The sequence below is a fragment of the Eretmochelys imbricata genome, chromosome 16, assembly GCF_965152235.1.
Source record: "Eretmochelys imbricata isolate rEreImb1 chromosome 16, rEreImb1.hap1, whole genome shotgun sequence".
NCBI lineage: Eukaryota > Metazoa > Chordata > Testudines > Cheloniidae > Eretmochelys > Eretmochelys imbricata.
This window is the reverse complement of record NC_135587.1, coordinates 16077537-16186713: the sequence shown is the minus strand read 5'-3', so window position 1 is coordinate 16186713 and position 109177 is coordinate 16077537. Positions and strand designations below refer to the sequence as shown.

Below are 109177 nucleotides of genomic sequence, written 5' to 3'. Positions count from 1 at the left end.
CCCAGGAGCCAGGTGATGTCAAAGGAGTTTGAGCACAAGGTACATAAAGAAACAGATGCAGCTGGATGAGCCCCCAGACTGATTAATGTATGAATGGGAAGAATTTACAGGAACTCATTATTTTAGGGTCTTTCTATGGACTTAATATGGCAGCCCACACTCAAATGTATTACAAAGCACATGGTCAAGTCCCCAGCCTGGAGAGATCAATGGCCTGCCATATATAAGCAGTGGCATATTTCTCATTTGGAGAGGCTCACTTCCTCGGACATCTGGCGCCATCTATGGCCTGATCCTCAGCAGTCCCTGTTTAGCTGATTGTCCTGGAAACCCTTGTGTTGGGCTTGCCATAGGCGCCGACTCTGTGGGTGCTCCACCCTGGAGCACCCCCAGGGGAAAAACGGCAGCCCCCCTCCCAGCCCCTTCCCTTCCCCCCCAGTGCTTCCCGCCCGCCCGCCGGCCCCGCCCTCCTCGTACTCCCTGCCTGCTGCAATCAGCTGTTTTGCGGCATGGAGGAGGCTGGGGAGGAGATGGGGGAGGAGCGAGAACATGGCATGCTCGGGGGAGGGAGCGGAACGGGGTGGGAAGAGGCACGGGGCGGTGGAGCAGGGGCAGGGGTGTGGCATTGACGGAAGGTGTGGAGTGTAGGGGTCGAGCCCCCCACAGGCACAAAGAAAAGTCGGCACCTGTGGGGTTTGTGCTTGCCCTTTGGGAGGTTTCTGGGACTGCCTTTACCTGTCCTTTCACGTCCCAAAGGGGTTTCCTCAAAGCGGGTGTTGCAAACCAGGTCCTCTCTCCACGTTCCATCCTTCACCTCACTGTGTAAAGAGCTGGAACGTCCCTCCCTGGCGGTGTCCAGTCCAGTTCCCAGCATTCTTCCAGGCTCCTTCAGCAACATAGCGTCTTCCACCTCACGAGGCCGCACCGCTCCTCTGAATCACCCCTGGGAACCAGACAACCCTGGCAGGAGCTCCCTCTTCCTGACTGCCAGCCCCAATGATGGGGCTGGGTGAAGCAGGCTGCTTGGAAGGCAAGCAAATGCTCGTTGCAGCCAAGATTTCAAACAAATGTTGGGCAACAAAACCTTTTAAAAGGCTGGATTCTGCCACCCCTCCTCAGGCCAAGTACAGCCTTACTCCAGGGGGGCGTCCCAGGGATTTCCCAGCATGGTAGGAAGTTGATGGAGATGCTGGCCTTTCATGGAGCTCATTAAGAGACAAGCTCAAATTAGATCCTGCAGACCATGCTTCTGAGCCAAACTGAATTCAGGGGGATATTCGTGGAGTAAGGTACGTCTCCCCGGGGCCAGATTTTGATGCCTTTACTTGTTATGGAGAACACCTGACTGCACGGATAGTCCTACCAGCGGTGGTGTGTGGCATAAGGGGCTGCTTGAGTGTCTATAGGAATCATACTTAGGGGTCCAAAGCGGAGGTAGAAGAATCCTGCCCCAAACCAATAAACTTGAGGGACAAACTGAGATTCCCAGGGCATGGATCAACCTAACTATACAGCTAGTGGCAACGGTTACAGAACAAGAAGCCTGGAAAATACAAGGGCTCCTCTTTTTGGATGAAATCCTGGCCCCATTGGAGCCAAAGGGAATTTTGCCATTGACTTCAGTGGGGCCAGTTCACCCTTCCTCTTTAGTCTGCTGTTTGTATGTGTACAGCACGTATGTTCCTAGGTAGAGAATCTCTCACGTACCTGGCTTTGCAGTGCACCACAGACCACGTGCACTTTGTTCCTGTCATTAAACTTTTATTTCAACTGTCACAAAGTTCTGGGGTTTTGTGGGGTGTTTGTTGTTGTTGTTGTTCTGTTTTTTTGTTTTGCTCTTGAATTCATCTCAAGACTTAAAAGACAAGGCAATAAGGGGCATGCAATCCAAACCGGAGGGAGTGACACCAGCGCAGACACCAGGGCCAGGGCTTTACAAATGGAGATCTTTGCAGAACCTGCTGTTTCTTAGCCCAGGGCTCAGCTGATTGCCGGTGAGGACACAGAGCGAGGGGTGGACAAACGTTCTTAGGAACAGAAAGAGAGCGAGAGAAGGACCTATGTGCGAAAACTAATTCCCTGCCCCATTGCTAAAACCGACTTTGAAAAACAGGGACTCAAAAGGACTTGGGACGTTTGATTTCCTTAGCAGCAGGGAGGGAGGGAGAGAATGGACAATTCCTGCAGATCAGAGTGGGGGCAGACATCTGTGCAGTAAAGAAGCAGACGCGAATCAATCCTTCTTCACCCTCCTGGTCACTCTGCTTTTACCTGCTAATTGCGCCTCACCCAGATTTATCTTTTCCTAACTACTGGGAGTGGATGTGTCATTTTACACAAAGTAAAACTATTTCCCCCTGCTGATTTCCCCCCCTGCTGTTCCTCAGATGTTATTGTCAACTGCTGGAAATGGCCCACCTTGATTATCACTACAAAAGGTTTTAGAGTAACAGCCGTGTTAGTCTGTATTCGCAAAGTGAGTTGTAGCTCACAAAAGCTTATGCTCAAATAAACTGGTTAGTCTCTAAGGTGCCACAAGTCCTCCTTTTCTTTTTACAAAAGGTTTTGTTTTTGTTTTCTCTCCTGCTGGTAATAGCTCACCTTACCTGATCACTCTCGTTACAATGTGTATGGTAACACCCATTGTTTCATGTTCTCTGTGTATATAAAATCTCCCCACTGTATTTTCCACTGCATGCATCCGATGAAGTGAGCTGTAGCTCACGAAAGCTTATGCTCAAATAAATTGGTTAGTCTCTAAGGTGCCACAAGTACTCCTTTTCTTTTTGCGAATACAGACTAACACGGCTGCTACTCTGAACCCTAACTAAACCAAGTGGTTCTCCCCTGTTTGCCTTCTGTGGATCTCTTTAAGAGACAATTATCCTCCCACAACTCAGGCCTCACCCCAGGCTACCACTGTCTGTTCTGCTTTGCAATCCACACATCGATTTACTCCTTATCCAGTGGCTGGCTAGCTGGTCCAGCCAGTCCCGGATGCTATCACAATGACCCATGTGTATCTATGGTGGCACCGATAGAATTTGGGGACTCTGAATCTATGTGTAGATGTTTCAGAGTAACAGCCGTGTTAGTCTGTATTCGCAAAAAGAAAAGGAGTACTTGTGGCACCTTAGAGACTAACCAGTTTATTTGAGCATGAGCTTTCGTGAGCTACAGCTCACTTCATCAGATATATACCGTGGAAACTGCAGCAGACTTTAAGACTTTGTAGATGGCAGCTTTGAATGTCTCGTGGACTATTGGGAGTTGAAGGCTGCATCCCACACCATTGGAAAAGCAGTTTTGCCAGGGTCTAGGATCTAAGCTATCCCCGTGAGATCACACCGTATCACTCTCCACCCAGGTGACATGCAGGGAAAAACACAGCTTGTGTCAGTGCAGATTTGCTTACAGACATTCAAGGGTGAACTCAACATGCTGAATGCAATGGGCAACCAGCCAACTCTCCTTGCCCTGCTCTCACGTTGAAACATTTCACCTGACTACGCCTGTTCCATGGAATGGGAGCTTTACTAGTTTTCTGCACTGGACCGAATTCTCCTCTGGTGTAAATGGGTGCAATTCCACTAACGCCTATGCAGTTTCACCCATTTAAATCAGCAGACTATTGGGCCCATTTCTTTGTCCTCTGCTTCTTCGACTGATTAACAAGCTGCAGGATGCCGTGCCCTCGAGATCAGCACATGTGGAGGTCGATTCTACCTGTCAAAAAGGCAGGGCCAGACCCTCAGTAGCTGCACCGTCCAATGAAGATCAATGCAAGTACTGAGCCCTGCTCAGAGTGTGGCCCATGGGAGGATTGTGGAATAGTGGCCCAGCGCTAAAACACATCTCAAAGGCAATTGAAAATGAAATTCCTCACAAGGGAATAGCTGTAGATAGCTGCTTTTGCCTGTGCTACAGATCATTATAATTAAATGACTAGTCAAGAGGAAAAAACCTTCACATCTCCCTCTCTTTCTGTCTTATACAATGGAAACTTATTATTATAAGTCAGGGGACCCGCCAGTCTGACTTCCCCCCAAATATTGCAAATCTTTTTTTCTTCTTGAGGAAACAGCTAAGCCCAGACAAGATCCAGAGCTACAGCAAAAGGTGATATAAAATGGCAACAGTTATCACACAAACAGAAAAATAAAACAAAAGAAAAGGAAAGTACAGATCCCGCATTTTAATCTATGCAACACTGACAGTGACAGATAACATCTAGTGCCAGAAAGCAAGTTATCACAGGCTGGCCATGCACCTTTAACTCTGTTACTGGTTGGTTTCAGTTTCTTCAAATGTCACAGCTGCAACCCTTTTCTCTCTTTAGTCCAGGAACATCTCGGGAAATGTGCAGAAAATATCACAAAAACAAACACATCAGTTGCCGTTGTTGTTTTTTAATAATGACCCAGATTTTTTTTAAAAAGCTAATGACTTGGTGAAATAAACTGAATATTCCAAAACCAGGAGGAAGAGATTTCCACGTTACTCATGGTTCCTTTGTGTTTCATTTTCCAGAGTCTGTGCAAAATTGGTTCACTAATAATAAATAATAGTCATATAATACTTAGCACTCAGACAGCATTTTTATATGTAGATTTCAAAGCACTTTACAAGACTGGGTAGGTGTCAACCCCATTTTACAGATGGGAAAACTGAGGCACAGAGAGGTTAAGGCCAACGTTTTCTCAGGTGAGATGCCTTCTGTCTTATTTTCAGGGGTGCTGAGAAGCTGCAGTTCCCGTGGCTTTCTGCTGGAGGGGTGGATGCTCAGCACTTCTGAAAACAAGGCTGAAGGCATCTCAAAGTTAGGGTCCCAAAATCATTGGCCACATTTGAAAAGTTTGGCTAAGTGATTTGCCCAAAGCCACTCAGTGAGTCAAGCGTTGAGGCACGACTAACACCCAGGTCTCACCAGTTCCAGTCCCGTACCCTCCCCATTGGAACATGCTGCCCCTCGGGGAGAAAATACGCCATTGCTGAGTTCTCAAACAACCCTGCAGGTAACGTCTGGCTCCAGCAACAGGCTTGCCTGTCCACAAGGGAAAACTTACATGGTCACAAAAAAAAAGATGAAACAGGCTCTTTATTAATCAACCAAAGCTTTTTATTCACTCAAAACCTGTTCTGCTTTTTAATTTGCAAATATTAAAAGAATAGAGGGGTATGACAGTGACTCTGAGCTAGGGGACTGCACTGTCCTGAAGGCGGCAGTTGGCGAGGGTCAGCAAAAATTGCCAAGCAGAAATCATCTTTCACTGCCAGTGAGGCAGGGCTGTGGCGAAGACCTCAGGTACAGCTCTAGGGGAGGTGGGCTGGACTGGAACCAGCCATAGCTTGGGTGTCACTGTGAGGTACGTTTCTCTTCCGCGCTCCCTACCAGTTGAAGCCCTCGTGAGCTCAAACCCAACACTTCTTTCCCGCCCCATCTGGATCCGCTCACCCTGACAAACACAGCTTTCTTTCCTATCCTTTCTAAGGGGGTAGGGAGGCCAAAGGCTCCATTCCGCTTACTCCCTTAGCTGTGTGTGTCAATGGGGCCCACCACCATCTTTTGGGCCTTTTAGTAGCTCACAGGAAGTAAGCTAGAGAGAGAGAGCTGGCAATGGAGAGAGCTTGGGGCTTCTCCGAGTAAGACACTGAATCCAGTAGCATCCGCACCCATGTTGCGGATGCGATTGTTGAATAAAAGCGGTTTGCTGAAACATGAAATTCCTTGCTTACTCGAGAGTGCTAATCATCAGGGCTCTCTGCAGCTCCCAGACCAGGGGTTTTTTGTTGCTGAGCTACAGACAGCTGCTGCTACTGAAAATCTGGCAAAGACAATCTATTTGTTAAACAATAGGTCTGTGTGAGCTGGACCAATTATAGAGTGTCCCTTGAAGTACGGTGGCTCCTTCATAGAATGAACTGGAAGGTGAAAACCCTCTGCCAAACTTAAAAGCCTTTCCGAGAAAAGTGCCAGAACAAATACATTCACACTTGCCTGGATATTGTTATAAACTTTGTGCGGTTAGTTAGTTATCAGCAGGGGAAGTTACAGAAGTGTCACATTCACCTTAAACACCAGTCGGTATCAGAAAGTGACCTGCCTGGGGGGAAGAAATGGTGAGTCGGGCGGCACCGCAGAGAGCTACCAAAAATGAGAGCATTCTGGCCACAAAGCAGCAGGGGAATTGAGTTTCCCTTGGAACGACCAGGGCGGTATGTTCCATTCTTCTTCACCCATCCATCCCTGTAACATATCAGATTGAAGGGAAAAGCAGGAGCCAGCCAACTCCCAGCTTCAAAGGGAGAGAGGCATTGCTCTTGGGTGTAAAAACAACTTGTGTGCCCTTACAGAGAACACGGTAAATGTTCAATTCCTTGTCTCGCTTCCTTTATTTCAGGCAAGGCTTTCCAAAAGAGCCCGCAGCACCCAGGAAAAGCTCAGGACCCCCCGACACCTTCAAATCCTTTATCTCATCCCAGTGGCTCAACAGAGATTCATATGATGGTCCTGCTCCCCTTGAAGTCAATGGCAAAAGTCACACTGGGCCAGATCCTCAGCTGGTATAAACTGGCATAGCTCCATCAAAAGCAATGGAGCCACTGACTCTATACCAGCTGAAGATCTGGTCCATTGATTTTAGTGGGATCAGGATCAGGCCCTATGAGGTCAGAATTTGTCCTGCAATAAAATGCAGCAGTTGTTTGGTGAGTTTTCCTAAGGTTGATCAAGTCTCCTCAAGAAGTGCCACGGTCAATGGGTCCCGCCTTACAAAACAATACTTCAGTAGCCCGTAGTCAAACCCCAAGACAAAACCTCTCAGCATACAGAGCTGCAGTGTCTTGATGTTATTTCTGTACAATATCTATCTTCTCATACAGGATCATTTCCTAGTGGAACCATGTTGGTTTCAGAACATTCCACCGATGGGGCTTTCTGGATCAGGAGTCATTGAAGAGGCTGGATATTATTTTAAGCAATGACAGAAATGGTTCAAGCCCCAATCCAGGGACTCATCTTTATTTAGGAATGAAAATTAAGCACCTGCTTAAGTGAATTCCTGAATAAAGGTGGACCTAAGCATGTGCTTCTCTGGCTTGAGGCCTCTACTTGGAGGAATCAGTTACAGTAGAGCCGATCCAGAATATCCAGCCTACCTGGCGAATAGAACAAGAGGGGAAACTGACGTTCCTACCACATTTTCAAGTCAAGCTAAGCACTCCATGGGATTTGCAACCCATCAGTGGATGGTCTCTGGCCTCACTGCATGATTGGTGCCTTTGAGAGGAACCAAAACATGCAGTTTTGTGGTCCTCCCCCCAAATCTCTCTCTCTCTTGACCTGCTAACGCATGAGTCATCCCCGAGCCCTAAAGCTAGATTTGGAGCCAGGTCTGTTGCGCGGCATACTGACCAAGGTCTTTACAAAGCCTTCAGTTCTGTCTGGAAGTACGCAAGCTGGACGTGCACACAAATCAAGCCCCGGAAGCCCAGCTTAACAAGCAACGAAACAGACCATGCTACTTCCAACAGTTTGTGCTTTTCTGATACCAGTGAGAGAAACGTGTGGAAAGGGATGGCCTTTAAGAATGGTATAGACGGGATGTCTGGGTGCTCTGTATGATTGTTACAAATGGAAGGTAGCCATAGGACAAGACAAGAACTCCTTACTAGTGCTGGGTCAGGGCATGGGGAATAAATAGCCACCTTACATAGATGGCCACTCTGCACTAGGGCTGGGATTTAGGGGTTAGGTGCTATTGGGATTTGAGTGCCTACCTCCCTCATTTGAAAATTCCAGCCTTGGAGCCAAAATTGACATTTACAGTTCACCTGGAGTTAATTCTCTGCCCCTGCCACCTCTGCTGTTTGGTCCTTGATTTGCTGGTTGGACCTTGGGCTGGCTGAGGCTACTGCAGACAGCTCCGATGTGCTGATCACAGCCCATGCCTTCAGGCTTGGTGTTCTGTGGGCCAGGAGGCCTCCCACCCAATGCTGCCCACGCAACAGGGACTAGTCCTCAAGCTGCTGTCCATCAGAGTTGCTCCATGGAAGTCAAGGGAATGATTTATACCAGCTGCATTTGTGACCCAGTAGCTGAAAATATTGCTCTGGAAAGGGTGGGTGACCTCGCTGGGAAGGATGAAGGACATCATTATAACCACACAATGAGAAATAACTTCCAGCCCCACCAAAGAAAAGGTACTGTGGTATTAAATGCAAAATGCAGGGCAGATGCAGTTGCTTACACTGATGACCGTGGGGGTATAGCACTCCCCTCTTGTTTCACGCCAAAAACAAACAAACAAAAACAAATCAGGCCATGCTCTAGAAAGTTACAATACCAGCTGACTCATCTTTCTTCTGGAACAGGAATGGGAGAACTTCCAACGTAACTGCATGGTGGTAAAAAGAGGATGCAGACTGTGGAGAAAAGCCTGCCTGGTTTCCAAAGCTTGTGATAGGCCAAAAACTCTTGTGCTTCCACGACCAGGGTACCACCATAACCTGCAATAGCGAGCTGAGATTGAGGGGCAGCTGCCATCCTAAAACATCTGTGCTCGGTGACACATGGAGGACTGAACATGGAATGCAAAGCACTGGAAGAAAGCCAGTGTTATGTACACGCTAGTGCAAATGTGTCACGGCTGGACGGAATCAGACCTTACTCTCCTCTGTGTCCCCCTATCGCCCCTAGTGCAGCCTACGCAGAAGAGAAGCCCTAATGCTGGTGACAGCTAATGGACATTTCTTCTTTAGTTCCAGTGACTGAAGTGAGCTGTTTTTGGAGCTGGAGTTCACGTTTCAAATCTATGTAGCCCTAGTGTGTGGACAATCTCGAAGTCTGCCCGACTACGGAGACAGGAGACACCCCTCCTATGGATATCTGCCCCTGTGCAAAGAGGCACCCACATTCACCACCCTGCAGGCATTCGAGTGCCAAATCTGGGTCACCTGGGCTGTATATCATCTCTGGCAAAGCACAGCTGGCTCTGGTTACACTGTAGGAATATGGTGGTAGAGGAAAGAAGGAAGGGGAAGCAGTGCTTGGCACAGTGACTGGGATTTATACACAGAAAAAGCGATTTCCGCTCTGAAAGATGGAGTCAGTGCCCTTTTCACAGGTTTCCCGTGAGAGGTTTCAAGTACTGCCTGGGAGAACCCAAGAGCAGATTCTTCTTCCTGCCTCCCGATCCATTACTCTGCAGCTGTTCTTGATACACAGTCGGAAGAAGAACAATGCTTGGTGTTTGAATCCCAAGATGATCAGAGCCTTAGAAATACTGTGGCTAGCGAGCAAAACAGGGGAACGCATCAACCTCTGGGTGCATGACCAAAAACGCGGGTGGAAAGGGGAAGGCCTCCAAAGTTTATGGGGAATTTGACCATTGCTCTGTGTACAGGCACCACACAAACCTTCCTGGGGAAAGCTTCAGGAGGTTTTCCGTTCCAGCCCAGCCATACAAAGGAACCATGGCTCGTGCCTGCCCTAGTCTTGGGTGCATTTGCTACTGTGCTTCTATTGTGCTATTCCATTTCGCCCCAAGGTGGAGATAGACCAAGCAGAAATGAGGCAGGGGGCAAGGCCGGATTTGTTTCGTTGATTGTTTTCCTGTTCATCAAAGCTCAGGTCCATCTTTGTGACCCAAACTGGGCACCGTAGGAATGGATGTGACCCACTGAACAAGGTGTTTCTAGCTCCCTCTCAATGCATGGCCCAAAGAGCAAAACTCAAGAGCACTTTAAAACTGCCGAACGAGAGCAAACGCGGCAAAACACTAAGAGGCTATAGCCAGTCTTCCTCCCCCTTCTCCAGGACACTAAGCAGCACTGTGTAGCTCTGGACAGCGTCAAGGCTTTGGGTTTTGCCTTAAACAGCTGTGAACTGTAGTTTGCTTAGACAACCCTCCTAAGCTCCACTGACCGGCTGGTTCTTTTCAAAAACTTTACACTGTACAATCAACCAACCATCTCTGTTCTCAGCCCACAGGCACTCCAGGCTCCCAACCTCCTGGAGGCTTAGCAAGGAGTTAATTCGGTTCCATTTTATTAACTCCCCATCCGCCCCGCAAGATAGGTACACGACAGTCCTGGGATTTTCCAAAAAGCAGGGTCATTTTAAAGCTCAAACAATATTGGCCCCATTAATACTTTTCATGCAGAGAAATATCTGGATACGGTATATTTCATCATTCTGCTTTACACAAAGGCAAGATGGCAAAATGACTGTGTAAGGGCAACAGAAATACAATTTGTTGAGAGGAGGACAGCATTCAGTCCCCGCCTTGGGATTTGTCTGGGGTACTAGCTGAGTTTCTGAAGAGAAGGAGGGAGGGCAGGGTGCAGGGACCAGAGACATGGGAATAAGGAGAAGGGGGTTAGATTATCCCCCGTAAAACATCAACCTGACAAAGCACAGTATAGTGGGGGGGTGGGGGATATTTTTGGCTTAATTGCTATCGCAGGCTATCTCCCCCTGCCATAGTGTGTAAACCTTGCAACTTTTATCACCTAGGTGTTTCAACACACGAAAGACTAAACATAGCAGCAACGGTCACAACAAATAAATAAAGATATCGATAACATAGATAGGCATAGTAACAAAAGCCTCACTTTTTCCATCCAAAAAAAAAAAAAAGCACAATACTGTATCACAAAAAATATACATATCTCCCTAGCGACGCGGGCTGGGCGGCTGCTGGAAACGCAGGGGAGGTGGAACTTTCATTTCCAGTTGCCTTGTATCGTCCATCCCCTTATCCTCCCCCCCCGATAAAGCAAAAGCCGATTGCAATCAAGCACTCGGACGGCATGCGGCAGCCGCCCGCTCCAAGACCTCAGCAGTACCTTTTGGTTCCTTCTTCATGCTGCGCTTTTCTATGAAAATAATGTAAAATATTTGTTGGTGTTTTTAGTCCGTTCAAAAAAAAAATGTACTAAGTAAAAGCGAGAGGCAGGAGGGGTCTCCACACAGCGATGCATGATCCCTTCCACCCCAGAAGCTGAAAAAATCGCTGCTTTTTCTATTTTTTCCTTTCTTTTTTCTTCTTTTTTTCCCCCTTTTGTTGTTGTTGTTGAGAAAGCAGAAGTTGGCAAATGGACACGGTTAATTCAGAGTGCAGAGTGGGGGGGGATGACCTCACACTTCAAGCACCTCCCTTGTTCGTGTAACATAGAGGAAGGCTGGAGAGGGACAGGCAAGCTTCTTTACTGAGGTGGTCTGATGGCACAGAAAGAATCTTCCTCCAGGCAACTGAAAGAGAAGTTGGGGGGTGGGGGGGGGAAGGGGGAGAAGAGGAGAAAGCAAGTCAGCCTGTGTTTAAGTCAGCGAAACTAGAGACAATAAGAAATGTATTGGTAAGTCGGTGCTGCCAACTTGTGTCATTTTATTGCAAGTCCTGCTATCTTTTTTTTTTCTTCTTAAGGACCCAGCTCCTGGAGTCAGGTGATTCTTGCGAGACTCTATGCTTTCCCTGAAAATAGAATGGATGTTTCTCATCATCCTGGCTGTGGAGAAAAGTTTGGAAATATGACACTCCCCCACACACATCCGAGGTGCCAACTCCAGAACCTAAGGTTTATTCTTTTTTTAAATCTCTTGGTTTATTAGCCAGTCTCATGATTTGTTAGGACCGCGCCAGTTTCTCAAAGCTTGCTGTTGGCAGTGTTGAGCTGGCTGGGTAAACAGGGAAAAATTCGCTGCCTCCTTCTGAAATTCCTTCCCCCCCCTCCCCATTTCTCGAGGCTTAAATTTTCAAAAATGGGAAACAGCATCCAAGTTATGAAATCTGAAGAGCTCCAAGGAGAAGGAGGAATGTCGGGGTGAAAATGTTGATGGTTCCCACCTTCCCTTTTCTGTCATAATTCAAAATTTTGGAGACATTTCTTAAGGACAGGTTTTTGGGGCAAGGACTGCATCTGAGCAGCACCTGTGTGCTCCCACAATACACAGATACAATTCAATAATCATCCCTATGATTAACGCTGCAGAATACTGATGTGCAGGGGCTATTCAGTATCATACCCTGCCAGCTGTGTTACTGATGCTTAGTACACAAGCACCTTCCCCAATCCCCAGACTTTGCAAACTGCCTCTGGGGCTCTTCCATCGCGGCTACCATGTGAGTCACCCCACGGACCCCGCTGGTTTAAAATCCTTTACAGCGAGGCAGGTTTTACTGTATCGTCATCTACAACAGTCCTTGTAGATGCCTGAAAATCAGAAAGCGTGTTTGCGATTGTCCCCCAAGATTGTAGGAAGGAATCGATTCCCCCGTCAGGTGGTAGGAATTATAAAGCTCCCAAGAGGGGAGTTTGGAGCCAACTAGATCCAAGTCTAACAACCGCTCATCCCCCAGTAACTCACTAAAGAGTTTGTCTTCTCCTCCCTCCCAGCCTCTGGCTTCTCCAGCTTAGTTTATTCTTTGCACCACTGCACACACAGCCCTGAAGAGCAGCTTTCCCCAGGCCAGGTGGCTGCTGCTGAGCTCAGGGCCTCATCGGGCCCCCTACAGGAGCTTGTCCTGCATTCCCGACTAGCTCCCTTCTGACAAAATGGCATTTCCTTTGTGCATTCACCACTAGAGTTTGCTACATATCGCCTTAAAAACAGCCAAGCGCATGCAGAAGGAGGCAGAGTTAGGGCTCAGGGGAGAACATAATGCACAGGGAATGCAGCATCTGCAGCGAATCAGTCTAATTAATCTAATTAGTGCCAGTCACCCCATTCCAATAACGTGCAGAGATGGGCTGAATTCAGCATCATTTCTTGGAGACCCCTTCCCAAATCTGGGTGTAGGACTAGCCCTCTCCCCACCCACCCCAGATGTGGCAAAATAAGAACCAGCCTGGTAAAGTGGTACAAAAATAAAATGAACCCATCACGGGTTTTTATCGGCCCTCACACTGCATCTGTGTGTGGCTTGACTTATGGAATTGTGAGGGTCAGAGACGGAGGAGACCTTGGACCTCATATCTGCCCCATCCTCCTGGCACTGCAGGACGGCTCCTTCCAGGGCATTCCCCAGGCTTTGCTCTAGCCTCGTTTCACAGTCCCACGTGATGTCTTGGGTTTTTCTAGGGCTATTAGCGTGGTCTCTTTGTGCTAGGATGCTCAAACCTGAGACGTGCTGGAGGAAGTTCCTCTGAGCCCCAGGCTGGAATCCCAGCACCATCCTGACAGGGACAACGGGGTGATCTCCTTGGCTTTGGTCCAGCTCATTCCACGCTCTGGATGCTGCCACACTTTCCCTGACAGAGACGACTCATCCCTGGGGCACCTCACATTGCTTGAGGAATAGCCCAGACTGCACTGTCCACTTCTTCCTCCGCTTTCCCTACCTCCTGGCTCCTGTGCCCTCCTCTTCTCCCTCCTCCCTGTTCTTCACCCCCTGCATTCTAATGTGGCTGCTTCCTCCTGCTGCTCCATGTTACCTGGGCCCAAACATAGCGAAGTACTTCTCCACAGCATGCACAGTCAACCTGTGGAACTCATTGCCAGGGGATGTTGTGAAGCACAAAAGTATAACTAGGTTCACAAAAGAATTAGTAAGTTCATGGAGATAAATCCATCAATGGCTCTTAGCCAAGATGGGTAGGGACGCAACCCCATGCTCAGGGTGCCCCCAAACCTCCAGTTACCAGAGGCTAGGACTGGATGACAGGAGATGGATCACTTGAAATTGCCCTGTTCTATCCATTCCCGCTGAAGCATCTGGCACCAGTCACTGTCAGAATACAGGACACTGGCTAGTTGGACCATTGGTCTGACCCAGTATGGCCATTCTTATGTTCTAGCATTGACAGCACAGAAGACACTGTCTGCCCACTCTCAGTTCCTGTGCCTGGCACCACAACAGACCCCAGCACCATGAGGAGCAATTGTCCCAGATGCTGGGACTGGATGACAGTCCAATCACTTAATGATCGCCCTATTCTGTTCATTCCCTTGGAAGCACCTGGCATTGGCCACTGTCGGAAGACAGGATACTGCTCTAGAGACCATTGGTCTGACCCAATATGGCCGCTCTTATGTAGGGAAAGTCCTGCTCAGTCCCTGCAGCCCCTGATCAATTCCTGGCAAAGTTATAAGCAACTGAAAATGGGCAGTGTCAGGCAACCTTAAGGGATGGCACCTGCGCAGTCTAGTCACCACGTAAGAGCTGTGAGAGGCTGGAGCATGCTCAGTAAAGATGGAATCTTTGGAGACTTTCGCTGCCAAACTCTAACAAGTCTCTACGGTGCATGATGAAACGGAGATTTTTTTCAAAGGTTTATAATGTGACCATATTTGGGCAGATTTTAACAGGGGTGGCCAAGGCACTTTCCTGATATAAAGGCCACCCACCTGCCAAATTTCAAGCTCTTTCTCCAAAGCATGGGGGTGCTAGGCCTTTTCAATTAAACAGTTAGAAGACTATTTTTAATATGGGCAATATAACCTAATTTTTTCCTAGCATCATTCTAGGAAACGGCTGAACTGTTTCAGCTGAAACCCCTTCCCACCCCCACCCCCCAACCCCCCCGAAAGTTCAGCCTGAGGCAAACACGCAGCACAGAAAATTTCAGCTCAAACAGTTCACGTTTGGCAAAGTTAGAAGCAATTGAAAATAGGCAGTCAGGCAACCTTCGGTCTAGGCAGCACCGCCAGTTCTGCTTACAAAAAACAGAGATCCCCAGTACTACCACCTTGCTCGGCTTACCTCAGCTTGGGATCCCGGGGCCTATACGAGTCCATCATAGAGGGACAGTGCCTGTACGATGGAGGGATCGGCTTTGGAGCCTTCCTGGAACTCCTGCAGCGTTAGCTTCCCATCGGCATTCTGAAAGGCAACGGCCGTAAGAGCTGGCGATGGCCAATATGTCGCAACTAATTGTTTTATTGAAATGCCCTGGACCCAGAGGAACAATCTGTGCTCGGGTATTAAAGAGAGACAGCTTTGAGCCAAACATCCCTTGCCCCAAACTCCACGGAAATTCAGATTTGGACCCGGCCCCCCTTGACTCTGTCCCATCCCTGATATCTATCCCAATTCTCTACTGCCTCACGTGCACGTTGAGGAGTGGATTCGAAGGGCACCGTGTTCCTCTGGAGCCGCCCCACTGGCCTTTGCAGCCCTAACTGGGCCAAGTGGGCAAGAGTAGGCCTGGAGAGTTGGCCACACTGGCTGGGGTGGGGTTATGGCTAAGGGGATAGATACGCTGGTCCACTCAGCAGCCTCCTCTGGCCCTGCAGTAGAAACAAAGGCTGCCCTTCCCCCAGGGTAGGCGGTGATGGAAACGCACCTGGGCAAATCCCACTTCACCCCTGGGCGTGACACCTCTCTAGTCCAGCAGGGCTGAGTCCAGCCCAAAGTGCCAGCCTGCCAGAGACGCTGATTCAGCCAAGCGCTCAAGCCCAGGCTTTGCTCGAAGTCTTCACTGGGGTTTAAGCACTCTGCTGATTCAGCCCTGCATTGGAACGAGATCACCCATCACATCCACACCTGGTCAGGCCAGCCTGGGGTCAAGAATCCACGCTCACAGGCAAGGGGGAAGCTGGAAGCAGGAAGGAACTGTAAGGCAAAGCTCCCCTCCATTGGGCCCAGTCTAGATCAGGGACTAACGGTTCACTGTCAAATGTGGTGCCATGTCATACCCAATGATGAGAGGCCCTGAGTAGCTGGGGCTCCCACCAGCCCATGCAGAAGCTTTGAGCAAGCTGCATAGGTGAGATTTTGTGTCCACAGTGAGAGGAGACGACTACAGGTCGGTGGGTTTCATGGTACATAGCACCTGTGGGGGGAGCGGGACCTAGTCTGGGAGATGGAAGAGTGGGGCTTGTAACAGCCGCCGCCCCCTGGAGGTGAGGAGAAAACACACAAGAGTCACCATCGAGTCTCACCTTGTCCATCATAGCGAAAATCCGATCCACTCTCTTCTCAGGTGTGTTTTCCTCTTCTGGAAGCTCTACCGTGTTTCCCTGTAGGGACAGGAGAGAGTGTAACTTACACACATTTACTGTTTGTGGCTGGGCTGCATCCTCAGTGCTAGGTGTCTGGGTCTCACTCTCTCTCTGTGCATTAGGGGAAGAATGCCCCGGTCTAGAGCTGAGCCTCTTCAGGACAGTTCTGGGCGGCTCCGTCCACTCTGCGGAAAGCCTGCTCTCTCCACCGCAGGCACCTTTCAGCCGACCTCACGTGCATCCCAGTCACAAGAGACTCCTAGCGAAGGGCCACATCCGATCCCTGCCCCCACTTGGAGCAAATGATTCCAGCACTGGGACCTGGGGCTGCAGCAGTCTGGGAAGGCAGGGTGGGAACACAAGCCTCCCGCAGCCAGCTGGCAGCCAAGTGATGCTGATGGGGGTCACATGCTCACGGCAGGAGCCTCAGGTCGGAAGCCACCTCTGCTCTCTAGGGGGACGAGTTAGCCAGCAGGCTGCCCTGCTCTTCCCCACCTCAACCCCCTCCAACATATCCACAAAAGCAGGGGGGGTGACCTGCCACAGGGGCTGCCCACATCCTGCCCCACTCTGCCCATCGGAGCCATGCTAATTTGACTCCCGGACAGGCCTGCTGCACTCAGGGGAATGGATCTGAATGCAAGGGGGACCGCAGCGCGCTCTACCCCAGCGTCCTCTCCCCCTCCCCCCGACACTCACCACCATCTGATAAATAGCATCTACGATGTCCAGCATCTCGTTCCTCGTGATGTACCCGTCGTTGTCCAAGTCGTACAGTTTAAACGCCCCTGAAACCAAGAGTGATGCTGAATAGCTGAGGAAGCGCTGGGAGCCAGAGGGTAGGCAGCACCCAGTGTGAACGTAGCTTGGGCTGGCAGTGAGAGTCTGTCAGCCCTTAGTGGCCTGTCTGTGCCAGGAACAAGCCATCTCCTGGGGGCCACTTCCCAGGGCACAGACATCACTGGCACTCCCTGGCCAGTCTCAGCTAAGAGGCCCAGATGAGCCCCCACGCCCCAGGCGAGGTCCCTCAAGTTGGGGGCAGAGGGGTAGCAAGGGGGAGCCCTGCCTTGCTAATGCCTGCACTGGACCTGTGGATAAAGAGAGGCTCTGTTCTGCCGGGTTGTCAGTCCGCCAGGTTTCCTAAGTACCTTACCGCACGCAGAGTAAGTTAACGCCCAGCTCTCTCCTCTGGGAGCCTCCCTTCCTGCACCCCAGCGAGCGTCCCCCCATTTCAGTTCGGGCTGTGTGATGCGAACGCCTGCACTGAGACCCTAAGACAGAGCCCTGGCACAACAAGGCTCTGCCCTGCAACTGGGCACGAGCTTCCCCACGGGAGCCCACAGGTCTGTGCCAGGGGAACTCACCCTCGCACACGGAAATGAGCTGTGGGAGCGTTGCTTTGACGTTCTGCCTCGGACGCCGCAGAGCGGTGCCAGGGCTTGAGAGCCCCAGCTTCAGCCCCAGCTCCAGCGTTCAAGCAACGCCCACGCCGCTATTCTTAGCAGGCGAGTGGGAGTCCCGCTAGCTCCAGTCTGTGGGCCCTGGCTGGGAGCCTCGCTCCCGGGTGCAGGTTAGACATACCCAGTGAGACCCCTCTCTAGTGCTCTTCCCTGCTTGGGCAGATGCTCACTGCATGGCTGCCTCTTGCTATTCTGCACCCGTTCTGGGCTCAAGAGCAGAAGTGGGGGGACAGAGAGAGACGCCGTTCCTTGCTTCAAACTGAGCTGAGTACTTACACCGCAGTTTCTCATCCAGGGTCCCTCGGGACGTGACCGACAGCGCCTGGATGAACTCCGAAAACTCGATCCTCCCATCCTGAGAAGGGAAAGAGAGCTCTAGAGTGACACAGACGTCAAAAGCACAGGGGCCGAGGTTTGTATTGTTACACGTGTGTGCCGCGCCTATGAATCATGCATGCAAACACATGTGGAGTCCCAAACAGGCCTGTTCCATACAGACGCTGCGCTGCTGGTTCACTGTGGTGGCGTAAGCAGGGTTAATTGCATTCCTGCTCATGGGGCTCCATCACTAGATCTTGTTCAGGTGACCCCCTGACCATAGCTATGGTCCAGTAGAGTAACAGTTCCAGTTACTCTTGGTGCTTTGGGACTAATCAGCTGGTAAGAGAGGGGGCAGGATGCTGGGCACCAGAATCCACTGGCAGGCACCTGATTCTGTGGAAGGGGAGCAGCTCCCTGGTTTCCCGACTGGTGGAGCAATTCCATTTCTCTGAGCAGAGTTTCACTGGTCCCTTCTCTGCTGTGAATTCCAATCCCAGGGCCAAATCCAGAAGAGACATGGTGCAAGTTACGTTGCCATCAGTGGGCATGTAACAGAGTCTCAACGGCTATTGCCTTGTGCCATTCCGATCTGATAGCATTTTACCCTTGCTTTGCGCATCTGTGAAGGAAGACACGGTGCACAAGGCAGTGGGGAACAGGCCCAGGCAGTCTACATTTGGTGTAACTTAGGGAATGTTTCCACTGTGCACCAAGGCCAGGCTCTGACTCAGGTTTGAGCCCAAGCCCCACTTCTGTCCACACACAAATCAGTCTGACTCGGCAAGTGCCCAGGACCCTGCTGGGGGGGCAGGGGAAGGTCAGAGCCTGTGTCCTGCTGTGACTCATGTCCAAGCCCTGTCCTTTTGCAGTGTGTACGGAGCTCAAGCCGCAGACCCAAGTGAGAAGCCTGGCATAGTGCCATATGGACCCGGGGCTGACAATCATAAACCCAGGCTTACAATGCAGTGGGACACGCAAGTGTGGGCAGGGAAACACTGAGTCCACAAGCCCAGGTCCCGCCGACCCAGGCTCAGTGTGCAATGGAGACATCCCCTTTGTGACCAGAGGAGAGGGATGTCGGGCGGGGCGGGGGGGAGGGGAACATGTACAGAGTGAGCGTCCTCTCCCCCACCCAACAACTTTAACAAGTCCTGGCAGAACGAACTGCAGCTGAGGGATGGGGTGGTGAGGTGCCTTGGAACTAGGACAGGGTCTCTATCTCTCTCCCGTGAAATTGTCTGCAGAAGAAAAACAAACGGGGGAATTACTGGATGGGAGCAAGAACCCTTCTGCAAGCAAAATGGCGGGAGGGCTCCTGGCAAAGGCTGCTGCTGACTGGCCACAGCAGAGCAGGGCTCCAGGGTTGTCTCCTCAGCAACTCTGTCTGCGCAAAGAGAACCGCTGGTGGCCAGGCGACCACGGAGTCTGACACAATCCAGGAGCTCGCCCTCGGAACAGGGAAGAGGGTCGTAGCCACCAGGACAGAGGCGAGAGAGAAAGGAGGAGGGAATTACAAACATTTCTCTCCGCTGCAGCTTGTCTGTAAAAAGCCTGATCTGGCCAGCAATGTCAGACCTGCAGCTCTGGGTAATTCTGGCGGCTTTAGTGGGTAAGGGACGGCCTGCCTGATGGGCCTCTGTTAGCAGCACCAAATGTCTCCTTTTCCCTCTTCCGCACTTCGTGGACTATCCGCCTCGCCCTTCAGAATCACAAAGTAGAACGAGCGTGGGGATTTGCTGCTAAAGCTTCTCCGCTTGAAATTTCCCTCCCCGGGAAGCGACCGCTTGGATTTTCACACTCAAGAACTGACCAGTGAGCGGCTGTCACTGTATAAGACATTTCATGGCACCCTAAACCACACAACTCCCGGTGCGTGAGAGGGGTGCGCACGGAGGGCCAGGGGGGCTCAGCTTCTGTCATTCACCCACTTACTTTGTTTTCATCAAAGACGTTAAAAACGAAGGTGGCAAATTTCGTTGGGTCGCCGAAGGGAAAGAACTGCTTATAGATCTTCTGAAAGCCAGCTGCGTCCAGCTGGCCGCTGGGGCAGTCCTTGATGAAGCCCTTGTACCTGTGAAAGAAAGAAAGAAAGAAAGAAGAGTTAGTAACTGGTAGATTGGGCACGTCACACCCACCTTCCCCTCCACTGACCCAGCTAAGGCCATTTCTGCTATGCTAGTGCTTATCTCTACAGCCCCATTCCTTTCCCCCAGGGCTGAGCTTTCTCTGCCATTACAAACAGCACATCCAGAGAGTGAGAAATTCCTGAAGGCCAGTGTCCTCCCCCCTCTTTTAAAAGGGTGTGTGTGTTTCCTGAGCAGCTCCGTAGCCTGCGCGGTTCAGTGACAAGACAACTGGTGTTTTGTAGGAGGCGCCCATCTGGTAGCAGCAGTTGGTGCAGAGACGCGGTGCTGCGTTCGGATCTCAGCCACGCGTCCCTTGGAGGCTGGCGCCAGGCTGAATCTTGACTCTCCACAGCGCTGACCAACTCAGCAAGCAGCCAGAAGAACCAAAGAGAAGCAGGGAGTAGCTGGCGATCTCCTGAGGTTTCCAAGTCTCTCCCGTGAGGATTTCCAGCTGGCGGGCTCGTCCTGGCAGAAACCTCACTTGCCATTCCCTCCTCTGCACATGCAGTCATCGGGGGGCACTTGGCACACAGCACAATACAGTAGGTTCAAAGGGGAGCTGTTCCTAACTGGCCAATCCCCTTCCTCGATGCTACAATCCTACCACACTGGCAATGTATTTCACACTTTACTAGTCTCCTGCTCCATCTCTGCATGCTACAGAGTGTCACAAGCCCACCTCCAGTCCAGACATGTGTGTCTAAAGAAGGGAGTCTAGTCTAGTGGTCAGGGCATGGGAGTCAGGAGGCCTGGATTCTATTCCTGCACCTACTAGCAATTCATGTGCCTGCTCTGTGCCTCAGTTTCCCCACCTGTAATCTGTGGATCAATGAGCTCTACAGCTAGAAAGTGCTATACAAAAGCTAGGTATTAATTTTTATCACAAGCAGTTCTAGCCCAGCGACCAAATCTTCTGCTTGATGAAGGAGTATTTTTATTAGTGTTTAGTGCTGGGGTTGCAGCCCACCAATCTAGTGATCTGAACGTAGGGCTGGGGACCGGCAATGCCGGAGTACTAATCCTTGCTTTGATACTGACAGGTTACAGCCATGTTTTCCTGGAGCACAGCAGGGTTTGCGAAGCTAAGTTAACATCTGTAAAGTGCTTTGCAAGATGAAAAGTGCTGAAAGCATTAGTCCAGGGACCTCGCAGAGCAGAATATCAAGCTTATCACTAATAACTTGGGGGGGGAGGGATAGCTCAGTGGTTTGAGCATTGGCCTGCTAAACCCAGGGTTGTGAGTTCAATCCTTGAGGGGGCCATTTAGGGATCTGGGGCAAAAATTGGGGATTGGTCCTGCTTTGAGCAGGGGGTTGGACTAGATGACCTCCTGAGGTCCCTTCCAACCTTGATATTCTATGATTCTAATACGCGCATTACGGTAACACTGTAAGTAATTAAAGCTACATGTACACAGCCCTGGCATTGGGGTACATTATGTAATTATCTATCTGCTCAGATTAGGCCCTGAAATGCTAGTGCCCGGTATCCGCTGCTGCTCTATATACTCATTTAATGGCAGTTACCAGGAAAGTCTCAAGGCAACAGTCTAAGAGCTGGTCTGCACAAGAAAGGAGGTTTCCAAGTAGCAGCCATGTTAGTCTGTATCCGCAAAAAAGAACAGGAGTAAGGTGCCACAAGTACAAGAAAGGAGGTTGCCCCAGCTGTGTTGTTCAGGGGTATGAAAAAGTCACGCTCCTGAGAGATGTAGTTTAACCAACCTAAGCCGCAGTGGGGTCGCCCCTAGGGTAACAGAACAATTCTTCTCGCGCTGAAATAAGTATCTACACTGCAGTGCTACGTCGGTGCAGTACAGTCGTGATGCTGCAATGCTTCTAATGCAGCTACGGCCTAACACAACAGCACCACAGTTACCTCAAGTCTCTGTACCCGCACCAGAATATCAAGAGGCCAAAGACTTCCTCCGGTCTCCACACAGAACTCCACTGACATTAACAGGAGCGCTGCGAGTGGAGTGAAAAGGCCAGGTATCTTCAGAAAGGCTGCTCCAGGCCATTTTGGTTGGGGAGTCCTTAGTGTATACATAAAATAACCATAGTGATTAACGTTTGACAAATAGTGCTTTCCATCCATGCCTCTCAAGGCACTCTACAGAGGAGGTCAGGATCATTATCCCCTTTTGAAGACGGGAAACTGAGGCACATTTTCAAGCTAGGGAAGCCAAGGCAAATTTTCAAGATGGGGAAACTGAGGCACGTCTGTGCAATGGGGAAACTGAGGCACACAGCATCACAGCAGTCCTTGGCAGCATTTTAGACCAGACCCTGGGTCGGCTGATTCACAGCACTATGCCCCAGCTACTGGACCACTCTGCTCTCCCGACAAGGACGAAAGACTTCATCCTCCTAAGAAGACATCATATTGACTAACTCTTCCATGTTATAACAGGAGGTGAAACATTCTGATTCCCTGCAATACCAAAGGGTGCTTGTGGGCTGAGGTCGATGACTGAAAGGGCTCCCCAAAACATGCCCTCCCCTACGGTCCTTGCAACAACTTCAGCAGAGCGACGCAGCTCAGTTCTCTTTCTCCTGAGCTCCAGCAAGCGCAGGGCCTCGAGTCAGGAGATCTGGTGTCTATTCTGGGCTCTGCCATTGCCTTGCTGTGACACCTCGGGCAAGTCCCGTCAATGCTCTGTGCCTCAGGTTTCCCATCTGTAAAAGGGGGAGAATATCTCCTATGCAGCAATGGCGTGAGGCTTTAACGAATGCCTGGCAAGTGAGTTAAACCCTGCAGCTGGGAAGTGCTATGGCAGAGCTGAGCAGCAGTACTGTTAATGCAGCTGGTTTGACAGAACATCTTCCCTCCCCTCCTACAGATCCAACCACAACTGGACAAATATAGGTGACAAATATCAGTCCAGTGACTGATGGTATTTGCAGTCCCTTTCATTTGCTTTCCGCAAAGAGCCATGCAAGGAAAAATGTGTTTGCAAGAATGCCCACGGAAAGGGAAAGCCTCCTGGATAGCTGGGCAAATGTGCAAATGCTGGTGCAACAGCGGCAGAGGGGCTGGCATGGCCTTGGGTTTGAGTGCCAACCAGTGTGGGAGCAGAACTGACGTTTGAGGGACAGCAAATACCTGAATGGTTCAGGGGCAATCTGCAGGCTGGAATCCGGTCATGGGAAAGGCTGAGATCAAAGTGTGCTTGTGGGTAATTTGTGATGGGGAAACGTGTCCAAGTCCACCCCATCAATCGTCTCCTGGGAATACTTTGCTCAGCTCCAATCCCAGTGAACCAGGGTGGTTGTGTATCCCCCCTGAGCGCCCCCCCCCGAAGGCATTACTGAGCAGAAGGCAGAGTGCAGAAGGCCCTCCTGCGTTTCTATGTACGCAGCTGAGCTCCTACGGAAAAAAATCTGTGCTTCTCTACCACTGAAACATGTTAGTTTCCCAGCTACGCCCCTTCGGCGCAACAAGGCACAATGAAGAATACCGCCACCTTACCAAGGTGATCTGGGATGCCCAGCGGGCTGGCTCCAGAATGAGCAAGGCATTATTCTCAACGGCGGTGTTAATGGAACTGAAACTCCTGCCTGTGGCCGGTGGCACTCGCTGATGGGTGCTGGCAGGATGCTTAGCGAGCTGCACACAGACTAAAGCTCTGGGCTGGATTGTGCTGTTAGCAGACAGACCGTAGGAAGGGGCGGTGCATAGGCGAGGAACACCAGGAGGCGCTGTGCCTCTGAGAGGCCATAGTCTTCCCAGGGCTCCCTGCTCTAAAAATAATTTGCACCATCTTTTTATGGAGTCGGGTGTGTTCCACTACTGGGTGGTGCAGGGGGAGAAGGGGGAGCCATAAGTCTTCCTGCTGCCTGCTCCCTCTCCATCCTGGGTTGTTCCTGGGTGGTGGCGGGGAGGAGAGCCTTGCCCCCATGCTCCCAGGGTTGGGCTGTGCTTTGACATGGGCTCTGCAAGGGGGTGGAGAGGGCAATAATTACTGCTTTGCACATCTGCCTTACACTCAGGCATGATCCAGACCCTGTTCTTAGACTGTGAGCTCCTCGGGGCAGAGGCTGTCTCTCGCTGTACGTATGTACAGCACCTACCACAATGGGGCCCTGATCTCGGCTGAGGCCTCTCGGTGCGACCAAAATTCAAACTAATAACAACAATTAGGTTAAGGATAGGTTACGGTGCACAGTTACAATCTCTGCCCATCGGGAATTGAACGTAGCTAAGGTTATAAGAGAGACATTAAAGGGCCCACCCTGGATACCCTTGTGAACAAGAGAAAACAGTAACCATCAAACCAGCAGATCAGGAATAGGAAACACCCCAGACACGCCACGGCTCTATTAACTTGTGCATTTCCCAGTCCTCTGGGCAGCCTTGATGCGGCTTTAACAGTGCCCCTAGAACGCGCCCTGGCCATTCTGCCAGGACCCCGCGGGTTGAGAACAGCAGCCCCTGTCCTGGGTCAAGCCAAGAAGGGGGAAGGCAGGGAATGGCTTGCATTAGGCTATCTTCCAGCGGGAGCACTCCCGTAGACAGAGCTCAGGTCGTTTTACCACCTAGGACAATGGTAACACCTAGCATCCCCGCAGGTGTCATCTAGGCACCCAGGTCACAGACAGATCTCTGGTGCAACTCCATCAAAGTCAATGGGGTTATCGCTGAATGTACATCAGTGTGACTGGGAGCAGAAACTGTCCCTGGGTCCATGTATTACATATGCTTGGATACTGGGTGTGACCGCCAGGCAAAGTGTCCAGAGCCCAACTCTTAGCTGTGTTCCCCGGTGTACATATAGCCCCCTTCATGTGGATGGGTTCCCCGGGACCCCCATGCACTTGTCCATCACATGAGGCTGCCCCTGGGAAGCAGAACTTTCCCAGGATCGTTTGCTCTGCATTTCCTAACAGCGACAGCCATTAAACCATTCCAGCCTCATTACTGTTCTCAGTCACATCCCATTAGAATTTCCTTTCAAAACCGTGAAAATCCCTCAGAACAGTTCAGTGAGCTTTTCCTTTCATTACATTTACAGCAACGAATCATTCAATTTCACCCCCCATGGCTCTCGCTGAGGGAGAAGTGAAAAGAATGGAAGAGGAATAAACACACTGGCCAACATCCGCATCTCAGCAAATAGACTAAGTTACAGAACTGAGGGGGTGTGGAGATGAGAGGGGCTTTTGAGTTCTCTCCTGGACACTACAGACTCATGAAATGATGCCGGACAAACCTGTGTAAAACGGGGCTCACAATACCTCTGTGGAGGGGAGTGGGTAGCTGGGAATCTGTCTGCACCATTTGTGAATTCAGGTTGATACTATGAAATTGTATCATGAAATTACTGCACCATGGAAAGCCTACAAGTCTGTGGATCCACCATGGCTGACAGGACACACAGCAGCTGCACTCCAGACTGAGGCCAAAGAGAAAGTACTTCGCTGTAAACGAGGGTAATTTATTCACAATATTATGCCAGAGAGCAGCTGCATCCTTGGGAACACCAGTTTTATCTGACCCCTTGGGAGGGACGGGGGGGAAGTAGGAGCAGTGGAAATTTACCAGGAGCAGAACAAAAGAGGCCAGGTGACCAGGCAGAGGTTTAAACAGAGAGTCACACAGCAATGAGGGGCTGGGGGCAGACTGCAGGAGAGAGGAAAGTCTCAGAAGCAGTGGGCAGAAGACTCCATGCAGGAGAAGCACCCCAACATGTAGAGGCCTATAAGAAGCAGGGGGGCCCTGCCAGCTGTCTGGAGCCCAGAGTGTCACCGAGGGCAGGGTGCACTACGTGGGGGGCATTGTGGTTAAGAGGTTTGTAGCTTTCTAAATGATCTGAGCTCTCTTGTGCATTGTGCGTTACATAAAAGAGCAATGATGTGTTGGGCTCTGGGCTCTGAGTGTGTAGCATGCTCCATGGCTGTGCACCTCCTGAGCAGGTTACACAGCAAACCCTTCTGGGACCAGGTGTGTAAGTCTGGGGGAACTGGAAGGTCAGCTCTGCACCCCAAGGGGATTGGCAGCGGGTTCTAGTTCTCAGGATGGGGCACTAGCCAAAGGGGCTGCACCCCAAGAATGTGCCTAGGGATTCCAAGAGTGGGGCAGTGCCTGGACTTATTTCAAGACCCAGAAGCTTAAACCATTGGGGGACTCCAGGGACCCAGAGCCATAGATGTCCCTCACAGCAGTCTGGGGGTGGACAGTAAAGGGGAGCCTGACCAAATCTGTAACAGGGGGTTTGTGAGACTTTGGGTGAAATCCACCCTGGCTTCATTGAACTCAAGGAGCGGTGCCAGGAGAACGTTTTGTGATGTGCTAGCTAGTAGTCTCACCGTGTCTTACACCATGTGTAGGTAAAGTACCATGAGAACAGAGTGAGCAAAGATGCTGGAGAGAAATGGATAAGATGGATCCCTTAATTAACACCCCCACCCCCCGATCATTAGAACTGGATACAGCCATGCAGCACCCTCCTGAAGCAGTCAATAGCTCAGAACTACTGCCCTGGTCCACAACTCGAACGGGGTTAACATTGTAAGCTGCCTGTCACCATGCGGCCTTGAATGATTGCCCCATGAGGCCCCCGTCCAGATGGAGACAAACCAAGGCAGCTATAAATCTTAAGCTGCAAAAGGGGCAGTGGGGACAAAGGACAGAAATGTTTATTCATTCTTGCTTTTTGCCGGCAGTTCTTTCTGATTTAGGTAGTGCGGCAGCCAGCATTAGAATAATATTTACAGGAAAGGAAGCGCAGATGAACACTGCAGCCATCACTGAAGCATGCTGGGTTTCCTTTTCATTGCCTGAGTGGCTCTGTAAACTCCTGTCCATTTCAGAGATTACCCTAGATAACCTCCTTCCCATTCCTGCTAGCTCCCCCGTACAGGTGGTGGAAGGGTGGGGAAAAGGAATCTTACAAGACATCATCAGGGTCTCTTTAACATTTTCACTGGTTGCAGCAGGGTGACAAAAATGGGGTTCCTGGCCCTGATGATCATGAGTTAAAAGCAGTGTGTTTTCCTCTTGTATGTGTCATCCCAGCCCTGATCATCCACAGATCAGCACAAAGACAGCTTGCAGGATGGGGTCTAAGGGATGGGCAAACCTGTTCTGAATATCACTGGTTTGAAAGTTCAACTCGAATATTACTGGGGTTTGCATTCTGCTTAGGACAGAATGGGGCAGAGCATGGAGTGAGTTCAATCTAATTAAAAAATGAAAAAGTAAAGTATATTGCAAGGAGACTGGCTAATGGAGAGGCTGAGGGAGCTGGGATTGTTTAGTCTGCAGAAGAGAAGAATGAGGGAGGATTTGATAGCTGCTTTCAACTACCTGAAAGGGGGTTCCAAAGAGGATGGCTCTAGACTGTTCTCAATGGTAGCAGATGACAGAACGAGGAGTAATGGTCTCAAGTTGCAGTGGGGGAGGTTTAGGTTGGATATTAGGAAAAACTTTTTCACTATGAGGGTGGTGAAACACTGGAATGCGTTACCTAGGGAGGTGGTAGAATCTCCTTCCTTAGGTTTTTAAGGTCAGGCTTGACAAAGCCCTGGCTGGGATGATTTAACTGGGAATTGGTCCTGCTTCGAGCAGGGGGTTGGACTAGATGACCTCCTGGGGTCCCTTCCAACCCTGATATTCTATGATTCTATGTGCATGTGCATACTGCCCTCTACTGGATGGAATCAGAACTGCTTAGTTGTGTGTCATAGTAGGCCTTAAAAAGAAAAGGAGGACTTGTGGCACCTTAGAGACTAACCAATTTATTTGAGCATGAGCTTTCGTGAGCTACAGCTCACTTCATTGGATTATACTGCTAGCACCTAATAGAGATTCTCTTTTAGTTCAAGTGACAGAAGGATGTGGTTTTGGAGCAGAAGAGTCTGAACTCCGTCCCTTCTGTTGCGGTGAGGTTATAAGCATCCACGGTGCACAGCATAATATCCTAGATGAGTATGGATTTGTTACAATATGCATCACCTGTAGAGCACCACCTTGAACCCGTCTAGCTCTCTGGAGGTTTTTCTGACTTTAATACACAGGCACATACTTCCCTACAGCTAAAAGGTCACTGTTGCTCTCTGTAAAAACAGCACTGCTTTAACGAGAGGCTGTAACACCTCAGACTGCATGAGGCTTCCGAAGGGCCAGATAGCACAGTCCTGTTGGGATCCAAGAAGGGACCTCCCACTAGCCTAAGGGGAAGATCCACAGGTCCGGGATGCCAAATAATTGTGTGGGACAACTAAGGAGATAACAGGAACAGGAGTGAGGTCACAGGGCTAAACGAAGGGAACCTGATGGGGACACCGAGCAGAGAACCCTGGACAACGCCCACTGCTCCTTGAAGGCGTCAAGGGAGCTAGCGAACGCCGCCCAGGGGAACTCTGCCTGGATGCGTGAATGGACTGAGGAGCGGAAACAGGCCCCACAGTCGCAGGAGACCCGTCGGCCAGCCTCCTCTCCCTGGTTTTGTAGGTGGCCATTTTGGCCAGGGCTAGGAGGAGGTTGACAAAGAGGTCCCGAGACTCTGTGGGGCCACCGATAGGGAGATAACACAATGACAGGTAGGGACAAATACCTGCTCACTGCTCCCCAGAGCAACGCAAAGAAAACAAAAGTCCAGCCCACCTGCTAACTGTTGAGCCTTGAGGCCAAATGGCAGGTGCCAGGAAGCGTCTAACTACAAATGCAGAATCACACGAGTCAGGGATGGAAAGGACCCTGCGGCAGGAGAATAACCAGCTGTCTCTCGGCCAGTGTGGGATTATCCCCTGCAGAATGTTTCGAGTGGATCTTGTCCAGTCTAGTTTGAAATGCCAAGCATTGCAGCTTCCACCGCTTCCCTGGGGAAATTATTGTGCAACCGAGTGTAAGGCAGAGAGCACACGAGGAGGAAGATGGGAGGTTCCGAAAGGCCCAGGTGATGTATAGAAGTCTCATTTTTTAGGCTCTTTCATGCAGATCCTCTAGGTGCAGTTTTACCCACAGCACACAGGCCTCAGAGCCATGGCCAGCAGTTAGGAAAGAAAGATAAACCCAGTTCTGCACCAGGCAAGACCGAAGAGAGGGGAGTTCTGCTGCTGGGGTCTGTAGGTTATCACCATCCTGGTTTTGTCCTGCAGGACACACTCAGCAGGAGTGCTACGAGACTGCAGGCAAGGGTAACATGTCCCAGTGCAATTGGAAGCTGCTCAAAATGTCATGTCACCACAGACACGGCCAGGAAAAAACAAGACATTGCTGAAAAATATGGGATCGGGGGGAATCCTAAAAGGGATTGCAAGGTGGGACTCTTTGGGAGGAAGTCTGATCTTGTGTTTAGTGCACTGAACTGGGTTCCAAGGGATGGGGGTTCAATTCCTAGCACTGCCACTTCCAATGTGATCTTGGGCGAGTCACTTGATCTCTCGATGACTCAGTTTTCCCATCACAAAAATGGGATAACAGCACTTCCTTCCTCCCGTTGTTTGTCTGTCTAGGCTGTTTACATTGTAAGCTCTTTGGGGCAGGGATATCGCTCAGTATGCGCATAAACAGCCTAGCACAATGGGGCTCAGGTGGTGATACCATAATACAAATAATCATGTGTACAACAATAATGATCAAAACCCTTGATGCTCATGCTGGAAAATTCCTCCACTGCAATGACAAAATCATACTGCCTGAAAATGCCACCAATGGGGAAACTGAGGCACACACAAGTGACATGACCCTCTCAAGGTCACAGAAAATCAGAATAAAGGCAGGGATTATAATTTGGGAGCTCCCTTCCCCATCTCAGCCACTACTCACTTGAATCCAGGTATTGATTACATGCAGTCAAGCTGTTCATTGGTCATTTCGAGTATTACCGTGATTTCAATCTGCATTACCATAAATACAGAAACATCAAAACAATGAGGCGAAGATCTTTTTCTGTCCAAACTCCCATGTGTCTTCTGCACTGCGCTCATCTCTGCTCAGCAAAGTTCTGCCCCTTTTCTGAAACCATCGACCCCCAGGCACCAGTGCTAGAGTTTTGCCTTCTTTGTTTTAAGAAGGATTGCCATGGGGCACAAGGGCCAAAATGGGAGGAGACTGGGTTAACTCTGAAGGTGCAGTCCTTCCTGCACTCAGCCAGACCATCTGAGCGTGGCCCGTTAGCCTCCCTGTTAAATCACCACAACCTGCATCTGCTGGAGCAGACAGTAACTGAGCCCCCCACAACAGCCTCATACCACAACTGATTAGATGTATTTGCAGATTGCTCCATGCCCTGGCCTGGTGCATGCACCAACTGCAGAGACCGGGGGCTCTCAGCCTGGGGATTTGCATAGGCCCTTCTCATACCATCCACCCACATGCAAACAGCCTGCAGGCCTTTTGCGCATCCAAACCCTCAGGATCTCTTCCTTCCCAGCCCTTTTTCTTCCCACACAATAGCCGTGCTAGTTTCTTGACCTCCTGAATGGTTAGCAAGATCCCTTCGCCACATTCGTCTGCACATCAGAACCCTCCAATCTTCCCCCATGCTGCTGAATGGCCTCCACTCCCACAGAACTCTGTTCACTCAGCACCCCAGAGCCTTAGCAGCAGGAGCATTTGAACTGGACATGATCTATGGTACCTACCTAGCCCCAATCACCACAGTATCTGAGTACCTCCCCATCTGGACCGTATTTACCTCACAACAGCCCCGGGTGGTAGGGCAATGCTATTATCCCCAGGTTACAGATGGGAAACTGAGGCACAGGGAGGCTGAGCGACTCACCCAAGGTCACACCAGCAGTCTGTAATGGAGCAGGGACTTGAACCCAGTCTATGCTAGAGACCTAACCACTGACCCATCCTTCCCCATCCATGCTCGGAAGAACAAGGATTTAACTCATGTCCTTCCTGTGATAATATGAATGGAAAATATCAAGTTATTTCTCTTCTATTTGGTCATTTTAAGGCTTACATGTGAGGCTACTTAGTTATTTGGGTAGGGCGGAAATAAAGTGAGAAAAATTATATGAATGAATATTAATGTATTATTAGCATCTCTAGTCTGCAGTTAGAGTATTTCATCACTAAGTTCTGGATTTCGGAATGCGACCAGCACAATCATCATCATAATTACCAACACCACATGGAACATACACTCCGGTGCCACTTCCTATTAACAGGCCACACTGGATGTAATAAATGTGTAACTGGATTATAATCTAACTGGGGATGCCCTATGCAGGAGCTGCCTTAGAGGCCTTCCCCACTGTCCGTGCTAGAAAGAAGTCCCTGGAAGTAACCCCTGCACACACACACACAATTATGTAAGTGAAATGAGTTCTCCCAGAGCTCAGCTCCCAAATATACACAACACTGCCCAGAATCTAGTGTATTTCCCTGCTGGGAAAGGGATTGTTTTGTATTCATATGAAAACATAACCCAACCCTCTCCCCGAGGAGGAAAGGACTCAGCCCTGGGCTACACTTAAAATGTAGGTTGACCTAGCTACGTTACTTGAGGAGGGGTGAAAAATTCACACCCCTGAGCACAGTACTTAAACTGACCTAATCCCGGTGTAGATGTGGCTAGGTCAAGGGAAGAGTTGGCCCCCTGACCTAGCTACCACCGCTTGGGAAGGTTGGTTACCTCCACCTACCCTTCTGTGGTTGTAGGTAGCTGTAGCCTCTATAATGCAGACGTGCCCTCAGTGCAATGGGCTCTGAGAAGGAAGCATGTTCTCAGTGCTCAGGGCACGAGACTAATGGCCAGTCACGCCTGTGTTCCAGTTCTGGTTTGTGGTGTGGTCTTGGGGAAGGTCACCACTTATCTTTGCCTCAGTTTACCCACCTCCAAAAGTTCCTCTTGGGTGCGCCAGAGGATATTGTGAGGGTCTAGTTAATGTTTGTTGAGTACATCAAAGATAAGGGTCAATTACTAATTTTTTACAAGAGCAAAGTCATTGGGGATGAATGTGAGGGCACAAATCATGTGTCGACACTGCACACTAAGCCCGGGCTCTGACTCAGGTTGGAGTCCACACCCCCTCTTCCATCCACACACAAATCAGTCTGACTCAGGCCAGCAACCACTCAGTACCCAGGTCCTAGGACCTTGTACGGGGGATGGGTCAGAGCCCGAGTCCTGCTGTGACTCGGGTCCAAGCCCTGTCATTTCGCAGTGTGGATGCAGTTCAAGCCGCAAACCCGAGACAGAAGCTCTGTGTACTGGTATGGATGTGACAGCACAGCTGAGACACCCAGGTTCAGCAATTGTAAACCCTGGTTTAAAATGCAGTGTGGACGCTCGAGCATGGGCTTGGAAACACTGAGTCACAAGTCCCAGTCCCACAGACCTGGGTTTATAATGCAGTGTAGAGACACCCAAAGGGGCTCCCCACCAGGGATATGAAGCAAAGCACTAGGCATCACCTTCGTTTTTTGCAGGCTGCACACAAGCTGTTCCTCATAATTTCATTGTGGTTTGTGTACTACAGCAAACGCTCAAAGCGAGGCAGTTCTAGACAGGGCTCTCTTCTTCCCCGGAGGAATGTAACCATTCAGCGTTTTCCACATTTCCAAGAACAACATGAGACAACGTGCTTAGCAAAGTCGGCATGTCTGGCAATCCAGAGCATCGCCCGGCTGGCAAAGGCAGGGAACACATTAGAATCCACAGGGACGTTCCCAGAGTCCCGGGTGCAGGGAGTCTTCTGCAATCTGGTTTGCAATTTACAAGGAAATAGAGGCAAGAGACACTATCACTAACCTCCTAGCATCAGCTGGAATGGATGGGACCCTTCTGTTCGCATAGAGCTAACTGGGGCTTCTGCCAGTTGGACTGCCCTTTGCTAAGGCACGCTAGTGCCAACCAATCATCGCTCCATTAGCATTTCTGGCATAGTAGCACCTAGAGATCCCATTGAGGCAGGTACCGCACATACACAGAGTAGGAGACAGTCCCTGTCTCAAAGCGCTTGCAATCCAAATAGCTGGACACAGGCTAGGAGGGGAAACGTTGGCACAGAAATGTGAAGTGACCTGCCCCGTTGCCTGGTGTCTCACAGCAGGTCAGGAGCAGGCAGGAGTTTCTTCAGCTCCATGTCCTTGCTCTAAGGCAGGGGTGGGCAAACTTTTTGGCCCGAGGGCCACATCGGGGCGCAAAACTGTATGGAGGGTAGGGAAGGCTCTGCCTCCCCAAACAGCCTGGCCCCCGCCCCCATCCACCCCCTCCCACTTCCCGCCCCCTGACTGCCCCCCTCAGAACCCACCACCCATCCAACCCCCCCCCCCCCGCTCCTTGTCCCCTGACCGCCCCCTCCCAGGACCCCCACCCATAACCACCCCCAGGGATCCCCCCATCTAACCCCCCCGTTCCCTGTCCCCTGCCCCCCCACCCCGCAGAACCTCTGGCCCATCCAACTGCTCCCTGTCCCCTGACTGCCCCCCGGGACTCCCTGCCCCTTACCCAACCCCCCATCCCCTTACCATGCTGCTCAGAGCAGCATGTCTGGCAGCCGCCCGGCCAGAGCTAGACACACTGCCGCTCTGCAGGAGCACGCAGCCCCGCCGCCCAGAGCATTGCCCGCGCAGCGGCGTGGCTGCGGGGGAGGGGGGACAGCAGGGGAGGGGTGGAGGCTAGCCTCCCCGGCCAGGAGCTCAGGGGCCAGGCAGGACAGTCCCGTAGGCCGGATGTGGCTCACGGGCCATAGTTTGCCCACCTCTGCTCTAAGGAGAACAGTGAAGGCGCACGAAATACCCAGGGAACTACTGCTCTATGAGCTGGCTGGACTAAGGCTTGGAACTATGGCCAGCAAGGAGCAAGGTGCTGCAGCCAAAGAAGAGATGCAGAGATGCTGATCCGTAAAATGATACCATTGCTACAGTGCCGTGTTTCTCTGCGGATCCCAGCAGTTGATTCTGTGATCGCTTGGAACCTGTGCCTTCATGCATTCGCTCCAAGGTTTGCTCAACACAGAGCTAGTTCCCTAGATAGGGGGGCAGGCAACTTTGTTTACTTCCTGCCCTCAGGTGGGAGAGGCAGCGTGGCCCTGTGGGCAGGGCCTGGGACTCAGGAGACCTGGGTTCCAGTCCTGGCTTTGCCACTGACCTGATGGGTGGCCTTGGACAAGTCACTTCCCCTCCCCGTGCCTCAGTTTCCCCCTCTGTGATTGTAAGCTCTTTGGGGCAGGAAGTGTTTCCCACTCTGTGTCTGCACAGCATCGGGCACAATAGGGCACCAATCTCAGCTGGGACCTCTAGATGCTACTGTCATACAAATGAATAAGAAGAAAGTGCGGGACCAGGGACCAACATTTTAAGGCTTAGCCTGTGGCAAAGGAAAGGGTTAATCCATCATAGACGCATTCATTTCTCTTATCACCAAGGAGAGAGCAACCAAAGCTCCTAGCAAAGCCCTGCTGCTCGGATGAGCCGACAGCCGGAGATATGGCAACATGAAAAAGAAGCAGAGCCGAAAAGAACCCAGCTGATTACATTGGCGAGCTGCGGGGTTTGAACCGCTTAATAAGATCAAAGTTGTCTGCTGGTTGTGGAGTTACATGGAATGGGTTTGAATAGACTCCCTTTGCAGGCAAAACACCCATGACCTCATGTCATAAATATAAAGGGAAGGGTAACCACCTTTTTGTATACAGTGCTATAAAATCCCTCCTGGCCAGAGGCAAAATCCTTTCACCTGTAAAGGGTTAAGAAGCTAAGGTAATCTTGCTGGCACCTGACCCCAAATGACCAACGAGGGGACAAGATACTTTCAAATCTGGAGGGGGGGGGAAAGGTTTTTGTCTGTCTATGTGATACCTTTGCCAGGAACAGATCAAGGATGCAAGCCCTCCAACTCCTGTAAAGTTAGTAAGTAATGTAGCTAGAAAATGCGTTAGGTTTTCTTTGTTTTGGCTTGTAAATTCGCTGTGCTGGAGGAAATGTGTATTCCTGTTTTTGTGTCTTTTTGTAACTTAAGGTTTTGCCTAGAGGGATTCTCTATGTTTTGAATCTGATTACCCTGTAAGGTTATCTTCCATTCTGATCTCACAGAGTTGTTCTCTTATCTTTTTTTTTGTTCTTCTAATAAAGTTCTGATTTTTAAGAATCTGATTGGGTTTTTTGGGTCTTAAAAATCCAAGGCTGGTTTGTGCTCATCTTGTTTATTCTCGAGCCTCCCCAGGAAAGGGGGTGTAAGGGCTTGGGGGGATATTTTGGGGAAATAGGAACTCCAAGTGGGCCTTTCCCTGTTCTTTGTCTAAATCACTTGGTGGTGGCTGCAGGAACACAGCAGTCTCCATTCCGCGTACTCAGACAGGACGTGGCCTCTGTCATCGATTCCCCCCTGCGCTGTGAAGTCAGCCCGAAGATGGGAGGACACAGCATCCTTCTCCCCTCCTACACGCACACCATTGGCCATGAGGGGGTACGGTCAGCTCCGGGAGACGTCTGCTGGGATATAGCTCTGCAGACTTGCACCATGTCAGTCCAACTGCCCCTGCGCCCAGAGGGGGAGATCAGCCTCCCTGCAGCTGCTGCGTTCTTTGCTCCGCCCCGCAAGCATCTGGGTGGGTGAGTGGGTGGAGCCATTTCTCAATCCTGCCCATCAGTAATGCACCAGGGGACACTGCTGTGCCACATATGGGAGGCAGTGTTGGCTAGTGGATAGAGCACTAGCCTGGGGAGCAGGCGATCTGGCTTCTATTCCCAGCTGTTCCCCTGGCCTGCTGGGTGGCCTTGGGCAAGGCACGTTCCCTCTCTGTGCTTCAGTTTCTCCCCTATTCAATGTGGATAATGATACTGTCCTCCTTTGTCAGGCACTCTGAGATCTACTGATGACACATGCTTTTTCAGAGCTAGGAATCACTATTATTATCCTGCTAGTGCAGGGTGCATCCGCCCTGCCAGACTGAGGGCGGGGGGTGAATTGGAAGGGACGAGTTAGAGGCTGATGGGGGCTCTCATTAAATTAGACAGATTTTGTGAAGTCCAAGTGAGATGTGAAAGCCTCATGTTTCAAGGTCTTTGAAGTTGGTTGCAAACATTTTGCCCAGCCCAGGGGGCAGGTTCAGTAACAGGAAGGTAGCCTCTTGTCTCCTTAGTGACGTGTGAATCAGCCTGGATCCGTTAATAAGTAATTATTACAAATTACTATTAAAATACTTGGCATGCAACAACACAGTCAAAGAACAGAGGCCCAATTCCAAAGAACACTTTAACCATGTCCTCAACTTCCACCACCTGCTTCGGTGCCCTCGACTTCAGTGACATTGACTGGAAGTTCAGCATGTGTTTAGGTGCTTTGCTGAATTGGGTCCTGACCATTAACCATCATTTGTCATAGCTCCCTAGCAAGGAAGATGAGAATCAATTATCCTCTTCTACTGACAGGGAAACTGAGGCACAGAGAGGCCAAGTCTGGGGTTATCAAAAGTGCCTACAGGAGTTATGTGCCCAGCTCCCATTAAGTTTCAAAGGGAATTAGGTGCCTAAATATTTTTGAGGATGGGGGCCCTAACTCCTTTGAACCTCCCCCCTCCCAGTGACCTCCCTGGACCCAGGGAGGCAGTGGCAGGACCAGGATTCAACTGTAGGTCAGATTTTAGGAGCTCTTTCCTCTTGACCTTGCTCTTGACCTCTTGACCTCCCCTGAACTTTCACCCACTTCTAGCACCAAACTCCAAGCAACCCATTTTGGGGCAGTTCCAAAAATGTCAGGATTTTTAATGACGATGCTGGATTCCGCCTGTCCAGGCCCTTTGGAAACAGGGAGAGAAGCTGTGGCATTTTCAAAGCTCTGGATTGTTAGCAGAAAGGACAGGGGGCCTCTGGGTAAAGCGGAAAAGGTTTGCGAGGGATGTAAATTGGTTGTTGAAGGCAGCTGACAGCCTGGGAGGGCCGCCTGTGGATTAACAAAAGACCAGCTAATGCCACCAACCACCACCTAGACATACAATCCGGCTCCAGTTACACCACTTGGAATCCTTCTCCCAGGCCGAGCGCTGCCAAGTCTGGTTCCACACAGCTAATGGAGGGGAAAGATAACAGTAACCTTGGGGGCAGTCGGGAAACACAAGGAGGTGGCTGCAGCCTGCTAAAGTAGTGCCGAGGTTTTCCATGATCTTTTCAAGCAGCTCATACTTACCGTGCATTTTCCTCGGTGCTGAGGCTTTTGATCAGTGTCTTGGCAGAGATTCCCCACCCCGCCCACCAAATTTCATCAGGCCGTTCCCTCCCTGGTTTCTTTTTTCCTGCTGGGGCGGGCCAGTGTGGAGGTGTGTTGGCATGTGTGTGAATATACATCAGATCGGTGCATACATTTGTTGCCCCCATTGCATTGCATTTGCTCTCACTTCTTCTGTAACGCTGGCCAGTGAATTTCACAGCTCATGAAAGAGAGACACCCACACACATCAGAGGAGACAGGAATGATTTTTGCAAGTGCTGATCAAGCTTCCCCCTCCCAAAGTCTGCCAAGACACCCCAAACCTGACCTGCAACAGCCTTGCTATTTCCAGGCCCGGGTCCCCAGCAGATCTGCCAACGCATCTCAGTTCTGCTGTAAAGCGTTAATGCCAAGGTGCCCAAACTGTGATCCAAGGAGCCCTTGCTGGTGGGCTGGGGAAGAGCTGGCTGGTCTCGTGATATTGGCTCCTCCTCCTCATATCCAGCTGCTAAACTGCATGAAAAGGAGCTAAAAATACATTACGTTCCTATCGTTACTTCTCCATGGAAGCGACTGCTGTCATGGACCCAGGCGTAGGCTGTGATCCTGAGTGGGAAGGAAGGTAGCCCACAACAACCCAGCTAGGGAAGGAGGGTCCTAGGAGAAGCTCTCTATTCAAAGGTGTCTCACTCTATAAGAGGGGCTGGGAACCCCTGTATTACATTCTGGCGCAGGATCCGGAACTACAGTCAGAAACGCTGCCTCAGTAACTCCCAGCTAATGCCCACCACAGAGCCAGCCTTTGTATTCTAGTGCTGAGACCCCGTGAGGGAGGGGTGCAACCATCAGCTGCTGCTAATCAAGCAGGTGCATCAAGCTAGTGAGAGACAAAAACACAGGAGCAGGCCCCTGTGAAGGAAAATAACCCCTTGGGCGGAACGGCCAGCACAACTTCAGCTTGGACTGGAACAAAGATGTCCACGTCAAGTGGCCAGTGGTTTAGTTCCAAGACCCTGGGAAATATGGCTGCTGCAGGGACTCTCCAGCTGCTGCGGAAAGCCAACGGACTGATCGGTGGGATTGCTGCAGAGAGTGTTTTAGCATTTCAGTAGCCTCCCCGGTTACCAGGCACTCAAGTTGCAGAGCAGTTCCCACAGCAACTGGTTTTGGAGGGATATAAGCCTTTAAAAACAGAATCAGTGAAAAGTGACCTCCAACTGGCACGTCCACTTTGCTCTGTTAATGTATCAATTGCATATTCAAATCTGTGCAAGTATAGGGTAAGGAACTGATTGAGTGCAAGTGAGCCTAATGACACATGGCTGTCTCAGGGAGCATGTGGCAAGCGATAATAGCATCTGTAGAATGTTTTTAATCTTCAAAGCACTCTATAGACATTAGTCCAACAGGTGGATAACCATTATCCCCATTTTACAGATGGGGAAACTGAGGCACAGAGCAGGGACATGATTTGCCCAAAGTCAGAGAGAAGCCTGTGCTCAGTTCCCTTCCAGAACAGCCCCAGTGGGAGCTGCTGGATGCTAAGCACTTCTGTAAAATGGGCTCAGGATACTCACCCCCTCTTGCCCATCACTTTGAGGGCTGCGGATGGAAAGTGTGATGTAAGGGCTGAGTTCTTATTTACCACTGTTGCTGCAAAGTGGTCACATGATGCCCAACGCCTCCTAATGGCTCATTAGCACACCAGCAAGTGCCGCTCCATGTAACCAGATCACATGAAAGCTCCCAAAAGAATCACTGCACAGATGCCGAGGAGGAAACCTCAATTAGCTGGAACCTCTCAGTCATTTTACAACCCACTGCTCTGAAAACACATGCTACAGTGAAACCATAGTAATAAACAATACTAGCTGGTACGTATACAATGCCTTGCCTCAGAGAGATGCAACACATCCCTACGAGGCAGGGAGGTATGTCTATTTTACAGATAGGTTAAGTAACTTGCCCAGAGTCACAGAGCAAAAACAGAACCTCAGAGTCCTGTCTTGCGATCTCAGCATTCAGCAAAACACCTCTTCTGCCACGGAGTGCTACTGGAAGAGCAAGCTTCTGACTGGCTTCAAGGAGCCAGGGAATTTGTTTTTTTGTGGTTACCATGTCCGGCACCTGAGGTTCATGTGGTTTGCTGAAATCCCCAGCTCCAGGGGTTGTGTACATGCATGAGAATCTCAGCTTTCCTTTTTCTAAATAAGGAAATGTCCAGCCCTCGTGTTTGCAGAGAAAAGCTTGGAAAGTGCTTCCAACCGAAAGCAAAACCAGAAGGCAAACAAAATGGATTATTTTCATAAAATCTCCTGATTTTAAGCCGGTCTCATGATTATGGGGGAGCTGACTGGTGATTTCCACTGTCATCCACACTGCACATGGAACCTGTAAAACTGGGGGAGGGATTGGGGAAGATCCTGGATTGCAAACCTTCCAAAGAGGATATCCCCCTTCACTCCCGTCTGCTTTGGAAGCTTGGCCTGCCAAAGAGGAGAGAGCAGGGGAATACAGGCTCCTGGAGCCCTGCGGGTTTGGGTCCTTTGATGAGCAGAGGCATTGGCTGGCCAACAGAAGCAGAACTCTAGCCTATGAGTCTGGACGGTAAGTCTGAGGGTGTCATCTTGGGGAAGGCGTTTGGGAGGAACAGCACGATAATGTCCTCCTCTAGTCTAGTTCCTTCCACCCACAATGCTTGATAAATTAATGCATTGAGTCTCACATGGTCCTTGTGCCCTCCATTTCAGTGAGGGGGAAATGGCGGCATGGAGAGGTGAAGTGACTTGCCCTGGGGCTGCACGCTAAGTCAGTAGCAGAGTCTGGAATTGATCCAGCCCTGTGCTTTAACTACAAAACCCTCCTCCCCCTCTTTGATGTCCCTCTCTGAACTCCAGCATTCCACGCAGGCTAAACATTTGGTGACTGGCGGCTGCAGAGAACAACAGCCCGAAGGAACAATGTGCCATCTGGCTAATGTGTCCTAGAAAAGCAGGGTCCCTGATCGAGGGAGCCAACAGCCTAGGGAGAAGCACCTCAGAGCTGGACCCAGGGGAAAGCACAGATATGAGTATGGAGCAGCAAAAGTTCTGCCAAACCAGCTGGAACAGATGGTGGGAACTGACGGAGGTGGAGCCGGGGGAGGCAGGCCGGAGAGGAGCCCAGCCACCACCTTGCAGATTGGGTTGAGGACTGAATCCTGCCTGGTTAAGATGGATGAGCTGCTTAGGAAAGGGGAGCACACGCGATAATGCTAGCAGAGGAGAGGCCTGCGTGAATCCCATGGAAAAGTGGAGCGGCCCAGCATTGCAGGGTTCTAGGCTGGAAGGAAAGATGTCACCTACACTACGTTCCCCCCACACACCTATTTCAATGGGAACATGTTTCCTGGGGGTAGCATAAGGGGAGGGTGGAACCCAAGAGACTATAACAGAGTCTGCAACAGCAGCAGCTGTCCTGCACCTATTTGCCATGGATCACCCTCTGCTCTTAGATCAACTCATGCAGCCCCCTTGACTGAGATTCTAGGGGTGACACGTGACGTGCATCCAAGAGCAGAGCGTGGCCCAGTGATGTCCCTGAACTGCAAGGGTAATTTCAGCAAAAACATCCTGCCGCAGACACAGCCCACTAGACTGCACTGCCTCTAGGGGCCTGTCTGCACTGTGAGCAGGAGGACATGCAGGTGTACCCGAGCCGGCTTGGATCAAGCCAGCTCACTAAAAACAATGGTGTAGCTGCAGCAGCATGGGCGAGCCACCTGAGTACATCACCCGGGGCCTGGGCAGGACCGTACTCAGGTGTGTCGCCATGTGCACTGCTCTGGCCATGCTGCTATTTACAGCGAGCTGGCTTGATCCAAGCTAGCTCAGGTGTGTCAGCATGTGCTGCAATTCCACCTTCTGACTGCAGTGTAAACAGAGCCGAAGCCAGCTGGTCTGCTCTGTTCTCTCCTACAAACCCCTCTCCTCCATGGTGGGCCATTTTAGTGAGCAGATTCTGGCATGCACAGATCAACCCCCCAGCCCAGCACTGGCTGCAACCACAAACCCGCCGCTCTTGGAGTTAACCCCAATCAGTGGGGGGGGGAAGAGGGGCCCAGGGAACACAGCCACCAGGCCATACAAGAGACACCATAGTGACAAGCGCGGATGCAAACTTTTTGCAGAGAGAAAGGGGGGAGAAGACAGGGAATAAGCAGAGAAGCAGCTCAGGGATTACATGAGCGTTATGCAACACAGTCGCCCGGATCTGTCAGCACTGAATAGCTCGCGTGGTGAGGGGGGGTGGAAGGAGAGGAAGGAGGTGGTGAGGTGGGAAGCTGAAGTGCCAGTTACATCTTTTTCACATTGCTGCAGCTTTGACTCATCAAAGATTTAAAAAAACAATCCCTGACTAGTTTGGAAAGAGGATAAAGGGGAAGCAGTGGCATTTCTGGGGCTTCCCATTTGGGGTGGCAGATGGGATGGCAGGAGAAGAATGCCTCTCCCTTCCCCCAGGAGTGCTTCATTTCAGGCCCTGATGATGCCGTTCAGCAATGCCTGGGGCACCATGCAGAGGCTGAGCACAGCTGAATGGGTTGCAGACAGGTGCCGTGCATTGGGACTCTGCTGCCAGGGATCCTAGCGGGGACGGCCCAGCACTCCCCTGCGTGGCCGAGCCCAGCACTCCCCTGCGTGGCCGAGCCCAGCTCGGGGTCACACCGGCAGCAGCCCCATCCCCCAAAGGGAAGATATAAGAACGGAATCTCCAGACCTCCCAGAAAGCTACTTATGGCTACGGCGTGAAAGTGCTGAGGGTGGATTTAAAACAAAGGAAGGAGGAGGCGGAGGAGAAGGGACTGGTCGATTTCATGACTAATACCATTTATAGTTACTGGAGTTAGTGAAGTCCTGCCATCAAGTCTCCTGTGTCAGCCTGAACTGATAGCCGGAGAGACTGGGGAGGAATTTTCCACTAGGCTCAGCACAGCACACTCGGCCAGGGGAGCAGGGGGAACAATTCCGCATCCTCTGAAGCAGAGCACTGGCCTTAGCTCAGGGACAAAGGTCCGGTCCAGGGCAGGAACCCCTATATTCCACAGCACATGGTGACTCTAAGCCACCAGCGGGAAAGACTTTAGCATAGGAGCAGCGTGCAAGCCCAGGACTTCTTCAGCGCTGAAGCATGTGCAAGGCTACAAAATGTTGGGGTGAGACCCATGGGTGTGACCACTCCCCATACCCCACTGGATTCAAGGCCTTAATGCCCTCCCGATCGCCTATGGCCGGCTGAGAGCTGGTTTGAGCCTGAGCAGCAGGAGGGATGCTAGTCCCCTAGGGGCTGTTCCGGCAGCTGGAGATGATCTGTGCAGGGCAGCATTCCAGCCATGCCCCCCTTCCCCTGACTACATCTTTTCTGTCGGGGCGGCAGCTAGGCGGGGGTGGCACAGACCGAGCTATGCCGGTCCTGCCCTCTATGGGGATTCCCCTGTGGCCAGAGAATCTCTGGGAAGCCAGCTAAGCCAGCGACGTGGCTGCTTTCTGCTGGTGGAGGAGTGCCAGAAGCGGTACCCTCCTCCCCAGTTCCAGGGGACAGCAGGGAGTGCTGATGGAGAGACAAGTCTCGGGGCTTGGTCTACACTGACAACGCTGTACTGGTGCAGCTGCGCTCCTGTAGTGTTTAGTGAAGATGCTCCCTATGCTGATGGGAGAGAGCTTCACCCTTCGGCGTAAGTAATCCGCCTCCCCAAGAGGCAGTAGCCGTGTCGGTGGGAGAAGCCCTCCCATGGACATAGCACTGTTAGCACCGGCGGTGAGGTCGGTAGTGTAGCCCATGCCTCTGTCTTGCATGTCGAGTTTGGGTTTCCCTTTCCTGAGCCGGCGCCGGGAGCCTTTTGCTTAGATTTGCTCAGACATTTGGGCAGAAAGACCCAGAGAGTCGTGCAGATCTTACAGAGACAACGTTCGACTACACTGCTTCCAATGTTTGGCTCCTCCCGTTCCTACTCCCCCCACCATCCCCTGCCTCCCAAACACCTATGAGCTCAGAATGGGAAGAGGACCCCAGCTCCAAAAGGAGGGAAAGAGGGAAAGTGTGTAACACTGGGGAGAAGCAAACCATTCATTCATGCGCCTGGCAAATTATATATCTGTAAAATCCAGGCGAAAAACTGGCTCCTTAGCTGTCCCCTTAGTCACAGCCTCCAGTGGCAGCCTGGATGCATATGCACACATCGAGACGTTAGAATTAGCCGCTTTAGGAAAAGGTTAGTTTTAAATAGACATTCCACCTCCTGCCTTCCCTGCAACCCAGCGACGTACCCAAGGGACGGCTAAGAATAATCACCAAAGTTCTTAATTTGTTCGCTGGCACCTCCAGTGAACCTGGTTTACTTAGAGATTCCAGGGGGAGAAAAGGTTGCTTCCAAGCTTGAAAGTTCTGACCCTCTCCTCGGAGGCAAGTCAAGTGGATCTTTATGCGCAGTTTTCTTGGCAATATTCATAAGATTTATTATTATAATAGTAGCCCGTGGCAATCCGACAGGGCACATCCTCAGAGGAATGCAGAGCCCTTTACAGATGTGAAGTAAGCCTAACCTCATGGGAGGGCTGTCCCCATTTTACAGACAGGGAAATTGGGGCACAAAAAGAGAGGTGAAGTGACTTGCCCACAAACACTCAGTGAGCTCATGGAAATGGAGCTCTATGGCCCAGTTTCCAGAGGTACCAAACAGCTGCAGCTCCGACTGGGTTTAATGGGAGCTGCGAAGGCTTCTCCAGCTCAGAAAAATCACGCCACTGAAGTCCTGACTCCCAGACCTCTGCTCTGAGCATGACATGTACTGCTTCTCTAGTTCCAATACACATAGTCACCAGCTTTCTGTACAGCAGGGGAGAACAGCATGACACTGCTACCCCGATATGAAGACGGTCATATGAAGAAGATCAGGAGCTCCCTTATTCCATCTCACAATGCAACAACAAGGGGACATTCAATGAAAACGAAAGGTGACAAATTCAAACCTGATTAAAGGTAAAACGCATTCCCAGAATGCACCATGAGACTGTGGAACTCATTGCCATCTGATGTAGCTGAGGACTAAAACGCAGCAAGATTCAAAGAGGAATTGGACATTTCTATGGATAATAAGAATATCCAGTTATAATAATGATGAATGCTCAGACAAAGCGTTGAAAGGGACAGAAATCCTCATGCTTCACGATTTAAGCCAATTTCTAACCATTAGGGTTAAGATGAGACTTTCATGGAGGGGGCAAATTATCCCACATCTGCCTACTCTGGGGGTTCTTGCAACTTCAGAAGCATCTGGTACTGACCACCGTGGGTATGTCTACACTGCAATTAAAAGCCCGCTGCAGGCCGGTGCCAGCTGACTTGGGTTCACGGGGCTCGGGCTAAGGGGCTGTTCAATTGCAGTGTAGATATTCAGGCTCGGGCTGCAGCCTAAGATCAGGGACCCTCCCACCTCACAGGGTCCTATGTGGACAGAGTCAGGTGAGAATAACCACACCTGGGAGAGAGAGAGAGAGAGAGAGAGAGAATGAAGGCATGCAAGGCTGTGGCCGCGGGTGTTGTAATATTATCTCTGTAAAGTGTTGGAATCAAATCTCTGACTTTAGGCAAAACACAGCCTTGTCTGGCTGGCAGGCTGGCTGAACACACTTCATTGCCAGCCATGTGCACTTACACTCCTGCTCCATTTACAACCTCAGCAGCAGAATCTGAAATAACAAGGCAGTCACATACCACAAGGGTTCAGATTACAATGGGAAAGAGAGCTATTTCCCTGGGGGAAGGGGCGGGAAGATCTGCCATTTCTCATCAGTACAACTCACAGATAACTAGAAGGATTGCAGGGGAGGGGGACCAGGAAGACCTTCCTCTGCAATTCGATGCAGGAAGCTCCTAAGTGCAAAATCCAGTTTTATTTTAGATGACTGGTCACTTGAGCCATGTTGTCGTAGCAGATGCGCATCGCGTGGTCTCTTTGTTCCAGCCACTGGCCCCGGTCCAGGGAGCCCAGAGTTTGGAACACGATCCAAGCGTCACAGAGTATGCCACAGAAATAGCCTATTATAGAATTGCCAACCCTCCAGGATTGTCCTGGAGTCTCCAGGAATTAAAGATGAATCTTTAATTAAAGATTGTCATGTTATGAAACCTCCAGGAATATGTCCAACCAAAATAATCCTCTGTATAAATGATCTCTGCTCTCCCCTGGGAGAAGTTCCCAGCCCTTAGTTCTTCTTCATCCTGGCCAGTTCTCTCACTGGCCAATCTGGATGTGCAGAAAGGTTCAACCAGGCTGAGCACACACGTGATTTGCAATGAGGTTTGGTGCTCTGCACCTGCCATGTCAGTGGGCTCTGCCTATCCTCTTCAATGAAGTGCAAAGAGGGGGAAGCTCTAGTGGCTGGAACAGCAGGAACTGCCAATCAGGACTCATGGCTTCTCAGGATTCCTTTCCATGTCAATGAATTTATTGCTTCAGTGAACTGTGTCTCAGTTTCCCCATCCGTAAAATGGGGGTGTTCATAGTTCCTGGTTTCAAAGCAGGGGGTGGGGCGGACTAATGGTTGTAAAGAATTTTTGAGCCATTTGGTTGAATGGGACTTTAGAAGAGCAAGCCGTTACGCTATTCTAAGTCCCCTCCCCCTCTAAATAGGCGTGAACCTGCATTATTAAAGCTGGAAATGAACAATGCACTCAGATCCCTGCTACTGAATAGTACACGGACCCCTCAGCTGGGTGGGGCTCTACATAGCCCAAGAGCCACATGGAACCCGCACACCGCCCTAAAAATGAGACCATGGCCACACACTTCAGATAGCTGGGGAGGAAGGCAAAGATAATTAGCTGCATTTTTTTTTTTTTCCCTGCTGGCAAACACAGGCAATTTCCCTTCTCCTGCCAAGGCAAGGGAGAGCCCAGTGCAGCACAAGCTAACAGGGCTGGGTGCATTCAGTTCCAACGACAGAAACCACTCATTTTGATGCAAATGAGGTGCAGCCCTCTGGCTCCGGGGTATGGCCGAGGTGTCAGACTCTGCTCTCAATGCTACACGGACAAGCACAGCAACCTGGCCGCTCCTGGGCAATGCTACAGGCGTAGCCCTCTTGTTGGTGAGAAGCAGACTAGGAAGCTGGGCTCTCTTGAATTTTTTATTTTGGGGGGAGAGGGGGTGGAGAATCTTCCTCACCCCACCCCTGATTATTTTGACATTCTACCCCAGCAGGTTGAGCTGTTGCAACAACCCAATGACACCGCAGCGACCGCCAGCTCTGAGAATTTCAGGGGCTTGCCTTACAGGAGAGCTGTCACTATCCGATACATGGTGGAGCTGGGGCCGTACAGTCCAAGGCACCGCTGTTTAGTGTCAGACTTTTCTCCTTCATGTGTCCCAGTGAGCTGTAAGTCACACTGTCATGCAACATCTCAGTGGACAAGATTTCTAACCTAAGGGTGCCCCTCTCCCATCTACCCCACCCCACTTGCTCACTAAGAGTTTATGAGTCAAGACAGCAAAGAGCACCTATCACACTGATTATTACACCTATTAGCAGGCCAGGTTAAGGCTCAGACACCACAGTGATGAACGCCAATATAAAAACCTGGTAGGTCGGATGGGCTTAGACCACTTTAAGGGTTGGACTCTCAAAAACGCTCAGTGGTGGCCAATCTCTGCTCTGGTTGGAGCACAGGGGAGCTTTCTTACTGATTGCAGCGGGAGCGGAGTTAGCTTACACCGAGTGCTTCTGCAGGTCCCCCTGCTCCCCGTAAGCTCTTTGTACTATTTGCTTTAGCTCTTCAGTAATAGCCAGGTGCTAGGGGCCAGTGGGAGCAGGAGCCTGGCCTAGTGCCCACCGGACTGCAGAGGGAGAAAGTTGGCGGACCCTGGACTTGAGGTGTGAGTATTGGTAAGTCACTTGGGGTACGGCTACATGGAGCACGAACGGGAGTGTGACATGTAAAGCACACTCATGTGTGCTGCATTAATTGGTCCGTGTAGACTTGGCTGGGGGTGCATTAAAAGTTCTCTAGTGCACTATAACATAGTGGGGTTTCAAACAGCTCTTCTTTGTGTGCACCAGCAAGGTACACACGGACCAATTAATGCACCCCAAGTTAGTCTGCGTCAGAAACCACATTCTTGTAGTGCACATTACCCCACTATGGAGACAAGCCCTTAGTCTGTCCGTGCCTCAGTTTGCCCATCTGTAAATTGGAAACAATGGTCTCCTAATTCACTCACATCTGTAATATGCTTTAGGGTCCTCATATGGAAGGTACTATAGACCTGCAAATATTTTCCACTTATATTTCGTGATTCCCAGCTCTGGGTACTAATACAAAGTATTTTAAACACACAACACTAAAAAGGTACCACAATCATTATTCATATTACTGTAGCTGTACTGTAGGAGCCCTGGTCACACACCAGGACCTTCTTGTGCCAGGTGCGATGTGAACACAGAACAGACAGTCCCTGCCCCAAGGAAAGGACAATCTTATTTAACAATAAATTCTATCATGTTCCAGTAATCATTTTTCTCAGGTATTGCAGAGTTGCAGTATATTATTCCTCTGACACTGCAGCCTCTTGCAGTCTCACGAACTGGCTGAACAATATTGAATTTCACAATTGTTCCACAACCAAAGAAAACGGGACTGACTTACTGCAAACCCACTAAGCCAGTTTTAAGTAGGTTGAATTCTTTAGGTCAAAATTATTTGCCAGATGCACGTCGGGGTCTGCTACTTAGAGGTGCTGAGCATCTACCACTCCAACTGAAGTCAATGGGAGCCGTGGGCACTCAACCCCTCTGAAACCCAGGCCGCAGGTGCAGGGTGGGGTCAGAGTGGGCACCAAAATTGGAAAGTGTGGCTGTTACTCACTTTCAGGGCTCAATAAAAGCCTGGTTTCAGAGTAGCAGCCGCGTTAGTCTGTATTTGCAAAAAGAAAAGGAGCACTTGTGGCACCTTAGAGACTAACCAATTTATTTGAGCATAACCTTTCGTGAGCTACAGCTCACTTCATCGGATGCATAAAAGTGGAAAATGCAGTGAGGAACCTAAAAGCCTGTGGTTTCTCCTTGCTCAGCCCCCTCTTCACTCACGCCTTGGCATGCCCTGTTGCCTAGAGCAGGTTACAAATGGCGCAAGATGCTAATGGAGGGATTTTATAGCTCACACGTGGCTCCTGCGGAGACAGGAGGCCTTTGTACCTAGCTGAATAAACTGCAGCTCATTTCTCATCTCGCTCTTGGCGTCTCAATTCTCAGAGCTGTTTCATTTGTTCCACCTCATTCTTTGTGAGGCAACCCCCTTACTAGCCCTGGGAGAACTGGAGTGGGGGGTTCAGTCTTGTCCACTGAGATGTTGCATGACAACGTGACTTACAGCTCACTGGGACACATGAAAGAGAAAAGTCTGACACTAAACAGCGGTGCCTTGGACTGTACGGCCGCAGCTCCGCCATGTACCAGATAGTGACAGCTCTCCTGTAAGGCAAGCCCCTGAAATTCTCAGTGCTTCCCACTGCACTGCAGTCCCCTTTGTTCTGTGGCTGCTGAGTGCTCTGAATTCTGATTAACCGCCCTGCACGAAGTACGACAGCGTGATGTCCCGATGAGTGCCGACTCGCTGCTTCGGACAGAGCCTGGATCTCTATCCTATGCACAAAAGAAGCTAGGTCATTTGAAACTCCTCAGATAAAGTTCCCTGTCCCACTCTTTCATGCTTTGTGTGTCTACATTGGAGAGAGCCTACTTAACCCTCACCTGACTCACCTGTGAGCTGCGGATCAAGCCCACAGCAATACAGTCTGGGATAGAGTGTCACTAAAGCTAAGATTTTGTCATGGAGGTTATGGAAGTCACAGAATCCATGAGTTCAGAGACCTCTGTGATATTTTTGCTTCAGCCCTGGGTGGTGGAGCAGGAGCTGTCAGCCGGCACCTCCCCCACATCCCACAGCTCCCAGCCGCCATGGGCGACAGGGACCCCTGTAGCCCCAAGCTGCCACCGCGGGCAGCAGGGACCCCCGCAGCTCCAAACTGTGGGCAGCGGGGGGATCCCACAGCTCCCAGCCAGCACAGGTGGCAGGGGAACCCCAGAGATTCCAGTCCTGTGGGGGTATGGGGGGGAACCCTGCAGATCCCAGTTGCCCAGGGCAGACCCCACAGCTCCAAGCTGCTGCTGGCAGCAGGGGGGATCCCATGCTCTCAGCCATGCTTGAGGGGGGGAACCCTGGAGCCCCTGCAGCGCTGGGTGCTGGACCTTCCTCCTTCCCCATTTTGTCATAGTTATTTTTAATAAAAGCCAGGGACAGGTCACAGGTTTCCATGAATTTTTGGTTATTGCCCATGACTTGTTTGTAACTTTTACTAAAAATAACTGCAACAAAATATTAGCCTTAATTGTCTGTCACCAAGGAGACTAGGCACCTCCTGGGAATGAAGAAAAGTGTCTTCAGGGATTTTCCTGCAAAAGCCTAAAGCATATCTGTACTGTTTCTCTCCCCATCTCCCTCCACAGCATGCTGGGCTCTGATCCAAAGAAAACTGATTTTTTAAAAAGATTCCAGAGGCGATCCTGGCAATTACAGGCTGGTCAGCCTAACTTCAGTACCAGGCAAATGGGTTGAAACTATAGTAAAGAAAAGAATTCTCAGACACGTAGATGAACATGATATATTGGGGAAGACTCAGTATGGCTTTTGTTAAGGGAAATCATGCCTCACCAATCTATTAGAATTCTTTGAGGGTGTCAACAAGCATATGGACAAGGGTGAATCAGTCAATATAGTGTACTTGGACTTTCAGAAAGCCTTTGACAAGGTCTAACACCAAAGGCTCTTAAGCAAAGTAAGCAGTCACGGGATAAGAGAGAAGTCCTCTAATGGATCAGCAACTGGTTGAAAGATAGGAAACAAAGAGTAAGAATAAATGGTCAGTTTTCACAATGGAAAGAGAGAGATAAATAGTAGGGTCCCCCAAAGATCTGTACTGGGACCTGCGCTGATCAACATATTCATAAATGATCTGGAAAAGGGGGTGAAAAGTGAGATGGCAAAATTTGCAGCTGATACAAAATTACTCAAGTTAAGTCCAAAGCAGACTGTGACGAGTTACAAAGGGATCTAACAAAACTGGGTGACTGGGTGACAAAATGGCAGATGAAATTCAATGTTGATAAGTGCAAAGTAATGCATATTGGAAAACACAGTCTTACAAAATGATGGGATCTATATTAGCTGTTACCTCTCAAGAAAGAGATCTTGAGGTCATTGTGGATAATTCTCTGTAAACATCTGCTTAATGTACAATGGCAGTCAAAAAAGTGAACAGAATGTTAGGAACCATTAGGAAGGGGATAGATAATAAGACAGAAAATATCATAATCACACTATATAAATCCATGGTACGCCTACATTCTGAATGCAGAGTGCGGTTCTGGTCGCCCCATCTCAAAAAAGATACATTAGAATAGGAAAAGGTGCAGAGAAGGGCAACAAAAATGATGAGGGGTATGGAACAGCTTCCACATGAGGAGAAATGAAAGACGGAGACTGTTCAGCTTGGAAAAGATGACCAAGGGGGGATATGATAGAGAGCAATAAAATCCTGACTGGTGTATAGAGAAAGTGAGTATGGAAGTGTTATTTATCCCTTCACATACACAAGAACCAGGGGTCACCCAATGAAATTAATAGGCAGCAGGTTCAAAACAAACATAAGGAAGTATTTCTTCACAGGGCGCACAGTCAGCCTGTGGAACTTGTTGCCAAGGAATGTGGTGAAGGCCAAGAGTATAACTGGGTTCAAAAAAGGATTAGGCAAGTTCATGGAGGATAGGTCCATCAATGGCTATTAGCCAAGACGGTCAGGGATGCAACCCCATGCTCCGAGTGTCCCTAAATCTCTGACTGCCAGAAGTTGGCATTGGATGACAAGGGATAGATCACTTGATAAATTGCCATTACTCTGTTCATTCCCTCTGAAACATCTGGCACTGGCCACTGTCAGAAGACAGGATACTAAGATAGATGGACCATTGGTGTGACCCGGTATGGCCGTTCTTATGTTCCTGTGTACCAGAGCTGGAAGCTTGGGTGAAGAGGGTCCTTTAAGAACAAAATGCATCTGGATCAGTTGTATTTGGGAGGCAGGTGCTCTACAGAAAGGAACACAGGATTTGGACTCCCAGATTCTAATCCCTGGCCCTGCCAATGACTCACTTGGACAAGCCATTTCAGCTCCGTGCCTCAGTTTCCCACCTGTAAAATGGGAATGAGGCTCACTCACTGCCCGCAGGTTAATGTTTAGCACAGCACCTTGAACACATGGAGGGCTATATACCTGCAAAGTCACTTCAGAGCAGAACCCCCAAGCAACCTCTGCCTTCCTAACCACTCCTCTTTCATGGACAAAGGAATCACTGATAGTCTGGGGTACTCTATCAAACAGCTATTAAGTGTTGTGCAGCCAAGAATTAAACACGACATTCCATTCAGAGCATGAGCACAAGGCCCATCCTGCCTTAAAGCCCAACTACTTTGGACACTGGTGTGACGTGTCAGTCAATATTCTTTATGAAAATATGCTTATGATATGAATATGACATAACTGAGACAGACTTTACGCAAGATGGCTCATGTGAGATATCATTGGAAAGGTTCTGATTTACTGAATGTGATTATCCTGTTTCTGTGCCTGTATCATTTCTGTATCTGAAGTTAGGAATATTGACTATGTATTTTTATTTCAACTATGCTACTTTGGGTGACGCCCACGGCTAACACTTCAGGTACAACAATGGAAAAGCCAGACAGGGCAGACGGCCAGTCAGCGAGGACAATGCGCTGTGAAAAGCTTGGCCTTCCTGTGGACGCTCCGTACTGCCACTGACTCATGGACACTGTGATCCTACAGGGTCAGGTGGTCTTGTCACCTGATACTAAAACATTACCTGGGACTTCTTGTAACTTTCCCCTGTAAGGGAAGGGGGGTTAAGTTTGGGAAACAAAGGATTCCCACCTTATGTAAATCCTATTTACGGCTGGGGAGGAAGGCAAACAGGACTCCTCCTCTCCATGGCCTGTCAGCCCAAGAAAAAAGACTGCAAAAGGGAAGGCAAGGGAGGAGTCCAGATTGAGACAGGGTTCCAGTCTGAAAAGGAATATAACTGCCTGCAACAATATCTAGGGTGAGAAATACTATTTGTAACCAATTTCTTTAGTGAAACCAGCTTAATTTGCGTGTTTGATTTTGTTTGCTTAGTAATCTGCTTTGTCCTGTTTGTTACCCCTTTTACCACTTAAAATCTGTCTTTCATAGTTAATAACATTTGCTTTGTTTATTATTAAACCCAGGTTCTGTAATTTCTAACGGGGGGGCTAAGAAGTGTGCACACCTCTCTCCACATTGAGGGAGGGGGGTGAATTTCATAATAGATCTTTGGGTCTGCACTCCAAAGGAGGCAGACATCTGAGTGCTGGAGCAAGTCCCTTAAACTGAGTCTTAGAGCTGAACTGCAGCTGGGTGTGGCCCTGCCTGTGTGTGTGTTAGAGAAGGTTTTAATAACCTGGCTCAGCAAGACAGGTTAAAGGGGGCCCATGCTGGCAGAACAGGTAGACTCAGTGGTGGTTCTCAGGATAGCAGGTGGCTTCCCAAGGGGTCCAACCTGTCACAACTCTTGTCCAAAAAAAAAGAGGAAAAGCTTCCAGAACTGCACCAGACACTGCCAGCTCCTGGCAAGCACTATAACCCTGCACTACTGAGGTCAATGGGAGTTCTTCCATTCGCTTGCGTGGGAGCCGGATCAAACCCTTAGGCAGGGGAGCAATAAGGACAGGGGTGTTTACATGAGGAAGAAGCCAAAGCATCAGGGAGCTAAGAACCAGCTGATCTGTGACAACTCCTAGCCTACAAAGGTCTATCCTCCCTGCCAGTGGGCCTGACCAGCTCAGCAGAAGGCCCGTTTTGTGCTGACAAAGAGAAGAAATGGTCAACTTTCCGAGAAGCGGTGTTAGAGCATGTGAATCCCCACAGCATTGCTGCCTACTTCACATCCAGCCTGCAGAGACAATGAACCCTGGCTCTGAATGCTGCTGCCATTGCCTTGATCTTCCCCTTCCTACTGATGTGGCGTAGGGCCAAATTCTGCCCTAATATACACCCCCCTGCAGCCCTATCGGCATCAGTAGGTTTGTACGGACTGGGAGCGAGGCCCGCGGAGTACAACACTCTGTATAGCATTTGAAAGGCAGCGTCCCGTTCCATTCATGTACAGCATGAGCTGTAAAATACAGGTCAGCCAGGCCACTATCTCAAACACAGGGGCTTTGAACATCAAGCACCTAAAGCCTGGCCTAGGCACCTACTCTCTTAATTTTCAGAGACACTGAACCCTCACAGCTCCTACGGATTCCAGTAGGAGCTGCAAATGCTCAGCACCTCCGAAAGTCAGGTCCCTTTGGTTGAGGTGACTTGATTTGTGTGCCTGACTGTAAAGTATTCAAGATCTGACTTTCAGAGGCAGTGCATTCCTGCACCTCCCCGAGGGCGTCAGCAACCTCTAAAACAGACAGTCATTCTGCAAGACTTCCAGTGACAGCGGATCCAGTGCAGGAGCTGTGCACCGGAAGACTCTTTTACAGTGTTGCTTTATAGCTTTCTGACTTATTGAGTTCTCCCCGCGTCCTCCAAAGTCTCCAATGACTGCCCCATTGAGTGCACAGAGAGAAGCAGCCGTGAACAGCAGGATTCCTGCTGCTTAACTCAGTCATGATGCCTTTAAAGGCATCTGTTTGTTAAGGAGCTTTATAGCCCTTTTCTACTCTGGAAAGTGCCTACGCAAAAATGACACTTACTTACTCAGCAGATCCCTGCGTATGGGCTCACAGGTAGTTACTTTTGTGACAAAAATAAGTTTCTTGCTCCTTTTTACTTTGAGTAGCCCTGCAAAACCAACACAGCCACAGGACAGGGATCGGGATGCCATCTCTTCTCAAGCATCCTGAACAGGATTGCTAAGGAAGCCAAATTCTGTCCTCAGTTACTCTTGTGCAGGGCTGTAGAAGCTGGAAGGGAATGAGCCTGTGAAGGTATTCCGGGAGATGTAATCTGAAGACGAAAGCATCATGCAGGTGTGGGGAATTGCTGGAGATTATGTGTAACTTAGAAAGAAGCCATCTTGATGCTCAGAGGCCAGGCTGAGTTTGAGAGAAGCCAACATTTTACTGGTAAGGAATCTGATCCTGCCAGCCTCGCTTCACATCCAGCAGTACCAATGGGCAGCCCTGCTGGAGGCATCACCTAAAGCTTGTCAACATTTTCTGACTTTCAATTTGTCAACAAAAGTTCAAATTTCTACAAAAAAAACCCCCAGAGTATGTATTTTACACCAAAAGTTGTCATGGAAAACTTCCCCAGTGTTTTGACCAGCTCTCGTTCTCCCCGTTGTGAATAGGAACGGCAGAACCGGGGCCCCAGATGAGTACTTCTGTTCAGGAGTCATCAACGTAATGAACATGGATCTACATGGCAGAACCCCACGAACTTCCTTTTTTCCAGCTCTTTCTTTTATTGATTATTTTGGGGAGGAGACATTTCACCATGTTGCAGGGCAAGAAGAGTTCTCGCTTGGCTAAGAGCACACTGAATCGAAGGATGTGTCTACACCAGGAAACTGACCAGAACAGCTACTGCAGAACCAGCAGTTACACAATGGTTATTTTGGAATAGCTATAGCCCTTTACATTCACCCTCTACCTCATTCTGGAAGAACTTCCCATGTAGACAAGCCTTAACTAGTGCTCTCTGGAGCGGAATCAACAAGCTGGACCATTAGTCTACAAAGCATCAACTCCTGCTTATCATCTCTGTCACGATACAAGAGCGCTTCACTAAAGATAATACACCATGCTGGAAACTGAAGTGCACTTTAATTGTGTTTCTCTGCTCTCCACCGAGATTACAAATGTTATTATTTACCATCAGATATGGGGCACGCAGGGCTCCCTAGATGTAATGGGCACACAATGGATAATCGCCTTGTTGAGAAACATCACATCAGGATGTCTTTTGTTTAGTGTCCAGATGCCTTGTCCTTAATCTGCCCCATGCATGAAATGAAAATCCCATTATCCCAGTCCAAAGGAAATCTCAAAAAAGGAATTCTCCCCAGCCCTGGAAGCACAGTGGGTTGCTGAATGCTACTGAGAACAGAATTACCATAATCCAGTTTGGCTGGTGTGACACTGGGACAGAATTCTTCCTGCTATACATGCCGAAATAGCTGCTAAGTTTTAAGCCAGCAGGATGCAAGAGTTTTTAAAAAAGGAAAAACAAGGCCCTTTCCGCCAGTGCGCCCTTCACTACACCCACAGGGCCTGCTGTCCAGAGCCGCTGAGCACTCTCAACTTCACTTCACGTCTGTGGGAGCTGCAGGTGCTCAGCACTCCTGAAAATTAGGTCTCATCATCTTTTCTCCCACATCCCCAACCTAGAATAATTGCCACAGTGGAAGGGCTGCACCAAGGTCCAGATCCTGTTACCCTTATCCACAAGAAGAGTCCCCCTTGATTGCACGAATAAGGGCTAGAGGATTGAGGCCCACTCTCAAAGGAATATTCAGACGTTGCCCCCTGGGTTATGGTCATAATCCTTTCAAGCCAAAGGCTACAGAAAGGGGGCTGGTATCCTGCTAACCAGGAGATCTGGTTGCCCCATGCAAAGCAGAACCTCTCATGGCTTCTGATGCTGAGAGGCCTTACAAAAACCAAGACAGTTTCCCAGGGGTGCACGTGTCACCTTCATTAAAGAGACACACCACCACACTCACTCTCCAACTGAGGCTCGTGAACCTTGATTCTCATCCACAATAGGCTTCATTTACCACGACAACCCGCAAAATGAAGAGGGTGGGATATCCGCACACGGCGCTGTCTTTAAGAGGACAAGAAAAGCTCTTTTCCTTGCTGGACCAAATTCAGCATGCCGCACACACCAGTCAGGCTGCATTGCGTAATTTAGGTGGGTTTTCAAGATAGTCTCCTGATGAGCCAGCTGCCATAACCAACATGTTACAGGCATTTAAAGAAATGCCAAGGCAATGGACCTGATTCTGTTCTGGCTTGCTCTGCTTTTACACCCATCTACACCATCTCTGGCTTTGATGGGATAGTTTCCGATTGCTGCTGGAGACTCAGTGTCTGTGTATTTATTCCATGCCGGAGCTAACCCATCAAAGCTAGAGACGGTGCTAAGACAGGGCTTGGCAAGCTGAGCTTTTCGCTGATCACTTCGTTCCATGTCTTCCTTCTGCTGGGAGCAGATGGAATTTGATTTTTCACCTTTACCCGGAGCCAAGAGCGATGGGCTCTTGCACGTGCTGCGAGTGGAGGTGGAAAGGCAGGAGCATTGCTGCCCACCACGTGTGCTGGAACACGGTGTGCAGAACGAGCACAGCGGGCATGGGATTTATAGCTGCACCGCAGGGGAGCCCTTCAGTGGTGTTAAGAACCGCTTGCTCTCCCTTCACATTTGTCACTGTCTCTCACGCCCGGGCAGGCTCAGAAAGGTTTCAGCACTTGTTCGAATGCAGAGGTGAGCGCGTAACAGCATCAATGTCAGCACTTACTTTGGAGGCAAAGCTCATTTATCCGGAAAACCACAGCAGAGAAAACCTGCAAACACGAGTTCTCGCTTTTTTTTAAGCCACTCCATTAGTTATGCCGCTCTCTGGGAGTTTTGAAGCTGCCTAACATGCAGCATTATCCAGCTATTAAGCCATGTAGATTGTTCTTAGGAAGACTCTGAATCTCCCCGAGCCCCAAGATCTTCAGGGCTTTATGTCACAATGCATCGCATGCAACCTGACAGGGAGGGGAAGAGAGGGTGGGTGGGGCTCTGCAAACTGAGGACCCCCCCCCCCCCTTCTGCTACCAACCCTGTCTAACATTGCCATCACATTTGGTTCTGCAGCGGAGCAAAAGATCATTGTGCCGGGCAGCCTGCCCCATAGTGGCTCCCTGCTGCGGCCAGAGGTAGGCCTATATTGCAATCCAACATGACTGCAGCTCAGTCAGACGTACCCGCGCTAGCTACCGCCGATAAAAATGGCACTGTAGGTACAGTGGCGTGGAGCTCAGCGTGGGCTGTAGAATCCAGTGTGATGCTGGCAAACCAGGTGCCAGCTTATGCCAAGGTGCCCATGCCTCACTTGGATACCGACAAACACAGAGCTGGAATTAGTCTGGCTCACCTGCATGTTAGTATTGTTAGAACAGGTATCAGAGCTACAAAAATGTGCTTAGTGTAAGTTGCTGCAGGCAATAATCTCCCTTACAACACCTGTCTCCCATATTGTAAGGTAATATTGAAACATTTGCATTGTAACCCTCTGTAACGATGCATACTACCAGAGAGGAAAGAGACATTAATCCACATGAAGTACTAGTCTACACCAGGAGGTGTTATCTCCTGCCCAACAAAGGAAGGCCCATCAACACCAGATGAACTTTTGTGGAATGTCAGAGGACAAAAGACTCTCCCCAACCCCAGAAAGAGAAGACATGCAAGTGAATTCTTCCCAACAGAATTAGCAACTGGAAGCAGAAGCGGGGAAGGAATAATAAGCCCTAACAAGAGAAACTGTATCTTTTATGCTGCTTGGACTCTGAGGGGCAAGGATTACTAAGCATAAACAGAAGATCCCCAGTGTTTGGCCTGCGTTAGCCCTAAAGGACACGTAGAGCTTGCTTATCCTAATTTGTGCATATATATGTTTACCAGCCTTATTCTTGTAAATAACATTCATTTCCTTTTCCTAGTTAGTAAACCTTTAGATAATTTGTTACAGGACTGGCTACAAATCTTGTCTTTAGTGTGAGATCGAAGGTGCAATTGACCTGAGGTAAGTGACTGGTCCTTGGGACTGGGAGTAACCTGAATGTTGTGATTTTTGGTGTATGGGGCCATCTATCACAAAGGCAAGCTAGCCTAGGTGACAAGATAGACCGCAGTACCGAAGAGGACTGTGACTCCATGGTTAGGCTGTTAGAGGGCCTGAGGAGTTTACACTTGATGCTTGGTTGGTGAAATCTAGGTAGAGAACTCGCAGCCAATTTTGGGTTTGTGCTCTGCTTCTTAATGGTCTGCCCTGAGGTTGGTGTTGAACCACTGCAGGACAGCTTGACCCTCTGGGTACATATTTGATTGATGAAGCCAGCGTCATCACATCTACACTATTATTTTTATCAGTGTTATGTCCTCCTGAGCTGCAAACACACTTTGGATTGCAGTGCAGCTGAACCCCAAGGGTGGTCCTGAGTCAGGAAAACACTTCCTGTCCAGTGGAGTTCAAAGAGCAGGTGAGGAACTAATACTCAGTACGGAAGAACCAGGCATCCAAGTAGCTGCATGCAGAGCCTGGTGCCTGAACGAGGCAGAAATGGATTATGGGAAAGACTGCTGGGAACAGGAGCCACACCCTGAAATGACTTGTGTATGAGTCTTTTGTCTCATGACGCCTGCCTTTGCATCTCAGTTTAGCCAGCCTCCCAGGCAATACAACTCTGAAAAGAAACAGAGGCAAACACGCGCATACGGTGAGCCAAGATGCACACACTCAACGCAGCAGAGAGAACTGACTTGTCACTCAACGGCTGCATGCACACACCACTCGGGAGCTCACAAGAATCAGAAACACGGGGCTGGAAACTCACCACTGCTGCACCTCCTTCTCTGTAACTGAAAGAGAAAACAAGAAAGACAAGGGTTAAGCCATTTGGAGTCTTTTCCTCTGAGTTTTTTCATTTTAAGCTGACTGGTTTCTATAGCATAGGTGACTTGACTGCAGTGCACAAGGACCTTCCTGGGGAGAAAATGCCAGCTGCTAAGAGGCTCTTTAATCTACTGCAGAAAGTCATCACAAGAACCAATGGCTGGATGTTAATGCTAGACAACTTCAAATTCAATAAGGCACAAATTTTTAGCAGTGAGGGTGATTAACCATTGGAACAAACTACCAAGGGAAGTGGGAGGATTCTCCATCTCTTGTCTTCAAATTGAGAATGGACGCTTTTCTGGAAGATGCTTTAGCCAACTAGAAGGTACTGTGCTCGAAACTGGGGTACCTGGATGGAAGTCAGTGGCCTGTGATATACAGGATGTCAGACGAGATGATCTAATGGTCCCTTCTGGTCTTAAAATCTTTGAATCTATGAGTATTTTTGCTACCTTTAAGGCTTAGTACATCATGTCAGTTAGCAAAACTTTCTGGGCCAGATACTCAGCTAATGCAAACCAGGAGTTCCACGGGTTTACGTTGTGCATCACCAATTTATGCCAGCTGAGGATCTGGCCCTGTTTCTCCCCGTCTTGCAGCATAAGGTGAAGGCTGACGTAGAGGAAGGCCACTAAACAAACAGGAATTTCTTTCCAATGCATCTTGTGCCATGACACGGCAAGTTAAAAAGTACCTGCTTCTTCTTCTATCTCAACACATTAAACACCCCCAACCCCCCCCGGCAACAGACAGATAAATGGCCTCCCTCCCTGTTCAGCACTACCCCATCTGCCAACATGCTGACTTTAAGAGCTGTCTGTTTGCGCCAGGTTCCTTCATACCAGTTGTCTTAAATGCCATTGTCACATTTCTTCCCTGCTGACTAGCTAAATCTCCAAAGAAAGTGCTCACTGATGGTTTCGAGATCTTTTGATGCCTTTGCTTGTCATACTCTTTTTCTCTTAATCTGAAGCTTCAGAGCTGACTCCCTCTGGGTTTTGATGAGCAGCGCGTGTGAAGATCCCATTCCTTTTCTTGCCTTCCTCCCCCCCCCCCAAGTCCTATTTTTGTTGCTCAATTGTCATGCGGTCCTTTTCAGCTGTGCACAGCCTTCCACAGCGCTCTCACTGCAGGCAAATACACTTAATGATACGGCTTCTACCACAGCACAGGGGCAGAGAGGAAGGAGGGGCTTGTGGACAGAAGGGTTCAATTCCTGGTTCTTGTGTGACCCTAGACAAGTCACTTAGCCAAGCTGTGCCTCTGTGTTAGCCCATGTGAAACATGGAATTAATACTTCCCTTACCAGACTGTGCGAGGGCTAATGCACAAATGGTTATAAAGTGCTTTGAGTTCCTTGGACTAAAGAAGAACACTATTTTCTATTGCGGCAGCACCCAGAGGCCCCTGTCGGGGATCAAGGGTCATCGTGCCAGGCTCTGTACACTGTCAGAACAAGACAATACCTGCCCTTGCTACAATTTATATAAAACATTCATGGGGTTTTTAGCATCAACCTTCAAATTCCAATAGGAAACGATTCCCAGGCCACAGTTCCCAGGCGCGGGCTGGCTCTGAGGTCTGGAAATGATGTTCAGAGCGGTGATGATTTGAAGGATCTGTCTGTAAAAGTCACAAATGCTGGTTGACACGATGAAGGTGTTACTCAGAAAACTGCCGTATGGCTAAATGCTTCTGTGTGAGCGTGGAACCCACCAGGGGCTGGCAAGGTCTGCATCTCATCTTCTCCAGGCCAGGGACAATGGAGAGTTGTCACCCTTAATGACTGGGCTCTAACCAAACAATAGGTATGCTAAGGAGAGTGGGGTATAAGTTTTCTCCATCTTTCCTCAACAAGGGTCCCAGGTTTGGAGAGTGGAAAGTCACCAAGCAGAAGACAAACACCAAGGTGTCAATGCCAGCCCTTAAAACCCCAAGAGACTAGGTGGGTCAGGGGAAGACGCACAATGACACACAGGAATTTCAGGCAGGAGAGGGGAAAGGACAGATTGGACCAGGTCAGCGGATCTCCATCCTGCCAAGAAGATCCCATGTCTCAGAATTCACGACATGGAGCAGACAGACCTAGATAGCCTCGGATGACCCTGACCCCTACCCAAAGAAGGCCCTGGAGTGGTGAGGAAACTGAGGCAGGGAAATAGGTGTAGGGTTTATTACTTGTGCATAGATCTGTGTGTTTCTCGTGCTATTAAAGAAAGAGCAATGCTGGGTTCTAGTCCCGTGCAAAGTCTGTATGTGTTAAACTGTAACCCAGCAGGCTCACACCATTGGCTAGAGCTCAAGAGAGGGTGGGTTTAAGCTATGGGGGAACTTGAGAAGCCAAGACCTGGGCAGCGGTCACATGGGCTGCGCTCTCGAGTGGGCCCAGCGGTGCTAAGATGGCGCCCAGGCATTGTGCCTATTCTGGCTCTGGAGACTTACAGCACACAGGATCCAGCACCTGGATCCCCTGACAACAGTCTGGGGAGTGGTCCAGAAGGCCTGGTCGAGCCCTTCCCCATGACAAGAACTTTCCCTTGTCACCAGTTCAAGCCCTGCTGACGTCAGAACCTCTGCATGGCTGTTCAGTGACTTAATGAGTTAATGGTCGCGCTCAGCCAGCATCCTTCCCAGCAATGACTGAAAGAGACTGACAGGCTGAACTACCTAGTCAGTCCTCCCACTAACAGTACTGAGACACAATGGCAAAGCTGAGTGAGGGACGTTGATGCTGCTGCTGTCTATGCTGTACCCATTCGGTGGATAAATAGGCCATCTCTCTGCAACGTGAAATGTTATACACTCGCTGAATTCATTCCAATGGGGAGCCTATTTACTTCCACAGTACCTCACATTAGCAAAGAGATTTCCAGCAAAGCAGCTGCATGAAAACTCTATTATTAACACATCCTGGGCATGCGTAACTTAATGATATTGACAAAGTTTGGCTTATTTCCTGTCGATTTGCTAAGTATGACCATTTAAACACAGAACCCCGGAGAGAAAATTCTGTTAGCTGATATTAACTCTTAAAAAAAAAAACACCCAGGGTTTGGCCACTTGATAAAACTAACAGGAATTTAAAAATGTATTTTTCAATTTCCCCCTAAACAAGACAACCAGAAAGTGGAAGTTCATCAAAAGGGCGATTCTCAGGCACATAGGTCCCCTACCAGCTGAGGCTTTACATGGAGTTTTGATTGTAGGTGCAGCTGTATTGCCCACCCTGAGGGCTCAAGAGATTGGCTAGAAACATTTTTTTAATTGGAAGCTGAGACTCACAATCACGTGACTCCAGGAGCTGGGGGTTTAAGAAAAAAACACCAAGTAACGTTAGAAATAAAGTGACGAGAGTTGGCACCACTGATGGAGTAGGATCTAAGCATCTCTTAAGGAACATCTGTTTGGAGCTATTATTGATGGGCTGGGAGACAGCTGTCTAAATCTCAGAGGTGCCCATATGTTTCTATCCCAAGCCTGGAAAACACAATCATGCACACCAAGGTCTGTTTAGCAGAGAATAAGCTGCATTTCACCTTTTCATATTCTCTCTTCTTTCCCCATCCTCTGTCTCCTGCAAGCATCTATTAAACCGGTGGTTCTCAACTATGGGCCCCGGGGGGAGGGGGCCGCAAACAAGTTTCTGGGGGTCCACCAAGCAGGGCCCATGTTAGACTTGTTGGGGCCCAGGGCAGAAAGCCGAAGCCCCACCACATGGGGCTGAAGTCCGGGACACTGATCCCCACCATCAGAGGCTGAAGCCGAACTTAGCTTTGCGGGGGCCCCTGTGGCGTGGGGCCCCAGGCAATTGCCCTGCTTGCCACCCGCTAATGCCAGTCCTGGCTTTTATCTGCAGCAAACCAGCTGTTGTGGCACAGGGGGCCACGGAGATTTATAGCCTGTTGGGGGGCCTCAGAAAGGAAAAGGTTGAGAACCCCTGCATTAAACTGAATATGCAGATACTAGGCAACTAGGCCCATGGTCACCAGGCCAGAGCCGTGACGGTGCACTCTCAGCTCTCCCCGCAGCCCCCCTCTCGGGAGTGGAGAGGATACAACACATGTGATTATGCATTTTGCCAAGGAGAAGACGGAATGGTTCCCTGTGTACTAAGCCTGGGACAATATTCTTTGGTTGTCTCGTAACAGATCTAGAGTAACGTAAATTCATGTCTTGAGGGGAAGGACGTGGTTACTCAGGTAAGCAACGTCATGGACCAGGTGGCTGAGGAACGTTACTGGTGCTGGGACCTGTTTGCGCACTCACCCTCTCCTCTGCTGGTGACGCAAGGAGCCAAGGGATTGTGGCTAGTTCAAGGCACCAGCAGGAAGACTGGTGCTAGGAGGCTGGCTGAAGAGGGAATAGCCTTGTTCGTCATTGCCTCCACATCTCCCATCTACATACTAACAACAACAACAACAACAAAACACCAGGTCTGAAATTGACTAGGATAATGAGGCAGAGTGGCTACATGTGGATATGTGAGCAGCTGATAAAAATAGAAACTCCAAGACACATGAACAGATGCCAATTACCTTGAATGGCGAGGCGCGCAATAAAAGAAAGCAATTTTCCATCAGAAAGATTTATAATGTGCTTGGCAAGAAGCATAGACTGGAGAAGGTAGGGACTGGCGTAAACACAACATCGGGGCAATAGAGACAGCACATACAAGACCTGGCTCCAGCGGGATGCTGTTGGCGAGGTGGTTCCAGAAGCCCCTGCTACCAGCTGCCAAAGGAAAAGTGGGCCAGACCCCCCTCTGGTATAAATCACACAGCTCTATTGGCTTCAGGAGAGTGATGCTGATTTGCGCTGGCTGAGGATCTAGCTCGGTGACTTTGTGGTGGTGCACAGAAGCCCCATTTGGGATTAGGGCTCCAGGCCATCAGTCACTGAACACACACCCAGTGAAAAGATGGGCCCTGCCCCACAAGGCTTACAATCTAAGTGCTTGTCTTCACTACACTTACTCGAGTGTTGTCCCGAATCCAAATCCCATCCACACCCACAAGCCTCTTGCTCAAGTGCTTCGCACCTGGGCTAGCGGGCCTGTCAGCGGGATAGGCTAACGCCCGGTGCTGCCAACATTCGAGCTGCTAATGTCACCACTCAGCAGTGTGGATGCAGGCTAAGCAACTTGGACGGCACTCCTCCTCCTATGCTTTCCCACAATTCCTCCACTTCCTTGCCATTTACCGACTCCCTGCTTCTGCATGGGAAGTCACCTACCAGTCCTTACTCACCGGTGAGGCCTTTAAGCCCCATACTGCGTGCAGCTTGCTGTGCTAGCAACATTCCTGCTGTGCGGCTACAGAAACAGAAAGCTGGCATCCAGGAGACGGTCTTCTCGGCGGGCTGCCAGCTGGGAGAGCATGCCAAGCTGGAACCAGCTTACCGAGTTGCTGGGTGAAGACCACTTTCCCGCAGGTGACCAGACAAGTTCTCCCACAATACGCTGCAGCTTAGTGCAGCACCAAGAGCCCTATGATAGACCCCTAGAAGTCCGAGCCCGTCACCCGGGCGCGCAGCACCCGTGTGGGATGCAGCAACTCCAGCATCAGCTTTACAGTGTGGCGCTCTCACCCAGGCGAGGCCAGCTCCAGCGGCCACACACGGGTGCCAATCACTGGGTGACATTCAGACCCGACTGCAGTTCATGGTAAAACTCCCACTGACTTCAGTAGCGCCAGGATTTCACCCCATGTGTCTTCAGAGATCAGATGCACTCTGAGCCAGCGGAGGGGCGTGGGCCAGAATGGAGGCTCCCAGAGCACAGGGACCAGGGACAGCAGGGGAAGAACAATGTCTATTTTCACTGAAGAAGCTTGTCTAGACTTGGAAGTCTGGCAGCCATGTGGGAGATTCAAATGCAGACACCGGGGAGGTAATATTGGCACCTGGGTGGGCGCTCTGCTTTGGCAGCACTGTCTAGCAGGATGGTCAAGAAACAACCCCATTGTAGAGGACAGAGAGGCCTGGGCTTAATGAAGCCAAAAATGACACATCCGTCAGAGAGAGAGGCCTTGTCTACATGGGAGAAATTGACCTGCATCGCTATTCTGGAATGACTCCCCTATGTGGGCGCTCTTCCAGAACACAGCAAGCTACTCCCAAATAGCTATGCTGGACAATTTCCCTGGGTGGACAACCTTTGCCCCTTGGATCTAGCTGTAAGGATGGGATGAGCGGAGCTGTTGGGCTAAGAAGAGCCTCCAAACATTGATGTGCGGAGGTAACAAGTAAGCCAAAGTCGGCCCTGCCTTACACCCCAATGAAGCACCCCATGTGCCCAATGCCCGTTAGATTTAATGCTGCGGGGGCCCTCTGCCGCAGTTGCAGTTTCAGACACCTCTATCGTTTCCTTTGCTGGCTTCAGCGGGCGCTGCAGGTGACCAGCACCTCAGGAGTGCAGATTGCTTGTTTAGATGCCTTCATGTAGATTTAGGAACCCTAGTTTGAAAACATTGGCCTGATCCTCTCACGGAGGATCATGAATCCCCAGTGCAACCCAAACAGGGACTCATCTGAAAGGACAGGTCTGAAAAGCAGCCTGAAGGCACCAGTGTCATTTGGTGGCAGGAAAGAGGTTAAAGGCATTTAATGCTTCCAATGCTGTGGTGTGGGGTTAACTCAACAGGAAAGACGCTCCCCCAGTACATCCACAGCTGCCATAGAGGGGAATACGAACCATTTTCTCCATCTATCTAGCTGCTTATACAGCCTTCGTTACTGCGCTCCCTGAGTGGTCCACAGCCACTAATGACGCCTCCCCTCTTCCTCCTACGAGGGGATGGGAGTATATTCAGGGGATGACGTAGGAATAAGTAATAAAATAACCCCAACAACAGGAGGTCTTCTGTAATGGTGCCAGGGAGGTGTCAGCCAGGGAGCAGAGCACAGGATGGGGATGGAGATGGGGGGTCAGCTCAGACCACCCATACTAATTGCTCTCTAGCCTCTCTCTCCAATTGCATTTCCTCTCAGGTTCTATTTCAGTCTCAGCATCAGTGTTTCAACTCCAGCAGGAAACAATTACGAAACTTGCACTTTTTTTAGTAAGGGAAAAATGCCTCTAACTACACACTCCCGTTGGGTGGGCAGGGGGGAAGGGATGGAACGGAATCCCTGTCATCTGGAGCACGGCGCTCACTCTGGGATGCAAGCAGCAGCCTCCCAAAACCCACTGAGCATAGCCAGCGGAAGAGGCTCTCGTGAGTGTATGATGCTGACAGGTTGGGTGCTCCGGGTGGTGGGACTGTCAGTGCTTACCTACTTGGAGTTGTGCATCTAAATCTCCTAAGTTCTGTAGGAATGGAGCCTCTAAATACCCTAGGGTGGCTTTGAAAAATCTCAGCCTACAACATCAACTCTACTAGAAACCAGAGTGTGCCCTGCTATTATATAGTAAGTACTGTACAGATATGGTCCCTGCACTGGGGATCCATAGCTTATGTAGATGGACAATATATAACACACTGGGAGACCCAGAGAAACTGGACAAACTGGACAGTCTCTACGTAAAAGAATAAATGGACACAAATCAGATGTCAAGAATTATAACATTCATAAACCAGTCGGAGAACACTTCAATCTCTCTGGTCACGCAATCACAGACATGAAGGTCGCTATCTTAAAACAAAAAAACTTCAAATCCAGACTCCAGCGAGAAACTGCTGAATTGGAATTCATTTGCAAATTGGATACTATTAATTTAGGCTTAAATAGAGACTGGGAGTGGCTAAGTCATTATGCAAGGTAGCCTATTTCCTCTTGTTTTTTCCTACCTCCCCCCCCCCGCAGATGTTCTGGTTTAACTTGGATTTAAACTTGGAGAGTGGTCAGTTTGGATGAGCTATTACCAGCAGGAGAGTGAGTTTGTGTGTGTATGGGGGTGGGTTTTTGGAGGGGGGTGAGGGAGTGAGAGAACCTGGATTTGTGCAGGAAATGGCCTAACTTCATTATCATGCACATTGTGTAAAGAGTTGTCACTTTGGATGGGCTATCACCAGCAGGAGAGTGAATTTGTGTGGGGGGGTGGAGGGTGAGAAAACCTGGATTTGTGCTGGAAATGGCCTAACCTGATGATTACTTTAGATAAGCTATTACCAGCAGGACAGTGGGGTGGGAGGAGGTATTGTTTCATATTCTCTGTGTATATATAAAGTCTGCTGCAGTTTCCACGGTATGCATCTGATGAAGTGAGCTGTAGCTCACGAAAGCTCATGCTCAAATAAATTGGTTAGTCTCTAAGGTGCCACAAGTACTCCTTTTCTTTTTGCGAATACAGACTAACACGGCTGTTACTCTGAAACCAGAGAAAGAAAAGCTCTTAGGGAGAACCTAACAGAAAAGGGTGATAGGTTATGGCTTGCGGCTTCTTCTACCTCTGTGTTTGCTTGGGCCACATTCTGATCTCAGTTACAGGGGCGAAAACCTGGAGGATTATCACTGGAAGTTAGTGGACTTACTCTAGATTGCACCTGGTGTAAACAAATTCCTTGCCATCCAGTGTAAATGAGCTCCAGGACTCACTCCAGACTTTGCACAGCTCCGAATCTAGTCACTGACAGTCTCATATTAGGCAGGGAGGCTGAAATGCGAGCTGGAGTAGAATACTGTTGAGCCAGCCCATTCTGCCATGTCCCCTGCAGCGCTGTCTCTCCTGCTGCCAGTGAGGCCTCCTGCAGGGCTGCTGCATACGCAGAGGTACCGTAGGCGGCCCCTAGGCTAGGGGCAGCAGCCTAGGGCCAGCGTGTAACAGCAGGCTGTAAACCACAGGGAGGAATGTCCTGCCTCTTTTAAGCAGCTAATTAACCTTTAGGAATCTGTGGACCTGAAGGTTTCTTCTGGGCTCTTGAGTGGGGAGAGGGAAGTTTAACAGCCAAAGGGCTCAAGGAGAGGAGTGGCCTTTCCTCGCTGGCCTCCTTCAAAACCCCATGCCTCGTCTGATCCCAGTGGAGGGGCTCACACGTCCGCTCTCAAGCAGCCTGAACTGGCTTTGAAATCTAAAGAACAGCGATTTCGTGGGAGCATGTTCCTAAGGAAGGCCAGTCTGGTGACACACAGAGCAATGGGAGCTGTGCTCTAGGGCAATAGCTCTCACCCTTCCAGATGACTGTCCCCCTTTCAGCAGTCAAATTTGTCTTGAGTATCCCCAAGTTTCACCTCTCTTAAAAACTCCTTGCTTACAAAATCAGACATAAAAATACAAAAGTGTCACAGCCACACTACTACTGAAACATTGCTGACTTTCTCCTTGTTACCATATAATTATCAAATAAATCAACTGGAATATAAATATTGTGAGTACATTTCAGCGTATAGTATAGAGAGCAGCATAAGCAAGTCATTATCTGTAGGAAATTTGAGTTTGCGCTGACTGCACTAGTGCCTTTTATGTAGCCTGTTGTCAAACCTGGCAAATATCTAGATGAGTTGATGTGCACCCTGGAAGTCCTCTGCGTACCCCCAGGGGTACACGTACCCCTCACTGAGAACCATTGCTCTAGGGGGTGAGCCCTGAGCTCTCCCACTCCCATGGAGCTAGGTCTGAGCACTGAATAACATTCGGCCTTCTGTGTATTGCTAAGGGCTCCCCGCCTGCCCCCGTCTCTCTTTGCTCCTAGGAAGCTTTCTCAGGGCAAGATCAGGCTCCCGGAGCACTGTCTGCACTGCTCCCCATTCATCTCCCATGGCCCTTTCAACGCTAGGCAAAGATGAAAGGAAACACAGCAAGTCGTCCTGGCCCAAAAGCACAGGCAGGGGAGCCCTGGTAATGATAACACGAAGCATCAGTCATGGCGAGTCAGGGCTACGGGGAACACAGGTTCCAGTCCCCAGTGCTGAGCACCACGAAAAAGAGCTGGCTCTCTGGTCAACACGCACAGGAAAGGGAAGCCTAATGCACTTCCCTGCAATGCCGCCGGAGGCCACACAGAGAGTCAGTGACAAAGCAGAGGACAGAACCCCGGAGTACTGATTACGTTAACACACTTTGCAGGAGGGAGCCGGGTTGCAGCTCTGTGTGATTAAGGATGAAATCCTGACTCCACTGGGGCCAGTGGGAAAACTCTCATCAGTGCATGATTCAGAGCTTGGGGCCCCGTTTGCAACTGTGGGACGAATTCCTGCTGGGATGAAGAATCATCACAACCACCCCCTCACCTTCCACGCCAAGTGCCAGATGCCTCTCTACCCAACTTCTCCAACACACACAGAGCAGCATGGACATTTAAAAACAAAACCCTACCAAAACAAAACACTTCACTGCACATACAAGTCTCCCCCTGGGGTGAGGGCGAGAGAGAAGAAGCCAGAAGTGACAGATGTTAGGCACTTAATCCACATCTGGAAAATACTACAGTGATGAGGGAAGGAGAAGAAGCTATATATATATTTATGGAATACAACAGAGGATTTCACTCCCTATGGTTAAGACCCCTCCATGAAGAGGAGGGAAGGGAGAGTTCCAGGCCTGGTCTACGCATTATCCTGCACCAGTTTAACTAATGGGGTGATTTTATACTGGTTCAGTTAAACTGGAGCAACTGGGTGTGTGGACACTATTTCAACCTGGCTTGTGTCATTTAACCTTGTGCCAGTAAATTTACAGGAACAAACTCAACTGATAAAACCAGTTTAAAACTGATACAAGGTCTACACACACAAAAGTTGCATCACTTTAACTAAGTCAATTGCAACTTCTGTGTGTCAACAAAGCCTTAGAGAAATCAGTGAGAGGGTCAGAAATGTGAGCCCAGGCCTGGTAAATTACAGGGCATGGAACATTAAGCCAGCAGAGATAGTTCCTCCCCCCAGTTTATCTGAGCAACTGGAGACAGCGCAAATCTGGGTGTATAACCTTAAACCTTTCCCTCTGAGCAGCACTGAGAGATGTCGCTGCCTATACTCTCCTACTGCAAAAGAGCTTCATTTCCACACTGCTTCACCTCCGAACCCAGGTCTTTCTCAAAAAGCAGGAGAACAGACAGGATAAAGGAAGTTGGCCCATAGATTGTGGGATACTTTTTACAGACTCCCAGGACCCAAGTTGGGGTGGGGTGGGGCACCTGCATCTACACTGCAAAACAATTGGCTTGAATTCTAGGTCCTAGTTTGACTTGGGTTTGAACCCTCCATATCCGCAGCGAACTAGGACCCCAGGTCCAAGTTCGAGAGATTTGTGTGTAGACAGAAGGGGGGTTTGGGCTCAAGCCTGAGTCTGAGCCCCAGCTTCCACTGCAGTGTAGACACACCATAGGAGACCTTCCAATTCCAACCAGAGCTCCGCAGACACTGAATCCTTCATACATTATAACAGTGGGAAAGTAAATGGATTAAACTCAATGAGCCACAAGACCATTGTCCCTGGGGGTGACTCCATTAATCCCAGTGAACCCACTGGTCTTGAGCCAGCCAGTCGTGAAGTTCAGCCATGTGGAGGAGTCCCCTGCTGTGCCCCTCTGATCCCTGATTCCCTGCATCGCACAGGGAACGGCAGAGGCATTGCACACATGCCTGCAAATTCAGGTATGGCAAGCAACTGGAGGATGCTTCACGCCTTTGTCGGGTGAAAGCAAGCCCAGCACCCCGTTCGCTGCCTGTAAGGAAGGTGAGAGGGGTCAGGGAGGGGAGGCTGTTGGAAGCCTGCCCGAACACAACTCAGAGCAGATGACATCTGCCCCCGCGTCCTGCCCCGGGAGCATTTCTGTGACTGGCTGGCGCATTCTGTTGGCACGTGTGTGCCTTGCCACACACCCTGCGTGTTTTCTGGTACAGCCCTAGTCCCCTGCTGTAACCACAAGGACATGCGTGTCCTCTCCCTTCCCCCTCGCTTACACAATAAATCAGAAGATGACAGCCTCGCCTCTGGTTTCACGGGGACTGTCCCTCTCTTCTGGAGGCGTGCAGATGAGAAACTGCCTAAAACAACATGAAGCAGATCCTGGGATGCGTCGCAGCCTCCATCACAATACGAAACCGAGCCCCCTAATGTGTGCGTGCCAACTTGTGTACGCATGTGCGACTATGAGGACGTGCCTGGCGGACAGTGCATGCTCTTGATGAGGGAGGAGCAGGGCGTGCAGGCCAGAGGAGGGTCCTGGCTGTGACTTCTGCCCCTATGAAAAGTGCTGCTTTGCACCACTTGCCCTGATGGAGTGCTACCCTAGCACAGATCCCCTGCCCAGCCCCTTTCTTTCATTGTACTTAAGAGGAGCAGCCGCGAGAGAAGCCCAGCGTGTACAGTCGAGAACAGAGGCATTGGCCAGATGCATCTGCAATCACTGCACAGCTAGGAAAGGACGCTGCAGCAGCCAGAACAGCCTCTTCAGACATTAACCCACATTGTGCAAATTGCTGACAGCCCAGGCCCAGCTTGGTTTGTGACCCAGCCTCCTGGTCAATGAATCCTTTTGAATCCAACTGTAACACCACAACGGGTGGCGTGGGGCAGGCTCTGTGACCCCCTGCCCTTTGCAGGATGATTCTCTAATGGTGATCAAACCTTTTCCTGAAGGTTTATAGGTTCCTTGACAGCCTGGACTGAAATTGACGATGGTCTCCAGAGGCAGGATTTGTTAATATGCAGCCTGGAGCAATGCCAAACAAAGTACAGCTTGACGAAGAGACCAGTAACAGTTTTATGGTCCGGTCTCTGGTGAGCTACCAGGGACAGAAATAAATACTGTATATCACGCAGGGGGAGGAGAGCTGGGGATCCCAGCAGAGTTTTCCAGGGACACACAGTGCTTCTGGCATAGTTGCAAGGCATTGTGTTATTCTGATCGTCACCTTGACATTTTCTCTCCCACTTCAAAAGATCTCCACAATAATAAATGCACTTCCACATAATGTTTTTCATCCGTACCTCCAGATGCACTGTATAAAGATGGGGAAAGAATTATTAGCCCCATGAGCCGTCCAGTTCTACACTTCCATGATTTTTCAGATATAAGGAAATTAAAGAACAGAAAGATTAAGTAGCTTGCTTAAAATCACATAGGGACTCCCTAGTAGTGCTGGGAACACCACCCAGATCCCCTGACTCCCAGGCCTGTAACCACCCACCACCCAAGTCTATCCCCTGCTATTTCAAGCACCCACCTAAAAGCAACCAGAGGATAACAGCTTTCGGAAAGCACCTACCTGAGCTAGAGCTAAACCAGTGACTTACAGGCATGAGCCTGCAGTCTATTCATGGCCCACCAACCCATCCAATTCACCCCACCTCTACATTTCATTTGTGAAACCGGAGCTAGAGAGGTAGGTAGGTAGATGGGTGGGCTGGTGACCTGGTCTCCTTTCAATGCTTCTCTGTTCCCTGCTTATGGGACAATGGGGAATGGAGGTGACACAGAACCCCTGGGGGACATACATCAGAGCAGAGGTGCTACCTCAGTTCCACACTGCTATATTACCAAGCACCAGCCGTGTGGGTGAGCAGGCCCTGGTTCCTAACTCTGAGCACAGTGAAAAGGTGACTAATGGCCCTCTGGGCAATAGAGCAGAGGGCTGGACCACCTGATCATGTATACACCCAGAGTGAAAAGGCACACACAGCGCAGAAGAACTGCTTTCATTAAAGGGAAACACACATTTGAAAGACGGTGCGTTCCTTGTTAATCTCATCGTCGTTTAACACTCTCTCCTATAACAAGCCTTCCCCTAACCAGCAAGTCCTTTCCCCTTGGCAGAAAGCACCGACTGCATCCCCCCACCAGGTGACACATCACATTTGGGGCCTGAATCTCTAATTACAGAAGAGGAGATGACTGTTGAGCCAATCACTGTCTAACCTGGAAGGGGTTTAAAGCAGGCAGGCATTGACTTCAGTTCCTTGTCGACCTTAATTTCCCCAGTCAGCTTGCTTTTGGGTTGTCTCATCATTCCCACTTCTGCCCTCAAGCAGCTGGTGCTAGCCAGGGCAGTAAGGACAAGATAACGCCCCGAGCGTCTTGTAAACCCAGCTTCTGCCGAGCGCTTCCATAGAGCAAGATGCCATTCACCTTCCCACCTCCTTCTCCCCTCACAGACCGAGCTCTGAGAAGGAAACTCCTGCAGCACCTGCACCTGTTTCCCTACTGCAGGATAAACTCTCCGCTAAGATTTATACAGCCAGCCTGAATGTATCTGCAATTACAGATCCTGATACAGATTCAAGTATCTGAGCTGCCTTTTTCCAGCCCCCAGAACCTGGTCAACTTTGTGCCACTCTGACTCACACTGATCAGTAAAAAGAAAAGGAGGACTTGTGGCACCTTAGAGACTAACCAATTTATTTGAGCATAAGCTTTTGTGAGCTACAGCCGATGAAGTGAACTGTAGCTCACGAAAGCTTATGCTCAAATAAATTGGTTAGTCTCTAAGGTGCCACAAGTACTCCTTTTCTTTTTGCGAATACAGACTAACACGGCTGTTACTCTGAAACACTGATCAGTGATGCTAATAAACGACCCTGCTGCAGCAGGGAGCTGCAGCTAGCAAACCTGTAAACCCCTGAGAAAATATTGCAAAAAGAAAAGAATGCATCCGATGAAGTGAGCTGTAGCTCACGAAAGCTTATGCTCAAATAAATGGGTTACTCTCTAAGGTGCCACAAGTACTCCTTTTCTTTTTGCGAATACAGACTAACACGGCTGTTACTCTGAAACCGGAGAAAATATCGGTTCTCAGCCCCAGGATGTGATTGACAATGCTGGAAAGATATTCCGGGGGCGGAGGGGGAGGAGGAAGGATTGTGAGAGGGGGAAGCACCTTAAAGGTCTGCTATGCCCTTGGGGGAAACGGAGACAACTATCACCCACAAGCCCCTGGAACCCCCGATTCTCTCCTTTCACTCACTCTCTATGCTGATCTGCATTACTCAGCACATTCCAACCTGCTTCTATGTTCGTTTTCAGAGACATGCAGTTCCCGTACGCTTAGCTGGCATTTGTTGCTGTGCTTATTTTCCCCTCCCTCCCCAAAAATCAATTATTAGCTAGATCCTCAGCTGAGGTGTAAACTGCCATAGCTCCACTGATTTACCCCAGCTGGGGATCTGACCCTGAGCTACTAGGGACAACAGATGGACTCAGACCAGAGAATAAGACCCAAACCCTCCCATTCATATTTGAACCCACAGATCTGAATCAGCCACTATGGGGGTTTGGATCGCAATGTGCAAGGGATCTGCTGATGTAACATGATTTCCATTTCAGGGGCAGGACCTCGGCTCCTGTCAACTGCTCAGCAGACTGTTGTGGTCTCATACCCAAGCCAGAGCCCTGATCTGGCCTAACATGAACCAGGGTCTGAAGCCGCCCATCCTGAGCCCAGCTCCATGAGGTCCTACATGTTCTATATAGCACCGGGAGCCGTCCAAGTGCCAAGGCTCCAGGCTTTCATTTAGTGTGGGAAGACTAGTAAAGGTATTAGGCCACCTAAAAGGAAACTACCCTTCCCTAGCTCTATCTAGACTTCCTTGGTCTCTTTCCCCATCCCTATTCTTGTTAACCAACAGACAGACTCTGCCTCAGTTACACCCATGTGAATCCAGAGTGTCTCCACTGAAGGCTATGGAGTTACACCAGTGTAAATCCAGAGTGACTCAGGTTTTAGCTTTCCTGGTACTGCTTCATGTCCGGTCAATGGCTCAAATTCATCCCTGCTGTAACAAAGACTATGAAGTTACAGCAGGAATTAAACCTGCCCTGAAATTTCTTACCTACTACTATCAGAGTTCTTGCTCATGTGACTTTGTACACAACTGCCAGCCAGATCCTCTGCTGGTTTTAACTGGCTTCAATGGAGTGGTGCCGCTGGACACTAGCTAAGGATCTGACCCAAAAGTTCCAGATCAACGTGTCCATCCCAGTGCTTAATTTGTGCCAGAGCTGAGCCTCGACACCTCTAGGCTTGGCCGTCCATAGACCCGGCACCTCTGGGCTTGCTGCATTAGTTAAGAATGTAAAAAAATCGCTTGAGCCCCAGCACCTCTTTTATTACAAATTAAGCTCTGGTCCAATCTAACGAGGTTCTTGTTTTCTCTCTCACTAAAAAGAAAAGGAGTACTTGTGGCACCTTAGAGACTAACCAATTTATTTGAGCATGAGCTTTCGAAAGCTCATGCTCAAATAAATTGGTTAGTCTCTAAGGTGCCACAAGTACTCCTTTTCTTTTTGCGAAGACAGACTAACACGGCTGTTACTCTGAAATCTCTCTCACTAGTACCACTGTGCACACACATTCCGCTCTCTCAACCTGAGAACTGTTGTTGAGCACCACAAAACAGCTGCCTTGTGCAGCCCCCCAGGGATGTGCATTCTAGGCGTGGACGTAGTGATCCCTATAAAGGGCCAGCGTATCAGTTTGTTAAGTGTGCTGAGCACACTGGGAACCTTTGGGAGGAAAAGCACTGAGTAAATGTAAGATTATTTTTCATTATTACCCCGATAGGCATCACTGAGCCGAAGCCCCATGCCATGCTCTGAAGACGGCCTCCTATATCTATAATACAGTGGGCAGTCTAATGGCTTCTGTGTCTTTGTTTTCTCTTACTCTTCTTAAAATAACACTAGAGCTGCAGGGAAAGGATGACTCAGGCCTGGGCAATAGGACATAGACGTTTTCACCTGTAGGTTAGTGGTTCGAATCCAACCCAGATTGGGAGCCATCTGATGGTCCTTTAGTAGCTTGTGTCAAACGGGGGTCTACAGCAGACAAGTGTCCACAGCACAGAACCCCACTAATAGACAGAAGGAGCCGAGAGGCCAGTGACAGAGGGCTGTGGAGCCATACAGAACTGGTCCCTCCAAGGAAGAGGGATGTCAGCAGAGCATCATTGAGGAGGCTCTGGAGATAAACAAAGGGGTTTGGCTTCCAGGGCTTTTCATCCAGCACCTTCCATGAGCAATAGATTCACATAAGTATTTAAAGAATCTCAGACTAGATCTCTTGCCAGCGGGTGTGGCAGGGGGAGGGAGTCACAGAAGGTAGAAGACAAATATAATATCTGGATTTCTGGAAACTTTAAAGAAAAAAAAATCCGGGCTGCATTTCCCTTTGAGCAGCAGCCTCAGTCATTTCTGATAAAGCCTGCAGAGTGCCTGCAATTTACTGGCTCTCTCCAGCTAGGGCTGGTCCCATCACTTCCCATCAGCTCCGCTTCCAGGAAGAGCTGAAGTGAAGTGTCGGTTAAGGATGTCCCAGCTAAGGGGAGCAAGGACTCCAGGTTCACGGATTGGGTTCCAAAGTGATGACGGGCCCCAGCTCCAGCTCATGATTCATACACTGTCTGCAGTGCAGCCTGCGGGTCGAATGCTCCGTCTCCGCCCCCACAGGGCCACTGGGACACTCCGGCTTCCCAGCTCGGCACAGCTTCCCAAAGCCAACGTTGCTTGTGCTGGTTGTAGCACAGAGGGGTTTGCACGCAGTCCCCTTTATTCTTCCCCAGCCTTGCCCCAGACAGGGCTGTTAGCAGCTGTCAGCCACTCGGCTGTTTCTCCTGCTCTGCAGGCTGCATCCTGTCCATGGGAAGCCCTAGCCTCTCATCCCCTCCCGCCCAGCTCACATGAGCCCCTTGAGCATGCAGCTCAATCAGGGCCCTGAAATCAACATCGCTGCCAACCTCAGTCCGGAAACAAAGAGCGGAGTTAGCGTCCCCAAGCCAGAGTTTAAGCCTGCCAAGTAGGCAGACAGAACCAGTCGGTCTGCACCCGAGCCTTGTCAGGGTCAACCAGAGCCAGGGTCCCCCCTGCCGAGTTTAGTTGCTGTTGACTGTCAACAGTTCTCTTGGGGCGTAACTAGACACTGTCTGTGCCCGGAAAGGCTCCTGAGCTGCAGCACAGATCAGATAGGGACTGCCGGGGGGCTGCGTGGAAGCGAGGTGGAGGATGAAAAGGGATCCGTGTGCCGGAGCAGGCAGAGGACGAACACAGCTCGCGTCACGGAGTGGGGAGGTTAGGGTGGAAGCCCGGCCACTGCCCGAGGATTATTATTACACTGCACAGAAAGCAGCAGAAATTATACAGGAAAAATAATGGCTCCCTGCTCCCTTTCCTCACTCCCTTTGCTCTCTCTTCCTAGCCCACGGGCACAGCGACCTCTCTCTCCTTCTGACAGGAGCCCTCAACCCTTCAAGCCACTTCCCCCAGCCTCCCTTCCCGTCACAAGTGGCATAGAACCAGCCACACAAATCCTAGCTCTGAACCTCAGCTGCAGGGCAAGAGCGAATCTCGCGGGTGTCCCAGAGCAGAGTTGCTGCCTAGCCTGCCAGGGAGAAATCCCAGGCCACTGTGCCTCAGTAACTACCACCCTGGTGAACCAGACAGAGAGGTCGAGGGGGCCATCTCCAAGCTGGCCTCCATCCAGTCACTCATTCCTTTTCAATGAGAGACACTCATGCCCCTCAGGGGCTTGTATCATCTATTTTTACTGCTGGAGGGAACTCTCACCAGAATCAGCATTAACGCAGCACCTTTGAGAGGATCTCAAAGCACTTGCAAACTTTGGGCCTTGGTTCTCCATTACCCTGCACCGTGTGTAGTCATTTACACCAGTGACAGGCACTGCTGACTCAGAACAGTGGGGTTCAACACCCACTTTGCACTGGTGTGAGGGGACCACACAAGGAAATAGATCGGCTAGAGACTTTCACATCCCCACTGGGCAAAGGCTATCCCCATGGCACAGATGGAGAAATGGAGGCCCAGAGAGGTCCCCAAGGTCAGAGTGAGAGTCAGGAATGGAACTCAGACCTCCTAACATCCAGTCCCTTGGTTCAAATTCGACAGTGCTTCCTCCACATTCAAAGCAAGTCTTTCCTAGACTCACCATTCCCCACACCCTCCCCCAAGTGCTTATCCTGCTGAGTAATAAAACCGTCGGAAGCTGGTAATGCTGCCTTCCTACCACTCCCTTTGGGTATGACTATACTGCAAGCAAAAACCCACGGCTGGCCTGTAGCCACTGACTCTGGCTCGCGGGGCTTGGGCTAAGAGGCTGTTTAACTGCATTGCAGATGTTCAGGCTCACGCTGGAGCTCAGGCTCTGGGACCCTGTGAGGTGGGACTCCGGGAAGGTCCCTATATGCTATACAGCAATTAAGCAGCCCCTTAGCCCAAGTCAGCTGGCATAGGCCAGCCACTGGTTTTTAACTGCAGTACAGACATACCCCTTGGATCCTCAACCACCAGCAACAGAGCTGCCAAGACTTGGGCTGTAAATTTGCAGTCGGGGTGGGGGGGAGTCTCAGAGCCAAAGCTCCAGCCCAGGCCCAAAGATCTACACCACAGTCTTACAGCCTCGCAGCCCAGGCCCACTGACACAGGCCAGCGGCAAATGCTTAATTACAGTGTACATATTCCCTTTGAGATTTCACTCACTCACGGATCAATATCCCAGCAGCAATGCCATGGGGCCCGGATCAGGCACAGCCCTGGCTGAAAGCTATGGGTTCACAGGGGTGTCCACAAAGGCAGGACTGGGCTCAGAGGGGCTGCATTACAAGAGAGGGCTGTGCATACATCAGGATGTGTAACCCGGGGGGAATGATGACCCAGCAGAAATAAGATCCAGCAGTGATCAGCAAAGTCTTCCAAGGGGCAGAGGAGAAAGCAAAGAATCAAAAAGCAGCACCCCATACACACACACCTGGGGCCTAACCCACACAGCAGGGCAGATCCCTGCTCGCCCACTATCAATATTTCTATTGCAGCAGCACTAGGGGTCCATCCCAGATCAGGGCTCTGTGGGGCCAGGCTAGGCACTGTACATGAGCAGAGTAAGATACAGCCCCTACCCCAAAGAGCCTGCAAACTGAGCTGACCAAAGAAATTATCATTATCCCCCTTTAACAGATGGGGAATCAAGGCCCACAGAGATTAGGCAATTCACCCAAGCTCACACACAAAGCCTGGGACTCTCCAGGGCCCCCACACGCTCAGCTGCTTGTTGCTCCAGCTGTTCTTATAGCTCCTGGGCACTAGTGCATCAGGAGAGGGAAGGCAAATGTGTACTTATCCCCTTGTTTACCAGGGCTCTGGTACTGTCCCAGCATCCTGTCCCCGGGCACTGATAGATGCTGCAGTCACACCACGCCTCCTGGCAAGCAGCGGGGTCACCACTCGCTCCATTCTCCTCGAAGCTGCAGAAGCTGCTCCCAGCAGCTGCTCTCTGCAGGGCAGGCCCATATGCAGAGAGAGGCCAGCTGTGCCTGTGTGTAACCCCTAGTACGGCAGGGAGGTGAGAGGGGATTGCAGATTACAATCCCCGGCACCAGTGAGGGTGGATGTGTAGGAGGTGGGGGCCAGTGGAAGAAGAGGGTACTGTGATTTAAAGGGAGACACACACACACACCCCCAAAAATCCCACGGGCAATGTAAAAATGGGCTCTCTAGAAATCCCTCAACAGCAATCACAAGTGGCAGGGACATTTACCAGCCTGAAATGAATCAATATTTATCCCTCGCAGCAAACAAAAGCAGAGACAAGTGCTGTAATCAAGGTGGCAATCGCCTTAGAAATGGAAGCCCAGCACCCTTGCAGGAGACAGGTGACGCCCACAGGAAAGGGAACGGCAAGGGGAGCATTCATGAAAAGATGGATTGTCGTGGAGTGAATGACGGCGGGTTCCTCCCGCAGCAGTGGCAGCCCGGCTGCAGCCATTGTGTCCGTGCTGAAGGGCTGACAACGGGGATAATTATTTCATCCGGGGCTGCACTCTCTGCAGAATCTAGTTCCACCTTCATTTTCCCCAACACCGGGTATTTTGTGTGCAGACGTGCCTCTCTGCAAACAGCATTAGCTCTAGAAAAGTATGTGTATTATATAAGATCACATTGTTATCTATGATCATATGCAAAGGGTGTGAATGTGTCCAAATATATCCGCCTCTGGGAACAGGCATGTGCTTGCACAACTCCATGGACGTGCACACAAGGAGAGGTGCATTTATACCCCAGTAACACCAAGAGCCCTCTAATGAGATCAGGGCTCCATTGTGCTAGGCCCTGTACAAACACACAGTGAAAGGTGTCCCAAAGAGCTTACAATCTTGATCCACAAATATTATTCATGGTGAAGGCTGTGTTTTAGTCACGGGTAATTTTAGTAAAAGTCATGGACAGGTCACGGCAGTAAACAAAAACTCACAACCCATGACCTGTCCATAACTTTTACTACATACCCCTCACTAAAACTTGGGCCAGGGGGGGACCGCAGATGCTGTGCAGGGGTGGCCCAGAACCCCTGCTGGTGCTGGGGGGGAGATGAGTGGCGGTGTGCAGCCCAGGACCCCTGCTCGTGCTGGAGGGGAGGGGGCCAGGCAGCGGTGTATGGCCTGGGACAGTGCACGGAGCCCCCTGGCCCCTCCGCCTAGGAGCTGCACGAACATGCCAGTGGGAGCCAGAGAGCTCTCTCCCACCAGGTAAGTGCCACCCCACACCCCAACACCTTGCCCCAGCCCTGAGCCCCCTCCCATACCCAAATTGCTGCTGCTGGCTTAGGGGCTGCCCGGCTGCAGAAGTCACAGAGGTCGCAGAAAGTCACGGAATCCATGACTTCCGTGATCTCCGTGACAGACACACAGCCTTATTCGTGGTTTACAGAATGGGAAAACAGGGCACGCAGACATTAAGTAGTTTACCCTTGTGAGTTTCTGCCAGAGCAGAGAATTCAACCTCTTTCTCCTGAGTACCAGAGCCGTGCCTTTACCCAAAGACCAATCTTCCTCCCAACAAACAGCTGCGCTCTGGGAACTGGGAACCGCCCTTGCGACTCCCACTAGCACTCACTCCCACCTCTGCAGTTTTCTGAAAGATCATTCTTTTCGGATGACATTTTCCAACTCTGGGCTAAGCCCCAAAGGCAAAGTGATCTGGAAATTCTGAGCCAAACCCGTTCAGCCATTCTTGAGTGATTCAAGGTTCTGCTGTAAACCTATTTCTTGGTATTAATGGTCCTTTGTGCACACACAGCTCAGAGGATGGGCTTTCTGGCTGAGACACACGACGGATCTCAGTTTCTCCATCAATACAATGGGGAAAATAATAGCTGTCTACCTCCCAGGGGCAGTGTGAGAGTTAATTCATTATGTATTTGTCAGGTGCTTTGAGATTCCCACATGGAAAGCGAGTGTCATTTGTTATTATAAATCCACTGACACCATAAAACTGGATCCTGCAGCCAGTTACACTCCTGCAACTGAACTCACAGGGGCTGGACAGATGTACCCAGGGGCTGAACTGGGCCCCTAGATTTCAACAGATTTTATTCGACTCCCCTGGGTTTTCTATTCTTCAGGGGAGGCCCTGCCCTCATGTCCTGCACACCAGCCTCCCATCGACCTCAGGGAGAGCCATGCAGGGCCTGAGTTGGGCCTCGCTGGGTTTAGGAATCAACCAGCTGACGTCTCACTGGGGCTGTGGCCAGCCAGAGAAAAAGCCACTGCTAGGGTGCAAACCACCCCCCTCATCTCCTCCATCAACCTTTTCTAATGAGGTAAGTCAACTCCTGAGCCCAGCTGTGGTCATTTGCACGGAGTGTCTGGGAGACAAGCAGACAAACCCCCTGGATGGAATCCTTGACGCTTTTTGAAGGAGCCGAGAGTTGGGCACCAAATTCCTGTTGAGTTGGGGGCCTCCAGATCCTTTAGTCTCCTAGGAAAATCACAGCCTTGGTCTGATGAGCTGGATCCATTGTAATTTCAGACCACGCTGGTCCCAGAACCCACACTGACAGCTTCCTAGCAAGGAAAAGGGCTGCATCACAGCTCACTAGGAAAGCGCTAATCCAGCCTCCCTGCCATAGACAGGTCCTGAAGGAGCCTGGGGACCACTGCGAAAGCAGAACATGAAATGAGATCAGTGCCAGAGCTGGCTGCCAGGGTGTTTGCTTCCGGAGGCAGCTTAGTTTTAACATATTTAATCAGATACCTTTTAAAGCTAATGGAAGCTTTGTCTGTACGAGATGCTACTGTGACAGATTTCCAGCAATGGTGCAGCTGCAGGGCTGGCAACAGAGGCAAGCACTGGCATGGCCCAGGCACAGTGAGTTCAGCATCATGCTCTGGGCAGATTCTCAGGGGACGGTGAAGAGAGAGGTTGTGTAAGCCGATGGATCAGCGACTGCACGGGGACTCTGGAGACGTCTCCCACCGGTAACAGTGCCACTTGGGGTCCCATTCTCTCTCCGTGCCTCAACCTCCCCAGTTGTAGAATGGACAGAAATAGTTGCAGGGATGCCAAGTGTTACTATTACACCAGCCCTGGGTATGGGAAGGGAAAGCGTTAGGAAATCCAAGGGCCTCCTATCCCCGCACAAGGCCCATGATTCAGTGTGCCACCTTCCACTCCCCCACCCTCACTCCAAATTCCTGTGCCAGGCCTGCTTGGGGCACAGAGTGAGTCCAACAAGGGGAGACTAGGAACAGGTGCGGGCATCTGTGGTACGAGTGAGGAGGGCGACTGAATGGAGGGAGGAGCCAGTGCTGTGCCCCACCCAGAGCCATGATGAATGGAGAGACACCACGTTCTCAGCAGTGCAGAGTTTCCAGCTGACGTGGAGCATAGCAAGGGACACTAGACTAGACCATGGGCAGTGATCCTCAGGCCCCTGCCCTGGCACGTCTGTGCCAAGGATTTCTGGCAGTGGCAGCCCTGGATACAGGGATCTCGAGAGCTGGGGGGCCGTGCCAAAGCGGAAGTCAACCCAAAGGAAGGCCAATGACACAGCGGCTTTTCCGATAAGCTGGCGTAGCGCCAGCATTCACTGGGCATCCCAGTGCCCAGCATAATGGGGCCCCTACCCCAACGGGTGCTTTGGGGGCTACCACAGTCTCACTAGTTAATCATAATAAGCACCCCCTTCACCTCCTCCCCAGCCCAGAGCGGTCCCCAGGCCCCTCCTTGTGGAGGGTTAAACAGGAGTCCAGAGACCTGCCTGCTCCCTCCCACCCCAACCTTTTGGCTTAGGGGTGGAGTAAATGCTGAGTGGCACTCTTGTGAGGAACACACCGCCTGAGGCTGCTCTGCCACCGTCCCCTCTTAATCCCCCTGCCCACACCCCCCTTCCCCCGAGGCCACCAGAAGCCGCTCTTGTTAAGCATTGATTAAGCTCGTTAATTGGTGTTTGCCAGGCAGCGAGAAGAGCAGATAGCGGGGACGGCAAATTCATTACTGCCTGGAGAGGAGAAACTTGATTGAAATGAGAGAAGGGCGGCGGGAGTGGAAAGGAGCTGCTTCCCCTTCACAGACAGTCGTATGGCATGGCTGGAACAACGGGGGGTGAGGACTGGAGTGTGTGCAACCATCGCCCTGTTCAGCAGCTTCATGGGCCTTCCAGGCCATTGGCCTCCTACCCACCTCCCAAAACGGGGACTTGCAGCTCCAATGAGCCAACAAGGCTTAAGATGCAGGAAAAATGAGATTTCACACCACTGACCCAGGTGTGCAACACTTATTGTCTCACATGCACACTCGCAGGGAGGGGCTGGGAAGGGAGAGTCCATCACGGCTGAAGGCCCGTTGCCTAGGGATGCTCAGGACTAGAGGTGGGTGCTGACGTCAGGGGTGAGAGGAGTTTGCTGGCCTCGCCGTGAAATCAGGACCACAGCTCAGTGTGGAGCTTTTAAAGCAGGGCAGGCCGGCTCAGAAGGGGAAGGAGCTCCCTGTGTGTACCGAGTGACAAATAGGAAACATGTCAGGGAGGCTCCCTGGGCCACGTTCTAGACCAGCAGGGTCTGTCTGTAAAACTCCCTAGATGGACATGCTGCCCCCCCACCCCCCGAATGTTCACACGGGGCAGCCATCTCCTCACACACAACTGTCTCCCAGGTTACTATGGCAGCCACCAGCAGGGCCTGAAGCAGGGACTTCTGGAGCTAAACACTCGAGTCACCACAAGGCTCCATAGCTGGGGCTGTAACTCATGGCCTCCTTGGATTAGGCACAGAGGGGGGCCATAACACACAGCAACCAGTGGGTCACATTATATTGTACCATCATGAATGATGGTGGTACCTTAAAATTTTCCCTTCTACAGCACCGTTAAGCTGAGCATCTTAAAGCCCTTGACAAACATCATCCACTCTGTGAGGTGTGAGCCTCACACTACAGATGGGACAACAGATATGAAGTGAATGGCCCAAGGTTACACAGTGATTCATTGGCAGAGTTGAGACGAGAACTGAGAACTCCTGATTCCTGGCCTCTTGTTCTGGAATGGACAGTAGCACTGAGTGCAGCAATGGGGGCTCTGCAGACACCGAAATGAGATATTGGGAGCAACAGACCTAGTTTATTTGCTGCTGTACGGCACTTTTCACCCAACAATTGCCAAGCACCTTACAAAGGTAAGTTAGCATTATTATCCCTGCTTCACCACTGGGATGACCACAGCACAGGGAGGCCATGCAACTTGAGCAGTGGCCCATGGCAGAGCTGGGACTATTGTCTCCATCTCCAGTATCCCAGCCCTGTGCTGTAACCACTGCACTGCACTGCCGCTACCCAATGCGGCTTCCATCATGGATTTGGAACATCTAACTATGAGCATGCTTAGGCAAAAATGAATTAACGGTGGCGCAATACAGGGCAGGCCAGCCTCAAAGTGACAGTGACAGCATCCACAGAGCAATGGGCCTGCATTGACATGCCCACAGTTAGATGGCAGCACCATTGTCTCCCATGGAGCCCGTGTCTGTGGGTGTGTCTGCTGTGCAAAAAAGGCGGGGTCTTAACACGAGTTAGCTAACTTGGGTTAAAAAAAGCAGAGAAGACAGAGCTACTTGGTTCTTAACTCAGGTTAGCCGTTCATGTTAAAGCCCATAGGGGAGCCTGGGGTTGAACTTGAGCTGCTAACCCACGTTAAACACCGAGTTATTATGTCTTCACTGCTGTTTCAACCTGAGTTAAGGACACACCTTGTTTTTTGCAGTGCAGACATACCCCGGGTGATCCTATCCCTGACACTGGCATCCTCTATCAGGCCAGCTAAGACAGCAGCCAGCCCCTACGGGTACATCCACACTGCAGCTGGAAGCCAGCCTCCCAGCGTGGGTAGACAGACTTGCACTGGCAGGGTTCACGCGAGCACACTAAAAATAGCCGTGTGGCTGCAGAGGCACCAGCGGAGGCTTGGGCTAGTCACCCGAGCTCGGACCCGGGGCAGGGACAGGCCAAGCTCACGTGGCCAGCCTGAGCCTGCACTGGTGCTGCAATGGTGCAAGGCCCTCTAGCACAAGTCTGTCTACCCTGTCCCTCCCTGCTGCAGTACAGGCATATCCCGAGACTCTCCTGCCAAGAGACATCCACCAGGCACCCCCTCGGAAGAAGAATCACACTATCCCCTCAATTTCTCTCACCCGCCAGGGAAGTCAGCTGCCTCTCTCGGGCTCTTCTCGAGCCCTTTCTTAAGCATGGAAATCGCTAGGTGTGTACGCACTTCAGAGCATAACAGACTGTTGAGTCTGCAGTGGGGCTGGCTGGATGTGCAGACACTGAGTGAAGACTCTGGCCCTGTTTGCATCATATAATGTGCACTGCACACTACCCTCAGGGACAAAGGATTTTCAAGATGATCAGAATTAGTTACTGTATAGCCCAAGGGAAAGTTGCAGTTACAGGCACTCAGCAACCTGCAGGCCCCTGGGCCCTTAGATTACTAATCATCCTTGTTATTTATGTTACAGTAACGCCCAAATGGCCCAAGCAGGATCAGGCCCCCTGAGGGATTAGCACTTGTTTTTTTAGGAGCCAGCCCAGCAGCCCAGCTTTATGCCAGCTTCTTCATAAACATGAGCAACCAAAAACACACCATGTGACTGCACAGAGCCTACAAAAGCCACTTTCATACCGTATATTTCGTACCAGTTCCTTGGGTTTTATAAGACAGGGCGTACACTGCCCACTGCAACACAGCGTCCTGCCTCTCACGGCAGAGGTAGGACCTGGTTGCGATCATTTGAAGGGGATTCTTTACTGGGGCTGCCAGACACAGGGAGATTGCTATGGTTCTTTCTGGCTCCTAGATTAATCTGTCTTGGTGCCTAAAGCCTGGCTCGAACTAGCAGTCTGGGATCAGCATGTGGACTACACTGCCTATAAGTGATTAGTTACAGGACTGCCAGAGAGACTCCTTCGACCAGGGGAAGAGACTGTCTCATCTTCAGTGAGACTTTCCTGATGCAACCCAGAGACCTCAAGAGAAACGCTGGTTCTTGAAGAGAAGAGGACGTAAAGTGGCTGGAAACGTCTTACTTGAGACGCTGTATTTGCTAATTAGATAAATATGGCTGGAATCTCCATCCAGGAATGCCTGACTCAGTTACCCAAGATAAGCCTTTAGTAGTATTCGCAGTGGTCTAGTACAATGGTTCTCAATCAGGGGTACATGTACCCCTAGGGGTACGCAGAGATCTAGGGGGTACATCAACTCATCTAGATATTTGCCTAGCTACATAAAAAGCATGAGCAAAATCAGTACAAATTAAAATTTCATACAATGACTTGTTTATACTGTTCTCTATAAGAACTCTGTGGTTTTCAGTTTAAACCAATATTTACCAAAAAATCCTGGGATTTACAAAAAGTATTATTTGTTTTTTTCCGATTTTCACCCTACTTTTGTATCATTCAAATATATATATAAAAAAAACTTGTTTTAGTAGGAAAACACAATCCATTGCATGAGATCTATGTATTACAATAATACATTAGTCTGTGTACATATGCAAAGCTGCCTGTTGAAGGAAGGCTATGTATTAGTCTAGAAAATACACACAATAAACAGGCACGCATGCAAGCTCTGAAGTGCGTGCACATCTGAACGTACTGATGAATCTCACACTCACCACATACACATTTCAAGCTGTTAGCAGAGAACGGTTTCACTAAAATGGGAAGAAAATGCAGATCTGTATCAGAATACGTTTGAGAACACCGGAAGTATTCAAAAGTTTTAAAAAAACAAAAACAGGAGAAAAGGATGAAGTTGAGTTTATGTGCTGCAAATGGTGTGGCCCATTTCTTACATGTAAATATTTATAGGCTAATAGTTCTAAGTCTAAAACAGTAAACTGTTTTTTCTAATAAAAAGTTTTATTTGGGGATCAGAGATGTACTGTTTTATTAAACTCAGAGCTGGCAATGTGTTTTGAGTTCTGTTTCAGTTCTCCAGCAAACCTTCTTGAATTCCATTCATCAAAGGATTGATCTACTGAATACTTTTTCGCCCTGTCCTTCCATCCAACCCTGATATTTACCCAGAAAAATTATTAATACCTTTTCTACCAATTTTGACCTGTTTTTGTTGTTGTAGTAATAAACACCGATAAATTCCCAGGAAAAATTAAATAAAATAAAAACCAAAAACAAAGGGCCCTATCTATATACTATAAACTGAAATGTAAGTACAATATTTTATAATTATATGGTAAAAATGAGAAAGAAAAAAATTGTTCAGTAATAGTGCAGCTGTGACACTTTTGCATTTTTATGTCTGATTTTGTAAGCAAGGAGTTTTTAAGAGAGGTGAAACTTGGGATACGCAAGACAAATCCACAAATCCCCTGAAAGGGGTACAGTAGTCTGGAAAGGTTGAGACCCATTGGTCTAGTATAGCAGACTATGGGCTAGGAGTCTGGATTCTATTCCTGGCTCTACAAGGGAGCTTAAACAAGTCACTTTATTTCTTCATGCCTCAGTTTCCCCTCACTCCCTTGTCTGTTTCGAGACTGAAGACTCTTTGGGGCAGGTACTGTCTCTTGTTCTGTATTTGTACTGCACGTAGCACAAAGAGGTCCTGATCTCAGCTGGGATCTGTATACTCTACTGTAATATAAATTATAATAACTTTAAGCCCATTATTTTGAAATAGAAGGATCCTAAGCATTAATAGTTTGACATCTGATGTTTTTTGGTCTACCCATTTCCTCCTCACAAAAATTCACGTTTAAAAATGTAAACTGTGTCTCTGGTTAAACATTAAATACACACCACATTCCTAACCCCCCGGGGCTCAGCATGCCTGTCTGGATTCAGAGACTAGTTCAAAGCCAGATTTGCTATTGGCGTGTCACCAGTAGCTGCTTGTGACTGGGCCAGCACACAGGGAAGGGAGCCATTTGCACACATTAAAATAATTTTGATTTATTCTTATATCCTTATTCCCACTTCCTCCTTATGTAGCCAACAACCAGCATCCTCAGCAACACCTAGGATCAGCAAACCTGCTTCATTGTCTGCCTTGCTCTTCAACAGTCATGTTGTCCAAAGTTCTACCATACACGATGCTGTGTTACGCTCAGATCCATTGAAATCAATAGGAGTGAGGCACCTAAATACCTTTGAGGATCTGGTCCCTAGATCCTATTGACATTTGCAAGGAAACTGCTTTTTAAACATTACTTCCACTAAACCAGGTTCTAGCAGAGTTTGGTCAACCAGTGTAGACAGGGCAAACCAGGTGAGACTCATTGGTCAGAAATGGTTTCAACACTAGACTGCTCCCTGGCCTATCAAAATACTTTCTTTTGTTAATAAGAATATATTTCCAAGCTAGCCCTTAAAAGCTTGAGAGAACCATGAGTAAATCTGGATTTCGGCTACACTTCAGCTGTTTCAACATTGACATCTTTGCCAAATTCCACCAACACTGGTCAAGTTCCCTCAACGCCTAGCTATCACTGATATAGAGCTCTACAGATGAAAAGCACTAAGTGCTTTACACAGGGGGTAAGTATCATTATGCCTGTATTATGGAAGCAGAAAATGAGGCACCGTTGCTGAAGTGACCTACCGACGGTCATCCCGCAAGCCAGAACTGGGAATAGCACACATGTCTTCCATCTTGCAGTCCAGTCCCCCAGTACAGGACCACATTGCCTTCACAGTAGGAGTTATTCTGTACGCTGACCACCAGCGTCTTTACCACCATGTCACCTAGCCCTGTTCCAAGCTGGGTTAACGATATTGGTGCCCATGTATGCTTGGGCTCTCCACGCGGTGGAGCTGACCCAGTATTAGCAACAGCGGGGAATCTGTGGAAACCGTCCCTAGTGAACACACTGCCTACTTGTTAAGGCAGGAAATAAGAACCCAGGAATCCTGCGTTCTACCCCCAGCTTGGCCACTGACTACCTGTATGACTTTGAGCGAGTCACCTCACTGCTCTGTGCCTCAGTTTCCCCATATGTCAACCAGGGATAACAGTGCCTACATCACAGCGGGCCATGAAGCCAAACTGATGAGCGTGTGCAAAGCGCTCTGAGATGCTCACAGTAAAGGTGCTATGGGAGGACAAAGCTTTATTACCATGATTTGTTAGTGTCATAGGGTGACCTTCCACCTTCCTGGGACCTGACTCAGCTCGCTGCTGCCTGAGCCTCCCTTCACTCAGGCTGGATCTCACAGCCTGGCTTGGATGCCACAGTGACTCTCTGGCTAATTAATTGAAGAAAACAAGTCCAGCCCTTCCAGGACATCCAAGTCCACAACGAACAAGACACAGAGTCTTCAGCCCTGCCTCCAGCGGTGCTCAGCCCCTCCTGCCTGGGGGTCTGTCTTCTTGCCACATGGTTTAGGCACTTTTCAGCCCAGCCTCTGCTTTCAGCCCTTCCTGGGTTTTTAGTCTCTCTCAGCGAGTTGCTCCCAGCTCTCCGTTGAGCAGCAACTTCCAGGGTCTCCTTCTGGCAGCCTCCCTTCTCCCTTCAGCCCCTCCTGGGCTCATCACTCCCTCTGGGGAAGGGAATTAATTGCCTCGCATATGGGGCTGTGCCCAGCTCCCCTTAAAGAGCCCCGCCACCCTGTGACAGTTACTATTACAGTCTTATACAATAAGCAGAGCAATCTTCTCTTTAATGGGTGCCATTTGTGGCTTGTCTAGCTACTACACTGAACAAACAAATCCAAAAGCCAATCCGTTCCCATTTCCCATGGGGTTGGGATCAACAAGTACACTAATTAAAATCCTCTCCAGACACTATTAAATATTTAAGGGCCTAACACAAGGTTTCGGAAATTGGGTTCAGGAAAAAAAACAAAACAAAAAACACAAATTCACTGTTTGCAACAAATACAGTAGGGGAAGAGCAGGGGAGAACGACTCTCTTTGGGAATCAAATAATTGTATGGGAAAAACACTCAGCAGCAGTATCTGGAAGTTGCATTAATTTCATTCCATGTAGCATTTAGCTGTGGCTTTCCCAAGAGTTGATGGGATTCCCTCCCAAGCATCAAGCTGCCTGTTGGTGCAGCCTGGAAATCAGAGATGGAAATGACCAAATACATCTTTCAGTCCATCCCAGCAGGGCCCAGGTCCATTGTCTGCGAAGAGATCAGCAGCCCTGTGTAAAACATGTTCTTCCACAATGGTTTTAAACAGGGCTCTCAATTAATCCCAGTTAACTCACGTGATTAACTCAAAAAAATGTATCGCGATTAATCGCAGTTTTAATCCCACTCTTAAACAATAGAATGTTTACTAGAATAGAATTAAACAATTGAAATTTATTAAATATTTTGGATGTTTTTCTACATTTTGAAATATTTGATTTCAATTTACAACACAGAATACACAGTTTACATTGCCCACTTTATATTATTATTTTTATTACAAATATTTGCACTGTAAAAATGAAAAACAAAAAGAAACAGCATCTTTGATTCACCTCATATAAGTATGGTAGTGGAATCTCTATCGTGAAAGTGAAATTTACAAATGTAGATTTTTTTTTTGTTACATAACTGCACTCAAAAACAAAACAATGTAAAACTTTAGAGCCTACAAGTCCACTCAGTCCTACTTCTTGTTCAGCCAATTGCTAAGACAAATAAGTTTGTTTACATTTACGGGAGATAATGCTGCCCTGTTTTTATTTACAATGTTACCAGAAAGTGAGAACAGGTGTTCGCATGGCACTTTTGTAGCCGGCATTGCAAGATATTTACCTGCCAGATGCGCTAAAGATTCATATGTCCCTTCATGCTTCAACCATTGTTCCCGATGAAATGCTTCCATGACGATGATCCTCATTAAAAAAAAATGTATTAATTAAATTTGTGACTGAACTCCTTGGGGGAGAATTGTATGTCTCCTGCTCTATTTTATCTACATTCTTCCATATATTTCGTGTTATGGCAGTCTGGGATGACAACCCAGCACATGGTCGATTTAAGAACACTTTCACTGCAGATCTGACAAAATGCAAAGAAGGTACCAATGTGAGATTTCTAAAGATAGCCACAGCACTCGAACCAAGGTTTAAGAATCTGAAGTGCCTTCCAAAATCTGAGAGGGATGAGGTGTGGAGCATGTTTTCAGAAGTCTTAAAAGAGCAACACTCCAATGAGGAAACTACGGAACCCAAACCACCAAAGATGGTGGCATCTGACTCAGATGATGAAAATGAACGTGCAGCAGTCCACACTGCTTTGGATTATTATTGAGCAGAACCTGTCATCAGCATGGAATCATGTCCTCTGGAATGATAGGCGAAGCGTGAAGGGACATATGAAAATTTACTGCATCTGGCATGTAAATATCTTGTGACGCTGACTACAATAGTGCCATGTGAATGCCTGTTCTCACTTTCAGGTGACACTGCAAACAAGAAGCGGGCAGCATTATCTCCTGAAAATGTAAAGAAACTTGTTTGTCTGAGCAATTGTCTGAACAAGAAGTAGGACTGAGTGGACTTGTAGGCTCTAAAGTGTGACCTTGTTTTATTTTTGAATGCAGGGGGTTTTTTGTATATAATTCTACATTTGTAAGTTCAACTTTCATAATAGAGATTGCACTACAGTACTTGTATTAGATGAAGTGAAAAATACTATTTCTTTTTTCTTTTTTACTGTGCAAATATTTGTAATAAAAATAAATACAAAGTGAGCACTGTACACTTTGCACTGTGTGTTGTAATTGAAATCAATATATTTGAAAATGTAGAAAACATCCAAAAATATTTAAATAAATGGTATTCTATTGTTGTTTAACTGCGATTAATCGAGCGATTAATGTTGATTCATTTTTTTAATCGTTTGACAGCCCTAGTTTTAAATAAAACTTGGCTCGTTGCTTGGGTAATTCTCCTTGCTCCCACTGGATTTTCACCACTGCCACATTCATGGAACAGCTCTGAAATGGACAGTTACTCCAAAGGCACTGAAGGGAAACCCTGTCTTCTTACCCACAGCAGGTGTGGGGGAGAAATTTAAAGGCAGGAGATTGCTCCTCAGACCAACAGAAGGCCCTCAATAGGTTTAAATCCCATATGCATGCTAGACTGGGAAGGATAATCTCATGGATAGGGCACAAAACTGGGACTCAAGAGCATTGGGATCAAGTCCTGGTTCTACCATTGTGTGAGTCTGGGCAAGTTTTAGCCTTGTGTAGAAATGGGAGACCCTACCTCCTAGGGAGCCTAAAACCCATTTGTGACGGGGAGATGCTCAGATACCATAGTGATGAAGCCCATATAAGTACCTAGATAGCCAATAAAATGGTGGGGGGAACTGCTGTGGCAACACCAAGGGCAGTCAATAGTTTCGTATCAGGGAGGAAGGATCAGAACTGGAGAATCTCTTCAGAATAACATTTATTACTTACAAAGAGAGGGCCCGAAAGAAACACACATTCAGCTCAGAAAAGAAAAGAAGCCGACAAACATTATTCCATTTAGAAGTCTAAGATATGCCTCAGAGGCAGGATAATTTGAGGAAGGTTCAGGAAACAAGCCCTAATCTTTCATTAGCATATAGAACAACCTCGCCCATCTGCATAATTTGTATCTCTAGGACAAAAAAGCTCGCAGCAGCAATCACACAGGCAATTGCTCAGACAATAATCATAATTCTCGGAGAAGCAGCATTGTCTAGTAATCCCAGCTTGCGAGAGACTCGTACATATAGCCCTGCATGGACTCATCACTGCACTGTCTGAGTACCCCACAACTCTCCCACCATGGAGCTGGCCTCATCCTTGCTTTTGCACCCCTGGGCAGTGGGGGATAGCAGGCCTGTAGCACATATGGCTTTCAGTGCATTTCCCTGTGCGTTTGATTGTTATGTTGGTGCTCTTTGCGCGAACCAAGAGGCTGGGGCCCCAGAAGTGCCACGTCCAGAAGCAGAAGTACAGAAAGAAGGAGAAAGAGAGAAAAAAGAATGAGAAAGAAATAAAGAAAGAAGGAACGAGAGAGGCAATGTCACCCCCAGAGACAGAAGCTAGTCACGTGGACTTGTTCTTGGAATCGGCACCTTTGATGGCTTCAGAGCTTCTTGTTTCACAACCTTAATTACAGCACCAGCCAGCCAGGGTCGGGAGAACGTGCTGCAGATAAGCTAACACGTCAGTGGATAAATGAAATACGATTCTTTTGATGCCGCTGCAGCATTAGGCAGGTTCTCTCTGCGGCCTGCAAGGGGACAGAGTAGGATTTCGCCGCTCTCTGTCCCTAGATAGAGGGATACGACAATGCAGTTGTCTCCCTCCCCCATCCTACCCCCCCCCCCGCTACCCTCCCAGCATGCCTTATGAACCCTCTGTCCTCTCCCTCCTTCAGAGCTCAGCTCCCTCTGGATTACTCAGGAGGAGGAGGAGATGAAGCAAGCACCAGTCAAGCATCCCCACTGCCCCTTACAGAAAGGGAGCTTTCCAAAATGCCCAGGAAGTACTGGGTGAGAGACTGAGCTTATGGTGTAGGAGAAAAAGCCACACCCAGCGCTGGGGCCATGCTGTGAGCTCTTCCTCTCAAAATCCCAGCCCAACAACACCAGGGGAACCTCTCTCCCCACTGGGCAGGGCGTCCTCAAATTGCAGCTGCTCCCCTGTGGTAGAATGTGAAGGGACGTCAAATGACGGCTCTGCCCTCTCTGTGGAGAATGCACTCATGCTGCTTTTCCAGGGAATGTCATTGAGGGGCACCTCTACTAAGGTAGAGCCTTGGCTCCAGCCAAGATCAGGGTCCCACTGTGCCAGGTGCTATACATACACCGTCCCTGCACCAAAGAGCTTCCGGTCTAAATAGACAAAGGAGGGGAAGGGCAATGGTCACTTAGCAGAGCCAGGACTAGAACCCAAGCTTCCTGAGTCACAGCCCAGTCCACTGGACCATGCTGTCTCTAGACACAGGAGGCTGCGTCCACTACCAAGAAATCCTCGACCTGGACCAGTGTCCCCACGCTTCCTTCACTCCTACGGCACCATTTCCCCTCTATTTCCTTGGGAGTGAATTAGATTAGCCAGCCATACCAAATGACACCCTCTACCAGTAGAGCAGGTCCCCCTGTGCTGCCCTGGCAACAGGCCTTGCGCCTGACCTAGAGAAGCCATCTGTAGCGATGAGAGGGGAGTTCAGTCCCTGCCCTCCCTGCTGAGACTGCTGACCAGCCAATGTCAGTCATGGTGACGGCTCAAGTGTGGACATCTGCCCAGGAGGAAGGAGACTGAAACTCAACATCTCGCTCCATGTAGACCAGGGGTTCTAAGACATGCATCTGGGTGTCACACTCATCCTGCCTTTCCCATACTGCTAAACGTGGCGGGGGGAAGTGCTGACTAGATCTGGTTACATGGAGGTGGGGGGATGCTGTGTGGTCCCGGTTCAGCAAAGGTTGAATATCGCTGTCTTAGGCCATCACCTGATACTAACTTGGGGTCCCCACCAACCCAGCTGGCTTGGAACTGGTGACCTGGGCAGAGAAGCAAACCTCACCGCTGTCCTTCCCCACTGGCTTCAGCATAAACAGGGCTCAGATGCTTTTACCAAGGTGTCATCTCACCCTGCACAGAGCAGGCACAGCTGGAGCAAATGTCTCTGTGTATCTCTCAAACCATCGGGTCCCTCATTTCCCCCTCATATCTCCTGATCCCACCTCCTGGGACAGAAGATAAACGCTTGGGCGGCGTTGCCCACCTGCTCGAAGAGCTATCCCCAAGAATCATACCAGCATCTCTACAAGTGGGAGAATATGAGGTGATCTTCAATGGCTGGCCCCCAAGCTGCCTGCCCTCAGCCCAGCTGTCTGCCTCTTTCCTGCTCTGAATGCATGCAGGCTGGATGGATGCTCTCCTTCCTCCAGCTAAGCCTCCCTTTCACATTCTTGTAAATATTAATTGCCACTGACAAGAAGCCTGGCAACAAGTGAGCTAGCGCGAGAAACAGCCTTTCTCAGCTGGCACACGGCTCTGGACTCCGCTTGTCCAAGTAAAGCAAGTGCGTGAACCTCAGCAGGATGTTCTGGAGAGGAGAACTGACTGGTTTACTTCGGGAGTGAAGGGAAACTGCAGTTCAGCCTCTTAATTTCTAGTCTGACACAATCAGATCTTACATTCATCCAGGATCCCAGAGTGCTCTAAACTAGACATCCAGGGATCATCGCCCCCACCACCAAAATACAGCCACCTCTGGGGTGGAACATAACATCTGTTTAACATTGCACCTTAACGCTATACATAGAGTTTAGTGCAGGATCAGAGATTACTGGAAAATCACTCCTCAGGACACACACCACTAAAAACGCTGAGATGCCACAACGACTGTGTTAAAGATGCATAAGACAGACAGCCTTGTTCAGTGACAGCACTCAGCTAAAGAACAGCTCTGGAAATGGTCAGACACGAAATGCACGTGGCAAACATACCTGGGTTCAGCTCCTAAAAGAGGGCCTCTATTTTCCCTTGTTCAGCATGGGCCTGGTTTGCTGAGGTGCCGAGAACCTACAACTACAACTGAAGCTAGTGAGGGCTGCAGCGTTAAGCACCACTGAAAACCAGGGTCAAGGTCTGCTTTCAGGAACACAGGGGGCAGAGTCCCTCCTAAATACCGTAACCTTGAGCCCGATGCAAGGGCAAATTGCAACACAGAGGCCATGCACTGCCTTGCAATGGGAAGAGGTGCCTGTGTTTGGGGTTTGCCTAGGAATGTTGGGAAGACAGTTACCCACAGGGCAGGTAGCTCTGGAGTTCCCCAGCTATAGAGGAGGCTGCCTAAGGAATTGCATACCCATCTGCTCCCAGGGGCTGGTTGTACCAGCCTGACACAATGATTAAGATGCTGGTGGCACTCCAGCTGGGGGGCTGTATTGGCAGCAGTAACAGCAGGCAATTATAAGGGAACTAAATCTAGTGTAGACAAGACCCTAGAGAGAAGGCAGAAAAGGCTAGTTGCTAAGCAGACCTGGGCTACCTGGCAGTATAACAGTAAAGTCTGCTGTGCAGAAAGCAGCTGGGTTTGGAGAGGGGCCTGGATTCGGAAAGCGACCTGGATTTTACTCCTGACTCTGTGTCACTGACTCTCCAGGTGACCTTGGGAAAAACACTTCATCTGTGCTTGCTTTTCCCGTCTATAAAACGTGCCTACTAACATCTACCTGTCTACATGCAGTGCTCTGAGATCTACAGCCGCAGAGTGCAATAGGTGCTAAACACTCTGCTTCCTCTTTACAATCTCATCTCTGTTTTATCCGATAAGCAATGGGAGCATTTTAAAAGTAATCACCTTGACTAATAAACCTTATTCTGGGGCCAAACAATCCACTGTCTAAATGGGTGACCCTCTGGTTCCTGCTGCCATCCAATTTCTGGGGGTTTCATCCCTCTCCACATTTCAAGTGTCTTTTCTGTCCCGTATTTTCTCCTTAAATCCTCCCTCTCTTAATATTATCTTTGCCAGCCAGCCATTCATTAGCGGGGGGGTTGAAGAGAATAGCACTGAAGAGAGCACCTGTCCCTGCCCTTTTTCTCTCTGAAAATCTGCGACATACTTGGAGTCTATTACTCTGGGCAAGAATCTTATGACCCACCAGGGTCTTGTGCACGGCAGTGTACAGAGTGTTGATCCAGCTTGCCTCCAAAATGTCTTGCTTGTCCTTTGGCTCAGTTATTTGGCCCTGGCTCCACACTAACGTCTGCAGCGGAATGAGTTTGGTGTTCTAGGCAGAGAGCCACTGGCAGAAAAGTGAACAGAACCGTGAGATCTATTCACTGCACCATTCTGCCTCTAGGGATACAATGATTTCCACTAAAGGAATGGTCTCTCGCACCAGGGGGTTTGCCCAATGCCAGCAAAATAAGACATAACCAAGCCCCAATTCTGTAGCCCCTCGTTCAGAAAAACATGCAGAAGTTACTAGCCTATCACTGCTGCATTTTAACTTTATTTTCCCACAGAATTCAACCAGCCTCTAGATTCCACAGTAAATATAAATCAATAGTCACAGTTTGCTTTTAAATTAACGTCCATTAATTCAGTGCATTACTGTTGAGCAATAAAGTCAATTTTGTGGCTGTATTGTAAAAGAGTAACAAATAATGATACTAGAATGAGTTTAAAATTCACAAAGTACATAATATGGAATAGGATACAGTTCTTAGGAAAAGAGCATCTTATTCTTTCTGGGCCCAGTTTTTCAACCTGGACCTCCATTTCTGCAGGCATCATTCTGTATTCACAAAGAACTGTGCCCACCCTGCAAGCCCCCTTCCATGTTCTTTTCTGGAAATTCATTGGAGACCCAAAAAATGCAGATGCTAAAACGGGGACTTGGGCTGCAATCCTGCAGTCAGATCCGCCCAGGGGGACCCTTATACCAGCATGGATCCAAGGGCAGCCTTGCCAATTCCCAAGATATTTAGTGTTTTTGTCTTAAAGCCCCAGCTGCTGGGGTCATGTGATTAGGAGAGACTCTCAGCTTTCATTAAAATAATGGTTCTAGCCCTTCTGGTTGCGGAAAAAAGCTTGAAAACATGAAGCCTAAAGCATCAAAAACCATAAAACACATAAAAATCACCCTCAAATCCATCTTTTTAAAAAATCTCAAGATTTTAGGGCCCTGACTCATGATTTTTCAATATTTGGGAGTGACAATGCTGTGACTGCAGGACTGGGACTGTGGTTTGCAAATGAGGCTCCCCGGTGCTGTGGTATTATTCTGACAGGAGCCCATGTCATATTTACAGGCATATTTACTGTGCCTATCATCACAGCACCTGGGCTCACGTGACATGGTTCTGATTACAAGCAATAGCTCAGCCACGAGGAACAGAAATACCCCAAGAGCCCCCACAACACCACAGAACAGAGACACGACTTAAGGTACTTCGGCCCCAGTTCTGCAAAGCACTTAAGCATATGCTTAGCTCCCATTGCAGCCAGTGAGACTTAACCACATGCTTAAAGTTAAGCACATGATTAAGTTCTATGCTGACTCAGGGCCCTTGTGAGGCTAAAGAGCAGAAAGCACTTACTTTGCAACTCAGGCACTTATTTCCTCATGGGACAAAACACACAGCAGTGAAAATCGTCCTTCTAAGCTACCTCAACAGAGCATTGAGAGGCTTAATCAATTAACGATTATAAAGCACTTTAAGAAGTTGGGAAACACGCTATGGAAGTGCAAAGATTTACATTATTTATTATTAATTATTATTATAATTCACTGTTGGCTTCTGCTGTATTCCCCTGTGGGGCAACAGCCTGGCCTCCCAAGAAAGGTTAGATCTCTCTTTACATTTCATCTAGGCTCCAGTCAGGCTGGTTTCATTCTGACACTTCTCAGGGAGGCAATGAGCCTCAGGGCCAGATTTTTTAAAGGTATTCAGGTGCTTAAAGATGAAGAGAAGTAGCTAGACCTAGATCCTCAAAGGCATTAGGCACCTACCTTCCACTGATTTCAATGGAAACTAGGTGCACAAATATCTTTCAGGATATGGGCACTTGTTACTGTTGAAAATCTCACTAGATGTCTATCTGCAGCTGTAGGCATAGGTGCCGACTCCGTAGGTGCTCCGGGGCTGGAGCACCCACAGGGAAAAATTAGTGCGTGCTCTGCACCCACCGGCAGCCAAGCTCCCCTCCCTGCTCCACCTCACCTCCTCCTCTGCCTCCTCCCCTGAGTGCACCACATCTTGCTCTTCTGCCTAACTCCCAGCATTTGCTGGAGCCAAACAGCTGTTTGGAGGTGTAGCAAGCTCCAGAAGGGATGGGGAAGAAGAGGGAACGTGGAGCGTTCAGGGGAGGAGGTGGGGAAGAGGTGGGGCCAGGGCAGGGATTTGGGGAAGGAGTCAGAATAGGGGTAGGGAGGGGGCGGAGTTGGGGCAGAGGGGGGTCAAGCACCCACTGGCGTGAGTAGAAGTCAGCGCCTATGGCTGTAGGTACCTAAATACCTTTAAAATCTGACTTCTAATACCATAAGTCATTAGTAGAATTGGAAATAGAACCCAGGAGTCCTGGTTCCTAGTCCTCTGTTCCGATGGCTATATAGCACTGTCCCATATGCCTTCCTAACAATATATCCCAATACATCTTTTTCTTAATAGGGAAAGTGCAGCATAAGGTTTCTGAGACACAGTCAAGCTTTACATTGTTATGTGCATCTATAGAACATGTATGTACTGATAACCTTGTACCATAGAGCAATGGAGGGTGGGCTCTATCCAGCAGTCGCTCAAATTAACAAAAACAAAAAGATTATTTTTAAAAACCCCACAAATACATGATGATGTAACAGAAGGAAATTCCATCTTGGGATCTGGTGCTATAGCACGCAGACTACATATATATATGGTTCACAATGTCATGGGAACTACACAATGGAATCATAACCTCACAGGACAAGACTGGTTATCTATTATCAGACGCCTGTTACAGATACACCCAGGGGATATCTATCTATCTGTGTATCTCAATTCACAATATAACTTGGCCCACGTACTACACTTCATAGATTCAAAGGTCAGAAGGACCATTGTGATCATCTGTTCTGACCTCCTGTATCACACAGGCCATAGAACTTCCCCGAAATAATTTCTGTTCGAAATACAGCATGACTGTTAGAAAAACATCCAATCTTGATTTAAAAATCGCCAGTGACAGAATCCACCATGACCTTTGGTAAATTGTTCCAATGATTAATTACCCTCACTGTTAAAAATTTACACCTTATTTCCAGGCGGAATTTGTTTAGCTTCAACGTCCAGCCACTGGATTTTGTTATACCTTTGTCAGCTAGATTAAAGAGCTCATTATCAAATATTTGTACCCCATGTAAAGTCACCCCTTAACCTTCTCTTTATTAAGCTGAGTAAGTTAAACTCCTTGAGTCTCTCTCTATAAGGTATGCTTTAACCAGTCTCAGGGCTCTTCTCTGAACACTTTCCAATTTCTCAACAGAGCAACCCTAAAGCTGATGGGCTCTGCAGTATAATAGCTAGCCCAGTAGACCTCTCCAGTAATGACCAAGGAGCTCAGGCAAAGGTTGTGGGTTCACATCCCACCATGGCTGTTTTTTGCTATTGATTTTACATGGGAGATGCTCCGATACGATGATGATGAGCAGCAGCGTAAGACGGAATGATAAGGTGCAGGGAATTAGGCCAGGTAACACTGAGCCCAGTGTGGAAGGGAGGGTTTTAGTCTCTTTGAGGAGCTGCTTACCATCTGACTGATCTAGGAATCCAGTGTTACTTCTGTAGGGTAAGAAAGGGGGTCTAGTAGACAGGGCATTGAACTCGGGAGATCAGGGTTCAATCCCCACTTCAGCCAGAGACTATGTTTATTGTGTGTGGCCTTGGGAAAGTCATTTTATCATCCCTGTGCCTCCGTTCTTGATCTGTAAATGGGGATAACAGCACTTCTCTAACTCCCAAGGATCGGAGGATAAAATTGGAGGCACTCAAATACGATGGAGATGAGGGCCATGTAAGGACCTAGACAGACAGGAAAGTGCTCCCTCTTCTTGACAACTGTGGCAAAGATGCGGGAACACTTAAGCTAAAGTGATTATCACCAGAGATGGGGCCTGGAATGATGAGAACTAGACAAACAGAGTCAAGTTCTAGATACACGGGTGCAGTTCTGCTGAAATCAAGGAGGTCCTATTCATTTACCAGAGGAGAATTTGGTCCATGGTATCAAATTCTGAATCTGGACAGTTAGGCCTGCATGTTTTATTTACCCATTCCTGTACACACAACTGGATTTCATCTGCACACATCCAGTTGGTGGCTGCGTGCGCCTTGCTGTCCAATCTGCTTGTGCAAATGTGAGTTTAGTGCCTACAAAAAAAGGTGCAGTGAGTTGTATGTGAACCAGCAGATGTGAAAAATCAGAGGCCAGCTTGCAGCTAGCTGAAAATGTGGCCCATAGTTTTTGATAGTGCTTGTCACTGGGCAGACTGACCAAAACCAAGAGGTAGAGGGATTTTTTTTGATAGGGGAGGAGGAGCTGGGCACGCAGAAGAGAAAACTGGAGAGAAGAATAGTGGTGACACAATGACTGATTTAAAACAAATGATCCCTCGTTGGCCTCATCTAGTAATGGAAACATCCCTGTATGAATGACAATTTCACAATACTATTACACTTATTCAGCATCTCTTGATGGCAAGACATAGGATATCATGATCCTTTGTTTGCCACATATTTCTCCCCAGAGGGATCCACTGCTGGGTAAAGAGAAACTACAGAGGAGACCAAAAAGGATGTCAAGGTAGCCCGGTGTCTGGTACCACTCAGCCCGGAAGTTTGTGATGGTGCCGGATCATCTCGGAACCATCCCCTTTGTTTTGAAGGACAGAAATGGAGATGGGATCTATCACAGCAGACAAAAGGCAGCATGCAGGTTTGGAAGCCTTTAATGACTTGCTCTAATGCTCTCTGCACCAGGCTGCCCAGTGGCTGTATAGAGCAGCACTGAATGATGGAGTTGTGCAATGCACCAGAGTGGCTCTGTTCCCTTTGGGAGAACCTGCTGCATCCTAATCTATTGCCTTTTGGGGTAAGTGCTGCCGTGGGACTGCAGCAGTGACAGTGGAGAGAGAGCTCCTGGGTCTGTTAGCTTTCAACTGCTCTCCAGCTATACAACAATAATACCTCCAACCTGTGAGCAGAGAAGCAGACTTGAACCCAGCAGCCTTGGCTGTACCTTCCTGCTTTTCTTTAGCACACCCTTAGAATTGATCTCAATAAGCAAAACAATCCAGCAGCTTGCAGTGTTAATAAGATTACATCAGTGATTCAAATGAAAAATCCACCTATTTGACAGAACAGATTATTAGGCTGATATTTAAGATTCCTGGAGAAAAAGAAGGAGCTTTCAGGTGTCTGACCCCTCACTGTTCTCCATAACACAGAGAAGAACCCAAACTTTGAAAGCTACAAATGGTAGAGATTAAAAAATGCTTCTTGGTTCTGAAGTGAAGGCGGCAAGGAGAGGAGAATTGAAATGGGGTTTTCTCTGTGCACCAATGTTTTGATGACATTCCAGATTTGAGTCAGGAAGCCCCATAAAGATCTGGAAACTGTGGATCCAGGTAAAGTACACATCGAGTTAGCAAGTGATGTCATATGGGGGAGGGGGGCATTCCTTGCCTGTGAGTTATTGGTTGCTAGGGGGAAAAGTTTTTTAATGGGATGGGGTGTTCCCCTGGCTCCCTGCCCCCCTACCAATAAATCGCTGTCTATATTCCTCTCTTTCCAGGCTAACCTTCTCTGAATTCTTGCAGCCGAGAACAGCAGCACTTGAGCACTCCATTAGGGGAATGATTAAGAAACTGTCAATGTTCTACAAAACCCAATGCTCTGAACTAAAAATAAACCAAAACACCAGGGGTGGGAGGGAAGGGAAAGAATTTCAGAACTCGGTCCAAATTCTCCCGCAAAGATTGCAGCAATGTTTACCACTGATGAAGTGAGCTGTAGCTCATGAAAGCTTATGCTCAAATAAATGTGTTAGTCTCTAAGGTGCCACAAGTCCTTCTTTTCTTTTTGCGGATACAAACTAACACGGCTGCTACTTTGAAACCTACCACTGAACAGTTTTTTCTGTCCCCCCCTGCCCCCTCCCTTTCACACACCCCCACGGGAGACATTTGGGGGAGAAGAGGGTGTTCTGCTCTCCTCGCCAACACTTCAGTGCATCATGATGTCTGAATCACCAGGCTGAGCTTCCCTAGAAAGAAATACTTGCTTGTCTGGTGCTTCTCATGGCAGTGGCAGGCTAATCCCTGAATAACAGTACCATAGCGGGTTCGCCCTTCTGTGATGACCCCCTCAAACACCTGCTTTTTCTTTTGCTTTCTTTATTAGTGCAGCAGATTGTGCAAATGCTACAAACCATGACACACTTACACATCCCTCCCCTCAACATTTGCAGGTGCACGCATTCCTGTGATACAAACAGCACACGTGCAGCCCCCAAATGCAAGCAGCAGGGCCCCATATGGAAAACCAACAGCATCTTTTGATCATGACCGGCTCCTACTCCATCCCTAACCCTAGTACAAGAGCAACCAGAAAGTTGCCTGATTGTAAGGGGGTTAGAATACTTACAATAGGTCTTCCTGGTCAGCTCTTCCACAACTTCAGGCTTCAACTTGCTGTTGGATTTCCCCATTATTGCCCAGAAGCTCTTCCTCCAGATCACTCAGTACATCAATCTCTATATTGCCTTGTAACTCCCCTTCTTTCACTGAGGGGTCATCAGAAAGCTTGCCTTCACTGTAAAAAAAATTCAAAACCACCTCGGGTTCTTCTTCCAATCTCCTCTCCTTCCTAGAACAATGTTTCTCTAACAAGCACCAGCAGCAATGGGATCAGAGGTAGAGGGGAGAATTGTTTTCGTTTTAGTGGTGCTCCAACCTTACCGGCAGATAGGATTTCAGTCCTGGAGGATTTTACCCCACTCTTCAATTGAAGAATGACGATCGTAAACAGAATTGCTACATTCCACTTGGGGAGAGGGCTTTGGGGTTTGTTTGTTTTTCTGCAGCGACCAGAGCTGTGGTTACATTTCAGTCATGGTTTCTCTTAATGAAAAATTAAACACTGCAGGTTGATTTGTTTTTCCTCCCCTCCCCTTGCTTGCACCGCCTGGAAAGGAAGGTTATTGTGCAGGATCTGTGTGTGTGTCTCTCTCTCTGTCCTCCCGGTAGCTCTGTGGAGTGTTGCTGTTGTCGTCCCTGGTTACAGAACACCCTCCCCTCTTTCTTTAGCTGTGTAGCTTCGGCAGGCAGGCGAGGATTTGCCTCTGCCTGCTGCTCTGGTGATAAGGTGTTAACTGGAATCTGCCAGTCAGACAGCAGCAGGCCAATTGTCTTACGTCTCCCTTTCTTGTCTCCTCACTTTCCTTTTAGATCAGTCCTCTAAAAAAACCCACAACCCAATAACATTTTCATTCAAAACAACTCAATGGCTTCTTTCTCTGCAGATGCATTGATTTCCTTCCTCTGGGGCCTGAAGAGAAAACGCTTGTTGTCTCTAACTTGGAGCTGAGTGTCTAATAGAGATTGGAGATTCCCCCACTCCCCTCTCTCCAAAGTCATGCATTTATCTGAGATTCACAGAAGTTAGGGATGGCAGAGATCTATTGGGTCCGTGGATCCGCTCTCTGCCAATGAGGAATCTGCCTTTGTTTTATCGGGAAGTGGCAATGATACATTCGGAGATAGGTGCAATGTAAATAAATGGGATTATTATTGTCACTATACTGGTTTCTGCCTTAATGCAAAGTCTCCTGAATGAGATTTATTGCCTATAGCACCATAGCGTTTTTTTGTTTTGAAGACACATATTCCTTCTCCCTGATTCCCTTGCCTGCGTTCTTGAGACTCTGTTTCTCTTGATGTTTTCCTGGCACATAATAATTTACAAAAAAGTGACTTTTTGTGAATTTTGTAGATAACGCTAAGGCGTTTGCTTGCTTTCTCTCCCTTGGGGTAATTTTATAGTGAGTGTGCAGCCGGGGTAGCAGAAACCTGCAAGAAACAAAATAGATTTTCATCACTGACAGGTGGGTCTTTGTAAATCAATAGTTTCCTTATCTCAGAGATAGAGCGTGCCCAGATGGGTGGAAACACCCAGCCTACCAAGCTGACTGTTGTGCAGGTGATTAACATCCCATCTGACAACATGTCTCTACTCAGTTTTCTACTTATGCTATTTATCTTCAAAAAGATCAAATAATGTACTGCAATCTATGAGTCTTGCTACAGTCATTTTTATCAGTGAAAGGGACTTTTTCCCCTCTGGAGCCAGTCAGAAACCTAGGTGCTGGCCCCTTCCCTCAAAGAGCCATGTGCGTTCTTTGATGTTAAAATTAGGACTTATTAAGACAACATACTGAGCCATCACACATCAACCAGCTTATCACAGAGGTGGGAACATCACCACCCCTTATGCATCAAACACATCAAGAGTGACCTCTATGCACCAGACACCACACTAATATTATAACCCATAGCAGGCAAAGATTCTGACCACCCAGCCAGTAACCTCAGCAGCAAAGCCACCTCCCTGCAGGCAGTTCCATTTCTTTAGGAGCTCTGCTCGCTCAGATTCAGGAGAGCAGGTGGTGAAGGAAGAAGAGCACTGATGGGGTTAAACCTGCCAAGGGAGAAGAAATCTAGTGAAGTCGTTCCCCGTCCTGCCAATTTCCAGTGCTTGCTCTGCCTCTGACTTGTTCTATGACTGTACGTAAGTCAGAGGGACCAGCATTTGGAGAAGTGGCCTCTGATTTATTTATTTATTTATTTTAGTCTGCTTCAATTTTTGGCATCCCCAGCTTGGAGGTTTCACAGGTATTGCTCAGCACCCTCACAGGGCTCTTGTGAGGATTAATTAATTCATGTTTGTAAAGTGCAAATGGAGACCGTGCTGAGACTCTGAAAATCTGACCCCAATCAACCTACCCACGGACCATACAGACAGTCACTGACAGACGTGGAAATACAGCCCAAGAGCTCATAGCTTAGCCTAGGCCAGCAACCTTCAACCCTATTCCACCTGGCAGTTAAAAACCATCCATGTTTTTTTGCCACAACCCACCCAACCACACAATCCTTTGCAGCCAGGAAGGGGAAGAGTATCTTTGGATACAGATCTGGTTAACCTAGTGAGGAGGGCTTTAAACTAGGTTTGATGGGGGCAGGAGACAAAAGCCCTCAGGTAAGTCAAAAACACGGAGACCTGGGAGGAGGGTCGGAATCTGCGGGGAGCATGAGCCATTAGAGCAGGGACAAGGGAGAGACAAGAGGGAACAGAGAGGGGAAATCAAATCAGTATCTTAGAAGTCTGAACACTAATGCAAGAAGTATGGGAAATCAACAGGAAGAACTAGAAATGTGAGTAAATAAACACAACTATGACATAGTTGGCATCACAGAGACTTGGTGGGATAATATGCATGACTGGAATATTGATATAGAAGGGTACAGCTTGCTCAGGAAGGACAGGAAAGGGGAAAAGGAGGAGGTGTTGCCTTGTGTATCCAAGATGTCTTGGACTGAGGCTGAGATGGAAATAGGAGACAGACTTGTTGACTTATCTCTGGGTGAGGATAAAAGGGGTTTAAAAACAAGGGTGATGTCACGGTAGGGATCTACTGCAGACCACCTAACCGGGGTGAGGCGTTTTTTAAACAGCTACCAAAATCATCCAAAGCACAGGACTTGGTGGTGATGGGGGAGTTCAACCGCCCGGACAGCTGTTGGGAAAATAACACAGCAAGGCACAGATTATCCAACAAGTTCTTGGAACGTACAGGAGACAAGGTTTTATTTCAGAAAGTGGAAAAAGCGATGAGGGGAGATGCTGTTCTAGATTTGATTTTGACAAACAGGGAGGAACTTGTGGAGAATTTGAAAGCTGAAGGCAGTTTGGGTGAACGTGATCATGAAATGGCAGAGTTCATGATTCTAAGGAATGGTAGGAAGGAAAACAGCACAATAAAGACAATGGATTTCAAGAAGGAAGACTTAGCAAACTCAGGAAGTTGGTTGGTAAGATCCCTATGGAAAGCAAGTCTAAGGGGAAAAACAGTTCAAGTGAATTTGGAGCTTTTCAAAGACCCTATTAAGGGCACAAGGGCAAACTATCCCACTGTGTAGGAAAGATAGGAAGTATGCCAAGAGACCACCCTGGCTTACCTAGGAAATCTTCAGTGATCTGAAACTCAAAAAAAGAGTGTTACATAAAGTGAAAACTAGGACAAATTACAAAAGGATGAATATAAACAAATAACACAAGTATGTAGGGACAAAATTAGAAAGGCCAAGGCACAAAATGAGATTAAACTAGCTAGTGACATAAAAGGTAACAACAAAACTTTCCACACATACATTAGAACCAAGAGGAAGACCAAGGCCCTTTATTCAATGAGGCGGGAAAGACAATAACAGAAAATGGCAGAAGAGCTAAATGACGTTTTTGTTTCATTTTTCACCAAAAAGTTTAGTAACGATTAGACGTCTAACATAGGGAATACCAGTGAAAATGAGGTAGGTTCAGAGGCTAAAACAGGGAAAGAACAAGTTAAAAATTACTTAGGCAAGTTAGATGTCTTCAAGTGGCAAAGGCCTGATGAAATACCTCCTAGAATACTCAAGATGCTGACTGAGGAGACCACTGAGCCATTAGCCATTATCTTTGAAAACTCATGGAAGACAGGAGAGATTATAGAGGACTGGAAGATGACAAATATAGTGCCCATCTATAAAAAGGGGAATTACAGACCAGTCAACTTAATTTCAGTACCCGGAAAGATAAAGGAGCAAAGAACCAAGCAATCAATTTGCAAATATCTAGAAGATAATAAGGTGATAGCAGTCAGCATGGATTTGTCAAGAGCCTATTGTGTCAAGTCAACCTAATGGCTTTCTTTGACAGGGTAACAAGCCTTGTGGATAGGGGGGAAGCGGTAGATGTGGTATATCTTGACTTCAGTAAGGCTTTTGATACCGTCTTGCATGACCTTCTCATAAAAAAACTAGATAAATACAGTGTAGATGGAGCTACTATAAGGTGGGTACATAACTGGTTGCAAAATCATTCCCAGAGAGTAGTTATCAGTGGTTCACAGTCAAGCTGGAAGGACATATCCAGTAGGGTCCTGAAAGGGTCAGTCCTGGATCCAGTTCTGTTCAATAACTTCATCAATGATTTAGATAATGGCATAGAGAGTATACTTATAAAATTTGCAGATGATACCAATCTAGGAAGGGTTGTAAATGGAGGATAGGATTAAAATTAAAAATGATCTGGACAAACTGGAGAAATGGCCTGAAGTAAACAGGATGAAATTCAATCAGAACAAATGCAAGGTACTCCACTTAAGAAGGAACAATCAATTGCACACATACAAAATGGGAAATGACTGCCTAGGAATGAGTACTGTGGAAAAGGATCAGGGGGTCATAGTGGCTCGCAAGCTATATATGAGTCAACAGTGTAACACTGTTGCAAAAAAAGCAAACATCATTCTGGGATGTATTAGCAGGAGAGTTGTAAGCAAGACCAAAAAGTAATTCTTCCTCTCTAGTCTGCGCTGATAAGGCCTGAACTGGAGTATCATGTCCCGTTCTGGGTGCCACGTTTCAGGAAAGATGTGGACAAACTGGAGAAAGTCCAGAATTTGTTAGTCTCTAAGGTGCCACAAGTACTCCTTTTCTTTTTGCGGATACAGACTAACACGGCTGCTACTCTGAAACCTAACAAAAATTATTGAAGTTCTAGAAAACATGATCTATGAGGAAAGACTGAAAGAACTGGGTTTGTTTAGTCTGGAGAAGAGAAGACTGAGAGGGGACATGATAACAGTTCTCAAGTACATAAAAGGAGAAGGGAGAAAAATTATTCTTGTTAATTTCTGAGGATAGGACAAGAACCAATGGTCTTAAATTGCAGCAAGGGAGGTTTAGGTTGGACATTAGGAAAAGTTTCCTGTCAGGGTAGTTAAACACTGGAACAAACTGCCTAGGGAGGTTGTGGAATCTCCATCATTGGCAGTTTTTAAGAGCAAGTTAGACAAATACCTGTCAGGAATGGTCTCGTTATTGCGTAGTCCTGCCTTGAGTGCAGGGGACAGGACTAGATGACCTCTTGAGGTCCCTTCTGTTCTTACACTTCTGTGATTCTATGAGACTGTTGCCAGGGAAAAAAACAAACCAAAACACATGGCTGATCCTGGGTGCTAGGATTTGTGGAGCTAGCACTGGGTGTGAGGAGGTTACCCAGGCTTGGTGAGGGCCAAAGGAGAATTGGTCATACGGTCTCACAGTATATGAAAGCTCTGTGTATGTGCTAATTATCTGTATTGCTGCACCACTTCTTATCTTTTCTCCTACCTTGTATTTTAAATCCTGTCTGAGCTGTCCGGACCTGCCTTTACTCCTCAAATATCAGCAACTGCTGAGGGAAATAACAGACACTGTAAATAATAATGGAAAGGCTGTTCTGTAACCCTGCAAAGAGTATAATGCAAATTGTGTGTGTGTTTATAAGGAATAGGGTGGGTAGAGGTGGGCAGGCGTGGATTACAGTACACACATGGTATGTTTCTTCACTGGTGAAGACTGCCGCAGTCAATTGTCCAGGGACATATTCCCTACAGTAGACATTTCTAAAATACATAATCTTCTATTAGCAAACCTTCCACAAACAAGCTCATTAAGGCAGCA

The 109177-nt window shown here is 49.0% G+C and overlaps 1 protein-coding gene across 1 annotated transcript; it reads right to left on the bottom strand.

The window, feature by feature from the left end:
- Positions 1-10145: 10145 nt before the first annotated feature.
- On the bottom strand, positions 10146-103738 carry NCS1 (neuronal calcium sensor 1). Its single transcript, XM_077835852.1, has 8 exons — positions 103056-103738; positions 58690-58714; positions 19657-19795; positions 17680-17758; positions 16643-16731; positions 15884-15961; positions 14703-14822; positions 10146-11254 (listed from the first exon to the last, which is right to left on the bottom strand). Exons 1-7 carry the CDS (start codon positions 103117-103119, stop codon positions 14724-14726), a joined length of 573 nt encoding a protein of 190 aa, XP_077691978.1. The 5' UTR covers positions 103120-103738; the 3' UTR covers positions 10146-11254; positions 14703-14723.
- Positions 103739-109177: the final 5439 nt, after the last annotated feature.

Excerpts from the sequence above, each read along its gene's own strand:
- NCS1 (XM_077835852.1), bottom strand. The coding sequence starts at position 103,119 with ATGGGGAAATCCAACAGCAAGTTGAAGCCTGAAGTTGTGGAAGAGCTG. Across the intron at positions 15,962-16,642 it reads ATGCTATTTATCAGATGGTG|GGAAACACGGTAGAGCTTCC; the intron begins GTGAGTGTCGGG and ends CTGTCCCTACAG. Across the intron at positions 14,823-15,883 it reads TTTTCGCTATGATGGACAAG|AATGCCGATGGGAAGCTAAC; the intron begins GTGAGACTCGAT and ends GTTGCCTTTCAG.